Raw genomic sequence first — 123,947 nt, forward strand, 5'->3', positions numbered from 1 at the left:
TCATGGGGTGGCAATTAGTGGGATGGTCTGCAGAAGGAAGGTTCATTGTGGCCTCACTTACACGTCTGGCTTTGCTGGGGTGCCTTCCACGTGGCTATTCATCCTGCAGAAGGCTAAACCAGGTTCCTTATATGGTGGTGCTGGTGAGAAGAGCTGAAAAGAATTTGTGGCCATATGTAATCTACCTCAATTCCTAGCTAGTTGACCTTGGGCAATTTATTTCTCCTGAGATCAGTTTCCTTATCTGGGAAATTGTGAAAGTAATCCCAATTGTCCTGGGTTCTTGTAAATATTAAATAAGATAATATATAAGTACCTAACAAACTCCCTACCATATAACAACTATTTATCCAATGTTATTTTCACTTGCTGTAAGTCTTACAGTTACTCGACACTTCTAGGGTCTGGAGTGAATCCTTCCTCCCACTCCCCATCATCTCTCTGCAATCTGCTTAAATCCTTTACTTCAATCAAAATGCAGTTCTAGTCTCATCTTCTTTACAAAAATTTCCAAAATCACTAGCCTTCAGTAATTGTCTATATTAGGGAATTCCAAAGTTCTATGTATAAATTAACTGTTCTCAGCCTTTTCCCCATCCCTACAGAAACACTTAATAGATTGTTACATGTGAAATGATTTATTGTTATGAACAATTTGTAACTTCTGGCTAGTTGGATATAATTCAACCCCTTTCTCCCCAATTTAAGAAAGTATACTGAAATGTGAATAAAAATGTCTTTATCTTCCTAATTTATTTTATAAAGGTAAATCATTTGCAAAATTTGCTTCATTATCAGCAATAAATTATTTGTGATGTTTCACTGGTCTAAATCACTCATTTTGCAGGACTTCCCCGGTGGTCCAGTGGTAAAGTATCCGCTTCCCATTGCAGGGGACGCGGGTTGGATCCCTGGTCAGGGAAGTAAGATCCCACGTGCCACGGGGCAACTAAGCCTGCGCGCCACAACTACTGAGCTCACACACCTCAACGAGAGAGCCCACATGCCACAAACTACAGAGCCCACATGCCCTGGAGCCCCCGCGCCACAATCAGAGAGAGAAAACCCACATGCCACAACTAGAGAGAAGCCCGCGTGCCCCAACGAAGAGCCCGTGCCACAATGAAAGATCCTGCATACCTGAAAGAAGATCACGCATGCCACACCTGAGACCCGACGCAGCCGAAAATAAAATTTTAAAAAATTTTTTTAAAAATCACTCATTTGGCACTAAGCACACACCCCTTTATTTTTAAATCTTTTAAAGGATATGTCCTATGTTCCTAACTAGGTTAAAAACACTAATAAAAACGAAAACCTTGATATATATACATATGCATATAAAAATATGTGCATATATATATTTACCTTGTAGTTCTATCAAAGTGCACTAAACATACTAGAAGGGCAATACATATCTCCCAAAACCTCCCTGTTGAGGATTGTGTCGACAATGAGCATGAAGCAGCTTGGAACAGTGGGAAAGAAAATTGGATTTAGAAGCACAGGCTCCAAGCTTATGTGCTGGCTCTGGGATTCTGGACCAAGAAGTACTTACTTATCCCTTAAACCTATGGTACAATGGGAGAAAATATTGGATGAAGAGAGCAGGGGCCCTTGGGTACTCAAAGCTCATTATCTTAGGCCAATGGGTCTCAAAGATTGGAGGGGGGCGGTCACTTTTTATCACAATACACAGGCTTGATCCTTCCCTTCTCTTGCTCATTGATGTACTCTAGGATGGGAAGGCAACAGAGAGAGATGTATTTGGGAAATGTTCTCCTGCTGAGAACCACTACAGTATTAGACTCTGAGATTATTCAGTGTAGTTACCTCTAACAGCTTTGTGCAGTTGCAGGGAGAAAGCATCTTTCTCCATATCTCATGATTATTCTGATTACTGAGAGCTATTTTTATTCAATAGAACTCAGTAACTGTTTTCTCAAAGTACAGTTATCAACTCCAGGGGACTGAAGAGATTCATAAGTGTCCCAAGCTCTCTACAGTCTACTTACAAAACCCACCTGGCCAAATTCTAACCATACAGTCATTACCGTCAATGCTTTCCTCCTTATTATGGTCAAATCCTAAAAATCCTTACATTGACAGGAGTTTGCATAATGCCTAGAAGATAACACAGTAAACGTTTGCTGCTTCTCCAGTTACATAGGGGACTGCTCTCTCTGTGATAACTCACGCTAACAATTTGTTATGGTTATATTTATATCTAGCACAGTAGGAGATACCAGAAGGTGCTTAATAAATGTTTTTGGATTGACTAGAATGACTTGTACATCTTGGTTCTTTTCCAGAACAGTGGAGAAAACCTTCTAATTTAATCCAACTCTGGCTCTTAGTAGCTCAGAGAAAAGTCTCTAATGAAAAGGGAAGAAGATAAAACCTTAGTGAGGTTGTTAACAATTTAGCATTACTGAGTCAGGTGGGAACTTTTAATTTGCTCACTAAAGAGAGCAACATGTTGTGGCCATCCATGTACAATGCTTGGTGTCAGTCTATTTATCTCTTGTAAAAATAAAATACAGTGGGTGTGTGTGAAAAAAAATAAAAATAAAAAAAATAAATAAATAAATAAAAAAATAAAAAATAAAGAGAGCAACATGATCTCCAGGGTATGGAAGAACAAAGTTACTGCTAATAAAAAGCCCTCACGTTTGTTTAGCCCTTTAGAGGTTACAGAGTGCTTTCATATCTCTCATCGCACTTGAGCCCCCAGCAACCTTGTCAGGCAGATGTTATTTATCTTAATTTTTTAGAAGCAGAAACTAAGGCTTCGATGGCTTATGCAACATGTCCCAAGTCACACAACTAGGAAATGGCAGAGCTAAGACTAATACCAAGGTATTCCTTGTGGAATTAATTAGGGCTTTTTCCAGACAAGAAGGAAACTTAACATACAATAGTTTAAGCAGGAAACAAACTTCTGGCTTAGATAGCTGGCAAGGTATAAAAGATATTATGATTATCTCCTCAATATCTGTTCTCTTTTCTCTTGGAATCTCCCCTATTTGATGTTCATTCTCTTCTCTCCCCTTCCATCCCTACTGTGAAGCCCATGTGCTTTGGGGAAAACTGACCCACCCCTGTTTCAAGAAGAAGGGCTTAGGCTCAAGCTTAAACTAATCAGCATAATCCCACCTCCTGGCCACAGCTATTGGTTCAAGGACAGGCATGTGACAATATATGGACCAATGAGAAGCAAGGAGAGGTTTGCTAAGAGTTTCAGGGAAAGAATTTCCTGAATTTAATGAGAAAGTATCTGGAAAGAAATGTCTCCCACCAGATGTGAGGGGAATGGATACAACTTCCTTTTTACAACTATGTAGAAAACCAGCCTTAGAACAAAGATGACAAAGTGGATGGCAAACAGGGTCTTTGGTAACATTACTAAAGTACTAGATCAACTATTTCTGAAGCCCAGTACAACTCTAGACTTTGCAGTTTCATAAGCCATGAGCTATCTTGGTATACTTCATGGCAAGTAATAGAAAACTCAACTCAAATTAGCATAGACATTAAAGGGCTTCCTGTTACTTGCCTGTTTGCCATGGAGTCTACTAAGGTAACTGAAGGAATGGAAGGAAGAGCTGTAGAAACAAGGACTTCAGGGACTGGAATTCAGATCTCTGCAGCATCAGGATTTTCCCTCTGCATCTTGTACTTTAATTGTCTCATTCTTTTCTACTGAAGACATGCCTGTTCCACTATGTGGCAAGTAAATGATCACCTGCCACCTCAGGGTATCAGAGAGACTGCTGACAGGAAAGAGAGGCCTTTCAGACTGAGTAATCTGAGGAGTACAAAGAGATTACGTACAAAGATATGGGTAGAAATACCACAAAGGATAATGTAATGCCCCAGGGCTAGAAACAGCCTGGTGGGGATCTGTTACCTCTCCAAAGCCTGAAGGGATGAGGGGAGGTAGCAGTTACTGGAATCAGAGACCAAAAAGCTGTGTGAAGAGGGTCATCTGACAGCACTTGTGCCAAAGGATAAGTCAGATTGCGTCCCAACCTAAATCTCCTCCTTCCTCTAGTTATCTGCTGGTGTTCTCCATTGGCCTAACAGATTGGAAGCAGACAAGAGGGAAGCCTGTGGATGAACTCCATACACGTCAACTGCCTGAGGCAGAGTGGGCTGTAGAAGGGTGGAGGATAGATTTAGAGGGGCATATGGAAGACATCCAGTACACTAAGGACAGCAGCCTCTGCAGAATGAGAGCATTTCTTTTTCATGTCATCTGAATGTCAACATATAAGTAATCCCTTACTCCCAAGAAATACTCTATAAAGAGTATATTGGGGAGAGGTTTATTATAAAACATAAGTATCACCATGAGTGGGCAGAGTATTTAGATCCTACTTGGTTTTCCACTGATCTGTTTAATTTATGACATTAAATACAAGGCTAGGGTTATCATAAAGCAACTCAGATCAATGTAACAGTGTTATGATGGCAATCACATTACTTAGTAGTAGTACTACTAGATTAGAGCATTATTTTTATTACTGTTAAAACAATGTATTACTATTACTAAATTATAGCTTAATGGTTAGAAGTAGGACCTTTGCTCATAACAGCAAAACTGAAAACAACCTAAGTTTTCTAGTTATGTTCTCACAGTGGAGTATTAATCAGGAATGAAAATAAAGTGACAACAAAATCTTAGTAACACAGAAAATCCTAGAAGATAACATAGCTTATTAAAATCTTTTTATAAGAATAAAAAATAAGTAAAACAAACAATGTATGTGATAAAACACTCCTTCCCCTAAAGTAGTGATAGAAACAAAATTCAAGAGGGTGGGTGTCTAAGGGGGAAGAAAGGGGATGGGATAGGAATGGAGAACACAGGAAGATGTAAGTTATTTGTTGTTAGCTTAGGTGGTAGATTCACGGATGAATACAACCAAAAAAGAAAAAAAAAGAAAAATTTAAGTCTTGAAAAATAAACATAAAGCAGGCTTCTTCCTCAGGCAACTAAACAGTACAGATAAATAAATGAAAATAAATAAATGAATAATAGGGCTCTGCACTGGACCAGTGATGACATACCGGGGATCATGTTTAATCCAACACTCTCTTCACCAAGAATAATGTTCATAACAGCTTTGTTTGTAATAAAGAAAACCTGAAAATAAACTAAACTTCCAACCCAAATAACACCAAGTAAAGTGGTGAGTGGTGGGGACTTCCCTGGTGGTGCAGTGGCTGGGAGTCTGCCTGCCAATGCAGGGGACACGGGTTCGAGCCCAGTCCGGGAGGATCCCACATGCCATGGAGCAACTAAGCCCATGCACCACAACTACTGAGCCTGTGCTCTAGAGCCTGTGAGCCACAACTACTGAGCCCATGTGCCACAACTACTGAAGCCCACGTGCCTAGAGCCCATGCTCCTCAACAAGAGAAGAAGCCACCACAATGAGAAGCCCACTTGCCACAACGAAGAGTAGCCCCCACTCACCACAACTAGAGAAAGCCTGTGTGCAGCAACGAAGACCAAACGCGGCCAAAAAAAAAAAAAAGTGGTGAACGGTTAAATAAAATCTGGTATGTCCACACACTGGAATACTACTCAGCAAAAAAAGGGGGAAAAACTAGTGGTAAACACAATAACCTGGATGGATATCAAGGGCATTGTGCTTAGTGATAAAAGTTAATTTCAAAAGGCTATTTACTGCATGACTCCATTTAATAACATTCTCGAAATGACAAAATTATAGACATGGAGAACAAAGTGGTTGCCAGAAGCAGGACAAGGTGGGGATAGGAATATTAATGGGTAGCACTAGGGAGTTTCTTTGTAGTCATGAACAGTTCTGTATCTTGAATGTGGTGATGGTTACACAACTATACATATGGGATAAAATTGCACAGAACTACACACACACACACACACACAAATGGCATATTATAAAGATACAGTATTCCAAGCATGTTGGTACAGACACATGAATGGAAAAAAAAGATCAATGGAATGGAAAAGAGAGATCAGTTATGGATCCAAAATATAGAAATATATGTTTTCTATAGATACTTCAAATCAGTGACAAAAAAAGATGGATTATTTAATAAAAATTGTCCTAAATAGATCAAAGATATATATAAGTAGAAAAAAAAAAGCAAAATAATTGAATTGCGAGGAGAAAGTATGACATAATTTTTCTTTTTTTTTTTTTTTAATTAATTAATTAATTTATTTTTGGCTGTGTTGGGTCTTCATTGTGGTGTGCGGGCTTCTGATTGCAGTAGCTTCTCTTGTTGCGGAGCAACGGCTTTAGGCACGTGGGCTTCAGTAGTTGTGGCACACGGGCTCAGTAGTTGTGGCTTGCGGGCTCTAGAGCACAGGCTCAGTAGTTGTGGCTCATGGGCTTAGTTGCTCCGTGGCATGTGGGATCTTCCTGGACCAGGGCTCGAACCTGTGTCCCCTGCATTGGCAGGCGGATTCTTAACCACTGCACCACCAGGGAAGTCTCAATATGAGATAATTTTTCTTAAATAATCAAGGAGAAACTCCAAAAACATGAAGTAAAATCTTTACATAGATGACTACATCAAAATTAAAAATAACACACAGTAAATAATACAATAAACAAAGTCAAAAGATAAATGACAAGCTGGAAAAAATGTTTGCAAGACATATGACAAACAGAAAATTGATTTTCTTGATATATAAAAAGAGCTCTTGCAATAAGAGACAACCAATATAAAAACAGGAAAAGACAAACAGAAGTTAATAACAATAAGCTAAAAAATGTCTGGGGCTTCCCTGGTGGCGCAGTGGTTGAGAACTTGCCTGCCAATGCAGGAGACACGGGTTCGAGCCCTGGTCTGGGAAGATTCCATATGCCAAGGAGCGACTAGGCCCGTGAGCCACAATTGCTGAGCCTGCGCGTCTGGAGCCTGTGCTCCACAATAAGAGAGGCCGCGATAGTGAGAGGCCCGCGCACCGCGATGAAGAGTGGCCCCCACTTGCCACAACTAGAGAAAGCCCTCGCACAGAAACGAAGACCCAACACAGCCATAAATAAATAAATAAATAAATAAATAAAATTTTTAAAAAAATGTCTGCAATATATATATAATATGATGTGTAATCTCATTCATAATTTTAAAGATATAAATTAAAATAAAAGACTTGTTAAAAGTTTGATAATAAATTGTATTGGCCAAGGTTTAAGGAGAGAAAAGTGAACTGACATCTTGAAGGCCAGAAACCCTAAACCTTACAGGTAATTATCATTTCATTCATATGTTTATTCATTCAACAACTCACAATACTTAGCATCTACATGTGCCAGACATTTCTTGTACTAAATATGCAGCAGTGAATAAAATAGATAAAAACCCCTGCCCTCATGAAGCTCACATTCATTTTGGGAAGGAATGGACAGGCATGCTGGGAGCAAGTTTTGGGGGAAGAGAGGAACAAGATGGGAGAGACAGGGGTAAACTTTACCTATTTTTATATCTCTATATATGACTCTCTTCTCTCTCAATTGTCTGGCAATATCCCACGTATCTACTTCAGGGTTCAACTCTAATGAATCCTACTGCCTTCCTGACTACTTCCCACCCACCCCACACTGTAAAAAAATATTTTTAAAAATTATAAAACAGTATATAATATACTGTTATTTTTTACATTCCCTGCAATGTGTACAATTGTGCCATGGACATATCAGATGTTGGGTAAATGAATAAATGAATTTTTGTCAGAGGCAGCATGTGGAATAGGTAAGCAGTAGAGCTGTTATGAGAGAAAGCAGATGGCTTGCAGAGAGGGGGCAGGAGAACAGATGACCAGGTTGCTGCTCCTAGATGCAAAATACACCTCATATTAACTGTGTAATAAATGTGAATCATCAGTACTGTGTCAGCAAATATGACCTCATTTTTAGTAGGTCATAGTGTAGATAAAAGAAGTAATTAAATACAGTAAAGGCAGTAAGTAAAATACAGTAAAGGTATATATACATACATATACCACATCTTCTTTATCCATTCATCTGTCAATGGACATTTAGGTTGCTTCCATGTCTTGGCTATTGTAAATAGGCTGCTATGAACATTGAGGTGCATGTATCTTTTCAAATCAGAGTTTTCATCTTTTCCAGATATATGCCCAGGAGTGGGATTGCTGGACCATACGGTAACTCTATTTTCAGTTTTTTAAGGAACATCCATACTGTTCTCCATAGTGGCTTTACCAATTTACATTCCCATCAACAGTGTAGGAGGGTTCCCTTTTCTCCACACCCTCTCCAGCATTTATTTATATACTTCTTGATGATGACCATTCTGACCAGTGTGAGGTGATACCTCACTGAAGTTTCAATATGCATTTCTCTAGTAATTAGTGATGCTAACATCTTTTCAGCACATGCATTTTTGTTTGTCTATTTGCAAACAAAAGTATTAATAGGTAAGGCTATAAACACAATGAAAATATATTTAATTAATAGCTAAATTAAACTAGTATTGGGTCAAAGAGTTACTTTTTAGGCTCTTCACCACCCTAACTTTAATTAACTAAAAGTCTTTTGAAGTAGAGCCTATTCAGTCTTTAGCATGTCATAAAACACAACATCCTTGCCTTAGCATGCCATAAAAGCCATTTTTTTTGTGTATACTTGTAATTCAACATGCAGTAAAGAGAGACTACAGAACATTCAGCAGTAAAAACTGAGAACAAGTGGAAAAAAAACATAATAAAAAGCCAGGATTGTAATGCTCAAATGACATGGTACTAGGAGCCTTAATGAATGCACTTTTCAAAGGTTACACACCACCAAACTCCCTCTTCACCAACAGGAGGTCAGGGAAATAGAGGAAGTAACACAAAAGGCAGACTTTAGAATAAAGATGTGATATAATTCAAGTCAGTGATTCACTATGGAGGAGTTCCTGAGGGTCAAATGACTCATCATCGGTTTTAAGCAGTAAAATATTCCAATTCTTATTTTGAGGAACAAGTACTTGCTCTACCCCTACTTGGAATCAGTATTGTAACAAATAAAAAGTATAAGTAAAAAAATATTTTTTAAATATAAAAAATTTTAAAATAAAACACGAGGGAGGGATTCTGCATCTGTGATGGGTAGAAACCAGAATCAATTCTGAAACTGTCCCCATGGCTGCTGAAGCCCAAGAGGTGGTTGTGCCCATGGCCGAAATGGACAGAATGCACTGCCAAGAATGGCATCCTGTGTGAGGACCAGCCTTTACCAATGTGTACCAAATTAGGCCAGGTCCAACTTGGTCAGGTCCAACTTGGGAACAACAGCCCTCTTCTTAAGCTAGTCTCAGCTTGTCCGTCGCCGGTACCTATTCCCAGGGTCGCCGAAGGGGACAATGTTCCCCAACACACCTTGGCTGCTCCATGAGTTGGGGACTTGCTAGTTTCCGCACTTTGGAGAGGAACCTGTCAAGGCCCACTGTTGCTGCTCTGGCACCAAGTCCCTTCCCCTGAGGGCACCTCAGCAAGATAGCATCAAGCTGGTTGTATTCTTCTACTCAAGGTATCTTGATAATAGGGAGTGGAGTTGGGGGAAAGGATTTTTACTTAGCTACTAAATGGATATATTTTCTTTGTGTTAGTTGCCTGGCTGATGGACCGGGTGGATCAGGCACTCGTACTCTCGGGTGGATTAAGGCACAAAATCTGTGGCAGGAGACAGCAGGGGACACTGTGGCTACACGAAACTTTTCTGCCCCACTGGCCTCTAGGTTTTCTATGTCTTACTCAAGTACTCTGCATTGTAATATTACTCAGCATCATGCCTGTCTGCCCTATAAAATAACATAAAATGCTCAGCAGAGTCACATCCACGTAGCCCCCAGCTCTTATTGTTCCCTGATCTAAATCCATGTTTCTACACCCATCCCAACTCTTCCTCCCACTCAGTCCAACAGTCAAAACAATCTTTCTTCCCTCTGAGCTCTCCAGTTGTCATAGTAACCAAAAGATAGGTGCAAAGAAAGAATAATGTAGCAAGGCTAGATACAAAATTTGAGCTATTCCCAGGTGACTTGCTAAGACCACTTCATTTCTTTTCATCTTGAATGCATGTAATAAATAAACTACAGTCTGTGTGGTTAGTTTTTACTGTTTAACTTGATTAGTTAAAGAAAGGAGGTGGAGGGGACTGGTTCAACCTATTTTAAAGAGGCATGTTGCCAACCTTTAAGGCAACTTGCTTTAATTGCTTCAGGTTTTTAAGGACCTCATGAAAAAACACTTCAAATGGGACTCACCAATGAAATTAATGAAATTCCACTCCAGACAAATAATATTCCATCTCTTGATGATAAAGAATGCTTTAAGTAAAAGCAGGTAGTTCACAGCACTCCATCCTTGCTTACTTTGCTTTGATTAAGATCAAACATAGAAACAATTTCTCCAAGTATTCCATGACTACATATCATAGGGAGAAAGGACTGCTCTTGGGACAGAACTTATGCCAAATATTTGAAAAAGTATTTCATGAGGTCAATTAGTATTTCCTCTAATGTAAAAGTCCATACACTAAAAAATAAGAATTGAGCACCTGCTAATCTCTGCATTAACTTGTCTCTCTCTCTTGAGGTCCCTGTGGAAGATGTATGATGTGTTGATGCCCTCCCCGGGAAATTTTGATGCTACTGTGCATTCAAGAGCTTAGGATACTGTGGCCTCTCTGTCTCTTGCTCTCTCTTTTGGTGTCTCTGTCTCTGTCTCTCTCTCCTTGCTGTTACTTTTCCTGTCTTTAGCAGATATTGTTGGAGCCACTTCTTCCTATTCTCATGCTGGCAGACTTCCACTTTTGAGTAGATTCCACCTTCCTGCCCAAGGCTCTTCAGCTCCTGCATACTCCAGGAGGGAATGATGGCTCATCTAAAGCACTCATGTGGTCTCATTCTCCTTGCCAGGGACTGATTAGGCATGTATCTAATTTGGGCAATTAGATATGCGTAGAAAGCTGCCAAGGACCTCTGGAAACGGTTTCTCAGGCTAATAAAAAGAGATACACAGTCCTTTTCTGCTCTTAGACATTATTGGATCCAGATGTGATGACTGGAAATGAAGCAGTCCCTTACAACTATGAGGACAGGGGTGACACACTGAGGATGGCAGAGTTCTGAGCCATTGAATGAATAACCCTGCCGTGGTCCCAATGTAGAACTTCTAGTTATGGGAAACAGTACATTCCCCGAAGGTCATAACCAGTTGAGTTAAGGTTTGTTGTTACTTGCAGCTGAAACATTCTAACAAAATTTCTCACAAGTTTCTCATGGATAGCTAAGAAATGAACACACACTATCAAATTCTATCCAATTTGTAATAACCATTAGTATTAGAAATAATTGGGAGGGAGACACAAGAGGGAGTAGATATGGGGATATATGTATATGTATAGCTTTTTCACTTGTTATAAAGCAGAAACTAACACACCATTGTAAAGCAATTATACTCCAGTAAAGATGTTAAAACAAATAATTAACACCAAAATAAAACTGACAATGGCTAAAATTACATACAGTAAAATTTGTGGTTTTCAGAGAATCAAATTTTCAAAGGATTTATCTATTCCCATTTTTAATTGTGGAAAATTTCAAGATAATTCAAAAGAATAGAAACTAGTATAATGAAGTCCCATGTACCTATCACTTAGCTTCAACAACTGTCAACTCAAGGTCAATTCTGTTTCATCTATACTCCCACCTACTCTCCCCACTTCTAGAATATTTTGAAGCAAATCTGGAGACCTCATATTATTTCATCAGGAAATACCTCTAAGATTAGCAAGTATCTCCAAGATATAAAGACTTGTAAATATATAACTAAAATAGCATTATCATACCTAAAATGAATAATAACTCATTATTATCATTAAATACCTGTCAATATTCAAATTTCCCAAGCTGCTTCATAATTTTGGTGGTCAATTTGTTCAAATCAAGATCAAACAAGGTGTGCAGATTAAATTTGGTTCCCATGTTTCTTAAGTCTGTTTTAATCTAGTTTTCCCTCTCTCTATTTTTCCTTATAATTTATTTGTTTCTCAAAAAATACATTTAAAATATCTACTCCAGAAAAATTAGATTTTGTGGAAATAATGGCCACAAAAGAAAATTCAAAAAGGCAGAGGTTATGGAAACATTTGATATGGATGAAAACTGATCAATGAATTAAATCTTTGTTGTAAAATAACAATTTTAGGAAAAATAAAAATAAGAGAGGAAAACTGGGAAGAAATAGTATAAAATATAAAATTTATCATGGCATTAAACCAGTGTGGTAGAATTTACCCCATAAAATAGTTTCTTAATGAAAATTCATCAATACTGACCTAATTCTGATGAGATTCTTTACTCTCAAAATGTCCTCATGGTTGAAATAGTGGTGTTAAAATAGTATTAAAATAATGGAATCAGAATACTTAATACTTGTCTGTGAGATATGCAAGTGGAAATATTTGATGGGGTTGGGAGGCCAGAAGAGAGACAAAGGCTGGTGTCACTGAGTTGAGAAACATGATAAATTAATTCATGATTGAAGCCACAGGAACACACAAAAAAAATCATCCAGGAAAAATGTGAAAATTAAGAAAAGGGCTTCAAAAAGAACCCCAAAGAATATGCATTTAAATAATGGGCTATTAAAAGCCAGCAATGAAGATAGCAAAGAATGCCATATATTGTGGTGTTTTGAACGCTGTGGCAGCCTAGAGAATGCACCTCCAGACTTCCAACTGTAGCGAAGGTAACTGACCGGGGCTCCCATTACTGGACTCTGAAATCTGCTGGTGTGTTTGCCACAGAACCATGCTAGGCATTGATCTAGATGTTGTATAAATGATGCTGATATGCTCATCAACTTTCCAGGAAACATGTTATAGTTTCTAAAGAGGTGAAGATGTACCCAGATCTTGAGCCATACCTTCTTTCCTCTATTTGCCACTTGTGGCAGCACTGCTAAATACCTACTGAATCTCATTTTTCTTTTTCCTTACCATTAGAAATTTGATTTCCTAGGAGTGGCTGTATAACATACTTCTAGCCAATGAGATGTAAGGGAAAGTCTACTGAAAGGAGCTTATGGGAAAGCAACTGCTTTTCCTATATTAAAAAAATATGGGTGGGCAAACTTCGCTGACATATACCTTTAGCCCTTCACCTTTCACTCTTCTTCTTATCTAGAATTCAGATACAATGATAAGGTGGTTTAGTGATCTTTTAAAAATAGCCTTTTTTTTTTAAGAGCAATTTTAGGTTCACGGTAAAATTCAGTGGAAGGTACGGAGATTCCCCAAATACCCCTGCCTCCACACATGCATAGCCGGCCTCTCTTACTATCAACATCCCCCACCAGAGTAGTAATTTGTTACAACTGATGAACTTAATCACCCAAAGTCCATAGTTTACATTACCTTTCACTCTTGGTGTTGTACGTTCTATGAGTTTGGGCAAACGTATAATGACATGTATTCATGGTTACAGTATTGTATGCAATAGTTTCACTGCACTATAAACCCTTTGTGCTCTCATTCTTCTCTCCCTACTAACTCCTAGCAAACAATAGTCTTTTTACTGTCTCCATAGTTTTGCCTTTTCCAGAATGTCATACAGTTGGAATCATACTGGCTTTTCAGACTGGCTTCTTTTCAGACTGGCTTCTTTTACTTAGTAATATGCAATTAAGTTTCCTCCATGTCTTTTCATGGCTTGATAGCTCATTTTTTAGCAGTGAATAATAGAGTTGACCGTTGGACAACACAGATTTGAAATGTGAGGGTACATTTATACATGGATTTTTTTCCAGAAAATACACACAGTACTATATGATCCATGGTTAAATCTGGGATGTGGAACCACAGATACAGAGGGCCAACTATGGGGCTCAAGCATCTGTGGATTTTAGTAACTGTGGCGAGTCCTGGAACCAATCCCCTGCGGATATCATGGGACAACTGTACTACATGGTCTGGATGTACCACAGTGTTTTTATCCATTCACCTACTGAAGGACATCTTGGTTGCTTCCAAGGTTTGGCAATTATGAATAAAGCTGCTATAAACATCCCTGTGCAGGTGTTTGTGTGGGCATTAGTTTTCACCTCCTTTGGGTAAATACCAAGGAGCACGATTGCTGGATTTGATGGTAAGCATATGTTTAGTTTCATAAGAAACTGCCAAACTAGGGGCTTCCCTGGTGGCGCAGTGGTTACGAATCTGCCTGCCAACGCAAGGGACACGGGTTTGAGCCCTGGCCCCGGGAAGATTCCACGTGCCGTGGAGCAACTAAGCCTGTGCGCCACAACTACTGAGCCTGAGCTCTAGAGCCTGCAAGCCACAACTACTGAGCCCACGTGCCACAACTACTACTGAAGCCTGCACGCCTAGAGCCCGTGTTCCACAACAAGAGAAGCCAAGACAATGAGAAGCCCACACACCACAACGAAGAGTAGCCCACGCTCACTGCAACTAGAGAAAGCCCGCACACAGCAACGAAGACCCAACACAGCCAAAAATTAATTAATTAATTAATTAAAAAATAGAAACTGCCAAACTATCTTCCAAAGCAGCCGTACTATTTTGCATTCCTACCAGCAATGAGAGTTCCTGTTGCTCCACATCCTTGTCAGCATTTGGTATTGTCAGTGTTCTGAATTTTGGCCACTCTGCTATGCATGTAGTAGTATCTCATTGTATTTTAATTTGCATTTTCATGATGACATATTATGTGGAGCACCTTTTCATATGCTTATGTATCTTCTTTGGTGAGGTATCTTTTAAGGTCTTTGGTCCATTTTTTAAAACGGGTTGTTCATTTTCCTATTGTTGAGTTTTAAGAAAGTGTTGTATATTTTGGATAACAGTCCTTTATCAGTATGTCTTTTGCAAATATTTTCTCCCAGTCTGTGTGTTGTCTTTTTATTCTCTTAACAGTGTCTTTCACAGAGTAGAAATTTTTAATTTTAATGAAGTCCAGCTTACCAATTCTTTCCTTCATGGATTGTGCCTTTGGTGTTGTATCTAAAAAGTTATCACCAAACTAAGGTCATTTGCGGTGGTAAGGTGTGGGGGGAGAGGAAGTGTCTGTAGTCCTAAGATTAGGTATCAGTCTTTTAATGTGCCTGTGCCTCTGGAGTTTGAACGCGACAAGTACTTCTTAGTCCTCCCCCAACCCTTAGGTGGGACAGGATGGCTAGAGTAGGCTGGAGTTGGGTACTTCCCTTTCCCCAGGTCAGTTAGGCTCTGATAAAAGCCCAGCAGATTAGACTCTGGTTAAATAGTTTCTCCTGAGGGCAGACCTTGTTAAGAAGAAGAGATGCTCTGGCATATTCAAAATGGCTACTTTCCCCCTTGCCCTGCCAGAAGCACAAGGGGTTTTTCTCCAATATTCACTGTGAGAACCTGGTCAAGCGCCTGGAGGTGAAACTGACAAAAGTGTAGGACCCCGCCCCCCCATATAACTGGGTCCCCCTGAAGTTTTTGGCTCTCAAACTTGTCCACAGTAAGCCTCTCTCCAGCAATTCATCAATTACAGTTTAGGTTTTCCAACCATTGCACTGGTTCCTGAGAAGGTTTCTGCTTGTGGGTTTCTGCTCCAGCAAGTTTGTGATTCTTTTTATAGGCCTGTGTCTTCGGGCAGCAGTTTGCACTGTGACTTCACCTCTCTGATGGATCCAAGAAGAGTTGTTTATCTTTTTTCAATTTGTTCAACTTTTTACTTGTTGTTAGGATACAGCGGTGATTTCCAAGCTCCTTACGTGCCAGACCAGAAACTGGAAGTCAATAGTCATCTTTTGACCATGAAAATGTGAGCCACATGTTACGGATGACAGAGAAGGAGATAAAAGGAGGCTGGTCACTGATGATGTCTTTGACTTACTGAACTTGGATTTCCTTCCTAGGTGTTTCTTATTTGGAAAATAAAAATACACCTCTCTTTGGTTAAGCCACTGTAGTGTGGTTTTCATTACAGGTAGCTGAATGCAATCATAACTGATACATACTTTTGGCCATTTCACTCCTCACTGATATTCCTAACTAAAGAGTGGGCAGAAAAATTAAATATCATATGTGATATTTAACTCGTTCTAACTTGTGACGCATATAGAATTTTTTATAACAATGAGCTCCACAGAAAATAATATCTTTTAGTCTTCCCTTTACCAAACAATGTGGGTTTTTTTCCCCTCTGTTGCTCTGAGTCCAGAATGTGTCATTTTCTTCTAATCCTAGAAATTTCTAGGATATTTCAGGCTGAGGACATCACATCATCATAAAATCATAGCTTCTCTTCCAGAGTCCAGAGCTGACTACAACTAATTCAATTTCCCTTTGTCTACAATATACCATACTGTCTGCATATCACAATATAAGGTAGATCTTGGATTTCATCAGGAAATGAAACAAAGTTAGGTATAGAAAATTGACTACTGGTTACCAGTTCTTTCACTGAATAAACAGAACACCAAAAATATATATTTATAGGAAAACAAGTTACCATACATTTTATAATCATCTACATGCACTTTATAGCATCCACAGCACACTTTCTATAAAATAGAAAACAACATATTATTTCAAAATGAGCTATTGGGTATGCAGAAAATGAAATGAACATAAACTGGGGAAATAAAGGTTTAGAACTGAAATAAATATGATACTTCATAATTTTTGAAGCTTAGAATGACACATTAAGTGGCTCTAGGTAAAGAATACTACGACATCACTAAAAGTGGAAGGTTATTTTTGACCTTTCAAAATGTTAACATTCTTCTTTCAGGAGGAAAAAAAAATTTCTTTCCTGTTGGTCTTTGGATATGCCACGATGTGAAGCTGGCAAATACTTGCTTATAACAGAGGAAGTCATTCATGTCACAGGAGTACAGGGACTTTGACTTGTTCACCACACTCTCTCTCCAATGTCTAGAAGAGTGCATGGCACAATAGAGGTGCACGATATAACATTGCTGAATAAATAAATGAAAATTAGGATATTTCAGAAAGAATTGAGAAAGGTGACTGACGGATGGTAAAGAACTTATTTAAAATAAGGAAGAGAAAATGAATCAATTTGAAGGCTTTTTTTTGTTGTTCTGTTTAGGTTTCCCTTTCCCCTTCTTCCAGTAACAGAACACTGCCCTTCCTTTGAGGAACTGTTCCTCCTTCATTATCCATTTTATGTGATTCTTCTGGAGTGATCAATCATATTACCCCATGGCCATAGCGGTGGTGGGCACAGAACACAAGCTGGGCCAATTATTTCCTGAAACTTATATCTACTGAAGCAGAGAGATAAATCTTCTCTTTCCTTTTGGGGTTGCTAGCTGGGATGACATTTGTCAGAAGCTGTGTGTAGCCATAACTGTCTTCTTCTGAAGCGTTAAGTAGGAGAGCCTGGGGTACGGGTCAGGGGGCAGAGGGTAAAGCTGAAAGATGGAGACAGAGTCTTCGTGTCAGGATCCAGGGGTGCTTGAAACTAGCTCCACTCCTGCCTTTCTCAGGTACATAAGCCGATAAGTTCCATTTTTTTTCATTGTGGTAAAATATAAATAACATAAAATTTACTTCTTTAACCATATTTAGGTATACAGTTCAGTGGCATTATGTACTTTCACACTGTTGTGCAAAAAATATTTTCTACTTATACTATATTAAGGTTGTTTTTGTCCACTGTAATCAAAAGACATGGTTTTTCCCCTTCTTTTTATTATTCTATTTTAAGAGTTCTCTATATAGTCTCGATATCAGTTCTTTATCAGATACATATTTTGAGAACATTTTCTCCCAGTCTGTAGCTTACCTAATTATTTTCTTAAGGCTGTCTTTTGATAAGCAGATGTTTTCATTTTGATGACAACTAATTTATCAATTTTATCTTTTTCTGATTAATGCTTTCTCTATCCTAAGAAACCTTTTCCTATTCCCAAGTTGCAAAGATATTCTACTTTGTTTTCTTCTAGAAGCTTTATAGCTGTAGCTTTTTGTTTAGGTCTATAATCTATCTAAAATTAATTTGGTGTGAGCTAGGGGTCGAGGTTGACTTTTTTTTTTTTTTCCAGATGGATATTTAGTTGTTTCAACATAATATTTTGAAGAAACTTTTTTTCTCATTTGCTTGTTTTGGTGCTTTTGTTGAAAATCAAGTGACTCTGAGTCTGTTTCTGGTCTCTTGAGTCAGTTCCATTGATCAATTTGTCCCTCAGAATGCTGGTACCACACACTCTTTTGGTTGCTATAGCTTTATAGTAAGTCTTGAAAGCAGAAAGTATAAGTTCTCTAAATTATTCCTTCTCCAAAAGAGTTTAAACTAACTCCTCAACTTATTAGATATTATTTTTCTATTGTTAGATAATAATTTCCACTTAATAGCATTATTAGATATTATTATTAGGTATATAGCTGCAGACCCTGGAATTCAAAAAGAATATGTCTTCTTTGTTGTGCTTGTTACTTACTTCAGAGATATTTCTTCCATGTCAGTATGATAAAAGAGGCTTGATATTTGTCATTTTGAGCTTTCAACATCCAAATATTCTTCTTACTTTGTTAATTTTGCCTAAAATGTCATATCCCCTTTCCCTAGCTCCTATTTATTCTTCAGTTCTAACCTATGCTATAAAATGAAACCATTTACACTTGCTTAGAAAATAAAATATTTAGGAATATATTTAAGACTTATAAGGCTTCTACACTGAAAACTATATAACATTGCTGAGAGAAATTAAAGAAACTCTTAAAAATAAAGAGATACACCATTTTCATGGATTGGAAAACTCAATATTGTTAAAATGTCAGTTATCCCCAAATTGATGTAGAGATTTAACACAATTCCAATCACAATCTCAGTAGGCTTTTTTTTTTCTTGGTAGAAATTCACAAGCTTATTCTAAAATTTACATGGAAATGCAAAGGAAAATTCAATGAACATTGAAAAATAAGGACAAAGTTGGAGAATTTAGGCTACCTGATTTCAAGACTTACTATGCATAGCTATTCCTTCCCCTAGGATACCTTCCATGGCCCTTTCAGTCTGGGTTAAGTGCCTCTCTTCTGCACTCCCTCAGTATTCTGAACTACAGTCATCAAAGCACTTACCACAGTGCATTTCAATGATGTGTTATTTGTCTGTGCTCCCCACCTTGGATTTCATAAGGGCATGGATGAGGATCTATCTGGTTTACCACTGAATCTGCACCACCTAGAAGGGTGCCTGCACACTACAGACATGCAAGTATTTGCTGCATTAAGTTGAACTTAAATAATTTTTGTAAAAAAAGTTAATATTTTAAAAGAAAACTCATAAAGGTCATCTTTTGCCTGAGAACTATTTACACAGGTGGCCAGGACTCGTTTACCTGACCTGGTTTTAAAAGATATTACTATCACCATGACAGAATTAAATAGATTAAGATCATGCAATTCAATTCATAAAAAATTAGATCAACCCTTTGGAAATCAAATGTCCTAAACATTTATAGTATATTGCCCAGTAATTGTACTCCCAAGAAGTTAGATGTATGGAATAATGCAAAAGGCAAAAACAGCTTTATGCACAAAAATGTTCATTGTTATTGTTATTTATTAAAGAAAAATGGAGATAAGCTAAGAGTCATACAAAATGAGATTCATTTAAAAAAATAACATGGTAGATCAACTTGATGTAATATTTTACAGCCAAAAGATGATTATCAAAGTAATATAATATTTCTTAAAATGGCAGACTAGGGGTTTTTTAAAAATTAATCTTCCTGCTATAACTAAATAACAAAGCTCAATTAATAGTTTTTCACCTTCTTTTAAATCACGGAAGAAACGTGACAAGCCAACAAGAAATTACTAGGCCAAAAGTGAAGGGAAAAGGTCATCCCAGAGAGGTAACTGGAAATGTGGTTTTCTCCCTGAAAGCATTTGTCAATCCCTAAAATTTTGTACCTTAAATTAAAAACCCTTTCGGGCAAGAAAGGCAGAAAGTAAAGCCCAGGGTCTGCAAAAGATTGAGAGTCTCATAGAAGAAACTTCTCACAATATGTTGGAACTTTACACCCAGAGTGAGGATAAACTAGGAGAGAAATATCTTATACAGAATTACACCCTATGTAGGGTCAAAAGAGCACCAGAGAATTATAAGCCTTAAAGTAGCTGAACTCCAAGGAACTTAGCAGAAGCAAATGCAAATCCTTTCTAGATAAAAGTATTTTCCTTGCAAGTCTAAATTTATTCTCACAAATAATTGGTCAAATATAATGTCCAACACAAACACAAGGCTCACAAAGAAACTAGAGTCTATGAGCAAGAACTAGCAAAAACAATAGACAAGAGAAACAGATCCACAAAGATTTCAGATATTGAACAACTATGCTGATTATAGATAAGGAAAAGACAAGTTTGAAGATCTCTATAGAGAATAGAAACCATAAAAAGTGCTATAATAAAGTTGCAAAAGAATCTAAAAGAATTCTAGAAATAAAAAATACAGTAACTGAAATTAAAACCCCAAAGGTGTTGGTGAACACATCCAGGTACTAGGATGGTGATGGTGGCACACCCTGGGAGGGAATGGAAGCTCCACGCCACCCCATCTCCCCATACTTTGGCCTATGTATCTCTTCCATTTGGCTGTTCCTGAGCTGGAGGAGGAGAAGGCCATGTGAAGACAGGTGCAGAGGTTGGAGTAATGCAGCCATAAGCTAAGGAACACTTAGAGCCACCAGAAGCTGAAAGTGGCAAGGAACCATTCTCCCCTAGAGCCTTCAGAGAGAGCATCGCCTTACTGACACTTCAATTTGGACTTCTGGCTTTCAAACTCTAAGATAATAAATTTCTGTTGTTTCAAGCCAAACACACACACACACACACACACACACACACACACACACACGCACATCCCAAAGGTCAAATCCCTGCTCTGAAAAGGTGGCTCTTGGCCTTGGCTACACATTGGAAACACCTGGGAGAGCTTAAAACAAAAAACAAGCAAGCAAAAAACCACTAATTACCATGCTCCAACCCAGATCAGTTGAATTAGAATCTTAGGAGTAAGACCCAGGAGTCGGTTCCTTAAAATGCTATGCATCCAGGGTTGGGATCCATTACTCTGGATCAGGAATGGGCAAACGGTGGCTCAGAGGCCAAATCTGGTCTGCCACCTGTTTTTGTAAATAAAGTTTTATTGGAATACATGCACATACACAAAACCCAAGGCCCACCCAGTTTAGAAGACTGCATTCTGATGAAAAGAAAATTAGGAAATTAGAAAAAGAAAAATAATAAAGATTAGAGTGGAAATTAATGAAATAATGAATAGAAAAGCAATAGAGAAAATCAACGAAACTAAAAGTTAGTTCTTTGAAAACAGCAACAAAATTGACAAACCTTTAGTTAGACTGACCGGGGCGGGGCGGCAGGGGGGTGGGGGGGTGGGGAAACAGACTCTAAGTACTAGAATCAGAAATGAAAGAAGGGACATTATCACTGACCTTACAGAAAATAAAAAACAGGATTATAAAAGAGTACTATAAACAATTTTATGCCTACAAATTAGAAAACCTTGGTAAAATGGACAAATTCCTACAATGACACAAACTACTGAAATAGACTCAAGAAGAAATAGATAAATGAATAGACCTATAACAAGTGGAGAGATTGAGTCAATAATTAGAAAACTACCCACAAACTCCAGACCCAGATGGCTTCACCACTGAATTCTACTAAAAGTTTAAAGAATTAATGCCAATTCTTCACAAACTCTTCCAAAAATTAGAAGAGGACAGAACACTTCTCACCTCATTTTACTACGCCAGTATTACTCTGATACCAAAACCAGAAAAACACATCACAAGAAAACTATAGACCAATATCTGTTATGAATATGGTCAAATTAATCCTCAACAAATACTAGCAAACCAAATGCAGCAACATATAAAAACAATGATATACCATGACCAAGCAGGATGCAAGTTTGGTCCAACTTCCCAAAATCAATTAATGTAATACTTCATATCAATATAATAAGAAACCAAAACTTACATGAACATCTCAATAGATACAGAAGAGTGTTTGACAAAATCCAACGCTCTTTCATGATAAAAACACTCAACAAACTAGAAACAGAAGGGAACTTCGCCAATATGATAAAAAATATCCACACAATAAAACTCCAGAGTTAACATTATACTTACCGATGAAAGGCTGAATGTTTTCCCCCTAAGGTCAGGAACGAGAAAAGGATGTCTGCTCTTGCCACTTCTATTCAGCCTTGTACTGGAGGTTCTAGCCAGGGCAAATAGGCAAGAAAAAGAAATAAAAGTCATTCAGATTGGAAAGGAAGAAGCAAAATTATCTATTCACAGATGACATGCTAGTGTATATGGAAAATCCTAGGAAATTCACTAAAAAATGATTAGAACTAATAAAAAGTTCAGCAAGTTTTCAAGATACAATAAATATACAAAAACCAATTGTATTTCTATACACTTCCATGAACTACTGAAAAATGAAATTAAGAAAACAATTCCATTTATAATTGCATCCAAAAGAATAAAGTATTTAGGAATAAATTTAATGAAAGAAGTGCAAAAATTATACTCTGAAAGCCACAAAACACTGCTGAAAGATATTAGAGAAGATCTATAATTGGAAAAATACCACATGCTCATGGCTCAGAAGACTTAACCTTGTTAAGACAAGGATACTCCCCAGTCTGATCTACAGATTCAATGCAATCCCAAACCCAATTCCAGCTGGCTTCTTTGTAGAAATTGACAAAATCCTTGTAAAATTTATATGGAATTGTAAGGGACCTAGAATAGTCAAAATAGTCTTGAGAAAGAAGAACAAAGTGGGGGTCATACTTCCTGATTTCAAATCTTTTTTTTTACAATGTTGTGTTAGTTTCAGGTGTACAGCAAATTGATTCAGCTATACATATACATGTATCTATTCTTTTTCAGATTCTTTTCCCATGTAAGTTATTACAGAATATTGAGTAGAGTTCCCTGTGCTATACAGTAGGTCCTTGTTGATTATCTATTTTATATATAGTAGTGTGTGTTAATCCCAACCTCCTAATTTATCCCTCCTGATTTCAAATCTTACTACAAAGTAACAGTAATCTAGGAACTTCCCTGGTGGTCCAGTGATTAAAACTCCGAGCTTCCAATGCAGGGGGTGCGGGTTCGATCCCTGGTCGGGGAACTAAGATCCCACATGCCGCATTGTGTGGCCAAAAAAAAAAGTAATAGTAATCTAGACAATGTGGTACTAGCACAAGGATAGACATATAGATCAATGGACTAGAACTGAGAGTCCAGAAATAAACCCATATGTCTATAGTCAACTAATTTTCAACAAGAATGCCAAAACCATCCAATAAGGAAAGAATAGAACAAATGGTCCTGGGACAATTGAATAGCCATATGCAGAAGAATGAGGTTAGATCCCTTCCTAACACCATATATAAAAATTAACTCGAAAGGTATCAAAGACCTAAATGTAAGAGCTAGAACTATAAAAACTCTTAGAAGAAAATAAAGGGAGGGCTTCCCTGGTGGAGCAGTGGTTAAGAATCCGCCTGCCAATGCAGGGGACACGGGTTCAAGCCCTGGTCCGGGAAGATCCCACATGCCGCAGAGCAACTAAGCCCGTGCGCCACAACTACTGAGACTGTGCTCTAGAGCCCACGAGCCACAACCACTGAGCCCACGTGCCACAACTACTGAAGCTCGTGTGCCTAGAGCCCGTGCTCCACAACGGGAGAAGCCATCGCAATGAGAAGCCCGTGCACCGCAACGAAGAGTAGCCCCCTCACGCCGCAACTAGAGGAAGCCCGCGCGCAGCAACGGAGACCCAATACAGCCAAAAAATAAATAAATAAAATATATAAATTTTAAAAAAAAAAGAAAATAAAGGGAAAATCTCTATAACCTAAGATTTGGCAAAGGATTCTTAGATATGACACCAAAATTATGAGCAACAACAACAAAAATAAACCGGACTTCCTCAAAACAAAAAACGTTTGTTCTTCAAAAGACACTGAAAAGAATATGGGGAATTCCCTGGCAGTTCAGTGGTTAGGATTCTGCACTCTCACTGCCGAAGGCCCAGGTTCAATCCCTGGTCAGGGAACTAAGATCCCACAGCCCACATGGCCAAAAAAAACCCAAAAAACAAAAAAACAGAGAAATAGAGATACTTAAAAAAAAAAAAAAAAGAATACAAAAAGACAACCCACAGAATGAAGGGGTATATTTGTAAATCATATACCTGAATTGTTTCAGGGCTTATGTCCAGAAATATAAATAAATCTTACAACTCAACAATTTAAAAACATTTTTTCAAATGGGCAAAGGATCTGAATAGATATTTCTCCCAAGAAGATATACAAATGACCAATAAGTACAAGAAAAGATTCTCAACATTATTAGTCTTTAGGGAAATGCAAATCAAAACCACAATGAGATACCACTTCACACTCACTAAAATGGCTAGAATCAAACAGTGAGATAAAAACAAGTGTTGGAAAATCTGTGGAGAAATTGGAACCTGGATACACTGCTGGTGTGAATGTAAATGGTGCAGCTGCTGTGGAAAACAGTCTGGCTGTTTCTCAAATGATTAAACATAGAAGTTACCACATGATCCAGGAAATCCACTCTTAGGTATATACCTAAGGGAAACGAAAACATATTCTACACAAAACTGTACGTGAATGTTTATAGCAGCATTATTCATAATAGCCAAAGGCAGAAACAACCCAAACGTCCACCAATGGACAAACAGATCAACAAAATGTTGTAAACCTACATATTGGAATATTATTCAACTACAGAAAGGAATGGAAGACTGATACATCTACAACATGAATGAACTTTGAAAACACTATGCTAAGTGAAAGAAGTTAGTCACAAAAGACCCCATATTATTTGATCCTATTTATATGAAATGTTCAGAACAGGGAAATCTATAGAGATAGAAAGTAGATTAGTGATTGCTTAGGCCTGGCAGTGGGAGATAGGGCGACAGGGGTCTGATAGCTAAAGGGCATAAGATTTCTTTTTGAGGTGATGAAAATGTTCTAAAATTGACTGTGGTGATGCTTGTACATACCTGTGAACATAACAAAAAAACAGTAAATTGTATACATTAAACGGGTGAATTGTTTGGTATGTGAATTATATCTCAATAAAGCTGTTTTTACCTTGCTTCACCCTAATCCCAGGTGTGCTCTGCATCTTTTCCCCCTTACACAAAGAAAACCACTTTTTATTTGTTGCTGTTGTATCCCTTGTCTCAGCAGAGGGTTTTTGTTGTTGTTCTTTTTTAATTCATTAATTTATTTATTTGGCCACACCGGGTCTTAGTTGCTGCACGAGGGATCTTCGTTGCCGCGTGCAGGATCTTTAGTTGTGGCATGCGGGCTCTAGTTCCCTGACCAGGGATCGAACCCAGGCCCCCTGCACTGGGAACGTGGAGTCTCAACCACGGGACCAGGGAAGTCCCTCAGCAGATATTTTAAGTAAGGGAGCTAAAAGTAGAAAGTTACTTGCAAGATACTCATTTCCTTTCCTGACCTTTTTTTTTTTTTAATACAGCATTCACTAGAGTTTATGACAAGCATCTTTGGGAACAACAAGAAGAGAAAATACATCTCTTTTCAGAGTGATCACAAGCAAAATGATAGAATGACAGATTTCCTCAAATTTTAAAGTTTTAAAATAGGAGGGTGATGAGACCTGAGCTCTGCTTGGTGCAACATTTCAAGGAACTGGCAGGATTTTAGAGGAGATGGCTATGTGCCTAGACAGAGGCTTTGGGGTTCATAGCCTCAGCCAAGTTTCCTGGCCATACCTGAATGGTATGCAAGGAGAAAGCTGTCAGACTTCCAGAGACTACTATGACCCTGGACAATACAGATGTTAGCAGAAACCTTGATGAACTAGGGCTATCTGCTCTCTTTCCCCAGTATCGTTTAAAGCCTGGGTTGGAGATGAGAATCCCTGATATTGATGAAAATTTAATTTCTTGCTACCTTGACAGAATGAGAACTTTGAGTATCTTAATTCAATTTTTAAAAACAATAAATAAAAGGTATATATTAGGATCAAGAGAGCTATTCTCTTTCATAACCACAGTTAGGGTTGCCAGATTTAGCAAATAAAAATGCAGGACACCCTGGTCAAATTCCAACAGAAATTAAAGCTTCTGAGCTTCCCTGACTAGGAAAACTATTATACTCCCTCTTCTGGACACACTTAGATACCATTCTTGGATTTGATGAGTTCTGGGTCCTCTTGGTTACCCTTCAATTCCTAAGCAACAAGCCGGAGATGCTGGGCAATTTCTGGTAACCAGTTTATGTCTGTCATGATCTTGCTGATAAAATTGAGGGCTGGTTGACTCTGGTATTGAATTAAAACTCGTATTTCTCCCATCTTTTATACTTGCCCTATATAGTTCTATCTCTTGAAAGTTCTGTTGACTTAGTAGTGCTTCTCAGAATTGAAATAGAATTATCTTATAAAAACCACTGCTTAATCAAATTTAATATGTATATAAATCATCACTGGATCTTGTTAAAATTCAGATTCTGATTCAGTAGATTGGGATGGGGCCTGAAATTTTATATTTCTTAATAAGCTCCCAGGGGATTAATAGACTGGTCCTCCTATCACACTTTGAGTAGCCACCTATGTCACAATCAATAGATATCTGTTAAATATGTACGTACCTAGGCCCTATCCTCTATCCCAATGTACTGATTCAGAATCTCTGGGCAGTGTCTAGGAATATATATTTTAAACAAACTCCTAGGGAGACCAATGGTCTATGGGTTTAAAATGCCCTCTACCTTTTTCTCTAGTTATTAATTTTTTGTCCTTCAAAGCTCATTGCTGGTCCCTTCTGCCACTTGTTGCTCTTATCAACTACCTCACACTCTAAATTCTTAACAGTTGTCTGCAACAAGCACTTGCTGTTTATCATAGGCTATCTTTTCTTGCATACATCCTGTCTGCCCAGACAGATTTTATTTCTTGAAATGAACAATTGCATACTTTCTTGTAGCCTCAGCCCCTGGCATAACGCTGAGAATAGAGTGCATGTTTAATTAACGTTCATCGCAGACAATAATGGTGATGATAGTGAATGATGAATTTCTCTCCAGGACTCATGGTTAGTTCCCAGGCCTTGTGTGATTAAAACAACCCGCTGACTCCATAAAGGAAACACCCAACTGATTAGCAAAAATTCTAATTCCCAAGCACAGCACGTTATTTTTCAGGGATTGGTGCTACAATCCTTTTGTACCGTGGTAGTTGGGATTTTATTATGGTAAGTGGCATTTTTAAAGGAAAGAAAGTAATACTTTGAATTTATTATGTCTTTTATCTGTGAACCTCAAAGCATTTTAAAGCCATTCATTAAGTTACTGTAGCCAAGGTGTAAATATTATTACACTCTCCTTGCAAAAAAGCTGACCAGAGAAAGAGTTACAAGATACTCGATCAAAATCATGGAGCCATTGTAAGAAGGCTACACCAAGAAACTCAGGAGCAGCTGCGTCTGACAGGTAAGCACTTCTCAGCATCTCCCACACCTAAAGTCGTGTGACTTGAAAGGTGAACATTCTGTAGAAGAGAGGAGGCCAAAATAAGGAGAAATTTAAGACTATTTCAATAATCTTTCTTCTTCCTCTGTATTCCTACTGCCATTGATTTTTGCACTCTCTTATTCATTCTTACTTATGTTATGGTTAAATGCTGACACATCTTCCCTCTTTCACAACATGATTTTTGTTTTTCCCCAGTCATCTTGTTCTTCCTGCCTCCTAGTCCACTGTAGCAGCAGAGCAAAAAGAACTGCCATCTGAGATCTGAAATGAGGTCGGAACCCTTGTTCCATCACGAATTCCGCCTTTTTGAAAAAGTCGGTTCACTCAGAGGCAGTTTCCTCTTTGTGTGTAAAATGGGGATGGATCACGTCCATTTACTCGGTCACACGATGGTTGAAACGACAGAACGCGATTCGTAAGCTGTAAAGCACTGAACGGGTATCAGCTGTCCCCTTACTGTACCAGTCCTTGTTTAATTTAATTGAAGCCCAGGGCCACAAACCGCAGCGAACCTAACACGGACAGGGCGTGTCTGTAGGGAACAGCCTAGAGGTAGATCTTTTTTCCTTTGCGAAAAACGCAGGGCGCGGAGCTGCTGGGAGTTGTAGTCTTTGCGGCGGTCTCCACACACCTCGAGGAAAGAAAAGAACTACAACTCCCGTGACGCCGTGCGGGGACAGCCTCGCGCACCCTCCCGCCGGCGGGCGCCCCAAGACCAAACGGGAGGGGGCCTACGCGCACGACGGGGATTCACAAAGCGAGCCCTGAGGCGGAGCGCGTTGTGTTGGCCGTAGCGGCTGATCCAGAAAATGAGACGCGTGGGAGTGTGTGGGGGTTGTAACAAGGATAAAACACGTGGGAAAAGGCAAATTAAAAAATAAAAAGGGCTGTGCCCCAATTCCTCACCACCCCGCGAGTCCTAACTTGTGCAGCTTGGGAGGCGTCGGAAGCACGCTTCCCCGCTCGCGCCTCGGGTCTCGGAGGCTTAAGTCAGCGGGGGTGGGAAGGGGCGGGGCCAGCGGCGCTGGGGGCGGGGCCTAGAGTGGCGAGTGCGGCGGCCGCGGCGGGGCCACGACCTAGACATCTAGGACTGTTGTTGTTCTCTCGCGGTGGGACCGCCTCAGTCTGGTCGCCCAGAGAAACCAGGAGCTGGTCTAGTTCGGAGCGGGGCGACCGCGTCCCCCCTCTCTCCTACTTCCCCAAAGCTGCGGCAGGAGCTGGCACAAACATCCTGCGGTTGGTCTCCGATGCCCTTCAGTGAGGAGGGGGCGTTGGGATCCTGGTGAGCGCACGTCAAGCTCCTCCAGCTACGTGTCTTCGCCGGCCCCCCAGGCCCGCACACCCAAGTCTGGCTGCCATGGCTGAAAACGCAGAGGGGGACCTGAACTCCAACCTACTCCACGCCCGCTATCACACCGGGGACCCTCAGCTAGACACGGCCATCGGGCAGTGGCTCCGTTGGGATAAGGTAGGTATCTGGTCAGCCCGGCATCCACCCCCTATCACTCCGGGGACCTTCAGCTAGACACGGCCATTAGGCAGTGGCTCCCTTGGGATAAGGTGGGTACCTGGTCAGCCCGGCATCCGCCCCCTACCCAGTGTACGCCCTTTCCCGTCCCCACCCGGTGCTCGGCAGACTGTGGGGGAGATGGCTCAGGCCATGCGGCAGCGGCTAGCGGAGCCGGGCGTTGCCACCCACCTATGCCTGGGCTGCCTCCCTGGGACCGTCTGAGCTGGGAAAGAACGCCTGTAGTCCCTTCCTTTTGCAGTGCGCGAAAGTGCAACCTCCCTTCCTCCCATCCTCCCCCCCTTCAAGTGTATGTCATCCCTCTTTCTCCAAAAAATAATAATAATAAATAATAATTAATCATCATCGTAAGCTATAGCCTTAATAGAGCTGTTGCCTTTCCCCTTTCTTCTCTATTGACTTCCTTCTCTGCAAATCTGAAAGTGGTTTTTTGCTCTGTCCTTGGATGCTATCTAACCGCTATCCTCTTTAGTTCTGGTCTGGTGTGTTTCCACTTTGCGTCGCTAGGTAGTCGCTGGTCTTTTATCGCTCCCTTGTATTCTCTAATATCACCTTTTGCTCTTGAGAAAGATAAGGGTTCTCTTTCTTTCTCTGGCTGGGAGTTATTTTATGGAAGTATCCTGTTCCAAAAATCATGTTTTCCAGATTTCATGTGATGCTCCTGATACAGAATTGTTTTTGCTTTACCCATTCCTCCTCTATTCCACCCCCACCCCCTCCAAATTGTTGCGATGATTTCATCTTGGGCAGGCATATAGGATGGATATGTGAGAGCTAAAATTAAAATGCAGTTATTTCACTAGTAAGAGGCCCTTGGCTCCAACAGAGGAAGATAATCCAGGCTTTTGCTTTGTCGAATGAATTAAATGCATTTGTTGAAATAGAGAAGGCAACATATTTTAAATGGAATTAATAATACTGAATTAAAGAATTAGTGTGGTAATATGTGAAATCATGTTATTCAATTTCCTAAAGGATTATTAGCTTTCTTAAAAAGTTTTATTTTCACTCTGTTCAGTCATTCATGCATTCAGCAAAAAATATCCATTGAGCACTGGGTAGTGCTTCAGGGCCTTTTAGGTCCAGGGTATGCTGGTGGTGAGGAAGCTAGAAAGGGTTCCTGCCCTCGAAAAGCCTTCCGTCAGCAGATAAGGAAGACCAACAAATAAGCAATTATGAGTTATTTAGTATTACTTGATCATATGTATCTTGGACAGTCTAATCCTTCCTCTGGAGTCTAAACCAGTGCGGCTCAAACTTTGAAGTGCTTACAGATCACCTGGAGATCTTAAAATGCAGGTTGTGATTTAGGACACCTGGGGTGGGGCCTGAGCTTCTGCCTCATAATGAGCTCCCAAGTGATACCAATGCTGCTGGGCTGTGGACCACACTTTGAGTAGCAAGGCTCTAGAGTGTTCTGACTGAGATACTGGAGAGCTAACACCCTTTTTGTAGGATTTGAGCATATATATAAAAAATACATATGTATATACATATATATATTTTTTCAATCAAGTGTGAAAAATCTGTGGTATCCCATTAATTATCATAAGGATGTGCAAAATGCAAATAACTTTAAATCCATTTTGCCAGTATTTATTAATTGCCTGCTGTGAGTATAGTTCCTTGTTGTGGAAGGATACAAAAGAAGTGAAGATTCAGAGATTGCTCTTCTGCTTTTAGTTCATTAGGGAGGAGGAAGCCTAATAGAAATAAAAGAGCTAAGGCTTAGCATACTGTGAAATGATATATACTACAAACTGACTGTATAAATATCTTCAGCAGGGATATCTAACTAAATTACAAATGAAAATTATCCTTATATGTTTAATATAGTTAATTGCTGTTGTTTAAAGCCATTTGCTGTCAGTAAATGGATGTGGTTGCACTTGTGTCTCCCTAAAGTGAAAGGAAGATTTATGAACTTCAAAGACACTTGTAGAATTCCAACACAATTTAATTTACTAGTAACTATTATGTATGTCATAGCCTTTGGCCCTTCAACAATAGTTTGTTTTCCATTGCCATGGGTGAAATCTTTTGTTCTCTTTAGGTGCCAGTTTTGACTACACTTTTCCTAATGGGTCTGTTGATTTGATTTTTTTTTTAAATATTACCTGAATGAATTAATATTTATTAATTGTCCATGCTATACCTAGATATTGTTGGGGTATGCTAAACTGTAAAAAGACTATGAAATACATATACATGTAAAAAGATAACGCAAGGGTGGTATTGGTGGCAATTAAATGGTTTATAGGCAGTCAGATTTTATAGTAGTTTAAAAGTAAGTGACCTGTGGACTGGGTAGTCAAGGAAGGCAATAAGAAGATGGGATGCATCTAAAAAGAATGAGGAGAGCCTTCATTGAAAGTGGAAGAGAAATTAATTTATATTTAAAGAGCCCTCTACATACAAGGCACTGGCTGAAAATCTGTGGGAGACACAAAGATGAACTAGATATGGATTGTATCTTCAAAGAAAATAGAAGGGAAAATAAAACAAAAGCTCACAAATATAATACAGGGAGCAAGTAACAAGTGCCTTTAACAGATAAATAGATTCAAATAAGTTTAATAATTATTTAATAAAAATAATATTTACTTAATTGATCCCTCTTTTAATGAGAAAAATACTTTTAATTAGTAAGCAAAGGTATATCTACTGTAGATGGATAGTGTAGGTAAGCTAGGCTATGATGTCCCAGGACACTGAAATGTAGAGTGCAGAAATGTAAAATAATAGATCAGATCAACAGCATTTATTGCATTACACGTGGATGGCATATGTGGTCTTCCAGCACAGAGAAACTGAGTTTAATACCTGATTAATACCTTTTTTTTTTTTTATAGTGAAAAAAAGAACCTACCAAATGCCCTGATTCTTGATGACTCTGGTGAGGCACATAGTACTAAGACATAAGTTGATCTAAAGGCAATTTGCTACTTGCCTAGGTCACCAGTATTGCTAGTTTTAGCCTTGGTGGGTGGTGTTCTTTGAAATCTCTTCATGAAAAAGGTGTTATCTGTGCTGACCCTTCAGAATTAATTAAAATTTAGACTTGTCAACATTGAGAGGAGGAATATTCCAAGTAGAGATAAAAACATTAATGTGTATACTTAGAACATTTGTTTCTGCTGTAGCTTAGGGTACATAGAGAGAAATTGTTGGAAAAGCATGTAGACCAGGTCATAGAAACGCATTAGTATGTCGTTAGTAGCCTTGAGTAAATAAAGGTGTATGTAAGTGTCAAAAAGAAATTAGTGCAACAAGACAGGGTGTTTATTGGGGAGGTCCCAGGTACCCCTTCCTGTTTCTATGGAGTGGCATTCTGTTGTGCCGTTTAGTATAGTCCAGGATCTGACCCTTGGTTCCTATACCTTCAGACTAATTTATTAGTCTGTCTTGTCTCAGGATGGACTCACCCTGCTCAAGGTTACAGAAACTGATGTCTGAATTCAGAATGCTGTTTTATTAATTTATGGTACAGTTGTAATATAAATAGATTTGTCTCAGTCAAGCCATTTTCTAGATGCACCATAAGGGAAGTCAAAGAATCAGAAGATTTTTAGTGATTGTGAAATCAAATCACAGGGAGTCAGATATATGGCATAAATGTTTAACAGCATTAGCCTGTAATAAGTAAATGCATCAATCTCTATGATGGGACTGTCCTACCACTGGAATCCAACAAGTCTGTGGATCAAGGTGTTCCTCCTCCAGGCAATGCGCAGATGACTCTTCTACAGTGCTCTCCCCTTCTATCTTTTAGAGCTGACTAAGGCCCCCACTTCCTTCCTACTTCTTTCTTTCAAGGCTTTCATGCATTCTATCAAATTACAGACAAGTCTTGCTGGCCTAGAAGCCAGGTTCTCTTTAACATGACAACTCTCCCCTGTTTTTGATATGCTGTAAATTTTAACTTTTTGAAAAGTCTTATCAAAGATATTAAGCACTGGCCAAATTTGGGTGTGTGAATGTATGGGTGGGAAGTGGGACGGGACCCAGGGCAGAGCTGCTCAGCCAGCTGTAGCAACAACAGCTACATACATATTGACAACAATGTGGAGGCAGGAATTGGCTGTGGTGTTTTGAGAAATAATGAGTAGAGTACTATGGTCTCAGAATGTAGGTCTATGTTGAGAAAGAGTAGAAGGTAAAGGTAAAGATAAGTTAGTTAGGTTAGTGTTATGAAATGCCTGAAAATAGAAATAAAAGACTTCATTCTAAAGTCAGTGATTTTCAAACATCTAACAATGAAAGTTTTTCAAGCAAAATATAGCCCAAATTTTTTTAAAAGTGGTGAATGAATTTCCTTTTAAATCATCATCGTGTAATGGAAAACACACCCATGAACCACCTCTACAAAGGTTGTCTAGTCCAGTTTCATTGTGCAGAGACCCAAAGAAGTTGTGGAAATTATCAGTTGTGGTGGGTAGAGCCTGGACGAGAACTTGGATCTGCCACCTAGTTCAATCCAAATTTTACATAATTTGGCATTTAATCAATGAAGAGCGCTTATCACCTTATTAATTTTGGAAAATATTAGTGCTTATTACTTGAATTTATTTGTGTAGTGTTTCAAACCTTGATGATCTGAATCATTTGATATTCACAGCAACCGTATGTGGTAGGCAGGCTAGGTAGTAATTATCCCCATTTTTATAAGTATAGAAATTTAGTTTCAGACAAGGAAAACGACTTGCTCAAGGACATATGGCTTTTAAGTGGTACATTTGGTACTAAACCTAGGATATCTGACCTTTACTCTAGTTTTCTTATCGCTGTACTAGACTCTGTAACCTGAATATTTAGTAAATGTTAGTGACATGATAAACCAAGTTTCAAGGACCTCATTAAAACCATTTTACTGACTTTTGTGAAAGCTGTGGTAGGCTGCAATATTCTGCAGAATAAATTGCCATGGAATATTTTTTAAAAGAGCTGAGTTTGCTGCTCAACAGTTGCTTTGGTTTCCTTGGCAACAACATTCTCCCTCTGTCCAAGAGATTTAGTACATATAAATAAGGGTTTGGAGATATACACACACACACACACACACACATACACATACACACACATTTTTTTTCTTTTTATTTCCAAACGTCTTACATTTGCTCTTCAGTTTCTACCATTTTATTTTTAAATTTACTTTTATTTATTTCAAAGAAATACATGCTTGTGATTTTTAAAAATTAGTACAAAGGGATTATAATGGAAAGCAGCTTTCCTAATTGCCTCTTCTCATCCTCAGTTTGCTCCTTAAAAGCCATTTTTAACTGTTTGTCTTTAGTTATTCTCATGACTACCATCAAAAGACTAAATAATATGCTAGTACCACTATTCCTTGATTTGTTTTGGATATTATCTGTCAAATACATACTATGAAAAATGAGAGCTCACTCACACTGTTCTCCACCCTACCTAAACTTTTTTTTTTTAAGATTTTTTCCTTTGATGTGGACCATTTTTAAAGTCTTTATTGAATTTGTTACAATATTGCTTCTGTTTTATGTTTTGGTTTTTTGGCCACAAGGCATGTGGGATCTTAGCTCCCTGACCAGGGGTCAAACCCGCACCCCCTGCACTGGAAGGCGAAGTCTTAACCACTGGAGTGCCAGGGAAGTCCCCACCCTGCCTAAATTTCATTATGCCATTAGTTTTATTTATTCTTTTGAAAGCTTAAATAATGTAATCAGTGCTAACAAAGTCTCCAGAACAGTAAGCTTAGCTCACAAACACAGAGCTCCCAATTGGCCATTTTATTTGAGAAGACATTGGAACTGAGGTAAATAAGGGAAGATAAGAACTTAAAATCTTAAAATTAAGTTTAAAAAGATAATTATTCCATCAAACAAGGAAAGATGCTATGAAAAAGGAATAGGAAAGAAGAATGAGCTCTTGGGAGTTAAGGAAAAAAAAAAAAACAACTGTATCCCTCCACCCCCTGCCAAATGCAATAGAAAATATAAAAGCATAAGTTGAAGAAACCTATAGCAAAAGGAAATAGGAAATATGAGGGAAACTGACATGAAGGAACTACCCCAGGAGTCCAGTGTAAAGAAATCCCAGATGACAACTGTGTACTAGTTTGACATTGGGCTTCAAAGAAATGTGTCTTGAAAAAGAATGCAATGTCTATGCCATAAATAATAAAAAGCTGGAAGATATTAATGATAATGTTGAAGATGGCATGTTATTTCTGGCAACAGCAACATCAAAAAAAGAAAAACAGTTATCCACAGATGGAAGAAAGGGAGGAAGGGGAGGAGGGAGGGAGGGGAGGAAGGAAGGAAAACAGACCTGAATAAGCAAGTTATGGTTCAAAACTGAAGAAAACTAAAACAGGGCATGATTTTGAACAATTAATTGATGGAGCTTAAGGAAAAAAAAAATCCATTTGATCTCAATACCTTCAGAAGACACAAGGTGGGCCTGGTGAGAAGGAAATTTTATCCAAGCCCACTACTAGGGTCTGTAGTGAACAATATTTAGATGATCTTAACCTGGTACTTAACACTATTTTCAATGTTGAGGATCAATCTGAAGACAAAACAGAAAATTTTAATTTTTTTTTGTGGTAAAAAACATAACATAAAATTTACCATCTTAACCATTTTTAAGTGTACAGTTCAATAGCATTAATCATATTCACATTTTTATGAAACAGATCTCCAGAACTTTTTTATTTTGCAAATCTGAAACTCTATACCCATTAAAGAAGTCCCCTTACCTCCCCTCTCTCCAGCCCCAATACGAGATGTTAACAACAGGGAAAACGGGTTGGGTGGGAGGATTTATGGGAACTCCCTGTATTATCTGTTCAATTTTCTGTAAACCTAAAACTGTTCTAAAAATTAAAGTCCATGAATTTAAAAAGTACTTATACTTGAAAGGGAAAGGATTCTTATTTGAAAGCACTTTCTTCTTTCCCACCTGAAAATTTCAAAATAGGTAGACTGGCTACTTCTGCTTTTTATTTGGGGGTCTTCTTTGCCCTGTTTTTTCTTTCATAAAGGTTTTTTGTTTAGTTCCTTTAAGTTTTCTACAAGCCCATTAGAAGTCTATTTGGATATATCTCTAATCTGGAATTATTTTTTCCCCATCTCTTCCTTTCCTCCTATTTGAAAAATCAGAGAACCTGAAGAAGCTAATGAAAAGGAATTTATCTTTATTTGGTTCTTCCGAATTGTACTTATAAAATACATTAAATTAACCATAGAATGTAAATGTTATATTCCACTAGCTCGGATTTTCATGGTCCCTCCCTGGATAATCTAAATTTGATTTCTTTTATCTATCTTTGTGGAAAGACAGTATGTTTTGCTTATTTGGCTGTTTTTACCTATTTCATATTTCATATGTTTAGAAACACTTTTCCCCCAAATAAAAGGTTGGTTAGTAATTTAGTGTAGATTTTACTAAAGGAGTATTTTTTTCATAAGTCACTTACTCTCTACATTATTGCTAATTAGTACTGAGGCTGCTGCCCTCTGGTGTTGGGAGTTAACGGAGAAAATGATTAATGCTGGTGGAAAGAATAAACAGACAGGTAGTGTATCCAATTCTGCATGGGATCTTTTACACCAAATAATTTAATGAACACTATACCTTACCAACAAAACTATGAAAATGGTCTTACTGAATGCCCAAAAGAATATGAAAATTACAATGTAAATGAAAAATACTATGCTTCTCAGATACTAAGTCATCTTAGCTTTCGGCTCACCAGACTTAACCTTGTTAGAAGATCTCTTCAGTGTAAGTGGTAGCTTTGTTTTGTGGTTTCTGCTTCAGAATTTTCTCATGTCATTTTCCCTCTGAAATATTTCATTATTCATGTAGGTAAAAACTATAAAAAAACCTAAATGCCCACCAATAGGGGAAAGGATAAATAAACTAGAACACTGTGACATTTGAAAAGAATACACATATCTACATGTATTGAGAGTACCTCCAAGATTTATTGAATGAAATGAGCAAGTTCCAGAGCATCGTGTACAATTTGATACCATATATATAAAATAAAAAGATAAAGCAAAACTACATTTCTATAAGTATATAGATGTAGGTAAAGGTCTGGAAAGATACATCACATACAATATTGGCTCCCCTAAAAGAGGGGTCTGGGAATGATAATAGTCAAAGATCTCTATAGCTTTATTTGTGTTATTAGTATTTTTTAAAACAAGGAAAGTGTATTGATGTACTTATAATTAATAATTAAAAGTAAAAATTCAAACATGAACAAAGAACAATTAAGTGGTCAACTGTCTGGCACTGGTTTCTAAGAGCAATAGGAGTTCAAAGTCCGGAAGACTTTTTGTAAGAAGTAGAATTTGAGCTGGGCCTTGAAGGTTAAGTAGGATAGGAATAGATGGTGGATATGGGGGCAGAAAATTTAGAGTGGGAGAAATAGAATAATAAAATAGAATGAAACTGATCACGGAAATGAAACTGAACAGGGGACATGCAAGAACAATGAAGAGATTTTTTTTAAATTGAGGTATAGTTGATTTATAGTATTATATTAGTTTCAGGTGTGAAACAGTGATTCAAAATTTTTATAGATTATACTCCATTTAAAGTTATTATAAAACATTAGCTATATTCCATGTGCTGTACAATATATCCTTGTAGCTTATTTATTTTACACATAGTAGTTTGTACCTCTTAATCCCCTGCCTCTATTTTGCCCCTCCTCCCTTTCCTCTCCCCATAGTTTTTTCTCTATATCTGTGAGTTTGTTTCTGTTTTGTTATATTCATTAGTTTGTTTTATTTTTTGTATTCCACATATAAGTGATTACATACAGTATTTGTCTTTCTCTGTCTGACTTACTTCACTAAGCACAATACCCTCCAGGTCCATCCATGTTGTTGCAAATGGCAAAATTTCATTATTTTGGGGACTTTCCTGGTGGCACAGTGGTTAAGAATCCGCCTGCCAATGCAGGGAACATGGGTTCGAGCCCTGGTCTGGGAAGATCCCACATGCCGCGGAGCAGCTAAGCTCATGCACCACAACTACTGAGGCTGTACTCTAGAGCCCACGAGCCGCAACTACTGAGCCTACGTGCCACAACTACTGAAGCCCGCGCACCTAGAGCCCGTGCTCTGCAACAAGAGAAGCCACCACAATGAGAAGCCCACGCACCGCAACAAAGAGTAGCCCCTGCTTGCTGCAACTAGAGAAAACCCGCGCTCAGCAACAAAGACCCAACGCAGCCATAAAATAAATAAATAAATCAATTTATTTTTAAAATTTCATCATTGTGTGTGTGTATTGCATCTTCTTTATCCATCGGTTGATGGACACTTGGGTTGCTTCCATAGCTTGGCTATTGTAAATAATGCTGCTATGAACATTGGAATGCATGTATCTTTTCGAATTAGTGTTTTCGTTTTTTTCAGACATGTACTGAGGAGTGGAATTGCGGGATCATATAGCAGTTCTTTGGTTTTTTTTGAGGAACCTCCTTAATCTTTTCCCTAAGTGGCTGTACCAATTTACATTCCCACTAGCAGTGTAGGAAGGTTCCCTTTTCTCCATACCCTATCCAGCATTTATTGTTTGTGGACTTTTGAAAGATGGCCATTCTGACCGATGTGAGATGATACCTGATTGTAGTTTGGGTTTGCATTTCTCTAATAATTAGCAATGTTGAGTATCTCTTCATGTGCCTGTTGGTCATCTGTATGTTTTCTATTTTTTTTTTAATTAATTTATTTATTTTTGTCTGCATTGGGTCTTCGTTGCTGTGTGCGGGCTTTCTCTAGTTGGGGTGAGCGGGGGCTACTCTTCGTTGTGGTGCACGGGCTTCTCATTGCGGTGGCTTCTCTCGTTGAGGAGCACGGGCTCTAGGTGTGCTACCTTCAGTAGTTGTGGCACGCAGCCTCAGTAGTTGTGGCATGCAGGCTCAGTAGTTGTGGCTTGCGGGCTGTAGAGCGCAGGTTCAGTAGTTGCAGCACACAGGCTTAGTTGCTCTGCGGCATGTGGATCTTCACCGACCAGGGCTCGAACCCATGTTCCCTGCATTGGCAGGCGGATTCTTAACCACAGCACCACCAGGGAAGTCCCTGTATGTTTTCTTTGGAAAAATAACTATTCAGGTCTTCTGCCCATTTTTTAAATGGGTTTTGTTTTTTTTATATTGAGTTGTATGAGCTGATTATATATTTAGGATATTAACCCCTTAATGGTCATATCATTTGCAAATATTTTCTCTCATTCGGTAGGTTGTTTTTTCATTTTATTGATGGCTTCCTTTGCTGTGCAAAAGCTTTTAAGTTTAATTAGGTCCCATTTGTTTATTTTTGCTTTTGTTTCCTCTGCCATAAGAGACAGATCCAAAAAAATATTGCTACGATTATGTCAAAGAGTGTTTTATGTTTTGTTCTAGAAGTTTTATGGTTTCCTGTCTTACATTTAGGTCTTTAGTCCATTTTAGCTTATTTTTGTATATGGTGTAAGAAAATGTTCTAATTTCATTCTTTTACGTGTAGCTGTCCAGTTTTCCCAGCACACTGATTGAATAGACTGTCCTTTCCCCATTGTATATTCTTGCCTTCTTTTTCATAGATTAACTGACCATATATGAAGAGATTTTTTAAAAACTCAGGTAGAGCACATGTGTTAGGCTCTTGTGGCAATTAAGAATAGGTGAAGGAAAACTAGTATTTATTGAATGCCAATATGCCAAACATGGTACTAGACGCTTTCATATAAAAAGTCTTTTTAAATCCTTCCAAGGATTGTATGAGGTGGTAATTACCATTTTTTTTAACCTACACACAAACTCAGAGAAATGGAGAGAGTATTTGAATCCAAAAAGGTTTTGAACTCCTCTGCCCTTTGAGATCTGATCCCACCCTTCCTAACCTTTACATTTGATGTAATCAGAATTGGACTTTATTGTGGGCTCTTGGTTGATTAATCTGGCTGCAGTATGTAATCAGGATGAGATGGTTTAGAGTAGCGGAGGGTAGCCTGGAGACTCTTCTAGAAATATAGATATAAAAGTTTTATATTAGGATGCTTATAGAATCTTACAAGAAAATTAAGGAAGAAATAATGAGACATTAATAAATTGATTTCTGTCTTCTTTTTTAAAAACACAGAGAATGGTAAACAGTTCCCATTTTGTTAAATCACAGCATTTTGCTAACTTTGAATCAGCTCTCCTTTTTAAAGAAATAAATTATAAAATCAGTTTAAATTTCTGTGTCTACTTCTCTGATCCCATTCTCCTCCCTTCCTCCTTTCCCCAGAGTAACTAAGGCATATTTAGGAATACTAGGGTTTTGTCTAAATTTCCTGTTTCGTTAAAAAATTGCTTTGTTTTTCTTTTCTCTTTTTAAAAATTATTTATTTATTTATTTATTTACTTACTTATTTATTTTATTTATTTATTTTGGCTGCGCCAGGTCTTAGTTGCAGCATGCAGGCTCTTAGTTTGCAGCATGCAGACTTCTTAGTTGCGGCATGTGGACTCTTAGTTGCAGCATGCAGACTCTTAGTTGCAGCATGCATGCGGGATCTAGTTCCCCAACAAGGGATCAAACCCGGGCCCCCTGCACTGGGAGCTCGGAGTCTTACCCACTGGACCGCCAGGGAAGTCCCTGTTTTTCAATTAAATAAAGATAACCCTGGAGGTTAAACAGCTCCTTTAAAAAAAAAAATCCTTAGTCAAAACTATTTCAATGCCTGAAAACACTCAAATCAAAATTGAAGTATTACATTTCTTATAATATATGCTTAGTATATAACTTTTGAAAATATGGATACTATTAACTTATCCCTAAATAGTACACTGTAAGATTTTGAGAAGCTATAGTTCTTTAAAAAAAAAAGTCAACAATAACATAATATGTCAAATACAGCCTAAGATGTTCTCTAAATAGAAATGTCACATTTTACAAAGATAGTAATCAGTTATATTTGTGGTTTCTGTAAAATTAGATTCATACTTACATAAAATAAATTACTTAAACGTCCTCTCCTCCAAATATCAAGGAACTTTTACATAATTATGAAGGAAATCTTAACAGTAAAAGAGTTGACATTATATCACAACCCACACTGACATGAATTTATTTTTTGTAATTTGCATATCCTTTTTAAAAAAACTCTGTTTTATAAAGCCACTGAGAATTCAAGCATTTTTCAAGTATTGTATTTTTTTTCTTTTTTTTGTGGGGGGTGGGGGTGGGAGGGCGTGCTGCGTGGCATGTGGGATCCTAGTTCCCCCACCAGGGACCAAACCTGTGCCCCCTGCAGTGGAAGCACAGAGTCCTAACCACTGGTCCGCCAGGGAAGTCCCCCAAGTATTGTATTTTTAACATTAAATTACATTTTCCATATGTTTCATAAAGGGAAAGGAAAAAACCATCCAATATTGTTTGTCATTAATTCATACTTTATAAGGTAAAACACTATGCATCTGTACTTATCCATTTTCCTCTGCTCCAACATCAGTTTTAGAGCTTTTCTATATACTTTTTTAAAAATCAGGCTTATTGAAGTATAATTTACATTTACGTAATTGACAGTAAATTTCATCCTTTTAAGTGTTCAATTTAAAGAGTTTTGACAAGTGTAAATAGTTGCATAACCAACACCACAATCAAGACATAGAGCATTTCTATCTTGCAGAAAGTTGCCTCATGTCCTTTTGTAGTGGATCCCATCACTCCAGCCCCTGGCAACCACTGATCTAATTTAAGTCCAGTAGTTGTTTTTAATTGGGATGTAATTCACATAACATAAAATTATAAAATTCACCACTTTAAAGTATCTAATTCAAGGGGTTCTAGTATATTCAAAAAGTTATGCAATCACCACTAATTTCAGAACATTTTAATCACCTTAAAAAGAAACTCTATACCTGTAATTAATAGTCACTCCTCTCTTCTCCTAACTCCTAACAACCACTAATCTGCTTTCTGTCTCCATGGATTTGCCTGTTCTGCACCTATTATATAAATGGAACCACACAATATATGGCCTTTTATGTCCCTCTTCTTTCAACTTGGCATGTTTTCAAGTTTCATCTGTGTTGTAGCATAAATCAGTAATTATAGCTCGTTAGCCATTTGTGCATCTTCTTTAGCAAAATGTCTGCTTAAATCCTTTGTCCATTTTTTTGGGGGGTGGTCTTTTTATCGTTGAGTCGTCATATTTCTCCACTGTTCCAGTAGTTTGCCTTACAGAAATCATACAGTATATAGACTTTTTGGGTTTAGCTTCCTTCACTTAACAATGCTTGTGAGATTTATTCATTTTGTTTTCCATATTGGTAGTTTATTCATTTTTATTGCTGAGTAGGATTCCATTGTATGGATGTACAACAATTTGTTTTTTCACTCACCAGTTGAGAAACATTAGGTTTCAACTATTCTGAATAAATCTGCCGTTAAAATTCATGTACAGGTCATAGTGTGAACATGTTTCATTTCTCTTGGGTAGATACCTAGGAATGGAATTACTATTCAGAATTTACTGAGAAATTTTAAAATAATTATTGGGTATTGAATTTGTGTCAAATGCTTTTTCTGCATCTACTGAGAAGATCATGTTTTGGTTTTTTTTAATTAAAACTTTATTTTTTAAGCAGTTTTAGGTTCACAGCACAATTGAAGTGAAAGTACAGAGATTTCTCATACTCCCCCTGCCCTTACCCATGCACAGCCTCCCTCATTATCAGCATCCACCACCAGTGTGGTACACTTGTTAGAACTGATAAACCTACATTGACACATATTAATCACCCGAAGTCCATCATTTATATTATGTTGTTGGGCTGCACCCCGCAGACCTGCAAGCCTTATACTTGCCCAGCCTCAGGACCGAAGAAAGAGCCCAGAGTCAGCAACAGAGACATCAGTGATTTAATGGACATGCGGATCTTACATGTCTGAAGCAAGGTCCTGGAGCAACACCCCACCATGTGTGGGAGATGGCAGGCAGGACATGGCGGTAGTCTTTGCTATTGTGGAAGGGAGGGGGCAATTTACCAGTTATAGAGGGAATTGATGTCAGTTTGGCTCATCAGTTACCAGGGAAACCAGCAGAGGAGCATGCCCCTCACTGCCCCTTTGTTAAGCTATCATAGCGGAGATGTTCTAATCTGAAGATTAGCTGGGGCTAGGGGCAAGTATGTCTCTATGATTAGGAGGGAAGGTTAGTCATGTGAGTAGGGTGTAGGTGACGCAGGCACTGGTCGAATAGGGGATATTCAGAGAGCAAGAGAACAGCCATCTTGGGTGACCTGATCATACATATGTTTTAATCTTGGTGATGTACATTCTGTGGGTTTGGACAAATGTGTAATGACATGTATCTACCATTATATTGTCATACAGAATAATTTCACTGCCCGAAAAATCCTCTATGTTCCTTCCACATATTCATCCCTTCCTCAACCCTCAACCCCTGGAAGCCACTGATCTTTTTACTATCTCTGTAGTTTTGCCTTTTACAGAATGTCATATAGCTGGACTCATACAGTATGTAGCCTTTTCAAATTGGCTTCTTTCACTTAGTAATATGCATTTAAGTTTCCTCCATGTCTTTTCATGGCTTGAGATCTCATTTCTTTTTATCACTAAATAATAGTCCATTGTCTGGGTGTACCATAGCATTAAACAATTTTTTTTTTAGTTTGGGGTATAATGAATTACATTGATTTTTGGATGTTGATTCAACTGACATTCCTCAGATAAATACAACTTATTATTCTTTTTATATATTTTGGTAAGGATCTTTTTGTATATCTGTTAGATTTTTATATTAGGATTATGCTGGCCTTGTAAAATTAGTTGAAGTGTTCCCTGCTCTCTTTTCTGAAAGTGTTTTTGTATGATGGTATTTATTTCTTTAAATGTTTGATAGAATTTGCCACCCAAACCATCTGGGCCTGGAGTTTTCTTCATGGAAAGCTTTTTGAGAACAAGTACAATCTCTTTAACAGATAAAGGGCTTTGGGGATTTTGTTTCATTAGTTTCAATTTTGGAAAATTAACTTTTCTCAGTCTATTTAGAGTTAATATTATACCACTCCTTGTAAATTCTTGCAACAATGTTGGCCCATGTTTTATCATCAATACCACCTCCATCCTTTATCATTTGTATCACTTTTTATAAAAGTGTTTTAATTTTTGCTTTAATCAGTCCTATGCATTTTAAACATTAAGAAGAAAAAATAGTCTTTTTATATTTATCCAGCTGTCTACCATATCCAGGGCTCCTCTTTCTTTCCTAAAAATTCAAATTTCCAAGTGCTATCACTTCCCTTCAACTTGAAGAATTTCCTTTAGCATTTACTGTAATACAGATTCACTGGCAATGAATTCTCTTAGTTTTCTTTATACATATGTTAGACTTCTTGGTATTGTCTTTTAGATCTCGGAGGCTCTGTTAAATTTATTTTTAACATTTTTCTCTCTGTATTTCAGAATAGATAATTTCTATTGATCTGTCTTCTAGTTCATGGACCCTTTTCTCTTTCATCTCTCTTCTGCTATTAAGACCATTCAGTGAATTTTTAATCTCAGATATTGTATTTTTCAGTTCAAAAATTTCCATCTGGTTCTTTTGTATAGCTTCTATTTCTTTTCTGAGATGTCTCATCTTTTCCTCCATTGCAAGAACATTTTTCTTTAAGTCACTGGTAATAGCTGTGTTAAATCCTTGTCTGTTAATTCTAACATCTGGATATCTTAGAGTTGATCACCACTAATTATCTTTGCTCTTGAGAATGGGTCACATTTCTCTAGTTCTTCATTTGTCTAGCAATTATGGATTGCATCGTGGACATTATGAGTGTTATATTATGGAGAGCCTGGAATCCATTATTCCTCAGGAGAGTGTTTATTTTGTTTATATTAGCATGTAATTAACTTGGTTCAACTCAAACTGCAGACTCTGTTTCCTGGAAGGCTGCTCAAATCTCAGTTTCTTCTTTTATCCTTAGCTGATGTCTGTCCCACACATATGTAGTACAGGAGTCAGCTAGAGTTTTGGACAGAGTTTATGCACAGAATGTGGCGTTCTTCCTCTCTAACTCTCTCCTTTCTGGACATATACTCCAGTGGCTGTGGTTGCCCTGAATTTTGTGCTCTGGTTCTTCAGGCCACAAGGACCGTGGGATTTCCATTGGTGTTTCAGCCACAGTGCAGGGCTCTGACTACTGTCTGCTCTCAAAAGCCATAAAAGCAGGAAACATCCCATGCTGGTTCCTTCTCCCAAGTGTTAACTCCCTTTTAGAATCAAATCTGCGTTTGTTCACTCTCCAGGACCTTAAGGTCTTTGTGGATTTTGGTTTTCCTTTTTTTTCAAATCTGGTCTAGAGGTTATAGTTGTCACCTGGGGGAAGGTCAGATATGGTTGGAGTTTACTTGGCTATACAGGGAACAGGTGGTACATGATATTTTCTTGCGCCATTTAAAATTATTTCTTTTTCTGTTTGCTGGTATAGAGAAATGCAATTGACTTTTGTATATTGACCTTGTATCCAAAAACGCTACTATATTCTAACATTAATTCTAAAAATTATTTACTCTTTTAGATTTTTTTAATGTGTTCAGTCATTTCATCTCCAAATTATGTGTTTTGTTTCTTTTTTTTCAATTCTTGTACTTTCTGTCTCTTTTTCTTGCTTTACAGGTTTGTCTAGGGCTGTAGGATTTTCTTCTCCCCGCCCCCGCCTTCCTCCTCCTCATAGCTAGCCATTATCAGATTCAGGAAGTTCCTTTCTATTCCTCATGTGCTAAAAGTTGAAAGTTTAAACACTTTTACTTATATGTATTTTAGATTGAGTTCCCTAGAAGCAAAGATAGGAATTTCTGTGCAAATGATTTATAAAAGGAATGCTCTCAGGAGAAACCTATAAAGGAGTGAGGGAATCAAGTTAGGGAAAGGAAAGAACTAAGCAATGATAGTTTCAGGTGAAGTTTAATCTCAGCTCTATTCTATGCTCTCTGGAGTATTAATTGCATAACAGAGTTATACTCCTGCAGCAGACAGGTGGGGGACACCTGTAGCAGACAGCTATTGGTGCTGTTGGTGGGGGACCAGCTATTGGCTGCTATTGGTGGGGAACACCAATAGCAGACAGCTATTGGCTGTGGGGGAAAGGTGTGTATAACCCTCAGGTCCTCTGCATAAGCTGCCTTTGATCATCCCAAGGCAATTCTCCAGAGAAGGTTGCATGTGTGAACTCATAGCAGTAGTACCTATAGCAGCTAGAGAGGGACACAACCATCCAGTTAAAACGATCTCTGGAGGATCTTAACAGGATCTTAGCACACGCATCCTGAGTTTGTATATATTCCTTGTTTGCTAAGATTTTATCATATGTAATAAATGTTTAACTTTATCAGGTACTTTATCTGTTCAGATTGTCATTTGATTTTTCTTTTTAAACCTGTCAATGTTGTGGATAACCTTGACTGATTTTCAAATATTACACCAACGTTATATTCTGGTGTAAATTCACCTTTGTCATAATTTATTATCCTTTTTATATATTGCTGGATTTGATTTGATAAATTTTATTTAGGATTTTTGCACCTGTGTTCATTAGTGAGATCGGACTATGATTTGTCTTTCTTATGATATCTTTGGTTGTTGTATCAAGGTTAAGCTAAACACAGGAAAAGAGTTGATGGGTGTACCCTCTTTTTATCTTCCCTGGAAGAGTTCTTTTAAGATTTGAATGATTTATTTCTTAAATATACTTTTGAACTTGCCATTAAAGTCAGCTGGGACTGGAGCTTTCTTTGCGGGAACATTTTATGATTTAATCTCTTTCACGTTTATAATTCTAATCAGGTTTTTTTTTCCTTGAGCAAAATTGTCCATTTTGTCTAAATTTTCAAATTTATTGGTACAAAATTGTTCTTAATATCCTTTTATCTTTTTAATATCTGTGGTATCTCTAGCACTGACCTGTTTTTCTTTCATGATGTTATTTATTTGTGCCTTCTCTTTTTTCTTTAAGAACAAATTTTTTGCTTTGTATATACTCTTTTATTTATTTATTAAAACAATTTTTAAAAAAATTTTTTTATATTTTCTTGGCTCTGCTGCACGGCATGTGGGATCCTAGTTCCCTGACCAGGGATCGAACCCACACCCCTTGCATTGGAAGTACGGAGTCTTAACCACTGGACTGCCAGGGAAGTCCCTGTATATACTCTCTTTTGATGTTTATTTTCTAGTTCATTAATTTATGCTCTTCCAGTTTAGGGGTTTTTGTTCATTGTCAATTTTATTATTCATTTCATTCTTTTTTCTTTTATTAGTGGTAAGAACACTTAATATGAGATCTACCCTCTTAACACATTTTTAAGTACACAATACAGTATTGTTAACTATAGACACAGTGTTGTACAGCAGATCTCTAGAATTTATTCCTTTTGTATAACTGAAACTTTATACCCTTCGAACGGCAACAACCTATTTTCTCCTCCCCCCAGCCCCTGGCAACCATCATCCTACTCTGTTTCTATGAGTTTAACTAATTTAGATACCTCATATAAGTGGAACCATGCAGTATTTGTCCTTCTGTGACTGGCTTATTTCACTTAGCATAATGTCCTCTTGGTCCTTCCATTGTTCATTTCATTCTTTTTTTTTTTTTTTTTTTAATTTATTTATGGCTGTGTTGGGTCTTTGTTTCTGTGCGAGGGCTTTCTCTAGTTGCGGCAAGTGGGGACCACTCTTCATCGCGGTGCGCGGGCCTCTCACCATTGCGGCCTCTCTTGTTGCGGGGCACAGGCTCCAGACGCGCAGGCTCAGCAATTGTGGCTCACGGGCCTAGTCGCTCCGTGGCATGTGGGATCTTCCCAGACCAGGGCTCAAACCCGTGTCCCCTGCATTGGCAGGCAGACTCTCAACCACTGTGCCACCAGGGAAGCCCCCTTTTTTTCTTTTTTAATTAATTTATTTTTTTGACTGCGTTGGGTCTTCGTTGCTGTGCGCGGGCTTTCTCTAGTTGCGGCCAGCGGGGGCTACTCTTCATTGAGGTGTACAAGCTTCTCATTGCGGTGGCTTCTCTTGTTGCAGAGCACGGGCTCTAGGCACGTGGGCTTCGGTATTTTCAGCACGTGGACTCAGTAGTTGTGGCTCACGGGCTCTAGAGCGCAGGCTCAATAGTTGTGGTGCACGGGCTTAGTTGCTCTGTGGCATGTGGAATCTTCCCGGACCAGGGCTCGAACCACCCATGTCCCCTGCATTGGCAGGCAGATTCTTAACCACTGTGCCACCAGGGAAGTCTTCATTTCATTCTTAAAATGCATGTTTATATCGTTAATGTTAAGCCTTTTCTGATATGTACACTTTTCTCCCTCAAACTACTACTTAGTTGTACCCATACATTTTTCATATGTAGTATTTTCATTACCATTTGATTCAAAATATTCCTAATTGCTGTTATTTCTTTTTTGACCATTGTGTTATTTAGATGTTAATCAATACCTTTATCTAACCCTCAGATAACAGAAGGATTTTAGAACACTAACTATATTTACTTTTATTAGTCTATATTTTAAAAGCCCTACCATATGTTCTTTTTATAGTCAATATTTATGTAGAGTAATCTATATATCCTTTTCTCTTCATTTCTCAACTCAAACCTTCCATTTGGGATCATTTTACTTCCGTCTGACATTGAGCTCTTAGTTTTTGTCTGAAAATGTCTTTATTTTACAATGTTTCTTCTAAGATATTTTTGCTGGGTGAAATTAACATTGGCAGTTTTTTCTTTCAGTGCATTAAAGGTATAATCCCATTGCCTACCAGTTTACATTGTTACCGTTGAAAAGTCAACTTAGCATGACTATCATTTCTTTGAAGGTAATTTTTTTCTACCTACTTTTTTTTTTTTTTTTTTTTTAATTTATTTTTGGCTGCGTTGCATCTTCGTTGCTGTGCGCGGGCTTTCTCTAGTTGCTGAGAGCGGGGGCTACTCTTCCTTGCGGTGCGCAGGCTTCTCATTGAGGTGGCTTCTCTTGTTGCGGAGCACAGGCTCTTGGCACGCGGGCTTCAGTAGTTGTGGCACATGGGCTCAGTAGTTGTGGCTCACGGGCTCTAGAGCGCAGGCTCAGTAGTTGTGGCGCACAGGCTTAGTTGCTCCACGGCATGTGGGATCTTCCCGGACCAGGGCTCGAACCCGTGTATCCTGCATTGGCAGGCAGATTCTTAACCACTGTGCCACCAGGGAAGCCCTACCTACTTTTATAATTTTCTTTTTGTCTTGATTTCAAAAGATTAGCTATAATGTTTCTAGGTGTTAATCTCTGGAAAACATAGACAAAAAGAAAATTGTGAAAGTAGGTAGAAGAGGAGAACAACAATTTTGCTGTGTTTTCTATCTTTCTCCTCCTTCAGGGAATCTTCTTAAATGTGTTAAGCCTTCACCCTGTATCTTCTTTGTCTCTCAGCCTCTCTTATCTTTCCATGCTTTACTCTTGGGTAAATACCTTGGGTTTTGGGTATTATCTTGCCCTGTTCATTTCTTCCCTTTGGCTCTTCCTGAGTTGTGTCCTTTATAATGAACTGGGAAACACAAGTAAAATGTTTTCCCGAGTTATGCGAGCTATTCTAGAAAATTATTGAACCTGAGGAGGGGATCATGGGAACCCTTGATTTATAGCCAATCTGTAAGAAGTAAGGGTGGCCTGGGACTTGGGACTAATGTCTGAAGTTGGGGCAGTCTTGTGGAAAATCATATATCTAGGTCTTTTTCCTTCATCAGTATTTTATATATAAATAATTTTAATATATTAATATAAATTAAACTATAATGACATTTTTTTTTTACATTTTTCTCTTTCCCACTTAGTCATTTTTTAAATTAATTAATTAATTAATTTATTTTTGGCTGTGTTGCGTCTTCACTGCTGCACGCAGGCTTTCTCTAGTTGCGGAGAGCGGGGACTACTCTTCATTGTGGTGTGCGGGCTTCTCATTGCAGTGGCTTCTCATTGCAGAGCACGGGCTCTAGGTTTGCGGTCTTCAGTAGTTGTGGCATGTGGGCTCAGTAGTTGTGGCTCGCGGGCTCTAGAGCTCAGGCTCAGTAGTTGTGGTGCATGGGCTTAGTTGCTCCATGGCATGTGGGATCTTCCTGGGCTCAAACCAGTGTCCCCTGCATTGGCAGGTGGATTCTTAACCACTGAACCACCAGGAAAGTCCCTCCCACTTAGTCTTTGTCTGTAAGTGTATCTAGTTTTTCTTTGCCTTTTAGCACAGTGTGCTTAAATTTTTGTTTCTTTTTCTATTTACCACAACATTTCCATGCTCATAACATGGAATTCTATCCTATGTAATTTTATATAGTTAAACAAATAGGCCATACATACACAAATTCAAAAAGTACTTGACTAAATACCCTCTCAATTGTTTTCCCATATCCATCTAAGTGTTCCTACCCAGAGACACTATTATTAGCTTTTTGTACATATTTTCACAGATATTTAACCTGTTCCTTAATATAAATACTAGTATACTATCCTGTCAGTGTCCTGCCCTTTGCTTTTTTCCCCCACTTTAAATATTTTTGTCAGTGTATACATAGAACTGCTCCATTCTTTATAAGAGCTAGATAGTATTTCATTAAATTGATATCCAAACTAATTAACCAGTGTCTTACTAATGGGCATTTATGGTTTGGTTTTGCTATTTGCTATTGCAATCAGGGTAATGCTTGTAGCACACACACATTTAGACGTGTGTTTCTCAGTATCTCTGTGACATCAATTCCTAGAAACAGAATATTGAGTCAGGTTATGTGCCTTTAAATTTTGATAGATATTGCCAAATAGCCCTCCAGAGAGGGTGTACCAATTTATTCTTCTACCAGAAATATATAAAAGTGCCTGCTTTCCCAAATTCTTGCACCACAATGTAGTATCAAATATTTTTCTTTGCCAATGTGAAAAATGAAAACTATATTTTAATTTTAATTTTTCTTAAAAATGAGGCTGAATATATTTTCATACTTTCGTTTTGATAGATGTCACAAAAGACATCTATCTGCATTTCCTTTTTTATGAAATGTCTTCATATCTTTTGTCTATTTTTCTATTGAGTCATTGATCTTTTCCCTTTTTTATTTATTTTAAAGAAATAAACCTTTGGTTAACTTACATATTACAGATGGTTTTATTTTACTTTATTTTTTATTCTTATCAAAGTAGTGTTGATTTACAATGTTGTGTTAACTTTCTGGTGTACAGCATAGTGATTCAGTTATACACATATATGTATTCTTTCTCAGATTCTTTTCTATTATAGGTTATTACAAGATATTGAATATAGTTCCCTATGCTATACAGTTAGGACCTTGTTGTTTATCTATTTTATATATAGTAGTGTGTATCTGTTAATCTCAAACCCCTAATTTATCCCTCCCCCCTTCCCCTTTGGCAACCATAAGTTTGTTCTTTATGCCTGTGAATCTATTTCTGTCTTGTAAATAAGTTCATTCGTATCAGTTTTTTAGATTCCATATAAAAGTGACATCTATGACATTTGTCTTTGTCTGACTTCACTTAGTATGATAATCTCTAGGTCCATCCATGTTGCTGTAAATGGCATTATTTCATTCTATTTATGGTTCAGTAATATTCCATTGTGTGTATATATGTATACACCACATCTTTATCCATTCATCTGTTGATGGACATTGGTTGCTTCCATGTCTTGGCTACTGTAAATAGTCCTGCTGTGAACATTGGAGTGTGTGTATATTTTCAACTTAGAGTTTTCGTCTTTTCCAGAAAAGTGGGATTTTATATGCCTGAGAGTGGGATTGCTGGATCGTATGGTAACTATTTTTAGTGTTTTAAGGAACCTCCATACTGTTCTCCATAGTGGCTGCACCAATTTACATTCCCACCAACAGTGTAGGAGGGTTCCTCTTTCTCCACACCCTATCCAACATTTATTATTTGGGGGTTTTTGGATGATGGCCATTCTGACCAGAGTGAAGTGATACTTCATTATATCAGTAGTTTTGATTTGCATTTCTCTAATATTTAGTGATGTTGAGCATCTTTTCATGTGCCTGTTGGCCACCTGTAGGTCTTCTTTGGAGAAATGTCTGTTTAGGTCCTCTGTCCATTTTTTTAATTGGGTTGTTAGTTGTTTTGATTACAAATGTTTTTTTTTTCAGTTTGTCTTTTGTATTTATTTATGTAATTTTTATCATGCAGAACATAATTATAATTTTATTGACAGATAATACTTGGTATATATGTCATACTTAACATTTTCTGTTTGTTGAACATCTTAGTGTTTCTGATTTTTTTCCAGTTTTATTGAGAAATAATTGACATACATCACTGTATAAGTTTAAGGTATACAGGACTTCCCTGGGGTCCAGTGGTTAAGACTCCATGCTTCCACTGCAGGGGGCACAGGTTTGATCCTTGGTTGGGGAACTAAGACCCCGCATGCTGCATGGTGCAGCCAAAAAAAAAAAAGTTTAAGGTACATGGCATGATGGTTTGATTTATATATATTGTGAAATGATTACCACAGTAGGTTTAGTTAACATCCATCGTCTCATATAGATACAATAAGGTGTTTCTGATTTTTTAAAAGCTATTTTCAAGAATGCTGAGAGCCTTGTTTTGCATACAGCTATTTTTTCCTTTTGGATTATTTCTGTAGCATATGTAAAGATGACATATATATGAGATAGAGATATTTAATTTCTGAGAAATGCAGTCAGACCATAATTGTAGCATGAGTTTGGAAGCATATGAAAATTGGGCCTTATTAAAAAAGAAATAAAACCCGTCTTATTGTTTCCTTCATTGATAGTTTTCATGCTGATGGGAGTTTCTCCTGATTGTTAGTATTTTCACCACTCCAAAATACGTATTAAACATCAGGCCATGAATCTTTTTCTGGTACAAATTAAATTAAGTATAGAATTACAGAATCTCAGTTGACAGGGACCTAGATGTCATCTTGTTTAAGCTCCTACTCAGAATTAAAATGTCTAAAGTATCCCTAATAGAAAACTTCAGTGTCAGAGTATCCCTGATATAGTAGACTCTTGTCTTACTTGGGAGTTAGATTCTAAAGTCAATAAATAACAAAAATTTCATAAAGTAAAAAATTACACTTGGAAAATCTTAAATTGCCTATGAACTACAGAATATGTGACTTCAGGTATCTATCTTGGTACAGTTAACATTACTGTATAATAATGTATATAGTAATTCACTATATATAATGGAGCACATGCACAAAATGTAATCTTTAGCAGTGCTTTGGGAGGTAGGGCTAAGTACATATAGTTGAATATGTGTAAGTTAAATGTATATAAAACTATACTATGTAGAACAGTATTGTATAGTAGAAGGACTTCTGGTTCTAGTAATGACAGATGAGGTAGTTTGGACAACTTTCCTCTAACAGCTAGAAAAGATAGACAAAGTATAGATTTATAGGTGTTAATGACTCAGCAGGTTAGTCAGGAATTTCCAGTTCACGATCTGGAAGAAGACAGAAATTCAGAGAGGTTGAGTTTAGCATTTAGGGCCACCTTTTACCTGTACTCATTTTCTGATCCAGGATGGGCAGCCAAGAGGTTTAGCAGTCTTTCTGTTAGCCTTGCTAGGATAGAGGGACAAATATTGGAATTTAGGGCCTACCATAGGTGGGAAACCTGAAAATACTCCCACTTGAATACTGGTGAATACTGTGAATACTGTGAATACTTCCCTGTGAATACTGGTGAACTTGAACTAAACATCCTGCACACAGACTGCATCCAGCTCTGAGTCATTTGGAGCCTGAAAAGTGAATTAAGGTAAACCCGGATTACTAGTGTCTTCAGGTGCCTGGAAGAAGCAAAAAAAAAAAAAAATCTTCCCTAGAGGAAAGTACCTTCATCCCAGGTTTTAAATTATTCCTGCTAATAATGTTTCAAATATAATATTCAATACAGAGTCAAAGATAACCAGACACGCAAGGAAACAAGTCAACATGAACAAGAACCTGAAGAACCAACAGATAATAGAAAATCCTGAAGGGGCTCTTTATACTACAGTTATCAAATGCAGACTTTAGTATTATTTTTTTTAATATTTATTTATTTATTTGGCTGCTCCAGGTCTTAGTTGCAGCACATGGGATCTTCATTGCCACATGTGAGATCTTTGTTGTGGCATGCAGGTTCTTTAGTTGCAGCATGCAGGCTCTTAGTTGTGGCATGCAGGATCTAGTTCCCTGACCAGGGCTCGAACCGAGCCCCCTGCACTGGGAGAATGGAGTCTTAACCACTGGACCACAAGGGAAGTCCCAAATGCAGACTTTAAAATAACTATGCTTGTCAACTTCCCAATTAAAAATTGGGCAGAGAAATGAAAATGATACAAGAAAGACATAGTAGATTTTAATAGAAATTATGGATCTGAAAAAGTGCAATAACCAAAATCAAGAATTCAGTGAATGAATTTATAACATTTCAAACAGAATTGAAGAGAGAATTAGTAAACTAGAAGATAGGTCATAGAAAATATTCAGAATTCAGAAGGATGGAATGACAAAAAGATGAAGAGGAAAATAAAGAAGAAGGCATAAGACATAAGATGATACAGTGAAAAAGTTCCAACATACATTTAATTGAAATCTCTTAAGGAGAGGAAAGAAAATGAACTAGAAACAACATTTGAAGAGACAACAGCTGTGAAATTTCCTAAACTGGTGAATGACATCAATCCACAGTTAAAAGAGTTTGGGGTTAATTTGTACTTTCTAAACTTTTCTCCCTGATTATATCATCCTTCCATATAAGGAAATAAAGGAATAAAAAGTTTAATGACCATTAATAAAAAACAGTCTGTTTCCTTTTAGTTTTATTTTTCTGTGCATTTGTATGTATCCATTTTATAAATTTGAAATCATATTGCACATATGGTGTATATACTTTCCCCCTTAATATATCAAGAATTTTGTCCCATATCATAGAATTCTAAAGTTATTTTTAATATACTATTCTAGTGCACTATTACATCATACTTTTTATTTAACCGGTTTTCTATTGGATATGTAGTTTGCTTATATATATTTTTTACTATTACAGACATAATACAATAACAAATTTTATATCTTCATGACTAAATTTTAACATGCATCTATGATTATTTCCTTGGAATAAGTTTCTAAAACTAGAATTGCTGGATCAAAGGCTATTAATATTTAAGTTATTTATAACATTGGCAAATTGTCATCTGAGATATTGTCTCAGTTTATACTCCCTCTATGATAGATTGTATTTTTCAAAGATGGCTGTACCCATATATATGATATATATACATATATATTATATCGCTACATATCATTTTTTGGTATCATATGCATTTATCTTTTTGGTATCGTATATACATATCCCATCTCACGTGCTATAACTTTGGCGCACCTCAGTTGAAAGGTAGGATCTATATCTCCTCCCCTGACACCTGGGTAGACCTTTGTAACTGTCTCCAGAAATGCAGTACAGTGGAAGTGAAGCTTCCTGACTTCCAAGGCTAGTTCATAAAAGGTAATGTGGTTTCCACCTGGCTCGCTTGCTCTTGAGATACGTGCCCTTGGAACCATGTCACAGATAGTGTCCACTATAAGTATTCCTGTTGACAGCCCCAGCTAGCCCCATCCTGGCTGTGCCCTTTCTGAATTCATGACCCACAGAAACTGTGAGAGATAAATGATTATTGATTTAAGCCGCTAAGTTTGGAGTGGTTTGTTACCCCTGCCATAGTAATTTATATACCCTCCATTTCCAGCACTGGGCTTATAATTTTGAAAACTCTTAATAAAGTTTCTAAGTGAAAAATGGTAATTTTTATTTCCTTGGTTACTAGGAAGAGGCTATTGGGTAGGGAAGTTAATAGTTGGCATGCTGGCTATAGATATCATTTCACATTTAATAAGTCTAATGCTGAACTCACTATCACTCTACCCTCAACTTGTTCCTCACCCTCTACCCTCCAATTTCTACTCATTTTTCACTTCAGATATTACTTCCTCCAGTTAGGTTTCCCTGACTCTGCTCTCTATCTTTCAATCCATTCTGGGTTAGAGACTTATCTTGTGTGCTCCTAGAGAACCCTATTACTTACTCCTATTTTAATATTTTTTATATTCAATGTGGTAATTACCCTTTTACTTATCTTTATGCCTCAGTAGATCTTGAGCTTTGTGAGAGCAAAGACAGTGTATTCTTCCCTATAGTGTTTCCTGTGCCTAGCGCATAGTGTGTGCTTAATAAGTAGATATTTTTGATTAATTCAACAAATATTTGTTGAGTGCCTACTGGGTGCCAGGTTCTGTTCTCGGTACTGAAGATATGGTAATAATTAAAGTAATATTTTTGAGTGATCACGTGAAGTATATATTTGTGATTTAATTTAGCCTCAAAGAAAAACATGAAATTATTTTTCCAAAGGCCTTTATCTTAAAAAATATATCCACTTAATTAGAAAATTCATTTCAATTGGGGGTTCTTATGTTTGACTGCATGATAACTTAAACCTGTTCTGATATTTTCTTTCCCTAATATTTATGTTTCCTGAAAGAACATGGCTATTTTGTCACTATTAATGACTCATAGTCAACACATCTTCTGTGTACAAAGTACAGGTTAGGTACTGTGGGGAATACAGAGTTGTTTAAAATATGGTCACTACTATCAACTGAAGGTACCCCCACCCCCATTATGTAATTGATTACTCTTTTTAAGGAAATGCCCACTATCATCTGTTAACTTTTTTTTTTTTTAACTTTTTTCCTAATACTTATTTTTGAGTGACATTGCACTTAGAGTTATAGGAAAACTATAGAATAGCAAAAATGTATAGTTATCTCCCTCAAAATATTTGCCAAATAAGGACTTTGATGAATGTTGCTTTAATGTATGAATGGCAAGAAGAATGCTTGGATAGGTAGGAGAAGGAGGAATGATAGGGGATGGAATTCAGTGTTTTGAAGAAGTATTATAATTGGGCGTCAAGAAGGCTCAACCTTATTTCCCATTGGGACACAAACACCACTTACTGTATTAGGGTACAGTCTAAGCTGTTATACCAAAGGCTATAAAATGTAATGGCTTAAAGCAGAGAGAAGATAATTTCTCTCATAACACTCAGAGATCAGTGGCAGTCCAGGGTTGGTATGGGGTACCTGTGCCATCCTCAAAATGTGACTTCCACTATTGATCCAAGATGTCTTCAGCCCGTGGGAAGAGGAATAAGACTCAGGAGAGTGTACACTTAATCCTTTTCAGGGAAAGACCTGAAAGTGGAACATGTCATTCCCATTTTCATTCCACTGGCCAGAACTTAGTCACATGGTCACACCTAGCTATAAGGTAGACTGAAGTATAGCCCTTAGCTGGGCTGCCATGTATGTACCCAACTGTATGATTAAAGGAGAGAGAAATATTGGGAGACATCTAGCAGTTGGGTGCTATTACCAATCTGGGGTCCTCAGATTCCTGACTTATTATCAAACTTTTAAAACACCTTAGGAAACTTATGTATGTGTCTGTTTATAATCCAGTTAAAATTCTAAGTTTTTTTGCTTTTGATTGGAATTAGGAGTGTGTATGGTAGTACTCAAGATATACTCAGTTCTTAGCAATTGGCAATTGTCCTTGATTGAAAAAAATTTAATAAATTGATGTATTTTATTGGACAAAACAAAGTTCCAAGTATGAACTTCATTGGAGAAAAAGTTAAATAGAGAGCGACAAGGAGTTTGAACTGTTGACTAGATTCCAAAGTGAGTCTAACAATCAAAATGTTAGGGTTTGAAGAGATCTTTTCTTTCTTCTTCTTTTTCTTCTTTTTTTAAAAAAATGCACATAGAAAAGCTATATACTAGAATGAGATCTTTTCAGATTAAATTCCAACCCCTAAATTGTACTGATGAGCCTCAGAGAGAAGTGACCTGTCCAAGGGCTCATAGTTTATTTGATAGAAGAGACTGAGTAAAGAGCTCAAGTCTTCTACGTCTTAGTCTCTTAAAGAAACTAACAACATTACGGAAAGAGTAAGCCCAACCAGGATACTGCATAAGCCCTGGAGATACAAACATAGAAAGTGAAGTGATTTCTTTCAATCTACCATTAAAAAAAAAGTTTTGAGGAGTATGCGAGTATTCCTCTCTGAATACTAATTTTATTAAACAGGTCAGGTTAACTGTGGTAACAAATACTCCAAAATTTGTTGGAGTATTTGTGAGGTAGGAGGTAGAGGGGAATTTTGCTCTGTGAATCATCTGTTCCATCTTGATGCTACATACTCCTGGAAGTCCTTGGAGCCCTCTCTCTTTCGTGGGTAGATGGGGAAATAGAGGATTGCGGGGATAAGGGAGTGTTTAATGGGCTAGGCCTGGAATGCCACACATCTCTTCTACTCAGATCCATTGACCAGAACTCCGTCGCATGATCTCAACTAGCTCTAAGGGAGGCTGGAAAATATATTCTAGTTGTGTGCCCAGGAAGAAGAGTGGAACATAGTAGACTAAGTAGACTGTGCTTTGTTAGAAAAAAATCTGTAAGTTAAAAAAAAGTCTTTATGTAATCTTAAGTTTTAAAATAAAATGATTAATGTTTTTATATTTCATACTAATATTGGCATAATCAATATTATACTTAAATGATAGTGTATTTTATTATTTATTTATTTATTTGAATTTTTGAATTTTATTTTATTTATTTTTTTATACAGCAGGTTCTTATTAGTCAACCATTTTTTTTTTAATTATTTATTTATTTATTTATTTTATTTATGGCTGGGTTGGGTCTTCGTTTCTGTGCGAGGGCTTGCTCTAGTTGTGGCAAGTGGGGACCACTCTTCATCGCGGTGCGCGGGCCTCTCATTATCACGGCCTCTCTTGTTGTGGAGCGCAGGCTCCAGACGCGCAGGCTCAGTAATTGTGGCTCACGGGCCTAGTTGCTCCGCGGCATGTGGGATCTTCCCAGACCAGGGCTCGAACCTGTGTCCCCTGCATTGGCAGGCAGATTCTCAACCACTGCGCCACCAGGGAAGCCCTAGTCATCCATTTTATACACATCAGTGTATACATGTCAATCCAAATCTCCCAATTCATCACACCATCACCCCCACCCCACTGCTTTCCCCGCTTGGTGTCCATGTGTTTGTTCTCTACATCTGTGTCTCAATTTCTGCCCTACAAATTGGTTCATCTGTACCATTTTTTTAGGTTCCATATACATGCGCTGACATACGATATTTGTTTTTCTCTTTCTGACTTACTTCACTCTGTATGACAGTCTCTAGATTCATCCACGTCTCTAGAAATGACTCAATTTCGTTTTTTTTTATGGCTGAGTAATATTCCATTGTATGTATGTACCACATCTTCTTTATCCATTCGTTTGTCGATGGGCATTTAGGTTGCTTCCATGACCTGGCTATTGTAAATAGTGCTGCAATGAACATTGGGGTGCATGTGTCTTTTTGAATTATGGTTTTCTCTGGGTATATGCCCAGCAGTGGGATTGCTTGGTCATATGGTATTCTATTTTTAGTTTTCTAAGGAACCTCCATACTGTTCTCCATAGTAGCTGTATCAATTTACATTCCTACCAACAGTACAAGAGGGTTCCCTTTTCTCCACACCCTCTCCAGCATTTGTTGTTTGTAGATTTTCTGATGATGCCCATTCTACCTGGTGTGAGGTGATACCTCATTGCAGTTTTGATTTGCATTTCTCTAAAAATTAGTGTAGTGATGTTGAGCAGCTTTTCATATGCTTCTTGGCCACCTGTATGTCTTCTTTGCAGAAATGTCTATTTAGGTCTTCTGCCCATTTTTGGATTGGGTTGTTTGTTTTTTTAATATTGAGCTGCATGAGATCTTTTCTTTCTTCTTCTTTTTCTTCTTTTTAAAAAAAAATGCACATAGAAAAGCTATATACTAGAATGAGATCTTTTCAGATTAAATTCCAACCCAAATTTATATATTTTGGAGATTAATCCTTTGTCCGCTGATTCGTTTGCAAATATTTTCTCCCATTCTGAGGGTTGTCTTTTCGTCTTGTTTGTAGTTTCCTTTGCTGTGCAAAAGCTTTTAAGTTTCATTAGGTCCCATTTGTTTATTTTTGTTTTTATTTCCATTACTCTAGGAGGTGGATCAAAAAAGATCTTGCTGTGATTTATGTCAAAGAGTGTTCTTCCTATGTTTTCCTATAAGAGTTTTATAGTGTCCGGTGTTACATTTAGGTCTCGAATCCATTTTGAGTTTATTTTTGTGTATGGTGTTAGGGAGTGTTCTAATTTCATTCTTTTACATATAGCTGTCCAGTTTTCCCAGCACCACTTATTGAAGAGGCTGTCTTTTCTCCATTGTATATCCTTGCCTCCTTTGTCATAGATTAGTTGACCATAGGTGCGTGGGTTTATCTCTGGGCTTTCTATCTTGTTCCATTGATCTGTATTTCTGTTTTTGTGCCAGTACCATATTGTCTTGATGACTGTAGCTTTGTAGTATAGGCTGAAGTCAGGGAGTCTGATTCCTCCAGCTCTGCTTTTTTCCCTCAAGACTGCTTTGGCTATTCGGGGTCTTTTGTGTCTCCATACAAAATTTTAAGATTTTTTGTTCTAGTTCTGTAAAAAATGCCATTGGTAATTTGATAGGGATTGCATTGAATCTGTAGATTGCTTTGGGTAGTATAGTCATTTTCACAATGTTGATTCTTCCAATCCAAGAACATGGTATATCTCTCCATCTGTTGGTATCAATTTTAATTTCCTTCATCAGTGTCTTATAGTTTGCTGCATACAGGTCTTTTGTCTCCCTAAGTAGGTTTATTCCTAGGTATTTTATTCTTTTTCTTGCAATGGTAAATGGGAGTGTTTCCTTAATTTCTCTTTCAGATTTTTCATCATTAGTGTATAGGAATGCAAGAGATTTCTGTGCATTAATTTTGTATCCTGCAACTTTACCAAATTCATTGATTAGCTCTGGTAGTTTTCTGCTGGCATGTTTAGTATTCTCTACGTATAGTATCATGTCATCTGCAAACAGTGACAGTTTTACTTCTTCTTTTCCAATTTGTATTCCTTTTATTTCTTTTTCTTCTCTGATTGCCGTGGCTAGGACTTCCAAAACTATGTTGAATAATAGTGGTGAGAGTGGACATCCTTGTCTTGTTCCTGATCTTACAGGAAATGCTTTCAGTTTTTCACCATTGAGAATGATGTTTGCTGTGGGTTTGTTGTATATGGTCTTTATTATGTTGAGGTAGGTTCCCTCTATGCCCACTTTCTGGAAAGTTTTTATCATAAACGGGTGTTGAATTTTGTCAAAAGCGTTTTCTGCATCTATTGAGATGATCATATGGTTTTTATTCTTCAGTTTGTTAATATGGTGTATCACACTGATTGATTTGCGTATATTGAAGAATCCTTGTATCCCTGGGATAAATCCCACTTGATCATGGTGTATGATCCTTTTAACGTGTTGTTGGATTCTGTTTGCTAGTATTTTGTTGAGGATTTTTGCATTTATATTCATCAGTCATATTGTTCTGTAATTTTCTTTTTTTGTAGTATCTTTGTCTGGTTTTGGTATCAGGGTGATGGTGGGCTCATAGAATGAGTTTGGGAGTGTTCCTTCCTCTGCAATTTTTTGGAAGAGTTTGAGAAGGATGGGTGTTAGCTCTTCTCTAAATGTTTGATAGAATTCACCTGTGAAGCCATCTGGTCCTGGACTTTTGTTTGTTGGAAGATTTTTTTTTTTTTTTAAAGGTTTCACATTATTTATTTATTTATTTATTTATGGCTGTGTTGGGTCCTCGTTTCCGTGTGAGGGCCTTCTCCAGTTGCGGCAAGCGGGGGCCACTCTTCATCGCGGTGCATGGGCCTCCCACTATCGCGGCCTCTCTCGTTGCGGAGCACAGGCTCCAGAAGCGCAGGCTCAGTAATTGTGGCTCACGGGCCCAGTGGCTCCATGGCACGTGGGATCTTCCCAGACCAGGGCTCGAACCCGTGTCCCCCGCATTAGCAGGCAGACTCTCAACCACTGCGCCACCAGGGAAGCCCTGTTGGAAGATTTTTAATCATAGTTTCAATTTCATTATTTGTGATTGGTCTCTTCATATTTTCTATTTCTTCCTGGTTCAGTCTTGGAAGATTATATCTTTCTAAGAATTTGTCCATTTCTTCCAGGTTGTCCATTTTATTGGCATAGGGTTGCTTGTAGTAGTCTCTTAGGATGCTTTGTATTTCTGTGGTGTCTGTGGTAACTTCTCCTTTCTCATTTCTAATTTTATTGATTTGAGTCCTCTCCCTCTTTTTCTTGATGAGTCTGGCTAATGGTTTATCAATTTTGTTTATCTTCTCAAAGAACCAGCTTTTAGTTTTATTGATCTTTGCTATTGTTTTCTTTGTTTCCATTTCATTTATTTCTGCTCTGATCTTTATGATTTCTTTCCTTCTGCTAACTTTGGGTTTTGTTTGTTCTTCTTTTTCTAGCTCCTTTAGGTGTAAGGTTAGATTGTTTATTTGAGATTTTTCTTGTTTCTTGAGGTAGGCTTGTATAGCTATAAACTTCCCTCTTAGAACTGCTTTTGCTGCATCCCATAGGTTTTGGATCGTCGTGTTTTCATTGTCATTTGTCTCTAGGTATTTTTTAATTTCCTCTTTGATTTCTTCAGTAATCTCTTGGTTATTTAGTAACGTATTGTTTAGCCTCCATGTGTTTGTGTTTTTTACGTTTTTTTCCCTGTAAATGATTTCTAATCTCATAGCGTTGTGGTCAGAAAAGATGCTTGATATGGTTTCAATGTTCTTAAATTTACTGAGGCTTGATTTGTGACCCAAGATGTGATCTATCCTGGAGAATGTTCCGTGTGCACTTGAGAAGAAAGTGTAATATGCTGTTTTTGGATGGAATGTCCTATAAATATCAATTAAATCTATCTGGTCTATTGTGTCATTTAAAGCTTCTGTTTCCTTATTAATTTTCTGTTTGGATGATCTGTCCATTGGTGTAAGTGAGGTGTTAAAGTCCCTTACTATTATTGCGTTACTGTCGATTTCCTCTTTTATAGCAGTTAGCAGTTGCCTTATGTATTGAGGTGCTCCTATGTTGGGTGCATATATATTTATAATTGTTATATCTTCTTCTTGGATTGATCCCTTGATCATTATGTAGTGTCCTCCCATGTCTCTTGTAACATTCTTTATTTTAAAGTCTAATTTATCTGATATGAGTATTGCTACTCCAGCTTTCTTTTGATTTCCGTTTGCATGGAATATCTTTTTCCATCCCCTCACTTTCAGTCTGTATGTGTCCCTAGGTCTGAAATGGGTCTCTTGTAGACAGCATATATATGGGTCTTGTTTTTGTATCCATTCAGTGAGCCTGTGTCTTTTGGTTGGAACATTTAATCCATTCACATTTAAGGTAATTATTGATATGTATGTTCCTATGACCATTTTCTTAATTGTTTTGGGTTTGTTTTTGTAGGTGCTTTTCTTCTCCTGTGTTTCCCACTTAGAGAAGTTCCTTTAGCATTTGTTGGAGAGCTGGTTTGGTGGTGCTGAATTCTCTTAGCTTTTGCTTGTCTGTAAAGCTTTTGATTTCTCCATTGAATCTGAATGAGATCCTTGCCGGGTAGAGTAATCTTGGTTGTACGTTCTTCCCTTTCATCACCTTAAGTATATCATGCCACTCCCTTCTGGCTTGTAGAGTTACTGCTGCGAAATCAGCTGTTAACCTTATGGGAGTTCCCTTGTATGTTATTTGTCGTTTTTCCCTTGCTGCTTTCAATAATTTTTCTTTGTGTTTAATTTTTTCCAGTTTGATTACTATGTGTCTCGGCATGTTTCTCCTTGGGTTTATCCTGTATGGGACTCTCTGTGCTTCCTGGACTTGGGTAGCTATCTCCTTTCCCATGTTAGGGAAGTTTTCGACTATAATCTCTTCAAATATTTTCTCGGGTCCTTTCTCTCTCTCTTCTCCTTCTGGGACCCCTATAATGCGAATGTTGTTGCGTTTAATGTTGTCCCAGAAGTCTCTTAGGCTGTCTTCATTTCTTTTCATTCTTTTTCTTTATTCTGTTCTGCAGCAGTGAATTCCACCATTCTGTCTTCCAGGTCACTTATGCGTTCTTCTGCCTCAGTTATTCTGCTATTGATTCCTTCTAGTGTAGTTTTCATTTCAGTTATTGTATTGTTCATCTCTGTTTGTTTGTTCTTTAATTCTTCTAGGTCTTTGTTAAACATTTCTTGCATCTTCTCGATCTTTGCCTCCATTCTTTTTCCACAGTCCTGGATCATCTTCACTATCATTATTCTGAATTCTTTTTCTGCAAGGTTGCCTATCTCCACTTCATTTAGTTGTTTTTCTGGGGTTTTATCTTGTTCCTTCATCTGGTACATAGCCCTCTGCCTTTTCATCTTGTCTGTCTTTCTGTGAATGTGGTTTTTGTTCCACAGGCTGCAGGATTGTAGTTCTTCTTGCTTCTGCTGTCTGCCCTCAATGTATTTTATTTTAAAGCTTATTTTCTACTTTTGGAGTAGTTAGCATCTTTATTTCCTGGATATGATGTTTATATTCACTCAGTGATTATTATCAAATTTTATTGAACCAATTATTATTAAGTAAATCTCACTTTATATGACAAGTATAATCATTCAAGTGTTTTATCTAAGCCAATTTACCATATGCTAATTTCTACAATTTTTTTTAAGTTGGAGAAATTAAATTTAGAATTACACCAAAATCCTTTTAAAGGGAAAAAAATTGTTGGTTTAAAAAGAGTGTATTTTGGACTCAGGAAGCATCTGGTTTGGAAAACATGTTCTGCTTCAGGACTCTAGACTTGGATCTCCAAGCTGGCTGACCCTCAGAAGTAAATGTCAGTTGCATTCACCCTTCAGATTTTCAGATTGCAGTTTCCTATTTTAACTTCTGTCTAGAAATAAACTTAAAATTTTTTCTCTGTAGTTAATATAAAACTGATATTTATTGTTTAGACATCCATCTCTGTCAGAAGCATTTAAAAGTGTTACAGATTTGTAATTTTAGGTATATTTGAGTTACTAAAAAATTAATTTTATATGTTGTCTCCTCTTTGGATGTTTAACAATATTAAGATTTGGAATTGTTAATATATGTTCTTTTAGATCTGTTCTCATCTTCTAAACAATGAGATTCATATTTTAGATTGCTTTGAAGCTGTTAGGTTTAGTAGTAGAATATTAATAGAGATTCAAACTGTATAAGAATTATAAAAATACTAGGTTTATAAAAGTAGTAGGAAAGAAGATTTACAGGTGAATTCCTCCTTGGCAAACTTGATTTGTTTTATTTAATGACGATTACATACTTTTTTATATACTTTTATACACATTTATATTTGTTATGCATAAATAATACAGAAGCCCCCTAATTATTAACAGAATAGGTTCAGAAAAGCTTGGGTGAGTCCAAAATGAGCCTTCATAAGTAAACGCTAATACTTTCATTTCATGGCAGGCAGAGTTGGTGTGATTTTGGGCTTATGTGAGCTTTCTTCACAGTTATGAAAGTCTATAAGAAGTTAAGTTTTTTAGAAGAGGCACTTCTGTATATTTAAAGTGTTGCCTTTTTTGTAAATCAGTTCTTTCATGTTTTCTTTGAATTTGGGTCTTATGGACCTACAATATGGAAAAAAAAAAACAAAAAAACTCCACACAGTATTATGTAAGAAGACACTTTCTTGTCTTCATTTCAGCCATATAAAGTTGCAGCAATCCATATGATTAGAACCAAAGGAAAATTTTTGGTATACAGGTAAAATTTGAAAATAATGCATGGCTTTAATTCTGTATTCTTTAGCTTACTGATTCATACCAAACAACCAGCTTCATTTCTGATGAAGTATAGAACATGCTAGTAGTTGCTAAAATGTCTTTGGATTTTCTTCAGGGTTACTTTTTTAGGGTACTAAAATTATTAGGATTCTAAAATATGCTAGTTAAGAGCAAATTTAGTTCAGATTGGATACCTTTACTTTCTAAATAATTAATTTTAATTCTATATAGTAGGCCAATAAGTACATTTCTAAGAAGTATGTAAATCAACTTTCCTACTGACTTACATTTTAATTTTAGAGGTGCTTTTTTTTTTTTTTAACAGCTGAACAGTTTTCTTCTTTTTTTGCTGATAAGGCTTCTCCTACTCTCAAGTAATGAGTGAATTGTAAATAAGCGTGCACATTTAGAAAGAAAACAATAATTTGTATTTGAGAAAGCGCTAATATATGTTTTATAGATTCGGATCTTCTTAACAGCTTTCTGTGGGTAGGAAAAAGAGAGTAGTTTGTGAGGTAAAAAGTATTCATGTAGATACACAAGTAGTAGTTTTTCTCAGCCACCATGGATAGCTATATAATTTTTACCATAAAATAAGTAATACATACATAAAATAGCCCATCAGAACCAAGACTGTACAATAAAAATAATCCTTTCTACCTCAGCATTTGCCCCTGATTTTCCCATCATAGATAATCACTATTTGTAGTGTCTCATATTTGCATGGAGTATTTCTAGAATTATACATAAGTATACATATACATCTTTTTATACAAATTTAAACACCTTATATACTCTTCTGCTTTGCCTTCCTTTTCATGTAATATATCTTAGTTCCTTGTAGAAATAGTATTTTTAAAATAATTTTGTAATTCTTGAGAATCTTCATATTTTACGGTTTTTAAAAATCATGGTTATTTGAAGATTTTACCAACAAAATACAAATGTAATTTCATCATCCAAATGGAAAATATGTGATAATTATGGCTACATAGGTAGACTTTTAATTACATTTTTAAATGTTTGTAACATCAACATCTAATTTAATGTCTAGCTATGAAATAGTAGAGAAATCTGACTTTAAAGTAGATTTCAAATAACTGTCACCTCATCATTTAGCTCTTTTTACCATAAAGATTTGCTTATTTCTAATGCATCATGATTCTTTACCCATTTTTATTTTTCTCCAATTTACAGGCTTTTTCAGAACCAGGAATTAGGTTAGAACTGGTTGTGATGTATAACAGAAAATAGAATTTTTAGGCCCTACTCTAGTAGCTGTGCAATAAATATTAGGAAGTATACTCAGTAACCTAATAGCATTCATGTCTGGTGGATCATTTTTATATTTACACAGCTGTAATAAAAAGGAATATTTTTTGCTTTGTAGCTGGAGTTAAATTATTATTAGAAGCATTATTAACCTGCCCTACATAATTATTTTGTTTATAGTGAGATGGTATAGGCTTTAGAGCCAGACCAACCTGGATTCAAATCCTGTCTAGACCTCCAATATTAGCTCAGTGTTACAAGGCTCCTTCTCTAAACCTTAATCTCTTCATCAATACAATGGTAATAATACTACTACCAGTAAGATACTGCAGTGAATATTCTTGTATGAATGAACCTTGTTCATGTGAAGGTATTACTGTGGACAGAGAAATCTATGGGCCAAAAGGCATATGCAGTTTAAATATTGATAATTTCTGCAAAATCACTCTAAAAAACTATCCCAATTTCAATGCCACTAACTGTATGACACTGCCTTGTACCCTCTATAGTACTGAAGTTTTTCAGTCTTTTCAATTTTTGTCTTTCTTACAACCTATTTTTAAATGTTAACTCTTTTCAAGTCTCTGACCTCTGTATCAAATCTGGCGATATCTTAGACATTGGAATAATATATAGTAGCCCAGATAATCTTATTGTTTAGATTTTTCTCTTAATAGCTATTCATATTTTAATGTAGGCTCTATATTTGTTGGTTTGTGCCATTTATGAAATAGAGACTCCTTGAGTCAAGGCACTCTCTCTCTCTATATATATATATGTGTGTGTGTGTGTGTGTGTATATATATATATATATATATATATATATATATACACATTTTTTTTAACATCTGTCTAGTTTAAGCAGATTACAATTTCAATTGATCAAAATTTCCATGGCTTCTCATTACTTTGTGACATGTCCTCTGGTTACTTTAATTTCCACTATCCCCAGAATACCTTTTTGTTTAAATTATATATTAATATGATTTTATTTCTTTACAAGTACAAATATACTCTAATATTTAGCATCTTTCAAGTGCCTTGGTTTATCTTTCTGAATATTCATTGTCATTATGTAGACTGTAGATGTAGACAATCTATGCAGTTAGTATGGACTAAATCCATATTATGTATGGTATGGAAGAGAGAAGTTATGCTTTACCTTATTTTCTTATTATTTGACTCTTTCTCCTAAAAAGAAAATACTGGAAAATTCCATTTAAGTTTTATTCTTATTGTAATTGCATTTCTATTCAAAACTTGCTACTCATTTGTGAAGCTCTGTTTTCAGTTATAGGCACCCTGAGCTTTATGAAAATAAGTTGAAGTATGTGCTAATGAAATACGAACCCTAAAATAAGGATGTTGGCATGTCTTGCTTCACAAGCGAAATTTGGACTGAATTTTCATTCTCACTCTTAGCCAAGTCCACATTTAATACTTAAGACCTTTTCATGGTCAACTTTTGCTGTAGATAAATTGAACGGTTTTCTGTGACTTTAAAGAGCAGTAAGGCTTATCTGGCCATTTTGAATTACAGATGTTTAGGAAGTATTTAGTAGGCATGTTTTGATGGCATTTATCTAATAGCTTCCATATTTCTTTTAAAACTTAACATAGACTTTAATTGATATCATTTTTGACTAAGAGTTTTATTTTGGATCCATAGCTCTTGTCAATTTGTTAAAAAAATTCTTGAATATATTATTTTAAAAATATGACAATTAGAGATATGTAAATCACACTCAATAGGGTCTGGCCTCTTTGGGGACTCAATAAATGGCAGGTGTTTTTTTATTATACATACTAATAATAATAATAAGTAGCACTGTGGAATTTATAGTCAACGTAGAACCTTGTTATGTATGAATAATACTTATTGCTTCCTCAGAAGGGCTTCATATTAGGACTCTACTTGTGATCCTGATTTACCTTTAATACATCTTTTTTATAGAATCCCAAAACAAAAGAGCAAATTGAAAATCTGTTAAGGAATGGGATGAACAAGGAGCTGCGAGATAGACTTTGTTGCCGAATGACTTTTGGGACTGCAGGACTTCGTTCTGCTATGGGGGCAGGATTTTGCTATATTAATGATCTTACAGTAATACAATCAACACAGGTAAGTATTATAAATTATAATATGTGTACTTTTATCACTCTATTGTTTTGCTTTATAAATTAGTTTCTTTTCTTAAAAAAAAAGGAACAAAAACAAAAAAAGCTTTATATCCAGCAAGATACTCTCTTGTAAATAAAAAATGTAGAATAAGTTCTGACCTTTGGTCTTGCACAGGACTGATCTTAGAGGTCATTTATGTATCTTTAGAGTCACAGACTGACTTTTTTTTTTTTTTTCCAGTTAGTGCTTTATTTTTTCATTCTCCGTAGAATACTGATTTTGTAACACTGATTACAGTCTGATACGTACCATTACAACAAAAGTTTCACTTTATGAAAGATCAGCAAAAATACATCAGCAAGAATATAACTAGTGCATTTACTAAAACACATCATAATCATAAAACCAAGTGATCACATGCAATAATCTTTACATTTGGCATACCAGCTACATCCTAGGAGAGCCAGTGTGTTTGGCAGGTGATTAATATATGTAATAACGACACTGATCAATCTTAACACTTCTGAAATGTTAATTCTTTATCAGTTAAACCTAAAATAAATCAATAGAGTATTGAAACATAACAAGGATGAAATCCAAAATTTGTTGAACAGAGACAGTAGTAAACAGTAGGAAGAGCACTGACTTGGGATCTAGTACATTTGGATCCTTGTCTTATCTTTGGCCCTGGATGGATGACCTTGGGAAAGTATTCTGGGCTATATGAATCCTTCACTCTTAAAATGAGAGAGTTGGCTGGATGGTTCTCTAAACTCTTTCTAGATTTAGCTTTCCATAATTCTAAAAGCTTTGACACCAATTCATTTTAGTGTTGTAAAGTGAAATGTCTAACAATACTAACTTGGCAGTTGGGTTGAGTCCAGCTCTGCCACACAAATACAACTTGTTGCTTGTGTTCAAGTCTCTTCCTTCTGAGCCTCATGACAGCCCTATCCTCAAATTAACAAACAGTAATGACAGGCTTCAGGAGGTAAACAAGCTTGTCTTCCACCAGGTACAAACTCAAGACCCCCAAAGTCATGGTTATTAAGAAAAGCTATAATGGAAGAACTATGGGGAAAACCCCCAACATCCTCTTTGATAAATGGTACAGTAACACAATTCACTAACAGAAGAAGGCAGGTACAGATATTAATTACAATACATAATTAATTTTCAACTGTTATTTGTGAACCTACACAAAAAATATACACACAATTAGAACTGTATCAATATGAACTATAAATTCAAGGTCTAGATGTACACGGGAGCCTCTCGCATGCTGCTAATCTGAAGGAGGCTTACTGTAGTTTCACGTGTTTGTAACTCTACAGGAGGAAGCTGGGATTCTTTTTACTAACGTTGGCTTCTATTCCGTTATCTGAAAAGTCCACCTCTCTCACATAATCACAGAAATTAAAGATGTCCAAGCCCCCCTTTAGGGCATTTCCTCCATCCCCCTACTTTCCTTATCAGATTACTGTCTTTTTGTTCTAAAACACTGAATGACTGGCTTCCATCAGCCCTATCTGAAAATCAAGTAGAGTTTTATCTCTTTTGATCTAAGGTCTAAATTTGTCTGTATTTCTTCCTAATATTTTAATGTAATTCCTATCTCAATTGTATTTACACAATTCTGAATATTTAACTATGGTATCCATTATAGAAATTAACCCAATTCAATGAACATGAATGCGCAAAGCAAAATTACTTTGAAAATGTCAAGTGTTCTTAATAAACATTATCCTTTCATTAAAGTACTAAAGTGCTTCCCTTTTGACAGCAGTGATTACTTTAAGCAACTGTATGAGCCTTGAAACATTTTCCAACATCTCTAACCCATGCTCCCTTCCAGAAAATGTAAAACACTCACCCTTCACTGTCCTCCTCCCTCCTGAGGGGACTGAGGACCTGTACCCTACAAGGTCTCTTCTGATTGAGAATCCCTGATACTGAAGAAATGGCATCACCAGCCGTATATTATGTTGAGCTTTGCCTTTCCATAATTTGACTGTAAAACAACAGATTTATTTTTGCCTTCCCAGAAATGTCCTTTTTTATATTACCAAATATGCTTTTTGAGCTCTACAGCTCCCTTCTATCCCTCATTCCTTACAAGATTTTAATACACTTCTTTATGGGGACAAGACATCTCCTCTTGAGAATCATTGAACCAAAATATAATTTCTGAATTACTATTCATGATAAAGCTCAATAGCTAAGTTTGAGAAAATAGTATTCAACTTAAAGACAGAAAAAATGAATATTACAATATTGAGTATATTCTAATTATTAAACCAAATTATTTAAACTTCATACTTGAAAACTAACGTAGAGACTTGTTTTTAAAATGTTCTACTGAAACCATAATGAAATGCACCTTTCATACTGGTCAATTATAGTAACAAATTATATTGCTTTCCTTTGTTGAAATGCTTTCTTCGATTATATAACAGAGTTATACCCTCATTTTCCACTCATTTTCAGATATTCAGAACTAAAACTTTTAGATTTTTCTAAATAAATTTTTATCAGTTGCTACCTAGTTTAGCAACTTAGAATCGAATCTATTTCTTCTATAGACTTGCCAACTATCACAGACGTCTCTCTGACTGATGCACAATGACAGGGATATAAAATACCCATGTCTGCAAGAAATACTTATATTGTCTTCATTTTTCCAAATTCTAATAGAGTGAAATTCTGTATATCCTGAAGCTAAAATGATAATGCATATAGAGTTTTAAAAATAGTTTTGGAGAAAATATGGATGCATTTCTTCCCAAAATTTAAAAATGATTTTCTGCGCCTAAGTTAAGCAGATTGGAAAGAGGAGACAGGAAAGGTCTACCTCCAGATCCAAGGTGAAGGGCCTAAATAAGATCATTCAATGCAGCCCCCAACAAGGCACAATAGTTTAAAATTTCACACCAGTGACACCAGGGAGGGGTTCCACTCCCATGGCTGTCAGTATTCTGAATCTATGCGCTTTGCAGTGGTGTTCAGCTGGATATTTGAAGTTCCTTCATATATTGTACCAATCTTCGCATCTCGGAAGTATTTTTCCACAGGGTAATTTTTGGTGTAGCCTACTCCTCCCATCCACTCGATACATTTGCCAGTTATTAGGCCCGCAATCTCTGATGCATAGTACTTGGCCATAGATGATTCTTTAATGAATGGCCTTCCAGCTTCTAAAAGCCTTGCAGCGTTGTATGTGAGTAATCTTGCAGCTTCTAGCTGGGTGGCCATGTGAGCCACTTGGTGTTGGAGCCCTTGAAAATCAAATATTGTTTTGCCACATTGTTCCCTTTCTTTAATATATGGAATAGTGTAGTCAAAACATCCTTGAGCCAGTCCCAGCATCTGTGCAGCAATTCCTATTCTACTTTCATTAAGACCCCTGATGGCGTACTTATGGCCATGTCCAATTTGTCCCAAGATATTGGCTTCTGGAACCTTGACATTTTCAAATGTTAATGGGCAGGTAGAAGAAGCTCTGATTCCCATTTTGTTCTCTGGTTTCCCTATATGAAGGCCCTCAGTATCACGATCTACCAAGAAGCAGGTAATTCCTTTATACCCAAGAGTAAGGTCTACACTTGCCATCACCATGAAGAGCCCGGCATCCTTGGCGTTGCTAATCCACATCTTTGACCCGTTGATGACATAATAATTTCCCTTTTTATCAGCTTTGGTCTTCAAAGCAAATGAATCGCTACCTGCTCCAGCCTCTGAAAGGCAGAAACTTCCCGTTTGTTCCGTAGCTAGCTTGGGCAAATAGATAGCCTTCTGTTCTTCTGTTCCGTATTTTCCAATTAGCCTGTTAATTACTGTGTTCTGGATGTCACATACCAGAGCCACAGATGCATCAACTTTAGCTAATTCCTCTATCACTAGGACAGAGGGAAAAAATGAAGCTCCTGTTCCTCCATATTTTGTGTCAATTTCAATACCCATCAACCCTTGTTGAAATAATCCTCGTATTACTGATTTTTCCATTTTTGAATTTTCATCCATTTTTGAAACCAAAGGAGCAATTTGTTCCTGGGCAAATTTTTTAACTGTGCTCTTTATCATCATCTCCTCATCTGTAAATGTTTGCAGAGGGGCATAGGGTAGGCCCTTATTTGTTGTTTTGAGTCCAGCTTCTGACTGGGAAGATATTAGGACATGAGGAGGATTTTTCCAGGAAGACAGGCAAATTGAGAAGTTTCTTCTTAGCAGCGCGCCGCCGCGCAGCAGCCGAACCATGGCTCCCTCCCTCTGCGCCCCAGGACAAGCGCTGTCAAGGATCCGGAAGCGGCTCTCCTGACTTTCTTACTGAGTTATTTTGGTTGCCATTGTCAACTTCTTGACAATGTTACTTTGCATTTGAAACCAGGAAATGGATATTGACATTTCCATTTAATACAAAGAAACAAATTTAGATAGAAAGAAGGTGATTGCTCATTTTGGCATGTGGCCATTGATAAAGGTTAACCAGAGTATTTGGAAAATTTAGTTGAAAATATTTCCTTTTAACATGGTTTTCCATATATTTTGAGAGTTAAGACAGTGTTGATATGATACAATTTGTTTTATTTCTCCCCATTTTTATGCAACTTATTCTAGAAACAAATTACTTTTCTTTCCAGTGAATCAACCTTAGTGTTTCAAGGAACTCCACTTTCGAGGCCAAAATGCATTTAGCATATACTAAAAATAGTTCTGAACTAGAGAATTGCTCAGTAGATATAATTCTAATCGATACTGCCAAACAGTAAATAACCTTTAACTTTATTCTATGGGAATTCTCTAAATCCAGGGGCTAATGCAGGGGATCAGGAACAAAGGATGACAAGATGACTGAATAGGTAGGATACTTGCCTCCTCCTGCCCCCATTCCCTTTCTTTTCTTGGTCCAGAAATGCTTCAGTTCCATCTTTTTTGTATGTTGGGTTTCCTTGTAAGCTTTCATTTTAACTGAAGATTCCTTGACTTCAGAAAAAGGAGTGGAGGAGGTGTTTGAAAATCAATTTCTACAGAAGTGCAAATTTTTACAGGAGTTGAGATTCCATTATTTGAAGTGGAAAAGCCAGATGGAATCTAATTCTTAAACCCTAGTTTTTTTCAGAACCTATGTATAGAGGGATAAGAGAAGATGGATTTTTACATCAGAGCATGAGATTCTGTGAGGTTTTAGGATAGCATCATCATTAGAAGTAAATAAGTTGGTGAAACTAGTCAATTTGGGCTATATTGCATACATGCTTGGGCGCACACACACACACAGTCACTCGTAGGGAGTAGGTTAGGAAGAATAATTATACTTGAAAGAACCATGAAAGAAGGTCCAGGAGTCACTGGGGTCTCATTTGGTGCTGCCACATAGTTACTTAGCAGCCCCTGCCATATAGTAGGTCTTCAATAAATCAGTATAACATAGTTTTGGTTGAATGAATGGCTTTGGGTAAGTCATTAAATGGAGCTTCAGCCTTATTTTGTTTCCTCTTTTTTGGAAGAAATGTTGAAAAACAGAGACACAAATAGAACTGGTATCTTCATTTCTTTCTTTTGGGGGTTGTTGTGAGGATTAAATGTGGCAACATCCGAGAAGGTAGTTTTAAAAGGACTGTAGCAATATGAAGTGTTATTTTTACAGACGAAAGTGTTTATTACAGTAGTTAGCAAATCATTCATAAGATAGTTAAATGGTGTTTTGGCTTATTATTGTGATATTTTCAATATTAAATACTTCATTTCATTTTTTTGTCACCCTTGACTGCAAATTTTCCTCGTTTATGAGATTTTCTTTCTGTGAGATTTTAAAACTAAAGAATGGGATCAGCCTTCTTAAGAAATGTTCTAATGAAGGTTTATGTTGCTGATTTTAAATGTTTGTGTCATAAATTAGATCAAATCTTCTGGTTAGCTTCAATTTTATGGTTTAGCAAGGCCTAACATGGTCAAAATTTTGTTCTCTAGAGCCTTAAGGCAAGAAACAACTTCTTTTGGCTCTTCTAACAATTTTTTTTTTTTTTTAGCATTCTGACTCTCATGTCCCATCTTTTTTTCCCTAATGTTTTATGTGTCGTATTGGATTTAAGTTACGTAATTGATATTTCTGTGATATTAAATGTGTCTGAAACTCCAGGAAATAGGTGTTTATCATCTCACATTTGAGGACTGAACATTGTTGTTCTCGCATTGGTAAACATGGGCAAAAGGAGGAAGCCAGTTCCCTGAGAGCCAATAAGCTGCACACCACACATAAAAAGATTAGCCCTTAAGTCATCGAAAATGCAGGCATTAGTCAGGAACTAATTTTCTGTGTTTATCTGCTTCAGGGGATGTACAAATACCTTGAGAGATGTTTCTCAGACTTCAAGCAAAGAGGTTTTGTCGTTGGGTACGACACCCGGGGTCAAGTAACTAGCAGCTGCAGCAGCCAGAGGTACAGTGTTAATTGTTTCAGAGATTAAGTTGGATTGGAATAAAACCTTGAAAAAAATGTTATGCCCAGTTGTAGGATTTCTGAAACAGGAAGCTGTCCAAAAAAATGTGATCACGTGCTAATGTTTATTTTAGAGCTGAAATAGAAGCATTTCAAAGATAACCTTTGGTTTTTACAGAAAGGAGTAAATTTCTAAATGTTTAGAGTTAGTGTTTAGAATGACATAGACTATGTGATGATTTTAATATTTTGGCAGAGGCACTGGGTAGGAGGATTATGTAACTTGCATTCTCTCATTATAGTCCTATTTGATTAGTTTTAGGGTATTTTCACACATAGATAATCATGATGTAGTGATACTTTTTCTTCACGGGGTAAATAGGCATATTGTGTTTATCAAAGTCTCTGGTTTCACTTTCTTCCATGTTTTTTGCCTTTTGCATGTTTTATTTCTTATTAAAAGAGCCGTCAGAAGATGAATGAGAAAAAAGGAAGAAATTTAAATGTCAATTCTGTTCCTTGTTACTCCTTTTCAAAAAAATCTTATTTAACATTTTAAAGTTGGAGTATGAATCTTAAATAACTAGTGATTATAAGAATCGGTTGTATTATGCTACTGTGTATTCAGAATAATTGTAATACATGTATTTTATGGGAGGTTGGTTTTCAAAAAGTATGTAAAGCTAAGGACCAAGTGAAATCTCTTTTTTTTTAGGCTTGCTAAACTCACTGCTGCAGTCTTACTGGCGAAAGATGTTCCTGTGTACCTTTTTTCAAGATATGTTCCTACGCCTTTTGTAGTAAGTGTGTTGTATCACTGATTGTACAGGAAAGATTAAAAAGATTGCTCTTGAAAAGATGTCTTAAATCAAGCAGGATTTAAATCTTTGTCATGCATATAGTTCTGTATTAAGTGATATGAAGGACCTAAAGAAAACAAATTTTGCTCCGAATTTATTTTCATTCAACAAGCATGTGTCGAACCACCTAAGAATTTGATCTATAACAAGTTGACAAATCCACAGTCATGGCGGGATATTTTAATACTCTTCTTTCAGAAACTGATTTATCAGGCAGGCAAAAATTATTACGGATAGATTTAGACACACAATTAGCGTGCTTAATCGTGTGTGTGTGTGTCTGTGTGTAAACCCTGTATTCCGTGATGGTAGGATACTCATTCTTACCAAATAGGGTCACAAAGGAGATCTCACAAATACAAGAGAATTGCTTATTAAGCCATAGCCCTGGACCCCAATGCAATAAGATTTAAAATAAAGAAACCCACAAATTCCCATATGTTTGGAATTTTAAAAAGACATTTGTAAGTAATTTATGGATTAAGGAAGATATAATGAAGATTAGAAACTATAGACATCCTTGCTTTGCATGGTAGTGCAGGACTGTAAAGATAACTGTGTAAGCTAAAACCATGCAAAGCAATGTTAGTTATCAATGGGGGAAATTATGATTGTTCTGTGACCTTTAAAATTTTTTTGTCAAAACCTTAAATATACCTTTTCTCTTGATTAAAAATGTACAGAGAAAAGAAAAAAGTAATAAACTAATATTTATTTGCTACTCTGTAATTTAAAACATTAGAAGTGGTAAAACACTTTAGTGTTTTATTTCTTTGTAATGCAATGTATCAAGACTGTGACCAGTGCTTGCTTCTTGTCATATAACTTAACAATATGAGCAAGCATCTTCTCTATGCCTTGCTGAATTATCACACTTCTTTCTAAGTCTGGATCAGCTTCCCACATTTTATCTTTTGTACTTTCTTTCTTTCTTTTTTTGGCTATGCTGTGCAGCTTGTGGGATCTTAGTTCCCCAACCAGGGATTGAACCCAGGCCCTCGGTAGTGAAAGTGTGGAGTCCTAACCACTGGACCATCAGGGAATTCCCTATCGTTTGTACTTTCAGTATCATAAAATGTCTCTGAGAATTCCTTTTTTTGCCAGTATCACTCCCCCTGGGACAGCTTCATCCCTTTCATCACAACCACATCCTTCATTTATAGCCATACATTCAGCTTCACTAAGCTCATCTGGTTGCACATCTAGAGTCTCTTGAATGACAGCAGTGTCAATGTTCCCGGTTATTTCTTCTATAACTCCATTTATGGTCGATTCAAATGTCACTTCCACTGTTATCACTTTTGTTTCTTTGCTGCACTTTCATCTTTGTTGGCCAGTTCCTTCTTTCAGTTATCCATTTTTGCAAAATTGTCACATGGGTATACCACTGGGAGATGAGGCAACACAGCTACATGCTTTGCTGTCTGTGAGAGAGCTGACTAACAGATGCACAGTGACCAATCACTGACAGACTTGATGACATGATTGGTTACTAATCATGATGGATCCCTTATATACAGTTATTTCAGACTGAAGAGCTAGCAGCCAGGTTTGTACTTGATGCAGTTACTCGCAGTATAGCATGGTAACTAAAATTTGAGCATGTTGTTGGGAGACTGGTATTATTTAACTAAAATATGGTATCAGAAATTCATGTATACTGGAACTTTGCAAAGCAAGGACTGTCTGTATTTAAAACTAAGCAACAATGAAAACAATAAATAGCAAAAACTATGGGATATAGCTAAAGCCCTACTTAAAGGGAAATTTATAGTCTTAATGAATATATTAGGAAAAAAATTTTTTAAATAACGAGCTAAGACTTTAACTTAGTATGTTAGAACCAAAACAGAATAAATCCAAATAAAATAAAAGAAATAATAAAGATATGAGGAAAAATCAATTAAATAGAAAACAAAGAAAAGAGTGTATCAACAAAAGCGAGAGTTGGCTCTCTGAAGAGACAATTAATAAAATAGACAAAGCCTTTTGGCAAGGGTGCTGAAGAAAAAAAAGACAAAGAAAGTAAAAGAGTGAATAATAAATACATAGCGATTAAGAAAATCACAATATTCTGAATAACATAATGCAAATAAATGTGAAACTTGGGAGAATTGGCCAATTTTCTAGAATAATTAATACATCAAAACTGATAAGAAATAGAAATAGAAATCCTGAATAGTCCTAAAGAAATTGAACTGGTTTTTATTTATCTTCTCAAAATAAAAATGCCAGGTTCACATGATTTTGTGGGCAAGTTTTACCAAATGTTTGACCATTAGATAATGTCTCTATAAATTGTTACTAGTGATTTATTGGAAATATACGGAGTGGCTCAAGGAATTGAAGGAATTTCTAAACAATTAGCTCTAACGAATGACAGAAACCAGGGAGGGCCCAGAAATGTAGAACATTTATGTAGGAGTCTGCCACTGGGTTACCATTTCCAGCTGTAACTATGTGTTGGCCTTCCTCTCTTATTGCAGGTAGATTTGCTCTAGCTTCTAGGGAAGTTATTTTTAGCACCCTTTACACCATGTCTTTGAGTCAAAAGGCAATCTTCCTTGACTACCTATAGCAGAGACATCTTAGAGAAAGGCTCTGACCAGGCTTGGGTTGTGAGCCAGTCTCTGAGTTAAATCATCAAGGGAATAGGCTACTCTAGTCAGATCAGGGTCATGTGTCCACCCACCCATGGCCAGGAGAAGAGAAGTTGGATGTGACGGTAGAAGGAATATGGGGAACATCTTAGGCAAATAAATAATAACTGCAAAGATAAAGGGAAATTCAACCTGGGAATTAACTTTGGGAGAGATGGTAAATTGACCTTTATATGCTATAGAGGCCACAGAGTATATGTAAAGATCTTCAAATTGGAAGGCAAGAGACCTAAGTTCTACTCTTATATATTCTCCCTTATGATTATATAATGTTGGATAAACAGTATACAGTGTGTAAAATATGTAAAATATGATAGGTTAGATGATTTCTTAAATTTACTTACAGGTCTAATATTTTATGATTATATTCCCCTCTCATATCTCCAGAGTCTTGTGGAGTATCTGGCATATAATAGGTGTTTGTTAAATATTTGTTAAATGAACAAAATAATTATAGGACTAAGTTAAATGAGACTACAGGGGAAAAAAACCATTCAGTCTAACAGTTAGGTGGTTATTGATGACCTAATATTTAGGTGGCTTTAGTTACATCCTACCCAAGGAACCTGGAGTTGATTATTGAGGTTTTAGGCTATTTATATCTTAATGTCTTTTCCAGTTATTTAATCAAAGTTATTCTTATGTCAAATGTGTGAGTAGCTAAGAAACAAATATTTATTGTCATTGTTCTTTTAGCCATATGCAGTCCAGGAGCTCAAAGCAGTTGCAGGTGTGATGATTACTGCATCTCACAACCGCAAAGAAGACAATGGATACAAGGTAAACCTTGGACTCCTCATCTTTGGTCATTTCATAGTTCTTATTTTATTTAAGTAATATGTGCTGAGTATATTTTCTACAGTGGGGAGCAGGGTTAGACATTGGGAACAGAAAGATAAAAACATTGAGGCTACCCCTCAAAGAATGTGTATCCCTAATGGCGCTTATTACGTTTCAATATGTACTATTACAAAAGTCTCTTCAATGGTCTTTTTACTTCTGATATCTTACTGCCTTTGATTTCCCCAACCCATCCCAAATCCACCCTCTCTACCATTTCAGAAATAAAGTCATTTTGTACCAAGAACTTAAAGAATAAATGGGAGTTTGATGGAAGAGAGCCGGAGGAATAGTATCTTGACCTCATTCTCCTCTCCCTCCAACCTTCTGCTGGGACTCCCTATTGGCCACAGGATCTATTTGATGTGTCAGGTTTCATGGCAGAAAGCAGGGTGGGGAGGGGTGAAGAGTGGCTCTGGAGGGGCAAACAGAAGATATGGCACAGTATTGAACCAGTGTTTGGGGCTCCTAGCTGATGAGTCCATGATCTTATATTCTTTTTTCTTCTTGTGTAGGGAGACTCCAGGCACACTAAGCTCTGTTTCACTGGGGAAAAGAATATTTAATACTAATCTAAGATTTTGGCCCTGGCCAGCTAAATGGGTAGTGTTACCATTTATAGAGGCAGGGAAGAAGCATAATTAATTAGTTTGGGACATAATTAAGTCTGAGGGATTTGTGGGTCAAACAGGCAGCAATGACCTGTAGGCAGTTGAATATGTAGATCTGTTGCTCAGGGGAGAAATCTGCGCTGAAGTTACAGATTTTAGGATCACCGTACATATTGTATTAGAGTACATAAGAATATTTGGAAATTCTTTATTTGGATGAGCAGCCCAGAGACAGTGTAGGTTAGAAAAAGAGCTCAAGAATGGAACCCTAGGGAATGTCAACTTCAAGTGAAGGGAGAAAGAAGAGGAGCTGGAGATAGGACAAAGACCGGAAGAGACTGGTATGATAAAAACGAAAGAGGTAAGGGAGTTGCAAGGAGGGAGAGGTTAACTGTCAAAGAGAGCTAAGAACCCAGATCTCTCCTCTGAGCATCAGACTCCTGAATCCAGCTGCCAACTTAACATCCGTTGGGATGCCTAACGGGCATCTCAAAATGAGTGTCTCCGAAACAGTGGTCTTGATTCCCCCCAGACCTGCCACATATACACCCAAATGTGTTCCTCCCTGAGTCTTATCCATCTCTGTAAATTCACACTACCACCCACCTAAACAAAAACCAAACTTCATTCTTGATTACTCCTGACATTAATTTACTAACAGGTGCTACAAATTATACATATACATCCAAATGTATATGTATGTATAATTTGAGATATATATGTATCCATATGTATCTACATATACATCCAAATATATGTAGAATATGTTTACTTCTGCCAGTACCTTCTACCTCCACTGTTCTAAACCATTGTTGTCTTCACCTGAACTACAGCATCTTAGCTGGTCTCTTCCCTGCTTCCATTTTTCTCCCCTGCAGTCCATTCTTCACCAAGCAGCCAGATGATCTTTTAAAATATAAACAGGTCATGTTAACTTTCCTGCTAAACCCAAACTGCTTACCTTGGGGCTTACAGGACTGTCTCCTGCCTGCCTCTTCCACCTTGTTTCATTCATTCTTCTCCTGTGCTCAGTACGTCCCAGTCACACTGCAGCTCCTTTCCATTCCTCCAGCTCCTTCAGTATACCAAACCCTTTTCCCACTCTGAGCCTTTTGTTTGTTCCTCTGCTTGGATTTCTCTTCCCCAAATCTTGCAAATTTGCTTATTTTCGTCCTTCAGGCTCCTGCCCAGATGTTGTTTCCTTGAAGAGACCTTCCCTGGCCACCTTATCTGAAGTGGCTTCCCTCAGTGACCTTCTCTTCATCTTGTTTATTTCCTTCACAAAACTTATCACTATCTGTAATTACCTGCTTTCTTTATGATGAATTATCTTGTTTGTTTATTGACTTGTTTGTTTGACTGTCCCCACCCCATTCCCCAATATAAGCTCATGGGTGGAGGGACTTAGTTTGGATATTTACTGCCATTGAACATACTTGTCACATAGTAGACCCTCAAAGATTTGTTTTTTTAAAGTATTCAATATAAGCACAAGGTAAAAAGTATGAAAGTTAAACAGTGTAAAAAGTTAAACAATAAGGAGTATTTCTCCCACCCCCTTCCCCTAGTATCCCTTTTGAGAAGCAAATACTGTTTCTGGTTTTGGTTTCCTTCCAGAGAGTCTATACATGTGTAATCATGACCAATCATGTATTGGTCACTCCTCTTTTTTTTTCCCCCATAAATGGCAGGGCACTATATATAGTGTCCTGCACCTTGTTTTTTTCACACAACAGTGTGAAACAGCCTTAAAGATCATTTTCTACATCAGTCCATCTATAGATAGATAGGTTTGCCTCATCCATCTTTAAAAACCTACATAGATGGGCTTCCCTGGTGGCGCAGTGGTTGAGAATCTGCCTGCCAATGCAGGGGACGCGGGTTCGAGCCCTGGTCTGGGAAGATCCCACATGCCACGGAGCAACTGGGCCCGTGAGCCACAGCTACTGAGCCTGCGCGTCTGGAGCCTGTGCTCCGCAACAAGAGAGGCCGCGATAGTGAGAGGCCCGCGCACCGTGATGAAGAGTGGCCCCCACTTGCCACAGTTAGAGAAAGCCCTCGCACAGAAACGAAGACCCAATACAGCCATAAATAAATAAATAAAATAAAATAAAATAAAATAAAAATTAAAAAAAAAAATCCAACACCCTTTAAAAAAAAAAAAACACCTATATAGATGAGTTGTAATTTATTTAACCAGTCCTCTGTTGATGAATATTTCATTTGTTTGTGATCTGCTGCTTACAAACAGTGCTACAGTGAATGCTATTCTACATACATCTTTGTTCATATGTACAAGTAGACTTACAGAGTCAGTATGGAATAGCAGTTAAGAGAATTATGGGGTGGGTTTGAAACCTACCTCTGCCACTCAGAAGCTTTGTAATCTAAGTCAAGTTACTTGATTTCTCTGTGCTTTAGTTTCTCCATCTACAAACTGAGAATAATACTAGAACCAGCATCATAGGGTGAGAGTAAGGATTAAGGGAGATAGTGCATGAAAAATGCTTAGTATAGTGTCTGGCTCCGGTAAATAATAAATGTTACCTATTGTTTTTATTCTTATCTATAGCTGCACTGTCCAAACTGATAGCCACCAGCTACCTATGGCTATCGAACACTTAAAATATGACTAGTCTGAATTGAGATGTTCTGTAAGTGTAAAATACACACCAGATTTTGGACAGTTAATACAATAAAAGAATGTAAAATACATGACTTTCATTGTGGCTCACATTATATTTCTGTGGCCCTGCTGAGCTATAAAATAAATTTCTAGATGTGAAACTTCTGAGTCAAAGGTTCTATGAAATAAAATTTGTCATTCTGTATTCAAGGTGGTGGTTCTAATTGATACTCTCACCAACAATATGAGGGTCTTTATCCCACACCGTCCATTATTGTATTATCAGACTTTTTCATCTTTGCCAATCAGATATGTGGAAATGTTATGTTTAATCTGTACCTGTCTTATGAGTAAGGTTGAGCTTCTTTTCATACATTTATACGATATTTGTGTTCCCTTTCCTGAAAAGTCTGTTAAAGGTTTTGCCCATTTTTTTCTTGGGTAGTTGCTCTTTTCCTTGTTGATTTGTAGGAACTCCAAAGTAGCTCTTGATCATCTGTTTTTCAGATATTTTCCCCCCATATTATCATTTGCCTTTTGACTTTATTTATGATATTTTTCCATGCATGGTATTATGGTATTTTTTTTTCATCTGGAAAAATTATTTTGGCACTTTTATTGGTATCATATTTTACTTGTACATTAATTTAGGGAGCTTCAATATTTTTGTCATATTATTGAGTCTCTTTATTCAAGAACAGAATGTATCTTTCTATTCTTCCAAGACTTCTTTTAGACCCTTCAGTAACATTTTAAAGATTTTTTATCTTTTACATTTCTTTTTAAGTTTATTCCTGGGTATATTTTGTGGCATGGGTTTTTCTGTTACTAAATCAGGTAGGGATACTTTCTGCTGCAGGTTCAGAAAACCCACAAAAGTGGCTTAAGCTGATAGGAATTTATTTTTCTCACGTAACAAAAAATCCAGAAGTATGTGGCTGCTGGCATGGTTCTGTAGCTCAGCGTTGTCGGGCCTGGCACCTCTGCAGTGTTTTTGGCCTTTTCTTCAAACATGGCCATTATATGTGCTGCTGTTGCTCTAGGCATCACATTCACATGCAAGGCAGGGAGAAAGGCCAAGGTGTTTTTTCTCATGTTATATAAATTTTCATAAAGAGCTTTCAGGGCCTACGGACAGAATCTTGTTGGTTGCTTGGAATGTGGGAGCATCCCTTAAGAGCAATTTTTGGTTTTGTTTTTTAAATTTCTGCAGGAACCTCAGGAGTTTCACTGACTGGGAGCAATTTCTGTGTTAATTTAGATCTCAGATTTGAAATTTTTTAATCACCCAGAACTTGGGAAGAAACAGACATGCTTCCTCATCATCTTTCAATAATAGTGGGCAGAACTTTTTCTATTCTACATTTCCACTAAGAGGGGCATCTTAGTTCCAGTTCCCTACCTTCCACATGGGCATTAACACCCAGGAGCCGGATAAACGAACAGTTCCCAAACCCCAACTGGCCACAGCATCAGCCCACAGCTTTATCACTCTGGTTTTCCATCCTTTCCTTTTTTCCCAATGCCTGGAGTTTTCCCTTTCCTTCTTGTGAACCAAGCTGTGCATTTTAGATAATACTTTTTCTACTTTATCTAGCATTTTGAGGTGTTTATAGAGTGAGAATTTTTAGGTCATGTAGTCTACCATATTGCTTGGTACAGAGTTTTGTACATAGTATATATTCAAAAGTATTCTTCTTTCCTTCCTTCAGGATGCAGTAGAAGGGATTCATGTCAAATACATGGGAGAAGTTGGTATAGATATTCCCTAAGCAGAGTCCCTTCTAACCTTGAGATCCTGTGAATTATAGAAATACATTTTCTTGCTTTTTTGTTAACTGTTCCTACTGTCTTGTTGATCAGGCTACTTGACAAACTGACAACTTAATGAAATGTATGTTCATTAAATACTGAAAATACATATACTGAAATGTGTATGGAATAATTAGCATGTTAACTATCTTTGCTGGAATAGACTTTATTTAGTGTGACATAAATTCTACTTTAATTTATAGCTGAAAAATAATTTCTTCTTTATCATATAACAGAACCATTTTATAATGCTAAAATTTCATAGTGTCAAGTTTTATGGATATTCCATGGTTTCTTAGATCTTCTTTAGTATATATTTAGCTATAGATCTAAGATTATGATTGTACATTATGGTATATGCATATTTTAACATTGTCATAATGATGCCCCGATTATATTTTACTTGTATTGTTATTAAAGTATACTTCTAAATAAGAAAATAATACCGGATCATTTTATTGAAAAGTCCCTGTGGAATTATTACTATCAATATCCTTAGGTGTTTATTAAGTTAGTCCAGTGTTGACATTTTCTACTTGATTAATTTGGTATGCTTCTTTTTTTTTAAAAAATAAATTTATTTATTTATTTATTTTTGGCTGCGTTGAGTCTTTGTTGCTGCGTGCGGGTTTCTCATTGTGGTGGCCTCACTTGTTGTGGAGCATGGGCTCTAGGTGCACAGGCTTCAGTAGTTGTGGCACGAGGGCTCAGTAGTTATGGCTCACGGGCTCTAGAGCACAGGCTCAGTAGTTGTTGTGCATGGGCTTAGTTGCTCCGCGGCATGTGGGATCTTCCCAGACCAGGGCTTGAACCCGTGTCCCCTGCATTGGCAGGCGATTCTTAACCACTGCACCACCAGGGAAGTCCAGGTATGCTTCTTTTTAAAGTCAAATATCTCTGCTGTAGCTAAGAAAACATATGGCCAACATTTCAAGTAATTATAGCTGTGTTTACCTGTCATCTAGGTTTATTGGGAAAATGGTGCTCAGATCACATCTCCTCATGATAAAGAAATTCTGAAATGTATAGAAGAATGTGTGGAACCCTGGAATGGTTCCTGGAATGATAATTTAGTGGATACCAGCCCACTGAAGAGAGATCCTCTGCAGGACATTTGTAGGAGATACATGGAAGATCTGAAAAAGATCTGTTTTCACAGGTATCCAAGTGGGAATATAGGTTAATATTACCTTAGCATAAGATTAACAAATAAGAGAAAGCAATAGGGATAAAAATGTGTTGACTATTCATTATATTAAAATTATCGCTAAATACTACTATTCATAATAGTTTAAAAGTAGAAATAACACAAACATTCAAATACTCATTAGCTGATGAATGGATAAATAAAATGTAGTATATCCATACAATGAAATACTATTCAGCAGTGAAAAGAAATAAAGTACTGTTGCATACTACAACATGGATAAACTTTAAAAATAGGCTAAGTGAAGGAAGCCAGTCACAAAGGACCACATGTTGTATGGTTACATTGATATGAAATGTCCAGTGTAGGCAAATCTATAGAGATAGAAACAGAAAGTGTATTTAGTGGTTACCTATGGCTGGGAAAAATGGGAGGATTAGGGTGTGGTGGCTATGAGGTATGGAGTTTTTTGGTGGGTAATGAGAATGTTCTAAAATTGATTATGGTAATGGTCGAACAACTCTGTGAATATAGTGAAAGCCATTCAATTGTATACTATAGATGGATGAATTTGTAGTATATTAATTACCTCTCAATAAAGCTGTTAAAAATTATAGCTGAATAGATGTATTCACTCTATATAAGGTAAGGAAATTTCCTCTAAAATTTGATTTTTCCTTACCTATTTCCATATTTCTGTAACTATTCCATAAATAGCTAACACTATTTTTAGAAAATATCATGGCTTGTTGAATATATTTTCCGTATCCTAGCAAAATAAATTTTAACTTTTTCTCTAGATTATTTTAATTATTCCACAAGTAGTGAGTTTTATGATATTGACTGAATGATATTTTCCTTTACAGGGAATTAAACTCAAAGACCACCTTGAAATTTGTACATACATCTTTTCATGGAGTCGGACATGACTATGTGCAGTTGGCTTTTCAAGTATTTGGTTTTAAGCCTCCAATTCCAGTACCAGAACAAAAAGATCCTGATCCAGACTTTTCTACTGTTAAATGCCCAAATCCTGAAGAAGGAGAATCTGTGCTGGTATATTTTTTCTATATTTAAATTATTATTAGTGTATTAAACTTTATCATATAGCTAGAACTCTTTGACAATTCAAAGATTACTTACAAAAGCAAAAACCACTTTAGTTTACATCTTTTAAATTATATTAGAGCCATATATTCTGTTTTGTTTGAAATCTCTATGGTGGATATCCCTACTTCTAGGCTTATTTTAAATTTAGCCAAACTAGATTAGCAGATGCAAACTATTATATATAGAATGGATAAACAACAAGGTTCTACTGTATAGCACAGGGGACTATATTCAATATCCTGTGATAAACCATAATGGAAAAGAATATGAAAAAGAATGTATATATATGTATAACTGAATCACTTTGCTGTACAGCAGACATCAACACAACATTGTAAATCAACTATACTTCAGTAAAATAAAGTAAAAAAAAAAATTTAGCCAAACTATATTCCTTCTAAAATTCATATCACTAACATAGTGCCTACATTTAGGAATATTACATTGAACTTAACATCTTCAGTGCAATCCAGCTTTTTGGGTCACCATTTCAGGAACTTTCTTTGAGACTGGCAGAGAAAGAAAATGCCCGGATAGTGCTAGCCACAGATCCTGATGCAGACCGACTGGCAGTGGCAGAACTTCAGGAGAAGTAAGTAGAACTTCTTATTTGATTAAAAGCTTAAACTTTGAAAAACAGTTTTTGATTTTAAGTCTTATAGGCTCATTGGAAATAATTAAAAAAAAATAAGAAAATAAATCTCCCGTAAGCCTACTATCCAGAGATAACCACCTAGGTTGATATTTTGACATTTCCTTCCTATGTTTTCTCTATTCAAATATTTAAGATATACTTGTTTTTTATAAAATTGTAATCATACTATATATAGTTTTGTATCTTGGTTATTTCCACTTAATATTGTACTGTGAGCATTTCTCTCTGTCCTTAAATATTGTTTAAAATATTCATTTTTAAACTGGCATAGTATCCCAACAGATTGCTTTATCAGTGTAATCATTTCCTAATCATGGTCCTTTTGGTTGCTGTGTATTTTTGCCATTATAATGTGGTGACAAATGTCTTTACATAAAGAGGACATCATGTTATAACATATTTCTCATTAAATAAGAAAATAAAAGTAACAGCATAATAATTTTTCAAAGTACTTTGCTGCCATTCCTACCCTAAGCTCTCCCTGGTCAGTTAGAGAAGTAGTAGTAAATGTTTTCTCAAAAATCCCATACAGTAGTTTTTGGGTTTTCCTATGTGAATGATGGTAATTTGTAGGTCCTGGGGTCAAGGAGTTTTAATGAGAAGTTATAAAGGTCTTGACTTGAATTTTCATTCTCTCTACAGTGGTGATTGGAAAGTTTTCACAGGGAATGAGTTGGCAGCTTTGTTTGGGTGGTGGATGTTTGATTGCTGGAAGAAAAATAAATCAAGAAATGCTGATGTGAAGAACATTTATATGTTAGCCACCACAGTCTCTTCCAAAATTTTGAAGGCAATTGCACTAAAAGAAGGATTTCACTTTGAAGTAAGAATAGACAATATCTGTGTGCTCCTTTTCTAAACCTATTTCTATAAATTAAAGCCATCTTCCCACCAAAACTGACTTTTATTGATTTCATTTCTAATTCCCTCTTTTTTTCTAATTCTGTTAACACTTTCTTAATCTTTTTGATTGTTTAGTAACCTTGAGCCAAATTCATCCTGTATGTGAGTTTCTGAAACTAAGACAGGACGTTCTTTAGAAATTGCCTTAATGCTTACTATTCTATACAACAGTATCTGGCTTTCATACCAAGAAAATCTGGCTCCGAGTGACCTCATCAATCACGTAAACTCCACTCCAAAAAATTGTAGGTGTCATTGACTACTTGTTTAGGCTCTTCAAGTTCAGTCTTAGGAAACTTTAAGTAGTCTCCTAGATTGCAAATTAAGACCCATTGATTCTACATCCAAAAAACAAATAATGACTCTCTCTCAGCACAGATCACTAACCTTTGTGAGCCTCGGGCAGTTAAACTGACCACTTTTATAGCTACTGGGACTAATGCCAATTAAGTTACTTTTACTCTGCCAACTTTGCCAAATATCAGTGAAAAAGTCACCTCTGGGCATTTTTCTTGAGCCACGATCAAGCTACAGGTCTTAACACTAATTGGCTAACTAAAAGAAAATTGAACCTTCCTTAATGAAATAGAACTTCCAGTCTCTGGCTTTCTAAAATACAAATAGCAAAATAGAAGAAATTGAAAATTTATTCAAACCTAAAATTCTGAATTACTCTAATGTTAACCTTTTCCTGGTAGGAAGAAAAATGTATAATGAGCACAAAAGAGAAAAAAGAACATGATTCTAAAGACCTATTTATAAACGTGCCTCCTTGTTTTTGTTGGGGGTGGGGTGCTGCAGAGATTTTTGGGTTTTTTTTTTTTCCAGTGAGGAGGTAGAGAGGTGAATGAGAAATCTTAAATTAGTAATGGAGAGCTCCAGAGTCACTGTGTATTACATTCCCTTTCTATTGACTCTAAAAGAGTTCATGTCTTTAAAATGAACAGTAGCTCATCTGATGAAAAGTCCTAATTTCCAAAGAAGGACTTAGTCACTTTCTTGATGGGGTTTTTTTTTTAAATTATTATTTATTTATTTATTTACCTTTGGCTGTGTTGGGTCTTCATTTCTGTGTGAGGGCTTTCTCCAGTTGCAGCAAGCGGGGGCCACTCTTCATCGCAGTGCGCGGGCCTCTCACTATCGTGGCCTCTCTTGTTGCGGAGCACAGGCTCCAGACGCGCAGGCTCAGTAGTTGTGGCTCACGGACCCAGTTGCTCCGCGGCATGTGGGATCTTCCCAGACCAGGGCTCGAACCCGTGTCCCCTGCATCGGCAGGCAGATTCTCAACCACTGCGCCACCAGGGAAACCCCTCTTGATGGTTTTATTTGGACCATGCTGTTATGGTAAAAGTACACTTGGTTCTAGTATATGTTGTGATGTTAAAAGTGCATCATTAAAAAGCTTTAATGCCTTTGCTTACGCAGATGGACTAAATTAAAACCTTCATAGGCACTTTTATGTTAGTGTTTATAATACAGCTTAAAGGACAGTTTCTAAGAAGCAGTATAATTGAATCCTGGCTCCGTCTCTTATATGCAATGTAATCTTGGACAAATTTACTGAACCTCTGAGCCTCTGTTTCAGCAACAGAGTTTTTGTGAGCATTAAAAAAGATAATAATGTAAAGCAGCTGTTACAGTGCTTGATAAATAGCAGATGATCATAATATATGTGTGTATTTATGTTACTTTGTGACTATATGCATCACCACTTACTGGATTATATTTGGTGGATTACATCACCTATTTCTGTGCTCGATAAAATGGTAGGTCATCAGTCACGACAGTGTGTGTATCCATGCCCTTTATGACTATATGTTTACCACTGTATAAATCTTTGTGGTGAAAACCATAACAAAAGATCATTATGGAAGTGTTATGTGCATTTAGTGACAGGTTTTCTCTAATATGTATTTTTATGAGAGAGTCACTTAACTAGAATGGCCTCCTCTGCATTTCAGGAAACGTTACCAGGTTTTAAATGGATTGGAAGTAGGATAAAAGACCTCCTGGAAAATGGGAAAGAAGTCCTTTTTGCATTTGAAGAGTCTATTGGTATGTAGTAAATATTAAAATATTTGAAATTTGAATGAGAGCATTTTTTAAAATACAGTTAATTCTGAACAGAGGAGTTTTTGTCATCTGGTTTTGCATTTTGAGTTAAAAAAAAACCACCGAGAACTCCGAAATCTGTAGATACATTTCTCATCAGGAAAAGAAAAAAAAAAGACCTTAAAGGTCCCCTAAATACCTTCAGTATCGGTGGGTTTCATTTACTACTAGGTTTTTAAATTCATTGGTCCTTCTGAAGAAATGTAAAACTATTGAAATTATATATAGGCTTATGTTTTCCTTCTTTTTAAAGATGTTTTTAATTCTTAGGTTTTCTGTGTGGAACTTCAGTTTTGGATAAGGATGGGGTGAGTGCAGCCGTTGTTGTTGCTGAGATGGCATCTTACCTGGAAACCATGAATATAACATTGAAACAACAACTGATTAACGTTTATGAAAAGTAAGTTCTACTATTAGGAATTTCACGTTCTAATTTTTTTATTTTTTTGGTGCTACTTTTAACCTTCTAAATTTATTTTTGAGGAATAGTCATTCCTTTTTAAAAAGTACTAAAGTTGTCTGCATTAAGGACTGCCACTTTCTACGTAACACTGTAATAGGCTTATCTTTAATACATACTTTTCTAAAGAGTGAGTTGAAACCTGATTTTAACACTTTAAATCTCTGTGCAGATATGGTTATCATATTTCAAAAACTTCGTATTTCTTGTGTTATGATCCAACTACCATCAAAAGTATATTTGAAAGACTTCGCAATTTTGATTCTCCAAAAGAATACCCAAAGTTTTGTGGGACATTTGCTATATTGCATATACGAGATGTTACCACTGGATATGATAGCAGCCAGCCTAATAAGAAATCAGTAAGTACCTATTTTTTTTAAATTTTCAACAATTTGTAATAATTCACACTACAGTAAAATAGTTGAAGGTCAAGCCTGTGAGTTTCTTGAAACTAGGGTCCATTGTTTTTCTCCAGAGCAGTTGTAAGTTCACCAACTGGCTCTGACTCCCATCCTGTCCTCATCACTCCCCCAAGTGTATGCTACCCTTGTGGGTGGGGAGCGGGAAGGAGAATGAGAGAGACAGAAAGAGAAAGGGAGGGAGGGGAAAGGTGTGATGATGCTAAATAATGTTGAAAATAAAGTCTAAAAGCCCATAATTTTATCATATGATATCACTTATATGTGGAATCTAAAAAAATTATGCAAATGAGCATATTACAAAACAGAAACAGACTCACAGGCATAGAAAACAAACTTTTGGTTACGAAAGGGGAAGCGGGGGAGGGATTAATTAGGAGTTTGGAATTAAAATATACACACTACTAGGGGCTTCCCTGGTGGTGCAGTGGTTAAGAATCCGCCTGCCAATGCAGGGGACACGGGTTCGAGCCCTGGTCCGGGAAGATCCTACATGCCGCGGAGCAACTAAGCCCTTGCGCCACAACTACTGAGCCTGCGCTCTAGAGCCCGCAAGCCACAACTACTGAGCCCTCGTGCCGCAACTACTGAAGCCCGCGAGCCTAGAGCCCGTGCTCTGCAACAAGAGAAACCACCACAATGAGAAGCCCACGCACCACAATGAAGAGTAGCCCCCGCTTGCCGCAACTAGAGAAGGGCTGCGTGCAGCAACAAAGACCCAAGGCAGCCAAAAGTAAATAAATAAAATAAATAAATTTATTAAAAAGAATATATATAGATATAGATACACACTACTATATATAAAATAGATAACCAAAAAGGACCTACTGTATAGCACAGGGAACTACACTCAATGTCTTGTAATAACTTACAATGGAAAAGAATCTAAAAAAGAATATATATATATATATAGCTGTATACCTGAAACTAACACACATTGTAGATCAACTATATTTCAATAAAAATTTTTAAAATAAAATTAAAATTTTAAAAAAATTTAATGTTTTACCTAATCATCTTAGCACCTAAAAATAAATAAATAAATAAATACTTATAATTTCAAAGCTATTCATCTTTCTAGTTTTAACTTCCCTTTTCAACTTTATTCCCTATACCTCCAGCCAAATGGAATAACTTATAGTTTCTTACATATATACATTAAAAATTTTTTTTCTGTTTTTGCTCAGGCTTTTTCCTCAGTCTACCTTTTCTTCCTACTGCTGCAGATCCACACTTTAGCCATTTTAAGACTTCATGCCAATGTCACCTCCTCCACATACCCTCCAGGTCCCATAATCCGATATCGTCCTCCTGAGGTTTCATTATATATTGTGCCTTCCTCTTGTCATTTATCACTTTCTATCATATGTTATCATTGTCTTGTTCATGGCAGATCCACTTCTAACATAGCTTTATGCCTGTCAAAGCTCCTGCCTACATAGTGGGTGCTCAACTAATATTTAAAAGCCCTATAGATTGCTGATTATATTTATTTTGTTATTGTTATGATTACAATTATTAGCCTAAATTTCTATTTATAATTTCTGATGTTGTCTCAAGCTTCTAGGCGCATAATATATTTTGGGAAATCTGCAAGCCTTTTATGTAGAATACTACCCATATTCCCTTTGTGTATTTTCATCCAGTCAACAAAAATTGGTTCTCAGTTGTTATTCTGTGTGCACATATGTGTGTATCTATTTTTCCATCTTTGTAAACTAATTGAAAAGAACCAAATTTTTTGCTTCTTTTTATTTCTCTAATGTTGCTGTGGTTAGAATAGTTCTTGGTGGGATGCTTTTTTCCTCTTGAATCCCTTTAAAGTTTATGATATTTGTTATTCAAAGTGCTTTCCTATCCTCCGCTGATGCTTACAACAGTTTTGTAAGACTCATAGTGTAGATATTTGTTAATCCCCTAAGGTCACACACAGTGACTGTCAAAGACTTCCTGAGTTCTTTCTTCTCCAACTTCAGATTGGCATTAACTGTGTGTTCAACAGGCATTTATTAAAACCCTTCTGTGCTACAGGCACAGGCACACTGGCAATACAGTAATGACAAAGGCACTGTTTCTACACTCAGGAGTCTAGGGGGGAAATGGTCAAGTAAACAGTGATTACTTTACAAAATGATAAGGGCTACTGGGGGTACATAAGGGTGCCATGGAAGAGCATAGGAAAGACCCTTACTCAGATTTGAGGGGCTTACAGAAGGCTTTGCAGAGGACTTCTGTGAGCTGAGTTCTAGAGTCTGGGTAGGAGTTATCCAGACGTGGGAGGAACAGAGGATGTTTCAGGCAAAGGGAGCAGCAAGTGCTATGTCTGGAGGTGAGAAGGCATGTTTTCTTTCAAAGAACCACAAGGAGTTCTCTACAGCTGTAGTGTGGAGTGCAAAGAAGAATGGCCTGTGCGGTGAGTGGGTTAGAGAGGGGCAGACTTCCAGGCAGGGAGATCAGTTAGTATGCTGTTTCAGTAATCCAGATGAGAGATGATGGGAGCCTGAATGTAATATGGTAGCAGTAGTGATGGAGAGAGCCAGACAAAATTGAGTTAAATAAAGGATAGAATTGACAAGACTTGCTAGTTGATGACCTGTGAGGGGAAAAGAGGGAAGGAAGGTCTCTGTCTTAAGCAACTAGTAGTACCACTGACTGAGAGAGGGATCTCACGGAGAGGACCAGGCTCGCTACACCTGAGGGAAGGCACCACTGTCAACCCTTCTGCCCTAGTACAACCCCCATGGGTCCCTCGAGATACCTTCACAGACTGATTTGTGATCCAGGAAGAGTACCAGTGTTAATCCATATATTTAATGTCATTAAAGCTTCATTTCACGTTTTAACTTTTAGGTAAAAAAAAATACATATGTATTTTGCACCCCAGTGGGTTATTTTGCCTGTCCTCTAGGATATGTGTACTCTGCTTTGGAGACTACTGATAAACTATCTGTGAAAGTGCTTTGAAATTCTAAAGCACTTTGCAAACGTAGAGGCAGTTTGGACTTTGGTACAGATAGACCTGGCTTCAACTTCTTGCTCTGCCACTTAGCTGATTACCTTGAACAGGTCGTTTATTCTCTTTGAGCCTTGTCTGTAAATAGGCAGTAATATTTACTTTGCAGGATTATTGTTGAGGCCTGGAGATCATGTGTGTAAGGTATATAATCCAGTGCCTGTACAATTATAAATGTTTAGTAAATGGTACAGCTATGAATTATTATGCATGTAATCTTTTGTATTTTACAATTCTTTTAAAAATAGTTTTAAATTTTTAATTGCAGTTAAAAAAACACATAAACTTTACCATCTTAACGATTTTTAAGAGTACAGTTCAGTAGTGTTAACCATATTCACATTGTTGTGCAACAGATCTCCAGAACTTTTTCATCTTGCTAAACTGAAACTCTATACCCATTAAACAAGTCTCCATTTCCCCCTCCTGCTAGCCCTTGGCAACCACCCTCCTACTTTCTCTTTCTATGAATTTTGCTACTTTACACACGTCATATAAGTGGAATGTATTTTACAACTCTTGAAAAGAAAGGTACCAAGTGTAATTGAGCTGGTGTTGCATTTGTGCATAGGTGCTGCCTGTGAGTAAAAACAGCCAAATGATTACATTTACTTTTCAAAATGGCTGTGTTGCTACTCTTCGGACAAGTGGGACAGAACCAAAGATAAAGTATTATGCAGAGATGTGTGCATCACCTGACCAGAGGTGAGAACTGACTTTTTAAATATTATATATATATATAAAAGCTTTATTGAGGTGTAATTTACATTCAGCCATTTAAAGTATACAACAATGTTTTTTAGTATATTCAGAGTTGTGGAAACATCACTCTAATCAAGTTTAGAACATTTTCATCTCCTCAGAAAGAAGCCGCATACCCATTCGCAGTCACTCTCCACTCCCCTCCTTCCCAGCCCTAGGCAACCACCGATCTACTATTTGTCATTATAGATTTGCTTCTTCTGGACATTTCATGTAAATGGAATCATACAGTATGTTGTCCTTAGTGACTGGCATCTTTACTTAGCATAAGGTTTTCAAGGTTCATCCATGTTAGCATGAATCAGTACTTTATTCCTTTTTTAAAAAATTTGTTATCATGGCTCAATGATATTCCACTGTATGGATATACCATATTTTTTTATCCGTTTATCAGAGGATGGACATTTGGGTTATTTCCACATTTTGACTATTATGAATAATGGTGCTCTAAATGTTTGTGTTCAAGTTTTTGTGTGGATGTATATTTTCATTTCACTTGGGTATATATCATATATATATATGGAGCAGAATTGCTGGGTCATATGGTAGTTCTATGTTTAGCTTTTTGAGGAACTGCCAGACTGTTTTCCAAAGAGGCTGCATTATTTGGGAACTGAATTTTAATTTTTTAGTGAATTTATATTCTTGGGAAGGCTGTCTGAGCTTTAACTATTAAATGATGAACATAAAGAATTGATCAACAAGTAGTTCGTTTATTGCCAAATTCTCATTTTCTACATGTAACATGATTTGACTTAATCTGGCCAATTAATATCCTTTTAGGAGTATGAATTGTGACTAAATTAACTTGACTTTAATAATATATTCAGAGGGTATTTAAACTTTTTAAACTTTCATAAGTAGTATGTCCTATAAGGTTGTCATTGATCAATATATATTTGGGAAGGAGATTTTTTTTGGAATTGGCTTCAGAGCCCAAGTTACATTATTTACTGTTTCCCTAATCTTTGCGTTGAGGAGCAGATTTTATTTCCTTTGGGGGAAAAAAATGACCTCCTGAAGTCATTCAGAGCAGAGTGTGAAGTAAAACATATTGAATAATGCTATCTTTGGCTAAGAATGAAGGTTGATTATTAAAGTAATAAAAATTGATTTGTTGTGTAGCTTGTAAAATGACTGTGAAGGCAGTTTTAAAGAGGCATTCCTAGAAATGTTTTGGGCAGTGGCACCTCTCCAGGTGATAACTTTGACGGGAATACTTGCTATTTTTTAAGCATCTCATTTTTTTAGTCACATCTCTTTCTCTACTACCTGAAAGATACACTGTATCATCCCATAATAATCTGTACGGGGTATTCTTCAAAGTATTTCAGGAAGCCATTTTATCTTAATACCTGATATTGGTGTTCTAAGCCATTAAATTATCTGATTCAGGACAAATCTTTAGATATACTATAACTCATCCATGTTTCATGTTCCAAGGAACTCCTTTTAATGCAGTTCAATTTCAGTTTGTGATAATGGTGTTTTCCGTGTGTGTGATTCCCCTCTTCCCACCTTTGGTCTTGTTTTGTTTTGTTTTGTTTAAACTGAGGGAATTTCTCTTTCGTTTACCAGTTGTTTAATCATCCCATCAGGTATATGCCCTCTTAAAAAGTTATAACCACTGAAACAAATTTTAAGGCTATGAAAATAAAGAACTTCAAAACTCTTAACCTTTTCCCTCAGTGACACTGCCTTACTAGAAGAGGAATTGAAGAAACTCATTGAAGCTTTGATTGAGAATTTTCTTGAGCCCAGTAAAAATGGACTGACCTGGCGTTCTGTGTAGTGTTCACCAGTACATCATTGCTTTGCACTGGCCCATGGAACAGAACAACCAAGAATTCCATGCATTGAACTCGAGTTAGCATTCTCTCTCTGTCTCATCTGGCCGAGTATCTTTTTCCTTTTATTTTCTTTCTTTTTGGTTGGCTGACTAAACAAACTGTATACATTTGAAATGAAATGGTCTGGAGAGAAATGATTCAAATTTTTTCATAATCTTGAACAAAAGTCATTACATTAAAAGTATTATGGTAACATGTCGTTCTTCCTTCAACAGAAACAAAACAATACAAATGTGAGTTTTCTTATTAAAGTGTGATTAAGCTTAGTTCCATATTCTTGTAATTGTGTATAGCACGGTTTTTTTTTTTAAGGCAGATAAATGCTATATAATTGTAGAGTTAGTTAAGGAAATTAATCCATAAAATTGGCAAGAAAATGGCACTGTTCCCAGTATACTGTGGAAAAGTGTCATTGTTGTATCACAGGTATTAACTTACAAATTAGAGTATTTGAAATGAGGTATTTAGCATTTCTAGCTTAGAACAGATGTTACAATATGTGGTTTCAGCACCTTTGTTTCAGGTGCTCTTGGTGCAGTGTAAATTTATTGTATTTATTTAAAATTCTGACATTTACCGAACATAAAACAGTAGTGGCAACACTCCTAGTGGCTTGGTTCTTGTCAATTTCTCAGTGCCTTCTCAGGGCATGGTTTGAATTGAAATAGTGTTCTTGCATTGAATATAATTTAATCAGTTAATTTGCAGACAGTTAAAGAAAATCTTCCAAACTATATAGGTGCTTCCCCTCTATATCAAATAGGTTTGTTGATTTAAAAGTGTTATGAATGTAAGTAAAAATCTCAATAAAAGCAGGCTCAGTGTAACTGTAGTTAAGGATCTTCATGTTAGAATTGTGTCAGTTATCACAACCTCTAAGTAAAGAAAAATATCCAAACTAAGAAAGGAGCTGTGAAGTTATTTAAAAGCCTAACCTTTAAATTACATTTTACAAGTATATTTATTTCTTTATCACATGAAGTAATGCTCATTTTACTAAGAAATAAAACATCCAGATTTTAGATCTTATGAAACGCTAAAACTACATGTTTTAAAACTAAAGTCCAGTTTATCCTAACATCTTGCTGACTTCTGTAGAATTTCTGATCACAGGAGTACTATTTATCTTTTTTAGTGTGGAAAAAAAAATTTTTTGGAAGGTCACTTTTAGTTGATTCTGCATCTTCTAAAAAAGAGTTAATAGAGAAGTGTTGTTTAATCTTCTTAAAGTGTATCCTGTCCTATATAGCTCACAGAGTACTTAGTACATGTGGTATAGTTAAGAGGTAACAATAATGAGGCCTTGGATGTACGTAATTATACTAAACAAATTGCCTATGGGCGATAACTAGTATGAGAGAATTTATTTCCTAAATAATAATAGTAATATAAAATTTGAACTGACTAGAATATTTATTAAATCATGGTTTGGTTTATTGCAGCTATCAGCTAACATTTGGTTGAATCCAGATAATCCAGATGTGATTTTCAAATTTTGTATTGCCACTATTGTTAATTTGTTCCTTCCTTACTTTCTTGTAGCTGAGTCTTGTGTGACTGTAGATAATAGAGCTAAATGTAGAGCACTGTCTCTGAATGAGTTTGTTTCCAAAGGCTTTGCACTAAAGAAGAAATGTGTAGAATTTTTTGCTTTATTTGTTTTTGGGAATGTAGATTGTAATTTAGGAAATGGCCTATATTCTACAAAGTGGTATGAACAATGCTACATATATATATATGAAAAATATGTATATTGGGTTTTAGTATCTGTGTTTCAGTGACTGAAGAACAAAGTTGAGCTAAAATGATACAATAGCTCATTCATAATCACTAAAGTTGTGTCATACTGTCATTCTATTATAAATAGAACAGTTTTGAGTGCTTTAATATAATGCAACACTTGAGTCATCTTAATCAAGGTGAAAAGTCATTAAGGCTTGGATTCTTATCTCAAAAATTTAAAAATCCAAAGTTAAAATTAACGAAATTTTACAAATGTTCCTGAAGTGTATAGATTGAGGGAATTATTTGATTCTAGCCAAGCTCTCAAGTCTGTCTAAGCATGATATTTAACAAGAACTTGACATAGTGGGTGTACACTTGCCTAACAGAATAAATTCAGTAGCCCCAGCCAACCAAGAGAAACAGAAGTACTGGCCGGTAGGTCTCAGCCTTAGGATCTACATTGTTTATCTTTTTGTTTATGAATAATATCATGGAAATGAATGCATTCTCATTGAGTGTGTAGATCAAAACTGGTATTTTCTAGAGCTTTGGGGAAAAGGAAAGAATTAATGGGGCAAGATCAAAGCACTGGAAATAAACAGTAGAAATAACAATAGAAAGGTCAGTAAGGTGGCACAGGAAATGCTTTGTGTGAAGAGCAAACTTATCACCCGAAAAGTGGGGAGTGAACTGGCTGTGGGCAAGTTGTTTACGTGTGTTTACTTGTTATTATGATGAGCAGATAGTGATGCTTTTGTTTTCCTTTATTAGTGACCACTAAAGAGAGACCAGGGAGGCCTTTGAGGAGGTGAGGAAAAGTACCTCTCTTACTGATTCAGTTCCTGCTAGGATGTTGTATTTTAGGATCATGTGGGAACTGGGGAGGGGAGGATATAGCAGAAATAAAAAGGAATGAAATATAGATTGGGAAATAAGATCCATGAGAAATAGTTGAAAGGATTAAGATCATTTAACTCTGGAGGGGAGAGAGCTGTTGAGATAGTTTAATAACTCTTGAGTTATTAATTGAATCATTTATTGAAGAATTCAAAGTAGGAAGTCTGATAATATGACAGACTGTTCTCCATCTCCATCAAGGACAGAATAAGAGGGAATAAGGATTTTTTTTTAAATAAAATTAAACATTTTAATATTAAAGGGGTATACTAAATGGCTTTTTAAGGTTCCTTCCAATACTTTTTTTTTTTTTTTAATCTCAGGTTGGAACAAAGATGATGTCATAAAGAGCACTGAAAGTAACATTTCAGTTTCACTCCATACCTAGAAGAATTTAGCTCACAAGATAGTTTTTGTGTATGTTGAATAGTAGATGCATGAGTGCAGTCTTTATTCATTGTATAAAGACCTGCTTAATTTAACCTGCAAATTAAGTGAGACTTGAACACAATTTTGTTCATCTTGAAGAATGTATAGCATTATAGGATAGTTCAGAGGTTTGTTTTAAATATAAATTATTGTTGTTTGGATGTTGTAACTTCAGCAGACAGAAGGTTCTAAGAGGTTGGATGCTTTGGAATATCTTTATATAGGGAATAGACCTCCTATTTCTTAAGCAGGTTGCTTCTGGAATTGATGCAACAGAGATATTAGCTGGAGTTTAATGGAGAAGTTGTTCTACAAACTGCTGCTATTGGTATTTCTCTTAGATGTTTTCCACTGGTGTTTGTGATGCTTGAAAAATCCAAATTCTGCCTGGATAAATTTGTTTTATGCTTTTTTCTCTCTACCTCCCTCTTTCCCTAGGTGCCCTCCCACATTTTGTTACTGTGAAAAGCTGTTGTCCTGTTACCTCACTGATAAGTGATCTTAACTGTATTCATTCAGAATGCTTTAAACTTATTCCTGAGCTGTTTTTGTTTATGGACTTCGGGTTATTTTGTTATTATTGTGAGAATATTTAAGACATTGTAAGAAGTAATTTTAAATCTATTGCATAACCTTTTTTGGTTTGTCTGGATACTACTATATATTAATTTATTATGGCCTTTTACAATTCACTTGTTTTCTGAGATTGCTCTAGAAACTGATGAAGAAAGAGTCATACTGACCTAAATGAATGGTCAATTGATCTAGCATTTTATTTCAGGTTTCCTTGTACTTTGGGCATCCAAAGCACAAGATCCGAGATAATCTTTTTTCACATTTGTCCCTCAAAGCATCTTACCCTAAGCCATAAGAAGACTAAGTGGAAAGAAGAGAATCTCTCATTGTCTGACTCTTTACACAGCCTGATTTTACTCCCGGTTTGAAACAAAGTTAGTGTTTACCATTGGTTACTTTAAAATATTCACCATACTGTTACATTCATTAAGACATCTCTTTGTTAATTCACGATTGTGTACTTAAAAAAGAGAACATAGAAGAATGAGTAAAGTGACCAAGATAAGGGCAAAGTGACATATCTAAAGTTTGCCTCTCGAATTTTTCCACCAGCATAATCCTCAAGCAGAGGAGCATGAATGTGTAGGGGAAGGGGCCTGAGAGCAAAATCAGAAGCAGCCTGCCACTCATGAAATTTCGTGTTCTGTCTTAAAAATGTAAGTGAATTTTGCATTCTCCATAATAAAACTGTTTTAGTATAAAAATGATTCCTTCAATCTTCATGGAAACTGGTGCTGCCAGAAAGAGGCACCGTGTTTAAAGAGGCACCGTGTTTATCACATGGGCTCTCAGTTTTCTCCCCCCACCCTCCCTCAGTTGCTGCATATCCCTGGGGGTACCGCACTGACTCTAGTGTGAGAAATATAAACATAACACATACCAAGGATATTCCCTTTAGAAGCTGACTTTTGAAAGTATTAATGCCAAATTGAAGTGACCTGAAACAGTTATGTTACCACTGAACCTTATAATATAGTCAGAGGTGTTGGCCAGTTTGTTCTCTTTAATTCTTTGGCATTCCCTGACTAAGAAGGAGCACCTGACTATCAGCTCCCTGAGAGCAAGGATCATGGTTTATTATTTTTTCATCTCCACACCACCTAGTATAGTACCTGTTGTAGAGTACTTAATGGGTGACAATAGGAATTATGGGATTTTATTTTAAAGAAACAAATAGTTTAGGAAACAATTGAAAACATTAATTTTCTGATTCAGCTTTTAAAACAATTCTCAGTACTGAAGTTTATTAAGCATGCACACCCTTAAATACCCTGTTTCTTTGGGGAGAGAAGAGCATATTCCTATTTCGAAATTGTATGTAATGCCTAGTGTTTTTTTTTTTTTTTTTTTTTTTTTTTTTTTTTTATGCCTAGTGTTTTACACTCAAAGCAAGATGTTGGCCAAGAAGGCTAAGAGAGTGTCTGTGTAGACTTAATATCACTAGTATTATTGCCATTATGAGCCTGCTAGGGCTGCTTTCCAAGTGAGTCACAACTAATTTGATACTGTTTGGTATATTTTTGTTCAGTGTTATGATTCTTCATATATCTTACAAGAACCACTCAAACAAGAGTTGCATCTGTATATGATGAGGCCTTGTGTTATAGGCTAAAACAAACTCTTTGTATACATCCTTGAATATGCCAGATAAAATATATGCAGTTAAGAATTATTTATTTTTTTGTGTAGCAGTAGTTCAAAATTGTGCCCTTGTTTTAATAGTTTCTGTCAACATCTTCTCGTTTTTCCTTACAAAAACACCAGGGTGTATCATAAGTACTGCCTATGAGAATTTGCATTTAAGTATTTGTGTGTGTGGTTTTCGTGTGGTTTTAGCCAAATGAAGTGTTATCAGTAATAAACAGGTCTCTTCATAGGCATGAGTTTCTGTGTAATTTTTATTATCTTAGATACTGTGTAGTTTATAAAGTTGGCTATCCAGACTGAACACATTCTTGATATATATACATGGCATACCCTAGAAGCTACTTTGACCCTAAATGAATATTACAGCTCATTACTTAGTAAATATTTCTTGATTGGTTCATCAGCAGTCCCAGAAGAAAGGACTAACATTAAAGTTCTTTCCACCTTATTTTTCTCCTTCTCTCCTTCAGTTGACCTAATTTGTCTGCCCATGTTAGCATCAGCTAACATAATAAAAAGTTAAAGGTTTGGAAATCTCTCAAAGAAGTAACTATATAGCTGTGATAGAGTGGTGGTCCTGGAATTAGTTTCCAGGGTTGTTAGGACCCTGTAGTCCTGGTCTCCACTGCCTGCCTTCCTCTGATCAGGCTTAAAGGTAAGATGAGTGAGAGTAACATTCTACAAGGTCATTTTATCACCTTATGCATGGAATGTTCTGGGAACCGTGCTAATCCCATCCCTCCCGCTTCCTCCATTTTATTGTTGTTCATAGCACATAAACAGTATAACAAATAAATTTAAGTAGTAGTATTACCTGACTCCATAGTCTCCATGAGTGTAGCTTTTTCACTACTTTACCACTGCCTAGAACAGTGCATGGCACCATAGTAGGTGCCCAGTAAATGTTTATTGAATGAATGAACCCATCTCATGTTTCTGCCTGCGGAAGAAAAGCACTAAATTCTGCACTGATTCTGCATATGCACAGAGTTGCACATGATGAGAAATATGCAGCAGTGATACCACCAGCTTTAGAGATTTATAAACCCATTAATCAACATCTCATTCAGGCAACACCTACTCCTTGCTGCCTCTGGGTCATCTCTACCCATGTCCTCCTGAGATCTCGAGCTCAGCATTTTCTTCCTGCTTTCCTGGCCCGGTATCTTCCTGGTTTGAAGCCTCCAAGTCATCTTTGATTTCTCCTGCCACTGGATATGTGCTATTTGACAAGTTCTTTAAATTTAACAGTCTCTGAAGGTAAGGGCAAGGCCATTGGTCTGAGACCCACCTAAAACAGGGACCAAGAAGCTAATCCCACCTAAAATAATAATAGAACTGTTATCCCCAAGGGAGAAGAGTTCATGTGTATATAAATGGAGATATCTTGGAGGAGGGATTATAATAAAAATATTTATTCCCCATTCTTCCTCCCTGTCTTCCCCAAACTAGCACTTCCTCATTCCTGTAGTGATGTGACCATTCTCCTGTTTATTTCCCTTTCTTTACCTCTGGTTCTAATCATTAAATGGTCCAGTATTGCATGTAGTTTGCTTAAATTAAGTCTTTGACCTTTATCCCTCTGCTTCATTCATTCATTTTATAAATATTTATTGACCTGGAAATAGGTAGGAACCAAGAGCACTGCAGAAGGCTAAGAAGTAGGAGAAAGGACACAGCAACCTGGTTACTGCTGGAACAGCCTGTTTGGGACACTGTTCCCACCACCCTCACACCACCAGATCACCTTTATCTTTTCCTGATGTCTTTGGATTCAAAGTACCTGGAGAGAAGGCCCAGTGGGCTGGACTTTCGTCACATGCCTGCCTCCTAGCTGAAACTAGAGCCTGATAAGGGAAAGATTTGACCCCCTGGGCTTCCCTGGTGGCGCAGTGGTTAAGAATCCACCTGCCAATGCAGGGGACACGGGTTTGAGCCCTGGTCCGGGAGGATCCCACATGCTGCGGAGCAACTAAGCCCATGCGCCACAACTACTGAGCCTGTGCTCTAGAACCCGCAAACCACAACTGCTGAGCCCGTGTGCCACAACCACTGAAGCCCGCATGCCCAGAGCCTGTGCTCACCACAATGAGAAGCCCACACACCACAACAAAGAGTAAACCCCACTCGCCACAACTACAGAAAGCCCACACGCAGCAACGAAGACCCAACCCAGTCAAAAATAAATAAATAAATAAATAAATTTATTTTAAAAAAAGAGAGAGAGATTTGACCCCCTCACCTTCCTTCTGAATGGTAGTAGGAGACAGGGCACTGCAGTTACCCTTCCATCAAGATAGTGAGAGGAAGTTGATTGACCAATTGGAAATTGTGCAGACAAAAGGTGACAAACATCCGCTACAGTGCAGAGGGAGTGTTGGAGAAGAAGCAAAAGCTCAGCAAAGGAAGAGGGGGGACATCTTAAGCACAGAAGACAGCACTAGTGTGCAGAGAACCATGAGTAGTTCGGTCTTGCGACATTGGGAGTAGGGATGAGAGCGGAGAGGTGGGAGAGGGCCCTGTGTGCTGCGCTGTGGAGCTTGGACTTCAATCAGCAGGTAATGAGAGTCACGGGAAGGTTTAAACAGAAAGTCTCCAAGAGAGGATGGTGGGGATGGGGGACGTATGAGAGAAGCCACCACTGGAAAGAACCTTAAAGGTCATCTTATCCAATCTCATCATTTTCTGCAATATGACTACCAAATGAGGATATATATTTGAACCTCTCCAGTGACAACTTGCCAAGACAAGTTGTTCCCTTTGAAAGAAAGGCCAGTAGAGAGTTCTTTATTGTGTTCAACTGAAATCTGCCTCCTGAAGCTTCTACTCTTTGGCTGCACTTGGAAACTCAATGTTACACAAAAATCCATTTCCTTGTCACTCAAAGACTTTTCTCCTCAGTCTAAATATGCATAATTCAGCAACTGTTCCTTGTGTGACCTGTTGTTTTTTTTTTTTAACATCTTTATTGGAGTATAATTGCTTTAGAATGGTGTGTTAGTTTCTGCTTTATAACAAAGTGAATCAGTTATACATATACATATATCCCCATATCTCTTCCCTCTTGCGTCTCCTTCCCTCCCACCCTCCCTATCCCACCCCTCTAGGTGGTCACAAAGCACCGAGCTGATCTCCCTGTGCTATGCGGCTGCTTCCCACTAGCTATCTGTTTTACATTTGGCAGTGTATATATGTCCATGCCACTGTCTCACTTTGTCCCAGCTTACCCTTCCCCCTTCCCATGTCCTCACGTCCATTCTCTATGTCTGTGTCTTTATTCCTGTCCTGCCCCTAGGTTCTTCATGACCATTTTTTTGTTTGTTTTTTAGATTCCATATATATGTGTTAGCATACGGTGTTTGTTTTTCTCTTTCTGACTTACTTCACTCTGTATAACAGACTCTAGGTCCATCCTCCTCACTACAAATAACTCCATTTCGTTTCTTTTTATGGCTGAGTCATATTCCATTGTATATATGTGCCAGATCTTCTTTATCCATTCATCTGTTGATGGACACTTAGGTTGCTTCCATGTCCTGGCTATTGTAAATAGAGCTGCAATGAACATTGTGGTACATGACTCTTTTTGAATTATGGTTTTCTCAGGGTATATGCCCAGTAGTGGGATTGCTGGGTCGTATGGTAGTTCTATTTTTAATTTTTTAAGGAACCTCCACACTGTTCTCCATAGTGGCTGTATCAATTTACATTCCCACCAACAGTGCAAGAGGGTTCCCTTTTCTCCACACCCTCTCCAGCATTTATTGTTTGTAGATTTTTTGATGATGGCCATTCTGACCGGTGTGTGACCTGTTTTTTAGATCCCCCTCACCTTCCTGATCACCCCCATGGACAATTTTCAGAGAGCTGGGTCCAAAATTAATATAATACCAGGAGAGGTGGGGTGGAAACCAACCTGAGGCTAAATCAGGAAAGCTGGACTGGGGGAGGGGTAGAAGAGATTTATTCTCAGGTGAGCAGGGAGCAAGGGCAGAAAAAAATAAAACAGTAACTGGATCAGAGTTTTTTCCAGTTGTTTGGCATTCCCACATATGCATGCTTCCCCCGGTGGATAGGGATCTGTGTCCCGTGAAACAAACTCAGAACCTCTGCCCTGGAAGGAACCCAAATTCAATGCAAGCATCTCTCTTTACAGTGAGGAAAGCCTGAGGGTCAGGTTGGAGATCCACTTTGAGTCCACAGAGTGGCTTTCTGCAGAACCCAACTCATCTTCTTCCCAATCTGCTGCTTTCTCCCCCATGACCTGGTTAAAATTCATTCAGTGAATCTTAGTCTTCAGCCATAAGGAGTCCTCCCTCCTTGTAATCAGGAGTAAACTAAGGTCCAGAAAAGAGAAGTGATCCCCTGAGTCACAAAGCAGTTCAGGGGCAAACCTGGGACTTAATACTCAGGTCTCCTGACTGGTAGTCCCTTTCTCCTTCTGTACAAATATTTAGTAACCTACCAGGAGCAGGACAGTGAATAAAAAGTTGCTAAGGTGTAACCCACATCTTTAAGAAGACAAAAGCAATTATGATGCAATAGAAGTGCAGTAGTAGAGGTAAGCATAGAATGGTGCAGGAATAGAGGGGCATCTGTGCTGGATCCAGGAAGGGCTCTAAAGAATTGCTGGGACTAGAGTGGAGCCTTGAAGGAAGAGCAGGAGCTTGTCAGGTAGAGAAAAGAGAAAAGACCTTGCAGACACAGCAGACAGCAAAAAGAACACAGGAAGAAGCATCCTGCGGAGGCTAGATAATAGGTTTCTGATCTCAGCCAACGGCATTTCCGATTTTACGCACTTTTTCTGGGTGAAATGCCCGAAGCTCCAACTATCACTCTGAAGCTGACGACTACAGGTCTATGTTTTTAGGCCAGACCTTCTTTCCAAGCTTCAGAGCCACACAACAGTTTTCAAGTCATCTCTACCTGGATGTCCCACAGCACTTCAAACTTAAGTTGTCCAGGCCTAAGCTTTTTTTCTCACACCTGACTACCCACCCCACCACCCCCCCCCCGATGCCAGCAAGCTTGCTCCTTCTCCTATATGGACTGTCTCAATGTGTCGTCGTTCATTATTTCTTCTCCCTCCCTACCCCTACCCCACACTGAAATAAGTACCTGGAGCTGCCAGTCGTACTTCTTAATGCATGAAAACCCCTTACTGTAACAGGATGGAGGTGGGGATTTTTTTTTTTCAATTAAAACTGAATAAAATATGGAGTCATATGATTACTAGAGTAATGGAGCCAGCCTGGAGTTCTGGAAGTTCGGTTGTACCATCCAGATCTATCTAGCCTTTCTAAGCCAGCCTAAGACATGGCTTAGAAACAATTCCTGGTTCTAAGGCTGTTTGGGACTTTGGAATGGCAGCAAGGATTCTGGAACTTGCCTGGTTAGTTGACATCCATTCAGTCAGCTTATGTGGGGAGATAGGCTCAGTAGAAAACTGGGAACCCTGGGACCCCATTCTCTACTTTCCAGTTTCCAGAGTTGGGGTTGTCTTGTCGTTTACCCACTGAGCCTCGCCTTCACTTCCAATAACTTTAGCCCAGCCAGGATTTGAGATCCAGCTGTAGTTGTCAACTGAATTCAGTTATTGTGGAGTTTTGTTGTACAGTATCTATAAACCCCCCCCTTTTTCTTCTTTACCTTGTAGTAGTTAAGAACACAGGTTCTAATTTCAGAGCGCCCAGTTTCAAAAACCCCCTTTCTATCAGTTACTAGCTATGAGACCTTGAGCAATATGAAAGCCAGCCTCCAAGAGGGCCCCCAATAATCCCTGCCTGGCAGAAGTAATGGCATCCTACTTCCAAGATTAGGATATAAAAGACTCTTTATCTTCCATCTTGGTACTCTTTCTCGGATCATTTGCTCTGGGTGAAGCCAGCTGCCATGTCATGAGCAGCCCTATGGAGAGGCACATGTGTGAGCTCGGAAGCCCTGACCATTCCTGTGGAATAGGAGTATGGATGCTGCTTAACTGGTGCTTCTGGCTCCGTGTCTCAATGAGATTGCAGTTAAGATGTCAGCTGCGGTTGCAGTCATGCGAAGGTTTAGGATCAGCTGGGGCTGGAGGATCAGCTTTCCAGATAGTTCACTCACATGGCAAGAAGCCCCAGCTCCTCACCACATGGGCCTCTCCATAGGGTTGCTTGAGGGTCCTCACAACAAAGCATCTGGCTTCCTCCAGAGTGAGTGATCCAAAGAGAGAGCAAGGCACAAGCCACAGTGTCTTTTATGACTTAGCCTCGGAAGTCACACACTGTCATTTCTGCAAAATTCTGTGGTCATACAGATCAATCCTGATACAGTGTGCGAGGGACTATGCAGGAGATGGGGATCATGAGGGCCATCTTGGAGACTGGCTATCACAGACAGAAAGATGAAATGACCAATTTTGAACATGCTATGTTTGAGACACCTGAGAGACATCCAAGTGTAGATGACAAATAGGCAATTGGAAATATGAGTCTGGAGCTCAGAAGAGAGGTCTAAGCTAGAGATCTAAATTTAGAAATTATCAACATATTTAAAGCCATGGACATGAATATGATCACCTAATGACAGTATGGAGAGGAGAGTCTTTGCCTTTTGGAACTTCCACATTTACTCTTTTTATATTAAATTTAAAGTTACAATTTAATCTAATTTTGCATGATAAAGACTTTAAAATAAATAAAATTAGAAAGATAACAGCAAACACCCATGTACCCACCACCTAGAACAATAAATGTCAATACTCTTTCTCATTTGTCTCATATATTTTCCTTTCCTATAAAACCCCTACCCAATCCAATTCCCTGCCTTGACTCCTCTATTGGTTAGATGTCTTTCAATTGGTTAGTTTTTGCTAAATAATAAACTACACCCCCAAAGGACTTGGTGGTTTAAAACCAGTATTTATATAGCTCACAATTCTGCAAATCAAGAATTTGTGCTGAGCTCAGCTGAGTTGTTCTTTTGGTCTTGGCTAGGTTCATTTCATGGGTTGAAGTCAGTTGCCAAGTTGTCTGGGAGCTGGATGGCCTCTGCGGGGATGGCTCGTCTCTGCTCCATGTGGTCTCTTGTCTTCCAGCAGGCTAGGTCAGGTCTGTTCACATGGGCGGCAGGACAGGATTTCAAGAAAAAGAACTGAAACATGCTTTTGAGGCATCTTGAGACTTAAGCATGCCTCTGCTTCATTCCATTGGCCAAAAATGTCACAAGGCCACTTCAGATTTAAGGGATGGAGAAATAGTCTCCATCTTTTGATGAGAGGAACTGCAGTGTCACAACTCAAAGAGTATGGATTCAGGGAGGATTGAAGGATTGTGACCGTTTTTATAATCTACCACAGTATATACTCTCTGACTATAATTATTCACATTCCTCCCACAGGCAAAATATGCTTACCTCCATTCCAGAACCCCCAAAAGTCTCCTGCAATTATGTCATCAGGCTCAAAGTCTAGGATCTTATCATCTATATCAGGTTTGTAAATGACTTGATGAATGTTGTTCTTTCTGACCTTGATACCTATGAATTTAAAAGATAAGTTATTTGCCTCCCATACACGTAGTATGCAATGAGGCAGACAGGATAACATCAATAGACATTTCCATTCAAGAAGGAGAAGCATGAAAGGTACATAGACATCCTTAAACAGAGCAATCTTGGACTCCAGGTAGATGAAGGTTGTCAGGTCCCCTATCCTGGGAGAGGGAATATTCCTTGCTCAGGCCTAAATTCTACTCCCTGGGAGTAGTTCCCTAGTCTATTGATCTCTGCTTCTTTGCTCTGCTCTCTGAACTATCCTTTGTCCATCACCTTCCTTGGCTACTTCTGACAAAGTGACTCATACTGGCAGCTGAGTGGCAATTTGAATTGTTTCAGTCCCTTTTACTTGTGGCTGGTGGCACTTTAACATGTGCAACTCATTTAAAAATTTTGTGGGTTTTCTATGTATCTGATTATAGTCTACTCCATACTCCAAATGACACACACACACAATCGTTTTTGAGACATCTCTCTCAATTTTATCAGTGCTATTTTGGAATTAGATCTCTGTGGATATTGCTCTTAAGATTCCAAGAAGTCTTTTTGTCTAGGAGTCTACTAGACATCACTTTAATTCTCTCAAAGGTCTTTATACAGTGTATTACAGCCACACCTTTGATGTGATTCACATCTCCAGGCTATATTTCCTTGTAAAAATTCTTTGCTGACTAGAGAGCCTCAAGATGAAGAAAGTTTTATTTTTTAACATAGTAAGTCCTGCCCCTCTCTATTCTCTCTAAATTCATGTTTCAAGCAGGCCAGTCCTTTCTTTAGCTCATACCTCTCTTCCTGTTATAAAGTTATCATACCCAGCTGGGAGAACCCAACTGACACTTTCAACATTCTGCTTAGAAATCTTCTTAGTCAAACCACAAATTTTTGAGTATTTTTCCTCCACCTTCCAAGTTACCATAGGCAACAGTTTTGCCAATTGTTTTGCCACTGTAAGACACAGATTACCATTTTTCCAGCCTCCGGTCACAATTTCCTCACCATTTTCTGAGACTTCACTGTTTGCTTGCCATTTTTCCAATCTCCACCCATCCCTGATTCCAAAGCCAATGCCGTGACTTTGGGGGTTTTTGTTAAAGGTAGCATTTCAGACACCAATTTCTGTAACAGTCAACTTTTACTGCAAAACAAACTACACACAACTTAGTGGCTTAAAACAACAAGTATTTATATATCTCACAGTTCTGCAGTTTGGCAGTTTGGACTGAGGTCAGCAGGCTGGTTCTTCTGGTCTTAGCTGGGTTCACGTATAGGTGGAGGTCAGCTGCCAAGTCGCCTGGGTGCTGGCTAGTTCAGGACGGCCTCGGCTGGGTCGGCCGAGCTCTGCCTCACGTAGCTCTCATGTTCCCTCAGGCGAGCCCAGGCTTGCTCACATGGGTGCCCATGCAGGGTTCCCAAAGAGAGGGCCAAAGCATGCAAGTGTCCTTGTGCTCAAAACTGGCACACTGTCCCTTTTGTTGCATTTTATTGGCTAAAGAAAGGAATAAGGCCTTCCCAGTTTCAAGGGGAGGGGAAATTGACTCCACTTTTGTGTGTGTGTGTGTGTGTGTGTGTGTGTGTGGCTGTTTTGGGTCTTTGCTGCTGCGTGCGGGCTTTCTCTAGTTGCGGGGAGCAGGGGCTACTCTTCATTGTGGTGCGGGGGCTTCTCACTGTGGTTGCTTCTCTTGTTGTGGAGCACGGGCTCTAGGCATGTGGGCTTCAGTAGCTGTGGCTCACGGGCTCTAGAACACAAGCTCAATAGTTGTGGCGCACGGGCTTAGTTGCTCCGTGGCATGTGGGATCTTCCCGGACCAGGGCTCGAACCCATGTCCCCTGCATTGGCAGGCAGATTCTTAACCACTGTGCACCAGGGAAGTCCCACTTTTTAAAAAAAATTAATTAATTAATTTATTTTGGCTGTGCCGGGTCTCAGTTGTGGCACAAGGGATCTTCGTTGAGGCATGTTTAGTTGCAGCATGCGGGCTTCTCAGTTGCGTCATGCATGTGGGATCTAGTTCCCCTACCAGGGATCAAACCCAGGCCCCCTGCATTGGGAGCGTGGCGTCTTAGCCACTGGACCACCAGGGAAGTCCCAACTCCACTTCTTAATGGAGGGAGGTGCGAAGTCACACCACAAAGGGTGTGGATACAGGGAGGAAAGAGGATCATGGCTATCTTTACAGTCTACTCTACTTCCTCAGAGGCCACCCTCTTCATGAATTTTGTGTGTATCCTTCCCTTCCATATTTTAAAATTTATGTATGTGTACATATATACATACATACATACATACATATGGGGTTTTTTGTCAGTTTGATATGTTTTTAAATGAACGGCTTCATATACTGAAGAATTTGTATAACGTAAATGTAAGATATAAAGAATAAAACACTTTTGTACCTACTACTCAGAGAAAGAAATGGAATTTTACCAATACATTTGAAGCTTCCTGTGTGCCGCTCCTAACTAAACATTCATTCTCACCTGGCTTATGCAGCAGCCTCCTAACTGGCCTTTCTACCTCTGGTCTTGCCTCCTCCAATCACTGCTGCCCACTATAGTCAGAATGATCTTTAAAAAACAAAAATCCAATCACATCATTCCTCTACTTAAAACTGTTCAGTTGCCTCCCATTGACCTTAGGGTAAAAGCAAACTTATGAATAGAGTAGGCCCTTCATCATCTGGCTCCTGCTTTTACTTCATGCCTCATTTTTGCCATCCATCCCTCCATGTGCTGTGCTTTTTCTCAAAGCTGTTCATTGGATTTTGGCCAAAGAAAATGGCTTCCACAGTTCCCTGCACCTCTTCCTACATGGCATATGTCACCATTGTTCTTGGCTGTTTACTTGTCTGCCTCTAATACTTGACTATAAGAACTCTGAGGGCAGGGATGCCATCTGGCTGCTCTGCTATATCCCTGGGTGCCACGAACAGCACCTGGCACCATGGATGCTCAGTAATGGTTGAATGAATGAATGAATGGATGAGTGGTAGGCTCTGGGGACAAAGAGAAGCTCCACAAAAAACTCCTAGTCTAGGTGGAGAACAGATATGTACATTGATAAATTAATCTTGTTGCTAAGTAAACAGCAAGTGTTTGACAAGAATGGTGGATTTGAGTTGGCTTCTAAGTTCCACCAGGGGGCGCGATAGGAATGCCTCAGGTTTCTAAAAAAAAGCAAGTAGAGTCTTTCCAAGGAAATATGATTTTCAAAGCTGGTGGTTGCTGTTTTGTGTTTTAATAAACTACCTATTCTGTCCATTTGAAAGAGCTGTAACTGAGCCATCTGTGAGTTTGAGGACTGAAGTAACACCTGTTGGTGTCCATTTTATACCTGTAGTGGTTCCTCAACTTGGAATCACAAGAGCTTTCAAAAACATGATTTAATTTATCTTCCACACCAACTGTTGGAAGCCAGGATAGGGGTTGTTATTATTAATTCCATCTTAGAAGATGATAACTCTAAGGGTCAAGAGGTGAAGTAATTTTCCCGAGGAATCACAGCTGGTAAATACCTAAGAATCTGTCTTCCAAATTCAAATGTATTCATTCACTAAAAATAGTATATATTGAGTTCACAGCTCTGTAAAAGATGATAGAGATACAAAGGCATGCCCTCCAAATTTAATGTCTTAGAAGAAAAGACTGTCAAAGCTGGAGGGAACTTTGGAAATCACCAAATTAAATTAAATGTGCATAAGCATCTCCTCAAGAGCCTGTTAAAAATGCAGATTCCTGGACTTTGCCTCCTCGTCCCCTACATTTTGATTCAGTGAGTCTGGTAGGGCTATGGACACTGAAGTTTTCATAAGCACATCCACTCTTCCCCCTATGATTCTGATGCAGGTGTTCTGTGGACCACACTTTTAGAAACATCAATCCATTTGTTTAATCCTTTCATAGTACAGAGGAGAAGAAAACTGAGAAGTGAGAAGTGAGTATCCCAGAAACTCTTCTTGGATATCGGAAGGAGGCTGAGCCAGGAGCTGGTAATGAGCAACACCAAGTAATGATGCAGTGGAAAGAGTACTCAGCCGAGAGCTGGGTTCAATTTCAGGCTTTCCCATCTTGCTGTTGAATCACTAACTTCAATGAGCTATGGTTTTCCCAACCATAAAATGCAAAAAAACAATACATACGTTATAGGCTTATTGTGAGAATAAAGGCGATAAATATTAGAAAAGACTTGGCAGAGGACTGGCACATAGAGGACCCTCAATAAAGACATTGATGAGTGGGATTATTTTGAATGCTCCTTTTGCTCTATTTATTCTCTTTAAATGAGTACCTACTATTGCCTGGCACTCTGCTAAGCTCAGTCCAGCCTATATGAAACTTATGATCTGGTAGAGCAGATTGACATGAATTATAGAAATAAGGAATTATAATTGTAATAAATCCTACCAAGGGAAAATATAGGGGGTGTTTTGAATATTATGGGGATTTGAACCTAATCTGCAGACAAATAAAAGATCCTTGAGGAAATTACTCAAAGGGTGAGTAGGGGTAAGTCAGAAATTACTCATGAATCAGGAAAGAGCTTGGCAGGAGCAGGAAATGAAAAGGCCAAAGGCCAGTGTGGCTGGTGTGGAGTGAGCGGGGAAGAGGGGCCTGACATGAAGCTGCTGCTGTTGATTATTTATGGAAAAGCCTTTCTCTCCTCTGCCTTGATATTTATTTGAAAATCGTGATCTTTTCCTTGACCATTTTATTTCTACTTCAATTTTCTATTTTTGCACTAAAAAACCTAATAGTAACGTTTCTTCAAAGCTAACATGCATTTTTTAGTTTTTAACATTCAGAAATAGAAATTGTCTAATAACACAGGTCAAAAATTAAACAAACAAAAAAACCTTGCTGAGTACCAAACAGCAACATAAGTTGAGCCTCACAAACTTAGCTTTCTTGGAAAATATCTATTCTATTGTCACACAATTATTTGTACTTGTAGCATAATTTAGTTAAAATATAGTTTGGTTTTAGCTGAACTTGGAACTCTGTTGTTACTTAGAGTGACTTCAAAAATTCCTCTCTGATGCAGAATTAAAACAAAATATAAAAATGTAGGAAATTCTGATTGTGGGATGATGTCTTGCCCCCTGAATGCATCTATAAAACCTGGACAGAATCCATGGAATGGGCATTTGAGGACTCTGCAAAGTAAATGATAGCAGTTAGATTGAGGGGAAAGACCAGAATTTGAGGCACCACTGAACTGGCAGTGAGTTTCCTCTTTTTGATCCTCAGTAACCTTAAACCTGTAAGTGGGCCCCAGGTTGAGTACTGAGACAGCTGCAGGGGAAGCCCTCTAACTCTGGCTCAAGAAGAGGGAAAGAGGACTCTCACATTGAGGTTTGGGGGTGGGGGGGTAACATCCAACCTTTTTTGTCTTTTGTTCTCTGTCCTCCTGCACTCTCCCTCCAGGCAATCCCGCAGTGGTGGCCACAATGGCAGTGGTGGCAGTGAGGGCCTATGGCCACCTAAAACTTCAATTTATCTTATGTATTACATCTATGTACACCGAAACCATATCAAATAATGCTGTAATTTTTGCTTTCAACAATCTCAGTAGTGTAGGGCAAACCCCCATTGATTATTTTTTCTACCTCTATCCTCCTGCCACTTGGCCCTAGATACATGCAATCATGAAAAGGACACAGCAGAGAAGAGTAACTGAATCCCCAGGTTTTTGGCCAAAGGACTGAAAAGTGGGGGGTTCAGAAGACTGGAAAGTATCAGAGAAATCACAGAGAGGGAGGAGTTCAGGAGAGCAGCCCCATAATTTCTGACCTCACCCCTGAACTGTGCAGGCATGGATCTGATGCTAAATAGCATACCATACACCTGAGTACTGAGGTATAGAATAGACCACTGTCCAGATCTAAGACTGGCCATTGGGTGGCATACAACTGGGACAGATCTGAATAGCATTGCAAAAGCTTTGAAAACTGAACCGACATTGGAACCACAACCACAGAGGCAGGTCAGTACTTCTGACTCAAACTGGATGAACTGTATGCTAAAACGAAAAATATTACTGTTATCCATAAGATTTAAACAAGATCTAGACATTTAAAACATAACATTCAAAATGTCCAGTATTATTACCACCACGAGTGTGTGAAAGTTCTCATTGTTTCACATCTCCATCAATATTTACTCTCATAAAGCCTTTCTAATGTTGGTCATTCTGATAGAAGTATAATGAGTTCTCACTGAAATTTTTTTTTAAATTAATTTATTTATTTTTGGCTGTGTTGGGTCTTCATTTCTGTGCGAGGGCTTTCTCTAGGTGCGGCGAGCGGGGGCCACTCTTCATCACGGTGCGCGGGCCTCTCACTACCGCGGCCTCTCTTGTTGCAGAGCACAGGCTCTAGACGCGTAGGCTCAGTAGTTGTGGCTCACAGGCCCAGTTGCTCCGCGGCATGTGGGATCTTCCCAGACCAGGGCTCGAACCCGTGTCCCCTGCATTGGCAGGCAGATTCTCAACCACTGCGCCACCAGGGAAGCCCCTGAAATTTAATTTGTATTTCCCAGATTGCTGGTGAGGATTAGCACCGTTTCACTTTTTGGTTGACTATTTGAATAATCTATTTTGTGAAATGCCTGGTCAAGCCTCTTGCCAATTTTTCTATTGAGTTCTCTGTCTTTTTTCTATTAATTTGAATAACTTTGTATGTATTCTGAATATGGGTGCATTTTGGTTATATTTATTGCAAACATCTTCTTGTATGTTCCAGGGTGCATTTTTCACTTGCTTAATGATGTCCTCAACTTTTATTAATATAATCAAATAGAGAAAGTTTTTTTGATGGTTAGTGATATGGGTATCTGGCTTATTAAGATACCCACCCTGAGATCTATACTTTTGCCTTTACCTACCCAGAGATCATAAAGATATTTTTCTATGCTAAAAAAAAAAAAAAAAAAAAAAAGTCCAGTATTTAATCCAGTGATACTCAGCATACAAAGAATCAGGAAAATCTTAATTAGTATGAGAAAAGACAACCAACAAATGTCAAGGAAAAGATGACACAAATGTTGAAATTGTTGAAGATTGTTATAAAATGCTCCAGGAAGTAAGGGTGAATACTCCTGAAGTGAATGGAAAGGTAGAAAGTATCAAGAAAGAAGAGATATAAAGAGGAATCTAATGAAAGTATAATAACCAAACTAAAAAACTCACTGATGAACTCAATAGTAGAATAGACATGACAGAGGAAAGAGTCAGTGAACTTGAAGATAAATTCATTAAAATTATCTAATCCGAACAACAGAGAGAAAAAATAATTTAAAAAAAAGTTGCCCACAGCCAATATCGTTCTCAGTGGGGAACAACTGAAACCATTTCCTCTAAGATCAGGAATGAGACAAGGTTGTCCACTCTCACCACTATTATTCAACATAGTTTTGGAAGTTTTAGCCACAGCAATCAGAGAAGAAAAAGAAATAAAAGGAATCCAGATCGGAAAAGAAGAAGTAAAGCTGTCACTGTTTGCAGATGACATGATACTATACATAGAGAATCCTAAAGATGCTACCAGAAAACTACTAGAGCTAATCAACAAATCTGGTACAGTAGCAGGATACAAAATTAATGCACAGAACTCTCTTGCATTCCTATACACTAATGATGAAAAATCTGAAAGAGAAATTAAGGAAACACTCCCGTTTACCATTGCAACAAAAAGAATAAAATACCTAGGAATAAACCTACCTAAGGAGACAAAAGACCTCTATGCAGAAAACTCTAAGACACTGATGAAAGAAATTAAAAATGATACCAACAGACGGAGAGATACACCATGTTCTTGGATTGGAAGAATCAACATTGTGAAAATGACTATACTACCCAAAGAAATCTACAGATTCAGTGCAATCCCTATCAAACTACCAATGGCATTTTCCACAGAACTAGAACAAAAAATTTCACAATTTGTATGGAAACACAAAAGACCCTGCACAGACAAAGCAATCTTGAGAAACAAAAACAGAGCTGGAGGAATCAGGCCCCAGACTATACTACAAAGCTACAGTCATCAAGACAGTATGGTACTGGCACAAAAACAGAAATATAGATCAATGGAACAGGATAGAAAGTCCAGAGATAAACCCACACACATATGGTCACCTTATTTTTGGTAAAGGAGGCAAGAATACACAGTGGAGAAAAGACAGCCTCTTCAATAAGTGGTGCTGGGAAAACTGGACAGCTACATGGAAAAGAATGAAATTAGAACACTCCCTAACACCACACACAAAAATAAACTCAAAATGGATTAAAGACCTAAATGTAAGACCAGACACTATCAAACTCTTAGAAGAAAACATAGGCAGAACACTGTATGACATAAATCACAGCAAGATCCTTTTTGACCCACCTCCTAGAGAAATGGAAATAAAAACAAAAATAAACACATGGGACCTAATGAAACTTAAAACCTTTTGCACAGCAAAGGAAAACATAAACAAGATGAAAAGACAACCCTCAAAATGGGACAAAATATTTGCAAATGAAGAAACTGACAAATTAATCTCCAAAATTTACAAGTAGCTCATGCAGCTCAATATCAAAAAAACAAACAACCCAATCCAAAAATGGGCAGAAGACCTAAATAGACATTTCTCCAAAGAAGATATACAGATTGCCAACAAACACATGAAAGGATGCTCAACATCACTAATCATTAGAGAAATGCAAATCAAAACTACAATGAGGTATCACCTCACACCAGTCAGAATGGCCATCATCAAAAAATCTACAAACAATAAATGCTGGAGAGGGTGTGGAGAAAAGGGAACCCTCTTGCACTGTTGGTGGGAATGTAAATTGATACAGCCACTATGAAGAACAGTATGGAAGTTCCTTAAAAAACTAAACCTAGAACTACCATATGACCCAGCAATCCCACTACTGGGTGTATAGCCTGAGAAAGCCATAATTCAAAAAGAGTCATGTACCAAAATGTTCATTGCAGCTCTATTTACAATAGCCAGGACATGGAAGCAACCTAAGTGTCCATCGACAGATGAGTGGATAAAGAAGATGTGGCACATATATACAATGGAATATTACTCAGCCATAAAAAGAAACGAAATGGAGTTATTTGTAGTGAGGTGGATGGACCTAGAGTCTGTCATACAGAGTGAAGTTAAATCAGAAAGAGAAAAACAAATACTGTATGCTAACACATATATATGGAATCTCACCAAAAAAAAAATGTTTCTGAAGAACCTAGGGGCAGAACAGGAATAAAGACACAGACATAGAGAATGGACTTGAGGACACAGGGAAGGGGAAGGGGAAGCTGGGACAAAGTGAGAGAGTGGCATGGACATATATACACTACCAAATGTAAAATAGATAGCTAGTGGGAAGCAGCTGCATAGCACAGGGAGATCAGCTCGGTGCTTTGTGACCACCTAGAGAGGTGGGATAGGGAGGAAGGGAGTGAGACACAAGAGGCAGGAGATATGGGGATATATGTATATGTATAGCTGATTCACTTTGTTATAAAGCAGAAACTAACACACCATTGTAAAGCAAGTATACTCCAATAAAGATGTTAAAAAAAATTCAAAAATAAAATAAAAATAACAACAACAGGGACTTCCCTGGTGGCACAGTGGTTGGGAATCCGCCTGCCAATGCAGGGGACATGGGTTCGATCCCTGGCCCGGGAAGATCCCACATGCTGCGGGGCAGCTAAGCCCACGTGCCACAACTACTGAAGCCTGCACACCTGGAGCCCGTGCTTCGCAACAGGGGAGGCCACTGCAATGAGAAGCCCCCCCACTGCAATGAAGAGTAGCCCCTGCTCTCTGCAACTAGAGAAGGTCTGTGAGCCGCAACAAAGACCCAACACAGCCATAAAAAAAAATAAATAAATAAAAATAACAACAACAAAAAAAGTGAACAGAGCCTTAATGATCTGTGAGCCAGTACCTAATTTATGTCATCAGAATTCCAGAAGATTTTCAAAAAGAAATATTTGAAGAAATAATATATGAATATTTCCCAGATTTGAAAAGACATAAACCAAGAAGTTCAGTGAAGCACAAACAGCAAGCTGAACCCAGCAACATATGAACAAGATTTAACCCAGAATGCAAGGTTGGTTTAACAAAGAAAAATCAATCATTATGGGACTTCCCTGGCGGCGCAGTGGTTAAGACTCCACACTCCCAATGCAGGGGGCCTGGGTTCGATCCCTGATCCAGGAACTAGATCCCACATGCATGCCACAACTAAGAGTTCACTTGCCACAACTAAGGAGCCTGGCTGCCGCAACTAAGGAGCCCACCTGACGCAACTAAGACCCAACGCAACCAAATAAATAAATATTAAAAATCAATCATTATAACATAATATTAAGACAATAAAGGATAAAAACCACATGATCATTTCAATAGATGCAGAAAATGTACTTGACAGATAAAAACACTCAAAAAATTAGGAGCAGAAGAGATCTTCCTCAACCTAGTTAAAGCATTGACAAACACACAGCTGACATCATACTTAATGGTGAAAGACTGAAAGCTTTCCACCCAGGATCTGGAACAAGACAATGATATCCTCTCTTGTCACTTCAATATTACACTGGACGTTCTAGGAAAGTAAATTAGGAAAAAAAAAAAGAAAGAAAAAACATCCAGATTCAAATGGAGGAAGTAAACTCTCTCCATTTTCCAATGTTTTAATCTTCTATATATAACATTATAAGGAATAAACAAAAAACACGATTAGACATAATAAGCAATTTCAGTAAGGTTACAGGACACAAGATCAATATAAAAAAATCAACTGAATTTCTATATACTAACAATGAACAATCTAAAAATGAAATTAAGAAAATTCCATTTATTATAGCATCAAAAGTGAAACCATTTATATGAATTGCCCATAATAGGTAAATCCATATAGATGGAAAGTAGATTGGTGGTTGTCACATGGGAAGGGGATGGAGAGTGGCAGCTAATGGGCGTAGGTTTTTTTTGCGGGGGGGGGGGGCAAGAAAATATTAGTGGTGATGGTTGCACAACCTTGTGAATATAGTAAAAATGAATGAATCGTACACTTTAAAAATGTGGATTTTATAGTTTGTAAATTATATCTCAGTTTTTAAAAGAAAAAATACTTAAGAAAAGTTTAACAGAGTTATATATAATTACGTAGTTCTGTCTGCTTAAAGGACCTGAGAGCAGAGACACTACAGTTGCAATGAGCATACTTAGCACCCAGATCTTAGTTTCTGAATACAAGGAACCAGGGCTCATGGGGGAAATGCTTGATTCCAGGACAGGAGCAGGGAAAGTGCATGGCGATTTGGAATACCTTGGAAGTAACAAATTATGGAAGTGCTTAAGGAATGAAGGGGACATATCAAAAGGACACAGGAGCCAGATTGAAGAGGCTACCATTGACCAACTCTAGGGCAATATAAGATTCAAAATAAGCAAAGTAATGAATTATAATTCATTCAGTAAAATTCATGAGCCCATACTGATGTAAAATAAATGAATAAGTAAATAAATGGGGCATCTCAGGATCCTTAATCACACCTGCAAAGTTCCCTTTGCTATGTGAGGCAACATAGTCACAGGCTGTGGGAATTAGGACATGGGCATCTTTGGGGGGCCATTATTCTTCATACTACAACCCTCAACCTTCTATGGGCAGAAAGCAGGCTAAGATGACTACTCAGTTGCAAATACAGACCCTTGGCCATTCCAACATGCCCACCATAAGGGGAAGTGTAATGGAGAGGAAGTCAGAGTGGAAAGAGAAAATTGTCGTTAAAATAGCTTTATTTTGCAAATTTTACAAATACATATAACAATGTGAACATATTGTTAGGTTCTGCCACCCCTCAATCCTGAGGGCATTGGAAAGGGTTTGTGCAAGTTAGGGGCCTTGAAGCTTAAGCTTCAAAGGTTTCATGGTAAATCTGCCTCTGGTAGCAATTAAGAATATGGCACCTGGATCCACACCACCTGGGTTCAGGTTCCTGCTCTACACTTACCAGCTGTGTATGTTGATTGCATTGGTGTTACAGATCGGGTTCTCCAGAAGCAGATGCTGAGATGAAGTTTGAAGTGCGAGATATCTGTTAGAGATCAACATCTGTGAAAGGGACAGGAAGCAGGAAAGGGCAGAGGAAGAGGTCAAAGAAGCTTGACAAAGCGTTGATTAATGTGGCAGGAGGGCTAGAGCTAGTATTGCCTGTCAGAGCTGTCTCATGTTGGGCCTAAATGGCTGGGCCTTTATTCCCTCACTTTGCTCAGTCACTGGATGGCTATTAATGCCACCTTAAGAACTACCATTGGGGGACTTCCCTGGTGGTCCAGTGGTAAAGAATCCACCTTCCAATGCAGGGGACATGGGCTCGATCCCTGGCAACTAAGCCTGTGTGCCACAACTACTGAGCTCGTGTGCCTCAATTAGAGAGCCTGCGTGCTGCAAACTACAGAGCCCACGCGCTCTCGACCTCAGGCACCACAACTACAGAGCCCACGTGCCCTGGAGCCTGCGTGTGCCATAACTAGAGAGAGAAAAACCCACACGCCACAACTAGAGAGAAGCCTGCGTGCCGCAACGAAAGATCTGCACGCCTCAACAAAGATCCCGCGTGCCGCAACTGAGACCCGATGCAGCCAAATAAATAAATTTTTTTTTCAATTAAAAAAAAACCTCCATTGGATTTTCATAACAGGCTAAATTTCTTAGTATGACATGCAAAAACACTTCACAATCTGACAGGCCCAGCCACAAGGAACTTTTCATCATTTCTGCAACTCAAACTATTTTCCATCTCCGAACCTTGGCATACATAGTACCTTCTCCAGCAAAGCCCATCCCTCCCTTGCCCGACATCTTCCAGACAATTCCTTTTCATCCTTTTGGACCTGCACACGTTGCCCCCTCTGTGAAGCCCTCTCCACCGTCTATGCATGGGGATGGGCTCCCTCCTCAGGGTTGCCCTTGCTCACTGCACAACCCTTGGTTACCTTGACAGCACTTTGTGGTTGTTTACATCTCCCTCTCCCCTTGTGAGTCCAGGGTTGGATCTGCTATTTCTCTTTGTCCTCAGCACAGTAGAACAGGTGCTAAATATTTGTTAAATGAATGAATGAGTGAATAACACTGCCTGGGAAAGAGGGGGAAAGAATAAGTAGTAGGATATAATAATAATATTTTTGTTTGCTTCAGTGATCATGGGTATGTCGTGGAGAGGAGTGACCCAGGACCCCAGAGTTTTTGGTTGTATAGGTCCTAGATTTATCATGCGCTGATCCTAATGGCCTTCACCCTCTTTACCTCCGGTCAAAATTCTACTCATCCTTCAAGATGGTTCAGACATCAAGTCCTGTGTGAAGTGTTTTCTTACCCTCTGGTCTGTCACAGCTCTTTACCCGCACCGCTGTTACCATACCATGACATTTACTCTCCCGATTTCTCCATCAGAATCCAGTGATG

The 123,947-nt window shown here is 37.6% G+C and overlaps 1 protein-coding gene and 1 pseudogene across 1 annotated transcript; one reads left to right on the forward strand and one right to left on the reverse strand.

Moving 5' to 3' along the window:
- Nucleotides 1–28,706: 28,706 nt before the first annotated feature.
- Nucleotides 28,707–97,791, forward strand: PGM2L1 (phosphoglucomutase 2 like 1). The gene is made up of 14 exons (XM_068554914.1): nucleotides 28,707–29,089; nucleotides 69,220–69,387; nucleotides 75,717–75,823; nucleotides 76,539–76,623; nucleotides 80,040–80,123; nucleotides 86,198–86,391; nucleotides 87,246–87,435; nucleotides 87,984–88,081; nucleotides 88,787–88,967; nucleotides 91,009–91,102; nucleotides 91,430–91,559; nucleotides 91,792–91,981; nucleotides 95,626–95,759; nucleotides 97,506–97,791. Exons 1-14 carry the CDS (start codon nucleotides 28,979–28,981, stop codon nucleotides 97,606–97,608), a joined length of 1,869 nt encoding a protein of 622 aa, XP_068411015.1. The 5' UTR covers nucleotides 28,707–28,978; the 3' UTR covers nucleotides 97,609–97,791.
- LOC137771776 (short/branched chain specific acyl-CoA dehydrogenase, mitochondrial pseudogene) lies at nucleotides 72,325–73,614 on the reverse strand (annotated as a pseudogene).
- Nucleotides 97,792–123,947: the final 26,156 nt, after the last annotated feature.

Source organism: Eschrichtius robustus, chromosome 11 (genome assembly GCF_028021215.1).
Source record: "Eschrichtius robustus isolate mEscRob2 chromosome 11, mEscRob2.pri, whole genome shotgun sequence".
NCBI lineage: Eukaryota > Metazoa > Chordata > Mammalia > Artiodactyla > Eschrichtiidae > Eschrichtius > Eschrichtius robustus.

Bases quoted from the DNA above. Each gene is read 5' to 3' on its own strand.
- PGM2L1 (XM_068554914.1), top strand. From the start codon at position 28,979: ATGGCTGAAAACGCAGAGGGGGACCTGAACTCCAACCTACTCCACGCC. The intron at 87,436-87,983 runs GTATATTTTTTC...TCACCATTTCAG, and splicing joins AAGAAGGAGAATCTGTGCTG to GAACTTTCTTTGAGACTGGC. The intron at 88,968-91,008 runs GTAAGAATAGAC...TCTGCATTTCAG, and splicing joins AAGAAGGATTTCACTTTGAA to GAAACGTTACCAGGTTTTAA.